The sequence below is a fragment of the Oryx dammah genome, unplaced genomic scaffold (genome assembly GCF_014754425.2).
Source record: "Oryx dammah isolate SB20612 unplaced genomic scaffold, SCBI_Odam_1.1 HiC_scaffold_21, whole genome shotgun sequence".
Classification (NCBI taxonomy): domain Eukaryota; kingdom Metazoa; phylum Chordata; class Mammalia; order Artiodactyla; family Bovidae; genus Oryx; species Oryx dammah.
The window spans coordinates 8,717,965-8,854,862 of record NW_024070205.1 but is presented as its reverse complement, the minus strand read 5'-3'; the positions used below and the strand labels follow the sequence as shown (position 1 = coordinate 8,854,862).

Here is a 136,898-nt window from a genome sequence, read left to right as displayed (position 1 = left end):
CCATCCAGCCATCTCATCCTCTCTCGTCCCCTTCTTCTCCAGTCCCTAATCCCTCCCAGCATCAGAGCCTTTTACAATGAGTCAACTCTTCGCATGAGGTGGCCAAAGTATTGGAGTTTCAGCTTTAGCATCATTCCTTCCAAAGAACACCCAGGACTGGTCTCCTTTAGAATGGACTGGTTGGATCTCCTTGCAGTCCAAGGGACTCTCAAGAGTCTTCTCCAACACCACAGTTCAAAAGCATCAATTCTTCGGTGCTCAGCCTTCTTCACAGTCCAACTCTCACATCCATACATGACCACAGGAAAAACCATAGCCTTGACTAGACGGACCTTAGTCAGCAAAGTCATGTCTCTGCTTTTGAATATACTATCTAGGTTGGTCATAACTTTTCTTCCAAGGAGTAAGCATGTTTTAATTTCATGGCTGCAGTCACCATCTGCAGTGATTTTGGAGCCCCCAAAAATAGAGTCTGACACTGTTTCTACTGTTTCCCCATCTATTTCCCATGAAGTGATGGGACCAGATGCCGTGATCTTCGTTTTCTGAATGTTGAGCTTTAAGCCAACTTTTTCACTCTCCACTTTCGCTTTCATCAAGAGACTTTTCAGTTCCTCTTCACTTTCTGCCATAAGGGTGGTGTCATCTGCATATCTGAAGTTATTGATATGTCTCCCGGCAATCTTGATTCCACCTTGTGCTTCTTCCAGCCCAGCGTTTCTCATGACGTACTCTGCATATAAGTTAAATAAGCAGGATGACAATATACAGCCTTGACATACTCCTTTTCCTATTTGGAACCAGTCTGTTGTTCCATGTCCAGTTCTAACTGCTGCTTCCTGACCTGCATACAGATTTCTCAAGAGGCAGGTCAGGTGGTCTGGTATTCCCGTCTCTTTCAGAATTTTCCACAGTTTATTGTGATCCACACAGGCAAAGGCTGCAAAATGAGAGCAACTGTATAATAGTTTGGATGTTCTTTGGCATTGCCCTTCTTTGGAATTGGAATGAAAACCGACCTTTTCCAGTATTGTGGCCACTGCTGACTATTCCAAATTGGCTGGCATAGTGAGTGCAGTATTTCAACATATTCATCTTTTAGGATTTTAAATAGCTCAGCTGGAATTCCATCACCTCCACTAGCTTTGTTTGTAATAATGCTTCCTAAGGCCCCTTGACTTCACACTTCAGGACATCTGGCTCTAAGTGAGTGATCACACCATTGTGGTTATCCTGGTCATTAAGACCTTTTTCTGTGTATTATTGCCACCTCTTCTTAATCTCTTCTGCTTATGTTAGGTTCTTATCATCTCTGTCCTTTATTGTGCCCATCCTTATATGAAATGTTCCCTTGATATCTCCAATTTTCTTGAAAACACCTCGAGTCTTTCCCATTCTATTGTTTTCCTCTATTTCTTTGTATTGTTCATTTGCGAAGGCTTTCTTGTCTCTTCTTCCTATTGTCTGGAACTCTGCATTCAGTTGGGTATATCTTTCCCTTTCTCCCTTGCTTTTTGCTTCCCTTTTTTTTCTCAGCTATTTGTAAAGCTTCCTCAGACAACCACTTTGCCTTCTTGCATTTCTTTTTCTTTGGGATGGTTTTGGGAACAGGTCTTTAGATAGTTAGATATTTTCAGGAACTAATTTCATAATCCCAAATCCTTGCCTCTCTTCATATCTAGAAAAGCACTAAATCCCTTCATGATGACAACTCCTTGTGACTAGCAGAAAGCCTCTTGTAAAGTAAACATTTGATTGCACTGAACTTCCCCTTCACCAAAATCTTATATATTGACCTTCCCCCACTACCTCTTTGCAGCAGTTTCTCAGAACTATCTGTGGTGCTGTCTCCCAGGCTGCAGTCCTCAATTTGCCCTGAATAAAAGGGAAGTCACAGCTCTCAGGTTGTGCGTCTTTTTTTTTTTAGTCGGCAAGGCCCTGCAGCTGTTCAACCCAGTGTAACCAGAGTTGATGTAACCCAGCAATATAGTCACAAGGTGGAAGAGATAGGGGCTATAGAAGTCACACTTGTTAGACAGATCCAGTGTCAGTGAACCACTGAACTCACATATATGGAATTTTTGTCGGCATCGAAGAAAGACTGAAAGAATGTACCATGTGCCCATCCGAAGCAAATACATAGCACTGGACATTTTGGAGGAAGGTCTGTGGGAATGCTATGGAGAGGTTGAAGCAAATCCCCAATTATTGGGTGTTTTTCTATAACAACTACCTCAATTTCAGTCCATTCTAGAATAATCTTTCCATCCATTAAGAACAACTATTCACCTGGCTCCCCAGGTGGCTTGGGGGTAAAGAATCTGCCTGCCAATGCAGCAGATGCAGGAAATGGAGACAAGGGTTTGATCCCTGGGTTGGGAAGATCCCCAGGAGGAGGAAATGGTAACTGACTCCCGTATTCTTGCCTGAGAAATCCCATGGAGAGAGGAGCCTGGAGGGCTACAGTCCATGGGGTCGCAAAGAGTCAGACCCACTGAGCACACACACATTCCTTCCTTCCCCCCGTCCTGCAGAAACGCACAGCCCAGTATTCCCCAGCCTTCTCCCAACTCTCCATCCTCCCATTCCTCAGGAGGGGCTTCCTGGAATGATCCCACGAGTTGCTTAGTCATTTGTTTTACTCTGCATCTACTTAGCTTTCAAGCCTTCACTTTTTTGCCTTTAACCCAGGGAAGCATGGGACGTTATCTTAGGTTGTATCAGGGATATCTGCCCAGTCTCTTCTTCAGAGTCCCCACATCCTGAAGGCAAAAGACAGACTTTCATGACTAGTTCAGCTTAACTCCATGCCCACCCCCACCTCCATCCTCCAGCATCAAGGGCTCCTGTAATGGAGGCTCAGGGCACAGACGGGGCTGTCCCGAGCCACCCCCTTAGGAAGGGAGCACAGAAAGGGGTCTGGCTGGCAGTTTGGCCCCAAGTCGACTCACTCCTCAATCTGCTCTGACCTCACAGTTGATTCCACTGAAGTGATGGCTCTGTTCCTGGTGACCAAGCCAGTGCCTGTATTTGGCTTCCCAAATCCATTTTATTTCTTCTGCTGGGTCCCTGTGCTGCCTCACTGCCCAGCACTATTATTCCTCCAAAGTTGCACTGCTCTGCCCACGAGTCTTTCTCAAGGACTGGAAATCTCCCTTTGACACTCACCCCTGGAGCTGGGCCTCCTTTTATCTGGGATTGTTAGCCCCCCTCTCTGCCCTCTGCTTGCTGTGGGCTCAGCACAACTTAGCCATACCATGCCCTGCCCCGTGCCAGTTCGCCTACTCTGGCCCTTGAGGTTGGCCTGGTCTAGAGACTGCAGAGTGGAAGCAGTAGGCTAGTTTAAATGATGGTCTACCCTGGTACGTGGCAGCTCTTGTGCTCTCTGTTTTTAATTTAAATTTGAATGCTTTCAGGCTAGACAAACATTTTCCACCCCCCCCAGAGACCCCACAAATCCCTATGCAGCCAAAAACATAAAAGAAGAAACCCAGTTTTGTTGAATACTTGCCAGACACTAGGCTCTGTGTATATAATTGGCTCACTTAATCCTTCCAGCAACCCCAAGTGGGTGACATTACTATCTCTGTTTACCCGTGGGAATACAGAAACTCATGGAAGTTGGGCAACTTGCCCCACCATACAACGACAACTGGCAAGTCATAAATAACAGATCTGAAGTCCACACTATTTCTACCACGCCATGAGTGGAAAGAGTAGGTCTTGATTAGACTCTGCAGTAAGGAGGCCCCACTGCAGCGGTGTGGAGAGAAGACAGACGAGCAGGGAAGTGAGTGAACGGACAGCTCAGGGATCACAGGAAGGAGGGGGCTCGACCGGGGAATTCAGGCAGCAGCCCCGGGGAAAGACAGCAGGTCAGGACCGGCTGGAGATTGGGACGAGATGATGAGGGCCCAGCAGGGATGTCTGTCAGGTCAGGGAGAATGCAGGGGAAGGGGGGCCTTGGGTGAGTGTCTAAGGAGCTCCTATGAAAGTGAAAGTCGCTCAGTCGTGTCCGACTCTTTGCAACCCCACGGACTACACAGTCTGTGGAATTCTCCAGGCCAGAATACTGGAGTGGGGAGCCTTTCCCTTCTCCCGGGGATCTTCCCAACCCAGGGATCGAACCCAGGTCTCCCACACTGTGGGCAGATTCTTTACCAGCTGAGCCACAAGGGAAGCCCAAGGGGCTCCTGAAACATCACAAATCGAACTGGCCAAGAAGTTGAGAGGCAGAGACTTGATCAGCCTTTCCCTAGGAGCGCTGGTTAACCTTGGCTGCACCGCAGGGCTCCAGGGGAGCCCGAGGACACAGCTGTGGCCCTGCTCAGGACGGGAAGAGGACAAAGAGCTCCAGGTCAAGGAAGGAAACATCCGTGGGGACGGTGCGGCCCCCTTCCAGGAGCTGAGCAGCAGCTGCAGAGCAGGCTGGCGACTGAGGATTAGCAGCCCTGGAAGCCTGCAAAGGGCAACACGGGCAGTGGGGCAGGTGCACGGAGCTGATGAGGAAGAGAGAGAACGCCAAGGGCAAGGGCGAGTGCCAGCTGCTGTTTCCAGAAGCTGGTCGATGAAAGGGCGAGGAAGCGTGGGGTCTTGTTTAACAGAGACGGAGTATGTGGCGGAGGGGAAGGAGTCAGTGGCCAGGAAATTATGAAGGGAGTGGGTCTGTCTCTGTCTCTGAGAGAGGCGAGGGCGGGATCGGGGGTGCAGATGGAGAAGGTGCCCTCCCGCTAGTCAAGAGAGCTCCTCTTCCTCGAGAGAGAAAAAAGCTGTAGAGGAAACCTCCGGGATGCTCTGGCTTGAGAAGAGAGGTGATGATGGTCAAGAAAAAGAAAGGCGTGAGGCTCTCCTGGAAGGAAGTGAGCTGGGTACTCCTTCAAGCAAACACGAACCTTGGGGCAGGGAGCTCCCCGGGCTCCCTCAGTCACCCCCAGGGCCACAGGACTTGCGCCAACACTTGGCTGCATGCTGCTCTCTCTACAGCCCCATCCCCACCTATATGTACCACTGCCTGCCTCCGGGTGCCAATGGGCAGAAAGGACTTATCACTGTCACCGCAAAGGGACTTTGAATTTTTCTATGAGAACCACTGAGTGTTTTCACTTTTATTTTCCCCCTGGCCCTCCAGCCCACTTCCTCACAAGACAGGGCCTGCTGGGGACCCAAGGGAAACGGCTGCTGTCTGGCCCTCCAAACGCAGTTTCACTCTGAGCAAAGCAGCAAACGCTGTAGCCTGGCTTTGGCCTCAGCAGCCCTGGGGGTGACTTCTGCCCTGCACCTTGTTCCCCAACACACACACACACACACCCCACCTACAACACTACTGGGGTGACAGCTCCTGCCCCAGAGGAACGTCAGGAAAAGTCACCATCTGAACAGGTATTGCTGTTCAGAGGAGGCCTCAGCTGCTGCCCTCCTCCCCCTGGTCTCCTGACTCTTATTAAAGAACCCGGATGGGTGACAAAGGTGTCAGGCAACCTTTGATGAACGCCCTTTGGGTCCCCCACCCTCCTGCCCAGAATCCTGGTTTCCTCTAGCCACAAAACTATCAGAGCTCATGAACTGGAGTCAGAAGACATGGGCTGGGGTCCTGGCCACTCCCCACGTGCTGTGAGATGTTTGAAGTCACGTCTGAGGCCCAGCTTGTAGTCCGGTAACATACAAGAACAGCAGCTGCCTCCCCCTGCTCTTGGGGAGGCGGTGAGAAGTTCAGCAGGTGAGACAGCTATTTGTCAACTGGACGGCGCTATGCTGACTTTGGGGTGCAGATGAGTCTGCTGGCAGCGCAGGGTCTCCAGAGCCCCACCTAGGATGCGTTTCCCAGCCATTGGGCCCCGGCAGCTCGAAGCCCAAGGGAGACACACTTCCACTGAATTCAATGCCAGCATCTGTTTAGTCCTCCTCCGTGCCAGACGCCAGGCTACAAACAAGACCAGATACCCTGAGTCTCACCCTGAGTTTGCTAGCGCAGGTGGAACTAACAAGAGGTAGTGTCTGTTCATGCCATGGGCAGAGTCTCCAGGAAAACTTGCTCTGTCTTACCGGAAACAGATCATCCAGGCATGATCAGAGTCTGAGTCCACTTGTTAGTTGCTCAGTCATGTCTGACTCCTTGCCTGCTAGGCTCCTCTGTCCCTGGGATTCTCCAGGCAAGAATACTGGAGTGGGTTGCCATTCCCTTCTCCAGAATATCTTCCAAAACCAGAGATTGAACACGGGCCTCCCACACTGCAGGCAGACTCTTTGCCATCTGAGCCAAAAGGGAGGCCCTGGTAGCCCAGCAGTAAAGAATCCGCCTACAATGGAGGCGACTTGGGTAGATGTGGGTTCAGTCCCTGGGTTGAGAAGATCCTCTGGAGGAGGAAATGGCAACCCACGCCAGTATTCTTGCCTGGAGAATCCCAGGGACAGAGGAGCCTGGTGGGCTACAGTCCTTAGGCTACAGTCACAAAGAGTCAGAGGCAACCAAGCGTGGCAGCATGCAGGCACTTCCCCTTGTTCAGCCCTCATTGAGCTGGAGGTGGGTGGATGTAGCTCTGAGAAACCAAGGTGAGGGGCCTGGGGCAGAGGAACCACAGTCCTTGGAGACCCAGGCCTCGCCCAGCAGTGGTGCCCAAAGGGTTATTTCACTCAGTGCTTCACCCTCCCCATCTGGGCCATGTGAACAATAATCCTGCTTTGGCCTGACTCTCAAGGGCATCGTGGAGGACAAAATGAGAACAAAATGTCCAGAGCAATGGGAAAAATGCTTTGAAAGGGGAAGGGCTTTATGAACAAGGCTTTCATATTTTCTTCTTCAGGGTCCTCTTCAATAAAGCTGAGATAATCACAGAAGGTCTATTTCTCAGGCTAGCCTGATGGGACCGACTCAGAGACATCCAGCCCCCTCTCTCTGCAATCATTCCAGTGGTGACAGCGAGTACTTCCAGCGAATGGGACCCCATCGCCTTTCCATAGTTTTTCCACTACTCTGCCACCCAGGCCGGGTGGATGATGCTCGCAGATCAATGGAAACCCTGCTTGTCCTCAGATCTCAGCCCAGAGGACCGGAGAAAGTCTCCCCCTCCACCACCATCCCCAGGGCTACCACAGTTTGGCTCAGACAGAAGGCTTTCTTTTCCTGGTGTCCAGAACCCAGGGAGAGAGAGATTCCAGCATCTGAGGGTCAGCCCATTTCATCGAGTCCAAAACAAGAACCAAAACAGCAACAACAACAACCTCGATAAATAAAGGTTGGACATTTTCTGCCTCCAGTGCACCTTCATCTCTTCTGTAGCAACGTCTGTCTCTCTTGTTCAAATTGAAGTTGGAGGTGGGAGTGTTCAGATGATAAGGTTTTCACCCAAACCATCAATCGCGCTAACAGCCCTGTCTGCAGCTGTCTGTGGGGAAGGCGGGGAAGGCAAGGCAGGCAGCTGCATGCTCCATTTGAGAGGTTCTAGCCCAGGCTTTCCCTGCCTAAAATTATCTCACCCCCCCTCCCCAGAACTGTTCTATACCGAGAAGCACTTCAACCAATTTCTTTTCATTTTATGTCTCCTTTTAAAATGCATTCTCTGAAAGAAGGAATGTATTCCACTGGCCCTTCTCCACTTCTCACCCAGCACTGGTGCCCAATAAATATTTACTGAATTCAGTTGGTTACTAGAGGCCTGTCCGGAAGGGACACGGGTCAGAGCCCGGCGCTGTGGAGGGTGGGGTTCGCAGGGGACAGTCCCGGCCGGGAGCCACGCCTCGTTTCACTAACCCCACCGCGAGCGCTTAGCAGCCCTGCCTGTCACTGCGAGGTAACTGACTTCTGATGAAAGTAAATCTGAAATAGCCAAATATGGAAACTCTGCAGGAGGGGGCAGAAACAGCCCAGAGAGTCAGAGGAGACACCCGGGGGTTAGTAGCAAGAGCAGTGGCCCCAGAATTCACTGAGAATTCTCAGAACTGCCAAAACCCTGCAGAGCAGTAACAAGGGTGAGGCCACCTGCTGTGGAGAACCCAGTTTCCACCAATTCTCTGGGTGTTCCCTGGGCAACTCGTTCCTACCTGAGTCTTGGTTTCCTGCAAGACCCCTTTGAGCTCTCCTTGGCTGGGGGTGAGGGTGGTTCTAAATGAGCACGCCCAATCGAATGGCTCCCCTGAGGTTCCATGCATGCCAGTATTTAAGCTTCATTCTAAAATATTCTGGCTGGAAAGTCCTGCAAAAGTGGAAAGAGGGGATGCCTCACGGCGCGATGGGGGAAGACAAGGGTTTGCAGGCGCGCGTGCCAGGCACGCCTCAAGTCCTTCCCCGGCCCGCGCACCCCGACCTGCCTCTGGTCAGCGGAGTGGACACCCTCGCCCTGGAGGCGCTCCCCAGCTCGGGATCCCCAGTCTCCATCCTCGGAATACCCCTTCTCTGCTCAGAAAACTCGCTCCGGGCCGCGGAACCCAACCGCCCCCCACCCAATACACACCGCACCCACTCTCCCGCATCAGGGGCCACCTGCCCCGCCGGCTTCTCCCGACCCGGGGTCCAGGCCCCTGGGCCTCTTCGCGTGCACCCCCCGCGGCCGTCGGGGACTCGCCGGGCGCTAGCTGGGGACGGGCGGCCGGGCCGGGCTGCGGGGAGGCAGCTGCCGGGCTCCTGCCGCCGACGTGTTTTCGGTTTCAAAGTCATCGCGACGCGCTGAGAAGCGGTGCTCGGTGTGCTCCCTCAGGCCCCACGCGGCGACCCACCGGGACTCACCTGGGCTCGGCGCGCGGGCGCTCGGAGGGCGCCTGGCTGCTCCAAGGCAGCGGCTGCGAAGCAGGGGCTCGGCTCTCAGCTGCGGGCCCCTCCCGCCGAGGAAGGGGGCGGGCCCGGGCCCCGGAGAGGCGGGGCCTGGGGGGCCGAGGAGCGAGCGCGGGCGGGGGGGCCGCGCCCCCAGGGAGGGCGGACACGCAGGCAGGTGCTGGGCGGGATACTGAGAGACTGGTAGAAAGCTGGCCAGTTGGAAACCTAGCCGACCCTCCCTCGAATCTTGAGTATCTGGAAGGAAGTCATCTCTGATTTCCCTGGCTGCATTTGAACTGTACCCGTCTTACCCTTCAATCAGGGACAACTAGGCTCAACCAGTCCTTTCATATTTTGACGCAATGGCAACCCACTCCAGTACTCTTGCCTGGAAAATTCCATGGACTGAGGAGCCCGGTAGGCTACAGCCCATGGGGTCGCAAAGAGTCGGACACGACTGAGTGACTTCTCTTTCCTTTCCTTTCTTTAAAGTGTATTAGTCGCTCAGACGTGTCCCATTCTTTGGGACCCCACAGACTGCCAGGCTCCTCTGTCCGTGGGATTTTCCAGGCAAGTATACTGGAGTGGGTTGCCATTCCCTTCTCCAAGGGAATCTTCCCAGCCTAGGGATCAAACCCAGGTCTCCTGCATTGCAGGCTGATTCTTTAACATCTCAGCCACCAGAGGTCTGGTTCAAATCAAGCCCTCCTGACCTTCCTTTACAGCAGGACCAATTTGCCAGTCCCCTCCTTGCTGGCCTAGCAATCCCTTAGAGTTGCAGGGCCTGCCATTGTACCTAGGACTCTCCAGACGTCTCCTGTGATCTTAGAAACATTGTGAAGTAGACCTGGGTATGCCTATGTTACACGTGAGCCATCTGATGCCAGAGAGGCGACACGAGGTGATGTGCCCAAGGTGTAACACCCAGCAAGGGTCGGAGCTTCCTCTTGAGTCCAGTCTCCCTACTCCCCAATGTCAGACTCTTTCTTACACCACTTCTCTCCTTGAGTATATGTTCTAACTGATATTTGTATTCCACATAAATCTCCTCTGGGAAGGTTGATGGAGCATGAAGATCATGGATTTTAGAATATAATGGGCCCAAATTCCAATTCTAGTTCCTTCACTTTCAGTTAGGCAACCTTGGGAAATTTACTCAACTGCCTGGGCTTCAATTACTCACCGAAGAGGGTTAATAATAACATGCACCATTCAGATATGCACAGGAGCCGGGCAGAAAACACACAGGAGAGAGGTGAAAGTTGTAGTCAGGGGGAAGGGGAGGGACACCGCTGCACTGAAGACCATGTGTGGAGTCCAGAGGAGCAGCCAGGCTCCCTGCCAGCCTGTCCTTGTCTGATTGCTTCTTTTTCAACAAGAGCCAGAAATCCAGATTCAGACCTTTTGGATGGCAAGTCAGATTAATGATTTAATGGAGAGAGAGGGCCTGCGGTCATCTTCACTTATGCTTGCCTTCACGCACCTCCTTTCTCATGGTCCACCCTTCACCCCCACACTCCCCAGGATGCTTACAAATCAATATGCTTTTGTAAGCTTATATCTCCTTTCACTGGCTAAAAACACAAAGTCTTGAATGCATATATGCAAGTATGCTCAGGGCCCTGGTACTGTTACTAAATATGATTTAATTGTCTCCCTTCATCCCTCTTGCCCATCAATGGAATAAAGCAGCCTATTTGTCTCAAGAATGATATCCAAGCTTTAAATATGATGAGATCAGACTCTGGGGTAGAAAGTGAATCTTTTAGTGGTAGGAAGGGGAGCCCACATAATTCCAGGGCTGGGAGTCTCAGTGAGAAGATAGAGGAATTTCAGATAGGTGGTAGTCAAAGCTCAAGGACATGTTCCCAGTTCCCCTTGTTGATCACATAGCCCTGGCCAAGGTGTCTGGGAGAAGAGAGAAAACCAAGCCTGGGACCTAGCTGATGAAGGAGACATTATCTCTCTCCTCATGGACCTTGAAGGTGGATGGGAAGAAGAGGACGTAAATACACATTAAATAGTAGAAACACACATTAAACTTTAGAAGATGATAGCTCATATTAAGTTTTATTATACACCAGGTACTGTGCTCAGTATTTTCTCTATATTTACCCATTTAATCACCAGCCCTATTTTACAGCTTGAAAAGCTTATCTCTTGAACACTTTGCCCCAAATTGTAAAATTCTTAGTTTTGGGGGAGGTGGGGTTTGAATATGGGGAGTCTGGTTCTTGTGGGCTTTTGACACAGATGGTAAAGAATCCGTCTGCAATGCAGGAGACCTGGGTTCAATCCCTGGGTTTGGAAGATCCCCTGGCAAAGAGAACAGCTACCCACTCCAGTATTCTGGCCTGGAGAATTCCATGGACAGAGAAGCCGGATAGGGTTGCAGTCGGACATGACTGAGTGACTTTCACTTCACTTCAGTCACTACACCACATTGCCCCTCAAAAAACTGGTTGATGTGACATCAGACAAAACAGCTGAGGAGATGAATTTTAGCGGGTTCAGTGTTCGCAAAATATTTGCAGTATTCTAAACAGAATTCAGTTTTCAAGCTAAATTCATCCACAAAAATAAGGGCAGGATTGGACTATACACTAAATTTTTGCACAGAAGGGATACACTTTTAGTCTGGGTAGGTTCTAAACACCTTAAGATTACTTCCCGACTTCAGACCTGGCCTTCAGCTGTTTAATTTGCCAGGTAAATTGGTAAGAATGGCAGCCTTGGCTGTCAGCGGAATGAGGATGGAGTGGAGAGGGCGCCACCTGCTGGAATGATGGATGGATGCATTATTTTCCTCGGGCTGCCCCTTTCTGCAGAGGGATCAATATTGTGGGTTAGTTAGAGCAGGGTAAAATGTCATATCTTCTATCATGGAGAGATCGGTAAGATAAGATAAGGAGGAAAAATCCTGTCCTTGGGCCATAGATTGCACATCTGACATCATTTGCAAGTTACAATGGAAAGTTCTTGCCCGCAACGGAACCACATGTGGAAAGCGAGATACAGCAGCAAAACACCTCCCGGGCAAAAAGCAAAACCGCAGGGTCCTAGGCACATAGAATGCTTCCCTGCTCTTGAAACAAGTCCTGCCTTGAGACAGACACTAAGTGAATGCATGCCTGTGGATTTTCTGTATTTAATTTCCTGATCCAGTGATATGTGGTCCCTTTGCTTTCATCAAATAGCCTTTACCCACTGACTCTGCTTGTCAGTGTGCTGACCACCACAGGGAGAGAGGCAGGGAGTGCTGGGGGCGGGGGCTTCAACCAGGACCAGCGTAATTGTTTTTAAAAACTCCTTTCCCAGATGTACGTCTGTTGTCTGGCTGTATCACAGTTTGTTTATTCATTCACTTACTGAAAGAACATCTTGGTTGCTCCCTGATAGCTCAGTTGGCAAAGAATCTGCCTGCAGTGCAGGAGACCCCAATTAACTTCCTGGGTCGGGAAGATCTGCTGGAGAAGATAGCAGAAGACAGGCTACCCACGCCAGTATTCTTGGGCTTTTCTTGTGGCTCAGCTGGTAAAGAATCCACCCACCATGCAGGAGACCTGAGTTTGATCCCTGGGTTGGGAAGATCCCCCCAGAAATGATTTGATTTCCCAGTCCTGATGGTTGCTCCCAGGTTTGGGCAATTATGAATAAAAGCTGCTATAAAAATTCACATGCAGGTTTTGGCACGAACACACATCTCCTAAATGCCTGCCTCCAGCAGCTGCTCTTCTGGCTTAGTAGCTCAAGAAAGGCCCGTACTTCTTTTGCTCTACTTGCTTCACTAGCTCTCTAGGTTCACCACCAACTTAAGGAAAACAGACTTAAACTGTACCTGTATGTTCTGTCTTTGTTCTGGGGGGTCTCCACTCAGACCACACACTGACCCACTCCCCTCTCTGTTCTGTAGGACAAATGAGATTTTTATTATTTTAAAATTAGGCCTGCGGTCTTCATCGTTGTTCTTGTTCGCTGGTTAGCTGCTCGGTCGTGTCTGACTCTTTGCAACGCCATGGACTGCAGCTCGCCAGGCTGTCCATGGGATTTCCCAGGCAAGAATACTGGAGTGGGTTGCCATTCCCTTCTCCAGTCTTCATTGTATGCTTGGCTAAATGTGGATTCTGTCCATTTGACAGTTTCTGTAATAAGATTCACACATACAAATTCCCATCAGCGCTTAGAAAGACATTTTAATGTATTAATTCTGCCTAATCCCTGTAAGATATTAAACTATAGGTTTTAAGGTTAATATTTAACACTTCGGAAGTATGAAGTAAGATCAGGGGTTTGACTGGCATGATTTGGTTTTGTTAGACTTTGTAATAAGTTAGTAACAAGGAAGATTTTTTAAAAAAATATTTCTTCTTTCTGAGAATTGTGGCTACTCTATGTGAAGAGATTTTAAACAACACTCATGTAAACCTTGTTGACCATATCCTCTGTTTTATAGAAAACAGGACAGAAGAATCAATAAGGAAAGGCAGAAGCTGAGGAGGGGGTTATCCTGGGAAAATCTGACAAAGCCACACTCAGTATTCTGTGACCTGCCCCCATGTCCTGAGAAATCCCATGTGATCTTCTGTGGGCCCGATGGGGCCTCTCACTGGGATCCCTGCACATACTTTTGTTTTGTACTTTTCTCATTTTTAAACAACTTTACTGTTATATTTTCAATACCATTCACCCAGTCAATGAATTTCATTAGATGTATAGTTATGCAATCTTAACCATCATGAAATTTTAGAACAAATCCATCACCCCTTGTATCCTCTTGGGGGGTCAGTCCCTGGACTAAGGCAAGAGCAATCTGCTTCCTGTTTCTATAGGTTTGTATTTTCCGGAAATTTTCTGCAAATAGATTGCACTTTGTGTCAACTGGCATAATATTTCTGAGGTTCATCCATTTTGTTGCATATATCAGTAGTGTTTTCATTTTAATTGCTGCATAGTATGCCATTGTAGAGATACACTACATTTTGTTTATCCGTTCATCAACTGATTGATATTTGGATTATTTTCAACTTTGTGCTATTATAAATAATGCTCCTATGAATAAAAGAAAAAAAAAAGAATGCCACTATGAATATTTGAATACTAGTTTTTGTGTGGACATAATTTTCTTTCTCTTTAGGTAGACCTAGGAATAAAATCGCTGGGTTGCATTGCACTTGTACATTTAATCTGTGGGAAATTGCCAAACAGCTTTGCAAAGTGGCTTATCACTGCAGCATATTGCATTTCTAGCAGCTATGTAGAGGGAGTTCCAGTTTCTCCACATCCGTGACGACAGTTGATATCGTCAGTCTTCTTGATGAGCCGTTCTTGTGGGTGTTCTATGTACCTCGTGGCTTTACTTTGCATTTCCCTTGTGACTAACGACATCTTTGCAGGTGTTCATTTACTATTTGCCTATCTTCTTTGGCAAATGTCTATTCAAATCTTCTGCCTCTTATTTTTTGTTCTCTTATTATTGACTTGTAAGAGTTATTATTGTCTAGTTCCGAGTTGATATGTATTCTAGGTACAAATCTTTTAAACTTTATATTTTGTAAGTATTTTCTCATGGTCAAACGACTTCCCTTTTTAATTTCTTAGTTGCATCCTTTGAAAAGATCTTTTAAAATCTTGAAGAATCCAGTTTGTCAGTTTTTTTTTCTATTATAGATCATGCTTTTGGTTACATATTTTCTCCTAAAAGTTTATAGTTTTAGGCTATACACTCTGGCATATAATCCATTTCAAGTTAATTTTTGTGCACAACTTTTTTTTTCTTTCCATATAGATATTCTACCCTTTCTGCCATTGAATTACCCTGGCACTTTCACTGAAAATCAACTGATCAAACATTTGTGAGTGATTTCTGGACTCTACTCTGTTCCATTGATCTATATTTCCATTGTTACATCAATTTCACATTGTCTTCGTTACTGCAACTTTGTAACAAGTATGGAAATCACTTAGGGTTAAGTCACTCCGTTTTTTTCTTTTTTCAAAAATTTTTTGGCCAGTCCAAGTTCCAGGTTGCCACTTCGTTTTGTAAATAAAGTTTTATTGACATATGGCAATACTCGTCCATTGTGCATTTTCTATGACTGTTTTTGAACTACATTGGTAAAGATGAATAGTTGCAACAAGGATAATGGAGACTGAAAAGCCTAAAATATTTACTGTCTGACCATTTAGAGAAAAAGTTTCCTGTCTCGTGGCTTAGCTCCTTGCATTACTATATAAATTTTGGAATTAGCTTATTAATTTGTACAAAACAAGTCTACTACAATTTTGATAGGGATTGGGTTGAAGATATGTCAATTTGAGAAGAATGGCCATCTTAACAATATTAAGTCTTCCAATTCATGAATATGGTATGTGGCTCCCCCTCCCATTTATTTAGATCCTCTCTGATTTGACTCAGGACTACTTAATGTACTTCAGTGAACAGGTTGTTCCAATTTGTGGTAAAATTTATTCTTAGATATTCTTTTTAATCAGTTCAGTTCAGTTGCTCAGTCGTGTCTGACTCTTTGTGACCCCATGGACTGCAGCATGCCAGGTCTCCGTTTTTAATACTATTGTAAATAAAATTGTTTTCTTAATTCTATTTTCATTCATTGCTAGTACATAAAAATATAACTGATTTTATATTAATCTTGTATCTTGTGACCTTCTTGAATTCATTATTCTTTAAGTGCTTTAGAGGTTTATTAGTATGTTATCTACATGTCGGAGAAGGCAATGGCACCTCACTCCAGTACTCTTGCCTGGGGAATCCCATGGACTGAGGAGCCTGGTAGGCTGCAGTCCATGGGGTCACAAAGAGTTGGACACGACTGAGCGACTTCACTTTCACTTTTCACTTTTCACTTTCATGCATTGGAGAAGGAAATAGCAACCCACTCCAGTGTTCTTGCCTGGAGAATCCCAAGGACGGCAGAGCCTGGTGGGCTGCCATCTCTGGGGTCGCAGAGTCGGACACGACTGAAGTGACTTAGCAGCAGCAGCAGCATCTACATGTCATCATGTCATCTACAAATAAAGACAATTTTTGTTCTGCCTTTCCAATCTGTAAGCCTTTATTTTTCTTGCCTTATTGAATTGGCTTGACAGTAAAATGTTTATTAGAAATGATGAGAGCAGTCATCCTTAGCGGATTCCAATCCTAGGGTAAAGCATTCAGTTAAGTGTGCTATTACTTACAGGCTTCTTGTGGATTTTTTTTTTTTTTTAATCAGGTTGAGAAGTTCTCTTGTATTTCTAGTTCTTTGGGAGTTTTTATCATGATTGGGTGTTGGATTTGTCAAATGTCTTTTCTGTGTCCATTGTTATGATCATTTGCCTTTTCCCTTTATTAATATAATGTATTACAATGATTCTCAACTGAGGGGTTTGCTCCCAGAGAGACATTTGGTAATGGCTGGAGACATTCTGGCAGCTTCCCAGGGGGTGCTGGTAGTAAAGAACCTGCCTGCCAGTGCTGGAGATGTAAGAGGCGTGGGTTCTATCTCTGGGTCGGGAAGACCCACTGGAGGAGGACATGGGAGCCCACTCCCGTATTCTTGCCTGGAGAATCCCATGGACAGAGGAGCCTGGCGGGCTACGGTCCACAGGGTCACACAGAGTCGGACACGACTGAAGCGACTGAGCAGGAGCATTGTGGCGTTTTCTGCCTTACCACAATTTTCTTCTTGATCTAATGCATTTTCTGTCTGAAGGACTTTTTATTTTGTTGATCTTTTCAAGAAGCAAGTACTGGTTTCAGGGATTTTTTTTCTATTATTTTCCTGGTATCTATTTCATTTAACTATGATTTTTATTTCCTCTTTTGTTATATATACTCTTTTCTTTCTAGCTTTAAAAGAAGAAACTGTAGTGATTGATTTTTTCTTCCTGTATAATATAAACATTTAAAGTTATCAACTTCCTTCTAGGCACAACTTTGGTGTAGCCAATGATTTTTATATAGTTTTTACTCACATTCAAGATATCTCCTAATTTCTCTTGTAACTTATTTTCTGACCCATAACTTATTTAAAAATGAGTTAATTTCCAAAGATTTAAGATTTTCCAATTTCTGTTGGTGATTCCCAGTTCCATTGTACCTAGAGAACATATTCTGGATCATTTGAACACTTTTTATTAAAACTTATTTATGGCACACAATATGGTCTGTTCTTGGAAACATTTCATGTGTACATGAACAGAATGTTTATTCTGCTGCTGCTGGGTGGAATATTCTATCAATTTCAATTTCGTAAAAGTGGTTGATAGTGTTGTTCAAATCATCTATATTCTTACTCATTTTTGGGTTTTCATGTTCAACCATCTCTTAAGAGATGGGTATTGAAATTACTGACTTTAATGGCAGATTTGCCTTTTTCTTCTTGCAGTTCTACCAGGGATCCTTCTGATGAATTGGCATCTTTATCATTACTCAGTGAACATCTCTATCTTTGACCATCTCTATCTTTGACAATGTTCTTTGCTTTGAAGTCTGACATTTAGTTACTCCAACTTTAATCATTAAGATGGTGTATCTTTGTCCACTGTATTAGTTTCTATTGCTGCATAGAAACAGTTTGTCTGGTAGCTCAGATGGTGAAGACTCTACCTGCAATTTGCGAGACCCAGGTTCGATCTCTGGGTTGGAAAGATCCCCTGGAGGACATGGCAACCCACTCCAGTATTCTTGCCTGGAGAATTCCATAGACAGAGGAGCCTGACAGGCTACAGGCCAGGGGATCGAGAAGAGGTGGACACAACTGAAGTGACTTAGCGTGTGCGCGCACGCACACACACACACACACACACACAGCTGCATAAAAAAATTACCTCCAAAGTTAGCAGCTCACAACACTTTACAGTGTTGTCACAGTTTCTGTTAAGAAATTTAGACACAGCTTAGCTCTCTGCTTCAAGGCCTCTCACAGACTGCAACCAAGGTGTTGGGTGAATTCTAGTCATCCCAAGGTCCAACTGGGGAAGGATCCACTTTTAAGCAGACATAATTGTTGGCAGGGTTCAGTTCCTGACAGATTGTTATTCTGAGTCTGTTTTGTGCCGTCTATCGGCACCAGGCTTGCTTCAGATCCTTGCCCCAAGGGCCTCTCCAACATGGAAGCTTGCTCCACTGAAGCATGCAGGCAGAGAAGTCTAACATAGAAGTCCCCATTTTTCAGCCTAACCGTCACTTTTGTTGTATTCTGTTGGTCAGAAGTTAAGTCACTAAGTCTGGCCCACATTAAGTCCAGCCCAGTCATAATGACATGAACACCAGGAAGCATGAATCCTTGGAGTCTGCTCTGTATATCTGCCTTGAATTTGAGGTATTTACAGATCCTTTTGGGAATGTCAGAGTTTTCCTGCTCTTTTGCCTTTGTGGAGTTGAGAGGTTCTTTTATTCTGTGAGATTTTGGCCTCCATCTGCTGCTGGCACCTTCTCTTGCTTCCTGGCACTGGTCATTTCACCAAAATTTAGGGAAGAAAATAACTAAACTGAGGCACAGAGAGGTGAAGTAACTTTCAGTGGAGTTGGAAAAAATGTCACCATGGTAGAGGGACAACTCTTTTTATATGTAAGTGACAAATCCCTCAACGATTCTGATTGTTTTCAAATTCTCTTTTGGAAAGGCACAGCATGTGAACTGAAACAGTCTTGAGAATAAAGGCCTTTTTAAGTCAAATTCTGCCAATTATGAAAACTGCTCTGGACAGTGATAGATACCTTGTATTGTGGTATTATTCAGGATTTTCTTAGTTACTGGTAGTTGTACCTTATCTGTTTAAGTAAGATTAAGTTATATAGACTTTAAACCTTCCTTAAAATGATTCAGAAAAAAAAAAAGACATTATATAAAGCATTCTGAAGATTACCCTTTATGCCATTCACAGTGTGAAGACCACTCCTAGGTATCTTCACGTTACTTTCCAACATCTTTTCCTGAGCCTGCTCATTCAAATTCCAGCTTTAGGATTGTAAAGTTCCGATCATCACTTAGCAAAGATCCATACCCTATCAATATCCTACTTTAAATCTGGCAACGACAATTTGCAAACATCTCAATCCAGCACTAATTTCTGGTCTTCATTGTTTCTCCCTTAAGTGTTCTGAAAACATCAGAAGGGAAGATAATGCCACATGGCCTTTTAGACACAGCCCCAGTGGCTCAGTGGTAAAGAGTCCACCTGCAATGCAATGCAGGAGGAGCCACAGGAGACATGGGTTTGACCCCTGGGTTGGGAAGATTCCCTGAAGGAGGGCACAGCAGCCCACTCCAGTATTCTTGCCTGGAGAATCCTATGGACAGAGGAGCCTGGGGGGCTACAATCCACCGGGTTGCTAAGAGTCAGACACGACTGAAGCGACTTAGCATGCATACATATAGAAGCACTCCTGTTAATGTTTACCCCCAAACCACAGTTACTAAAATTTATTGTTGCTGAACATCCCTTCACTAAGGCAGCTAATCAAGATTTAAGTTGGTAGGAGTTACATGGACCTACTTTTTCTCTGAGAGCAGAGATGTACTACCTTAAACATAAGAAAATGAGGCAGTTTCTTGTAGACATTATATAACGTAGCATGGTTTCACAAACCTTTCTTTCTGTATTCACTTACTCTGTAATCTTTGAATGATGTATCTATAATGAATGTCAAAGTTAAAAAATACACATTTTCTTCTGTTTCCTAGAATCAGAATGTATTTGTTTTTATTTTGGGAAAGCACAAAAGGAGAGAGAGATCCTCCTTTGAGTTCTAAGTCAGATTATTCTTTTTGAGGAGACGCTGCCACCCCAGTGTTAAAGTGATCAGCAGTTAGTAATATTCATGGATAACATTCTTTTCATAGGAGGAAGAAATATTAAAAGAATACAACGTGTTTAATAACTAAACCTGGTACTTTAACCAAAGTAATTGTGAGATTCTTAATACAGCTGAAGATCACTATTGTCGGGTTTTTTTTTTTTTGCTTGTTCTCTGTATCTATTCCTAAAAAGAATGCAGGCCTATATTAAGACAAAATTTGACATTCTTTCATTTTTATTTTACATTATATTTTACTCACTTTATTGTAAGATTATTCAGAAAACGTTTCGATAGTAACCTATCTTTACCTCCATCAATATTACACTGGAATTAACTCATATAGAAAAAATATTTTTTCATGAATATTAACAGATGTGTCAACAGCATGATTTATTTTTAGTAGGTAATGAAAAAAATACTTGGGCGTAGATTTTTTTAAACTGATAAAACTTGAAATTAATGAAATGGTCATTAAAAGATTTTTAGGTTTTGCTTTTTTTTTTTTTTTTTTTTATAAAAATCAGTATTTAGAATTTCACAGTGAAGAGGTCCTAAATTTCTCATACAACATGAAATTATATAAAAATAGAAGACATAGACATCTTTAACTCTTTAATCCTTTGATTAAGCAGCAAGCATATCACTCTTCCAGGCCAAACACTGCTTAAACAAAAAAGAAAAATAATGACGTGCAAAATATTTACAAAATATGCAAAGCACACAATAAAGACATCTCACTATATACAAGTCTCATATTACTAATGAAGCTAAGAATTTTCTACTGTGTGCTCTAGTGTACGGAAATAAAATCACAGCACACCCCTCAGATACAGCACCTTTGCTCATGGTTGGGATAGAACGGATTTTAAATGAACCACAATATACTCAACAGCTGGACAGATGCTGGTGCTGACCAACTTGACTCACATATCCCACACACCGTATACTGAAGGTCTACTGACAAGAGACAAGACAATAGAAGCTGTACAGTATGCACATATGCGAGACAATCTAAATACTTTTAAAAATGCTTTAGATATTTTAAGATATATAACTGTCCCCATGGCTATTAAAGTAAAAAATAAGTATTAATTCTTGAATATTAAGAATTTTAAATCAAGATGATCCAGTGAGAAAGAACACATCCTGAAAAAAGTTTTTAGGTTATGTTAGAACTTAAGGTCCTTATGGAAATAAATGGTCTGAACTTCAAAAGGAAAACCAATTAAGGGTTGTAAGTCAATAGCTCTTTAACGCTTTACAGCCAAAGGTAGGGACTATTTTTCTAATATCTGGAGAATATATAACATCTCAAAAATAAACTAGGGCCTCCGACATTGACCATTTTGTGAAATAGCTCTAAATGTGAGACTGTGAATGTGCAAACATTTATCTTTAGTTCCACTAGTATAGCAATCTAAGCAATCTGTCCCTTTGCACAGGCAGGTCATGATTCCAATATGAAATCATTGTATCAAAAATATTAGTAATACATTGTTGAAATACTATCACTTGTAAAATATTCTTTGTAGGTGCTTAATGATTTTGTGTTGAATTGAGAAGACCTGAAATTTTTGTTTCTTTATAAAAAGGGTCTCAGCACTTTAACAGCACAATTGTGACAATATACTGATGTATCTTTGGATAACACAGAACAAATCCTTAAATTTATTTTATGAAATAATAATGATTTAACCCTAAACCAAACCCATGAGTACAGGCTGGCTGCAAGGAATACACAAATGTATCCAAATAGTACAATAGAGATTGAGCAAGAAAACATCTTTTATATTAAATGCAGACCATACTAATAAGTATGAGGGCAATTTAAAGTTCAGAACATAAACACAAAAAGGGTATTGTAAATAAATGCTTCCAGAACCACTATTTCCACATAACTGACAAAATATAATTCTCTTCTAAAGTCCCCAAATGGAGGCAACTACTAGTTAAAAGCAGATAGCATTTAGAAACATTAAAAAAAAAAAAAAAAGCATTAACTCCATTTTTAAGGAACTTAAAGACACTGTACTTTAACAAATGAAGTCCTCATTGTATGTAAAATAATTATTCCCATCCCCTTACTACTGAAAGATGGCAAGTCAATGACCTTTTAAGCAAGGACTTTGCACTAGGACCCTAAACTGTATGTTAAAGGGTTAGTAGGTTCAGTACATTCTTTGTGGTTTCATATAATTGCTTTGCAATTGATAAAATTGCTTTCTTTTAAAGGAATATATTTAAATTCCTTTAGAAAAAAAAGCAAGTCTTTGAAAAAAGGGATATGCAGCTATAATTTCTTAAATATGCATTAAATGAACATACGTCAAAATCTGAAATGCAGGTTATCTATTCTTGCACTCCTAACATAGGAAAATGTTGTTAAAAATTAAATTAAAGAAAAAGAGAGAAATAGTTGAACATCCTTAACTTATGAAACTTAAGGAGTTTTCACAATTCCTAAGTCAATATTCCTGTACTAAGAGCCTTGACTATGAAGAGGCAGGAATATAAAGATTCTCAATAAAATAAATACAGTAAAAACAAAACAAAAAAACCTTGGTAAATAGAATACTTAATCTCTTTTCCTTTAACGAGATCATGTCGCTGAATGTATACTCTAGAAAGGAGGCTAACTGTAGGCCTTCTGTTGTGTTTAACATTTTAGTTGCGTGAACTAAAAAATTCCTTACACATCCACTTACGAGAGCCCACTGGCCACAGAATTAGTTTGCAGCCTCAGTATCTAGAAGGATTATTCTTCCCTCTTTTGCATCAACAGTCAGAGGAGCACTGGTGTGATGATGGGGTGAAAAGTTACTGCAGCTCTGTCCAATTTAACTTTAGTGCAGTGAGGACTGTGAATCTGTCTGAATTCCGATAAGTGATGGTGGCTGTTGGCCACCAACCGCGGACAACACTGGCCTTGGATTTAGACGGGGAGGCATGGAATTAGCGGGGCGAATGAGAGGTGGCGGAGGCTGATTTAAAGTTGGCCGGGGCTGGATGAACCGAGCCTGCTGCTGGAGTGGAGGAGGCTGCCGGTGAAGAGCCGGGGCAGCAGGCAGTGTTGGACGAAGAAGTGGTGGTGGCTGGTTCAGAGCGGCCATAGGGGCTGTTGGTGTTGGAGTGGATGACGGGGCAGGAGGTGATGGACCCAGAGTCCGAGGAGCCTGTGGGGTCTGTGCCTAGAGGTGAGGAAACAAAAATAAACGTATGAGATGACAGTTCCTAATGGACGTCAGTACAATATAGTTTGGGCTGTCACAGGAAAAACAAAACAAATCAAAACAAAACAAAAACATAACACCAGTGTTTTTTGGAAGCACAAGCTTCTTTTATTTTAAACAAAACAAACCAAAAAAAGCAACGAAGCTACCAAACAGGCATCTTTATTAGTAAACAGCTTAACACTGGAAATAAAAATAAATTTATGAAAGAACAATACACTCTCCATTCTTCTAGGATCAGAACTTGGCGTGTCATTATGACTCAAGAGTCACGAGAGAGGCACCACTGAGTAAGTGTATTGTCAACCTTTCATGCTCATTCAGCTAGTCCTCTGACAAATTAGCCTTACAGGACACCACACGAAATGGTGATTCCTCAGCTCATATTAGCTCAAATGCCATACACAAACACACCTCCTCTTCTTCGTCAGTGCTCTTCCCTGATGGCACATTAGAAGCACTTTTTGTCTCCTCCCCTAAAGCAGAAGCATCACCATTAGAAGCCTGGGTTCCTTGTTCTGCTTCCCACTCCTGCAATACCTCCTCTAAGTTAAACCGACGCCTGTAGTTTACAAAGAAGTTCTTCACTTGGCCAACAGTCTTGTTGCCAATTACATCTGCAATAGCTTGAAAATCTTTACCATATTTGCGGACACCTGGAAGGCAAAGTAAATAATACACCTGTGAAGGATCAGTAAGGAGAGCTGCGTGTACTATACATCACGCACACACACAACATACCAGCAATGAAAATCCTTTCTGATAAACTCTGCTCACGTCTCAATTCTGAGATAGAGACTAAGATATCAGGGTCACAGATGGAAACTATCAATTACGTCATTTCATCGAGCCAGCCACTTGCCTTCAACTGAACAATCAGAAACTTACCATTTTTTACATACTCAGTTATTTTCTCCAATCCTCTCTTGAACTCTCAAATACAGTCCATTTATTGTAAAGCATTGAATTCTTTGTTCCATCCTCAATTCCACATTCATTTATTTCCCTAGTAGCCAGTCACCTAAATTTGAGCAACATCGTTTGTAAACAAAACTGGATGGGAATGAGCCATCTCTTTTATCCCCTCAATGGACTGAGTGAGTAGTCTTAGGGTTCCCCCGTTAAGAAAAGCATTGTGATTTTGATCTTAACACCAACTTCTACATAGTTATTTGCCTATCCGTATCAGGTACCAACAAATAGAACCGAGATAAGAAATTAAACATAAAAAACAGAAGAATCATCACAATCTGATGGACAAAAAAAGGAAAGCTATTTTTCAGAGTTTGTTGGATTTTAACTCATCTAATAGTTCTAAGGACTGTATATATGACGGATTCCTAGCTATGCTCTGTAGCCTAAAGAATTATAGTGGTGACTACTTGTAGATACTGTGCTTATCACTGCTACCTTAAATTTAAGAAGGATTGTACATTCAGTTATATAAAAAGACCTAACATATAAAATTATGGAAGTTTCTTTAAATGTAGGATAATATTTGATTTATGAACTCGAGACAGTTAATTATGCTACAGAATTTAAAGTGACTTTACATAATCAGGTGGATAATAATTTGCTCTTAGGGAGTTCTAAAGGAAATCCATCCTATTCATTCTAGAAAGAGATACACCTAGCTTAAAATATAAAAGCTGTCAAAAATTTGATTTTACAATTTGATAACTGCTTTTTAAAATACCAGAAAACAGTAACTCATTAATTAGAGATGAGAAAGGAGAATAAAAATACTGACATCTATGATAATCTAAGCAGCCAGAAATAGAGGGATTTAGATAAACTTAACATGTATACAATCACACATAAGAGGGTAACATAAGGGCACATTAATACACCGGCAGAAATGTAAGACATATTCTTACTGATACCTATTTGGATGATATACCTATTATCTTAAAGAACCAGCATGAATACAATTCACGTTTTTAAATTCTGCACTTATTTTATATTGAAAACTTGGGAATAAGTATCTCTTGCTGCATTCAATTTGCTAGGCTTGACTCTACGGGGAGTTTCTTCCTCTTAGAACATTCTGGGTAGGAGGCCTGACATATTAAACTCTCATCCCATTGTTAATCCAGAGTTCGGGATTTGTAAACTATGCTCATTTGCTCCGTTCTCAAAGAGAAAGACACGTGCATGACAAGAGAGTGATAATGATACTTAAACTTTGTTTATAATATTTTGTTTTATATTCATTTAAAACATAAATGAATTTATATTCTCTTAAATCCATGAGCTGATTTCCAGTTAGAACTTCATAACCGAGCATAAATTCTAATGGTGACTAGGCTCCAGTGAGGGTTTATCTGACAATAAGAACCCAAGGTCATTTCATATTAAAAGTATACATATACAAAAGCTACATATTCAAGTACTTCTCTACTATTTGTACTTTAGAAAATAGCAACTCAACTTGAGACAGCTGCACTGAGAAGCAAATACTAACTGGAAATCACACACAGTGTTCTACCAGTGTACTAATTTTCATAACAGATTTAATTTACATTCTAGAAAAGACCAAAGCTACTAAACACATGAATTTAGAAATGAAAACTTATATAAATTTAGGATTAGATCTTCTATATTCTTAACAAGAAGTCACATTAAGAGTAACTCTGACTCTAAGTCTGCCAATATTACAACCCTCCAAACACTCATTTGTTCAGCAAAATATACTCCAAAATATACCACTTAGTTGCCCCCATGTCAAGCTCCATTATCTGTCCCTTCTTCTGACCCTATTTTTTTTTGGGGGGGGGTCTTCCACTTTATTTTCCCTTGCTCAATGGACTTCACCTTGTCACTAATATTGTTGCATTTCCAGAATTACATGTCCCAAACCAAAAACTACTTCCTATAGGAACTTTACTCAGACACTCTGGATTTTCCTCAACTCACCTAGGTTCTGAGTCACCTAGCTAACTTTATTATTAACTCGTGTATGCTTGTTCCATATCAACTACTTTGCGAACTCTTAAGGTTCAGACCATAGTGCAGACTTCTGCAGTCTGGCTAGGGATCATCAATCACATGCTGAGAATAAGTGGGCCTGGATATTAGTGCCCTTAATCTGCAGGATGCCTGGGCCATATGTGGAAGAGCTAGAGCTCCTTGGCAGACTCCTCTGGACAGACAGCAGCCTCATCTGTCTGTCTCAGTGTTGCATGAAAAATTTCATCATTTTCTCTGTATGCCATGATGTGAACAAGGTTGGAAAGTACTTTCCTATGGAATACAAATCACCACCAGCATTACTACAATGCTGAGTACAGAGGAAGTACTCAGGAAATATGACTGATTTTTTTTCTCCATGGAGCTTCACTCTATTATTCTTTCCCAAGCTACAAGAGTCACACCTAGCTGACTTCTTTATCATTTTTACATTCCCAGTGATGTCACCAACAGCATATTTTGGTGAGAAGGTGGAATTCTCACCTCTGTCTGTACTGTGGCTGATTAATGAGTCAAGCTCTAGTGAAAAACCAACTCAAGACTTAATGGACTGACTCCACCTTCAGATGAATCCCCAACTAGGCTTCCGGAAGTCAACCTAGAAAGGTAGCAGTGCTGAGCAACTACTTTAACAATCTATGATCTCAGCGCTGCTTTAGTTACAACTTGGACCTGGGAGGAGGGTGGTCCACTCTTTTTTAAGTTTATTAAAAACAAGGTCCCTCATATTTCTATCTATATATATATGAATTAGTGCTAAAACGACTTGGGAAGTTCTTACTACAAAACTTTAAATTTCTTCTTCATTTTCATCATTAAATACTACAGGTATGAGAATTCTGCTATGCTTTAAAAAATGTTCAACTTGATAGAAATTCTAGGCAAAAGAAACACACAAAATGTGAACGCTAATATTAATGACCTGAAAACCCTAATCTGTATGTTAACGATGAATCAACTTGTAGACTTCTTCAATAAACAGATTTTTATGATCTGAATTATATCCCACATCACAGGATGAATAAAGAAAGTAAAACTGTGAGACAATATGACAGTACATCTATTCCTAATTAGTAAGTCGATTTCCTTATGGGAAGTACTGTCTCTATCACTTTTAAGTGACAATTCACTAAAGGTATCAAAAAGTAAATAAGTCAATATCATCTAAGCACTCATTATGAATTAACAAGTAAATACAGAATACTTTTCAACTCTCTAAAAAGAAGGAAAAAGGGATTAAATTTCTCTCTCCTCCTTAAGATGTAAAAGGCTTAGGACTATCTGAACCATTTTTTAAAACTAAACTTGTGACCTTTGGGCTTCCCAGGTGGTTCAGCTAGTAAAGAATCCACCTGCAATGTGGGAGAAGTGGGTTTGATCCCTGGGTTGGGAAGATCCCCTGGAGAAGGAAACGGCTACCCACTCCAGTATTCTAGCCTGGAGAAAGGAATGTATAGTCCATGGGGTGGCAAAGACTCAGACGTGACTGAGGAACTTTCACTTTCACTTTTTAGGGCAAGAGGTCAGTTTTCAAAATTTAGTGGGGAAAAAACTTGAGAGAACCCTGGAAGAGGGAAATTAAGTATTTCCCAAGGAGAGGAGAAAATTGCTTTCAGTCACATTTCTGAAAGTTACAGGGAAGCAACACAGCTTCTGCACTGCCAGATGATACTGTATCATCTTTATAATACAAACTTCTAAAGTTTTGTTTGGGAATTACCATAAAAATATAACTCATTAGGATACTGTGTTATCACGACATTTCATTTTCCAACCAACGTTCTTCTATATTATCCAACCAAGAAAAAAAAAATGTATATATTTAGAGCTTTGACTAGCAAGACAGTAACTTTAGGAGCATTTGAAATATGCTGTTTCCCAAATCTGGACATGGTATTTAGACTTTTTTTCCTTAGATAGAAAGGATATCATAAATCTGCTTTCAGTGTGTTTAAAAAGTTATTTTTAAAATCTTTAGGACTACAAAAAAGAAAAAGCGCCAATATTACAGTGACAAGCTATTTTTAGGTCTAGGTAATGAAAATTTGGCGGATATTTTTCTCTGCTTCTTAAAGTGAGCATGTACTTAGTATAATTAGGAAATATTAATTTTTCAAAAATCTATTTTTTGAAATAACAGTTACATTTAGAAACTCCAGGGATGTGAGGTCTTTATCAGTAGGAGATTAATTTTAAACTCAAACCATTCAAGAACATGCATTTCTTTTCACCTGTAAATCTTGTCAAGAATTCCTATTAAAAAAGGTAAAAAACATATCAATAGCAGTGGGACAATGACTGGTGCGTCTGGGCAACAGCTACAAGTCAAAATCATACATTCTCTTTTGAATCTTCCCACCTTCCTTGCTACAAGTTTAATCTCCATCCCAAAATGCTGGGAATTGGGAATCATTAACTATCTGAAGCAAGTGCATATTCTGAGCCTCCATTGCTGTGATATCATCTATAACAGAAGAAACTCTAGTACAAACAGGTACCTTTTAGAGGAGAAACATGAATCTATTCCCACCTGCTGCTGATCATTCAAGTGCCAAGTTTAAGCATCATGTAAGGATCATTACAACCCTTATGTCTTAATCAAAGGCTGAATCTCCCCCACCCCCTTAGCACTTTAGGGACCATTCTAGCTTTTTTTTTTTTAAGTAGGAGATAAAATTAGAATGAAGACAATTTCTAAACTTGCAACATCATTTCTCCTAAAAAGGAATGAATATATAAACTACAGGGAGAGAAGGTAACATTTAACTGTAGGCATAACTCATTTGAACATAGTTCTGTCATTTCCTGTTTCATATGAGAAAGCAGGAAATACGAGGGAAAAAAACACTAAAAATTAAATTTGACTTCTTGATAAAATTAGAGAAAAAAAATGTTATGGTATTTATCCTAATATAGCACAATATTTTAGTTTGGGAGCATTTTTTTTAAACCACTAATGACTATGAAATGAATATATTTAGAGGAAAACTAAAATAAACATGTCAAATATTGTATACTATGCTTCTGCTCCTATATATTTTAAAGACTAGATGTTTTGGACCATCATTGCTATTTTTTGAAAACAGCTAATAAATGTTTTATTTTACATGAAAAAAATACAACCAGAATCAAATTCCTTTCTTAATTCTTGCTTAATAAGGAATGTTTATTATATAAATATCAAGATTCATCTTAGGATAATTTCTAAAAGCACCACAGATTAGGAAAAATATGGCACAAGCTACAAACAGGGATATTTCCCTATTAAAACAAATATGTGAAGACTGTAATTGGTCTTACTGTTAACTAATTTGTTATAATAGAAAATTTAGATACTCAAAACTGAAACAGATTACATAAATTGTAGAAATACCATTCTTGATAAGTATTTTAAGAGGATTAAATTAAAGCAGTATTTATAATATCCCATTTGGGGATTCCTGAAGAATGTTACTGAAGTCATAACATAGCTAGTACTAAAATTAACATAATAAAGTGACAGATTACACAAGTAAAGGCAGACATTCCTATTTGGTCTAAGCATGATTTTTCCCCTTCCAAATAAGGGAGAAAGAAGGGAAAACAGCTTATTTATTTAAATATTTACTGTTTAAAAAAACATTTATTTAAATACTTATTTACTATTTAAATGATTAGTACTTAGTTAACAACAACATGAGCAGATGGGAAGTAAAATGGGAAATATGTATTTAAGCTCTAGGAAATGAACTTAATACACTTCTTTGATTTTAAGAATTACAACACAAAGTTTATTTAATAGTGGAGCTCACTAGTGACAAAAGAGTCAACATTTCTTTCTCTAGGTCACTGTAATAGTCAAGTATGAGCGAGATAAAATAAAGCATTTAACAAATCAAAGTTAAATCAGAATCTTTATGTAAAATGTCTTAAATAAAAGTTCTATATAAATTAAAACATGTTAATATCAAATCACTGAAGTGGCCAAAGGAATAATATCATATAAAGGTTTATCATAAGTAAAGATTAAAAAGAAGAAAAAAAAACTAAAAACATTTGCCTGCTAAGACAAGTACTTCTGGATTACAGATGTTAAAATAAGAGCAGCAGTTATGTACTTTACCCACACCCAGCTCAGGTACAGGGGATATTACTATACAATTATAAGACACACTTTTGAGCATTATATAAATATATGGGCACATGAGGCAAAAATGGCACTTTTTAACTCTCCCTAAAGTAACTATGTCAGACACAAATACCTTTAAGTTGCTTTACTTTATATAACAAAAACAAGACCAAACAAAAAACACAAGACAAAACCAAAAAACCTAAACTCAAAGTAAAAATTTCACAGTTAAAATAAATAAAAAACAGACATAAACATACTGAGAGTGCTTTCAAAATCTTAAGAACATGAATCTTTCCATATAAATTGCTGCATTAATATAATTTATTCAAGGATTACTTTTTAAATGAACATAACAATAACACAATATCCTCAGGAGAGAGGATATGTTTGATTATTTCTAGAAACATGCCATTCTTTTAATATTTATAGGCTGAAATAATGTCTGCATATATAGCTCAACTCTCTAAGTAAATCTTGCTATTGTCTTTCTCTTGAATGCAGCTTTTCATAATATCCAGTATCCAACCCAGTCATAAGATTTGATGGATCCTACCACTTAAAGTAGTACTGTAGAACAGTATCAAATCTTTTCTCTGTATCTACAGAGAAAGATTAATCCAGACTTCCTAGGCAATTCTCTTCAGAGAATGCTTTCACTGTGATCATTTCTTATATGAGAGTATAGGATTAGTATACTAACCTTTAAGAAAATAAATACTGGAAAATGGGGTTAAATTCTATAGGCTACCACCATGAAGGGAAACAGGCTTTAACATAAATCAAAGGAATACCTACCCAAAAAACTATGTTAGAACTGTAAGTCATAATTCTAAATAAATATGAGACAGTTGTCAAAATAATCTTTAATAAACACTTTAAATTGTCCATTGCAAAGAGCTATTATTGAACATTGTAAACTAATTCAACTTTTGTTCTGACTCATTCAAAAACTTAGTTCTTCAATTACAGATGTGCTAAATGCATGTCCAGCTCTGCCTGCACAGGATCCTGCATTTCTATTCACAAAATGACTGTGCTGTTCTGCACAAGCCAGAGGGAAGGCCGACATTATCCTACTGGCAGCCTGCTGTACATTTTCAAGTCACACTGGGTGCAAATCCTTACTTTAATTCAAACTGCAAAGTCTTAATCAATCTTTAACTATATTATTCTCATATCCGAATGATACTTGCACATTTTTTGAGTTAAATATGTTCTCTATGTTTGAATACTCGGAACTGTTTTTAAAGATGTATGCTTCACTGGGGCCCTACTCTCTTCTAGTAGTTAACCTAGATTTATAAGCCATGGATATTCAACACAGAGGGCTCAGCCAAGAAGAAACAAATTGTAGACCAAACTTAAACCACACTATCAGTCCTATAGACAGTTCATCTTAAAAGGAAAACAAATCTACAATACTGAATTGCAACATACAATTTGCCCTTAAGTAATTCAAACACAAGAAAATCCAAGTTTATAGTGCTTCCAATTTGCCCGTGGGTATTCATAGTACAAAAAGTTTTCTGCCATACAATTCAACCAAGCATTCTTACAAATAATTGCATTTAAAACTGCACATGTATATATATCTATATATTAAGTCTCTCTTTTGTATAAATAGATATATTTAAAGTCAGGTTTTGTAGCATTCAGAGGCATATCTCTTACGTAAGTTATGGTACCCTGAAAGTTAAGCATATCATGAATATTTTCAGTACCTGACAGTTATCAACTACAGAGTAATCAGGGAAACCAGAAACACAGTAGTTTATGTTTGTGATAAAGGGTTATTGACTGATGCAGTAAGAATGAACCCAACTGCCGGAATACTGAAGCAGAGGCACCCAGAGACCATCTGACTTGTTCAAGCCTGTCATCACCATCATTCATTTAGTGCTGGGAAGGCATCACATGCGGACCCAAAATGCACACAGGCTCAGTATATCACATCCACAGGTACAAATCAGAGTTCATGATCACCAACACTGGACGGTAAACACAAGACCCCTTTCTTGATCGACTTCTAAAGGAAGGGGAGAACTATGGTAGTCACCTTTCATGACAAATTAAATAATTATTAACAACAATAACTGCTTATCTTTAATATACCTTGCACTGCTAGAAGCTGCTCCTCTGTGGTCCAACGGGCATTAATTTTCTGATTTGACTACAAAATTAAAGAGAAGTTTCCTAATGAGGATATGAAGACAGACATTTTTCCAAAGTGCTTATTTTTTAAAAACTTTTCACCAAATCATAGATAAGAGATTACTAAAACTCTGATTTATGAGGATTTCATTTTTATAAGACTTAAAAAGTATATTTTGAATTACCTTTTACCAACACAAAAAAATAATGAAAGGGAAATGTACCAATTTGCGAGAAAGAAAAACATTCGCACTTACACCCTAGTCAGAGATATCAAAACTGAGAAAATCTATTAATCACTCATTTTCCAACTACAATGTTCCTATCATACACTGCATATGTTAATTTTAGCCTAGTTTTAACATTTAAAGACTTTGTTTTCTTTATAGAAGGGTGACTCTCAAATTTCTTTTCTTCATATTTAGACTAAACCTATTCTTACTCCATCAAAAATAGTGTTGTATAAATTAATGTAAAACTGTAGATAAGGCTTATGCCCTAAATTAATATTTCTCTAAATTTCTAAAGCAGAGAGTGACCGAGTATAAGAACAGATTTTCCCCCAACACTTCCTACACTCATCCCAGTATTTTTGTTTAAAAAATTTCTGTTTAAGATTTTGACTATGGCAGTATTACAGTATTAAACATCTAACCAAATTTCACTAGTATACACCCACTTCTTAGTAATCAAGAACCTTTGGCAGTAGATGGACAGACAGAAATAAGCATTCCAGCCCACAGAGGTTTACAGTAGAAACTGCCCAGATAAAATGGCCAATGTAATACACACACTGGGCAAAATAGAAAGTAGGGTTTCCTCTAAGAAGGGGTGTTGAGGTCTTATCTCAGTTGTAGTCTTAGCAATAAGAATCTCCACAGTACACAGAGATTCTGGGTAATATCAACTTTCTCACCATGAGCGAAGACATATAAGCAAGCATTTGGAAGAAAGAATGAAACATAAATTCAAAAAAAGTTATGAAAGAAGAAGGAAAAAATTAAAAAAAAAAAAAGACCTTGAGTAAAGGAGGGAAAAATAAAATATACAAAGCACTGAGTTCCAAATGATAAGATTTTAAAAAGGACAGCAAGGCAGGCCAGGCAACGTGGACAGGCCTCCAGGTTAGGATACTTGTGAGGAGGCAAAGGAATAACAGGAAACAGGCAAAGAGAAAGAGGGGAAACAGGACACACAGGAGTCGTAAGGGTGAACCAAGGCTAAAAGAGTGCAAAGGAAAAGAGAGAAGACGGAAAACCAGCAATTGTCAACACCTGGTCTCCCAAGAGGAGCAGTAAGAATGGAGGAGGAGGCAATACCTGAGTTAACACCCAGGCAATGTGATGCTACCTTGGCCGTGAAAGGTAGAACCCAAGGATAACTGGTATTGGAATCTATTTAAAACAGGTCCAGATATTTTATGGTGAATGGTTAAAAAAATAAAAGGCTGAATGTAACTTAATCTGAAATATGAAAGTAAAACTTAGGAAAATTAGTTCATTAAAAGATAGTTACCGATTCCACTTACAAGCTTTAATTTTATTTCTTGGCATACCTTTTGTGATTATACAGTGGTATAACACTCTCTAGCTTTGAAATTTACAACATGAGCGCAGAATATAGGTCATTTTTGTTTTGAAGATGTCAATGATTTTCTCAAATTTCTCTTTATTGTTCCTCAAATTATTCTTCTTTTAAATGCCTGAGGCACTATCCTTTTTTTTCCATCATTAATTCTGTTACATACCCCTCTGTCAACAATTTTGCAAGTGACTAAAGCCATTCTGTACCTTCACAGACTTCATGAAGTTTCACATCTTTTGCAAGGCTTACAATTTCATTTTGTATTTGCACTGTATTAGCAAGAGAATAACAGAGGAAGATGTTGCTGTCATGGATGGGAAGGGTAACAGCTAGGGTTAATTAGAAGAGTTAGTGAGGAGAGCCTAACTTTATAAGTGCTGAATTCACTAGTGAATAGTTTATTGTTTGGCAACCTTTGCTTCTCCATCTATCCCTTAGGCTAATGAGCATTTGGATACTGAACATCTCTTGTGATACTACATTGCACATGGTTCTTAGGATTAAAGTTAGCATATATGTGGAATATATAGAAGGACATATGTAACCTGGTGGCTCTAGTAAAGAATCCACCCACCAATGCAGGAAATGCGGGTTCAATTCCTGGGTCAGCAAGATCCCCTGGAGAAGGAAATGGCAACCCGTCCTATATTCTTGCCTAGGAAATCCCATGGACAGAGGAGACTGGCAGGCTACAGTCTATGGGGTCGCAAAGACTTGGACATGACTTAAGTGACTAAACGACAACAACAAACAGTGACAAAAACATCCAGCATAGTGCCTGAGCGAACATAAATTAAAGCTGATCAATCAATGTTTGTTCAACTTGAAAGGCAGAAAATGGAGGAAAAGGTATCATTAATGAAAAGGGAACAAAAAGTAAAAAAGAAATAACATGCCCTATGAAGACTTATTTTTGGCTTTCAAGCAAATCGGGAGATGGGATAAACACAAGTAACTATTATTGAAAACAGTATACTGGGGATTCAAAGATGAGAGGGAAAAGTCAAAATGATTACAATGGGGAAAAATCAAAGTTGAAGGGACTGCAGTCAGAGATGGATTTAAGAACATAAGTTCCTAAAAGGTAAAAATGAGGAGAAGGCATACCATGTTCAGGAACAAGAGGATTTTTGTTAGGAAGCAGTGACAAATAAGCCTGGAAGGTTGGTGATACTTAACTAAACCAAAATATGGTGAGGTCCAGTTCTGCAAGAGCTGAGAACACCAGGGCTGATGAGTTCATACTAGATATAATGAGCAATCTGGGGAAAGCAGGGAGCAAAGAGAGAAGGGTAGGATTATGAGCAGAATAAGACTTTTAAGCCTAGAAAGCTGGGAGAAGGGTGATGCTTTTAAGGACTTAGGATTTGGGAGATGTGGGAAGGCAAGGCTAAGAGGAGGAATTTAACTTGGGATACACTGAAAATAAGGTATTAGGCAGGAGGCTAAAAGATTCATCTATTCAAATACTTTTTTTTAAAGTGTCTGGAAAATGCTTATGAGGAAAAACAATGCAATCAGCTTACTCAGATGAAAGGTTCTAAAATCAGACCTGAATTTAAAAAATTTTTTTTTCTTCCAAAATTACCCTTGAAATGTTCTTACAAAGGTAGCCATGGAGATAGGCAGTCTCGCAGAAAGTCCACGCTGGCAGTTATTTTTTCAGTACTGGAAAGGGCCACTAGTTTCTCAGTTATACCCCAGATGAAGCCTTTGGCTCAAATTTAGAACAGTAGTAAATGAAAAATATAAATACCTATGTAAATACTAGAACATCGTTCAGTTCGAGGAAATGCTCAGGAGGATGTGAAAGCTAAAACTGACTAAAGGAATGCTGGATTCACAGTTCCCAGCTTGTCACTATTCACTCTGGGTCATACACTCAATAAATGGAGTTCAGGCAGAATTGCCAGCACTGTTGCATTTGCTGTTACTAAACATACTCTCTCTTTTTTATTTGGTTGAGTTTATGTCATTTAAATGTATATATGATATGACTTTAATACAGCAAAGTGATAAGGTTGTATCAGATTTCCAAAACAGAAGAGAAATACATCCTGAGGATAAAAACTTGGACAATGTCTTTATTTACATAGAGTAAGAAAAATTATAGCTGAGAAGGGAAAATAATAGTTATAAAAGTTAAAGTAAGAAGGTGGTCATCATTATGTGAAAGGCTCAGAAATAGGCAAGGGAAATGAGTTAGAGGTGTGGAATTTGGTCATTAAGACCAATGTTAACGTTTAAGAAGACACTTCAGTGGAAAAATGCAGAGGATGACTTGAAACTGTATGGAATTAAACAGTCTATGTGCTACAAAATGGAAACAGTGGAAGAAAGGAAAGGCTGTAGGAATAAGAGGGTCAACATTTTAAAAACATATAGAATTCCTTAAGTTACTGATTTTTGTATTTTAGAGCTAAGAAAGTTTGGTAGAGATGTGTTTAACTTAAGGAAAGGACAACTAGACTATATCCAGGAATCTAAAATTCTGTGGTAGTTATGGCTAGCTATGAGGTACCACTGAACACATTCTTTTTCTTAAAAATAATAGAACAGCAATGTAAAACAACCCAGTATATAATAGCAGCAATAATGTAAAAGACCCCAAAGAGCCATCTAGAAGAATCTATGGCACCCTTAGCGAGTTCAGCATCTTTACTGCATCCTTCCCCTGGCTAAATTTCTTCACGTCTTTCCCATTTTTTGTCAGTAGTAGTTTCATACTATCTCTGACTTGGAAGAGTTAAAAAAGGTTACCAGGCTACCCAGTGTTGAAAAGTCAACCCAACACCCACAAAGAAAGGATGTCACACACCTATGCATGAAAATATCCAAAGATTTGGAAACTTTAGCTTCAAAAAGCACCCCTTTCTCAGATTCTTCCTTCTGGATTCACAGATCTCCTTGCCCCTTACCTAAACTCCACCCGAATCAAAGCATAATCAAACATACCACCACTCCTTGCAACACCCTCATATACTTTCAAGGAGATACATAAACGTCTACTTTGCAAATGTTCTCTAGGTTTATCACTCGCTCTTCATTCCTACAACTAATACCTGACACTACCCAATACCTCTTTACCACTTATTTTATCTCTCACATACCTGGTATTTCAGCAGCTCTAAAGTTTCTAATTTATCTTGTATAACATGGCCAGGATAACTTTCCTAAACACAAATTTCTCATTACATCATTCCTAAATTGAAAAAACTGTAGGATCTTTTCATTTGCCTTAACTTAAAAGGCAAAGTTCTCTTCTTAGCTTTCACAAAAGCTTTTCCTAGCTTTCACAGTGGTCTTGCCCACTGATTTATAGAACAAATAAGTCCCTGTTAAACTGAACCTTATTAATACCTCTCATATATCCTGTGTATTCATCCTCTGCAACCAAGTGTGCCTTCCCAAGTAGACAACATGCTTCCTCAGAAAACAGTTTTTGTACTTCCACTGAACTCTCAGCAGTGATCAGCACAATAATGAGCTCATAATACATGCTTAGGGAATATCCAGCGTTTTTGATTTTCCCCTCTGGATTTATATTTTGAATGCACTGTTCAACATCAAACCACTGTTCACATTCCTTCCATCTGCCCTTTTAGGATTATGCAAAAATCCTACTCACCCTTCAGCTGAAACTTTCCCCTCTAGGAAACTTCAGCTGAAACATCCCCCTTTAGGAAATGCTCTCTGATTATCCTACTTGAACAATAGCCACTTGTTTTATTAATATCCTTCACTTATAAATTTATAAATTTAATGTTTGTCTTCTAATATCTAGACTATAAATTCTTTTTTAAAAAGTAAATGCAAAAAATCTATCCTTCCTCTTTTTCAGGTGTCGCCTCTGCTCCCCCTCACACAGAGCCTAATGCAGGTGTCTTATAAAAAACAAATGATCAACAAATACTTAGGTAAGTGAATTAACTTTCTTCACCAATTTTTCCCTAAATGAAAATAACAAATACAACCAAATGAATAAGTAAAGCATCTTACTTACTTACTAAAAGTAACTGTTTAGTTCCAGCTGAGTTACATCATTTAGTAGCTTGTTGTTTAAAAGGTTAATAAAATTATTTTATTAGGTATTAGGGAGAACTTTTTTAGGTTGGGTATCAGCTAACCTAAAGGTAAGAGGACAAGATACATGATTTTTCAAGGTTTTTACTATAACTGTTAATCTAGTGTTTTGAAATAGATCTATTCAGGTTGTTCTCCCCTATAAAGCAATAGGAACAATATGATACCTACAAATATATCCAGGGCATTTTCTAGATGATAAAACATACATACATTTTTCAAGTGCATGTGAGTTCAAAATCAACCTCAATGTATATTATACAAACTTCAATGTATGGACCGCAGTGCATTAAGGTTTTGGCTGTTTCATTTTGATCATTATTTTTACAATAAACCAAGAGATGTAATAAATGGTAACTTGTAACCAATAACTACATTTATATGTGGGAATCTAACATACACTTTTACTATTATATAAAAACTTCCAAAGAGGCAGCATCACATCAATCTAGGACTCCAACTGGACTCCTAGAATCTAAATCACAGCCAGAGGATCACTATTTACTATGATGTGTGACCTTGATCAAGTCAGTTATTCTCTCTGAGGCCCAGCTCCCTCATGCAAAATAACAGTATTTACTTCATCTAATTCTTTGGACTTAAGTGAGCATAAAAAGAGGCAGCATACAGTAAAGTTATAAATGCTATTATACCTTCACATCTTACTTTATATAATGTTAATGAATGAGACTATCCTGCAATTTTCTGAAAAATTTGAGATTAGAATTTTATTTCCTTGAAAATTTGGTAGACTTTTTCTATAAAATTGTCTTGGCCTGCTGTTTTTCTATGAGAAAAATGTACACTGTTTCTTCAATTATTTAATGGTTATACATTATTCAGTTTTCGTCCTTTTTAAGATAATTTTGGTAAACCATATATTCCTAGGAATTTCTAAGTTTTGTGTAAATTTTCAAACTTATTGGCATAAAGTTCTTCAAGCTATTCCAATAAGGTTTTCAATATCTGCTATATTCTTTAATTTTTAAATTACAAACTCATAGTAATATACAAACATTTTAAGTGTTTTGCTTTTATGCATTTTGTAATGGTTGGATGCCATCACTGACTCAATGGCCATGAGTTTGAGCAAACTCAGGGAGATAGTGAAGGACAGGGAAGCCTGGCACGCTGCAGTTCATGGGGTCGAAGAGAGAACAACAACAATGTGTAATTAAATATTAAGTTAATTTCAATACAAAATTTTAAATGAATTTTTTTGATGTAATAATTTAACATAAAGCAGTTCTCTTTGTATTACACTGCTAAGTCACTTCAGTCGTGTCCAACTCTATGTGACTCCATAGACGGCAGCCCACTAGGCTCCTCTGTCTCTGGGATTCTCCAGGCAATAATACTGGAGTGGGTTGCCATTTCCTTCTCCAATGCATGAAAGTGAAAAGTGAAAGTAAAGTCGCCCAGTCATGCCCGACTCTTAGTGACCCCATGGACTGCAGCCCACCAGGCTCCTCCATCCATGGGATTTTCCAGGCAAGAGTACTGGAGTGGGGTGCCATTGCCTTCTCCGTGTATTACACTATCATTATTTAAATATCACTAGACTGTCAGTTTACCTCTGGGTTTGCAATGAGATATTATCTACATATATTTCATTCTTTTCCATTGCCTAACCTTCTTGAAAGAGACTATTCAAAACAAACAAAAACAACTTCCTTCATAATGATTCTTCCTTTCTAGAAGATTCTAGGGAGTAAGATGGCATATGAAGTACTACTTTTCTGCCTGCCACTCCCCCCCGCCCAAACATAATTCAATTGTAGATATTTCAGACAATCTGCTATCTGGAGGGAAAAAAATCCCATTAGGACCAAATAGGATTATTTGATTATTACATACATAGAAAAGTAAGGCCAGGATATGAAGCATAACATAGGAGTCTTAAAAAAAAGAGAAAGAGAAAAGATTTTATAATAGAAGCTTCTGTAAAAAGGTATGATTGGACAATAAGCATTTAAATACACCCTTAGACATCACCAATATAAAAAACATATTAAGTTTTAGGAGAAGTACAAGTAAGACTTGAGAAAATGGCCAATCTATATCTCGTATTTGGATTTCGTATTTTCCAGGATATAAATCCACACACTAAAATCCTAACTGGAAACCTGAGCCAATAAACAAATATCCAACACTAAAGTAAAATTTTGTTAAAACTGTTAAAATGAGCTCCTTGTGATCTTTTTCTTCCTGTTACCAATTTACACAGGTAGCAAACAGCTTTGAGCAAACATTGCTATTGACCCCAAAATGCACTTCTCCATCAACGACCTTCCAGTTTCACACGCACTGGGCCTACTATTATAGCTATTTTGTGTGCCTGATTTCACGTGCTAAAGACAGTAATGGAATGATTTAACTTAAATCATTAGCCAAGTCTCAAGAGACTACTTATTTAAATCACAAAATAGAGACATAATAAATTATCTATATAATGAAACCTTCAAAGCGCACATGTAACCAAAATATAGTAGTTGAACACTGAATAACTCAAAAAACAAGGTTGCACCATACTTAGTCACATATACTCTTCAATAACATACCTCAGGAGGCTTGAATTCTTCAATTCCACCTTCCATTTTCTGTTTAAGCGCACTGTTTACTTGCTTAGCATTCTGAACCTTCAAAAAACAGCCAAAAATATGAATCACATCATGTACTTAGGTGAATTTTTGAGTATTAACAAGTGAAAAGGATATATATTAAAAACCTGTTTCCCCAGGGGGATAGAACACTTATCGCACTTAGGGTGGAATACACCACTCATTCAAGTAGCATACACATCAACTATATACATACCTAACAGACTAATTGACACAGTTCATAAAAAATAATTTAATTCTCACAACTACTCTGTGAAGTAAGTATAATCAGTTCTGTTATAAGCTGACATATGCATTCTCAAAAGCCACAGTACTATGCAAACTGCACAGTAAAAACCACAGGGCTTATGGGGAAAAAGAGCTTGAGACACAACACTCAAAAACTTCATCAATTACACACAGCACAGTTCTAAACAGTAAGGAAATTCACCATTGATACAATAAAGATGATGCTTTACCTTAAAAGGTTGCTTACATAAGCGGCTGCCAAAACAACTACAACTTGTGAATTATTGGGAAGTGGTAGAAGAGTTATTTGAAATCAGATGAAAAGTTTTAACACCAGATGTGGGTGTGTATGGCAAATAACACAGTATATGCCCACACAGTTCAAATGGGAACTGTGTGGGCATACACTCAGCTAGGTGTAGTTCTTCACTAACAAAAATCGCATGTAAGCAAATGCAAAAGTCACATTATGTTCAAATTGTGCCCATGTATATCAATGATGTTGGAACAGATTCATGCTTTCAAAACAAGCACTAGAGCAAAACTGGACTTCGATTTAAACAGCAGAAATGAAGGAGTGGTGGTGGTACACAAGACGGGTCAAAGAAATAACTTGGAAACAGAATTAAGACATCTTTGTAAACAATTGATTGTGGAGAATTAGGGAGAAGGAGGAATCAAGGATAATAACTGTTTCGTCACTGGCTGGAGTAACTGAGTATACATGGTGCTATTCAACCAGACAGGGAGTGCAAAAAGGGGAACAGATTACTCGTGGACATGGAAGAAATCAGTCTGGACACTGCTTATGAGATGTTTGGGATCATAAATGGTAGAATTTGTAAATCTAAGAATGTAAATCTTCACTATGTTACACATCAAATGAATATCCAAGAAAGGAACTTAAAGCTTTAAAAAACTTCTTTCACAAGAATCAACAAAGGACTTTTCTGGTGATCCAGTGGCTAAGAATCCACAGAGGACACAGGTTCAATCCCTGGTCCAGGAAGATTCCATGTGCCATAGAGCAACTAAGCCTGTGAGCCACAACTACTGAAGCCTGTGCTTGGCAAGGAGAAAAACCACTACAATAAGAAGTCCGCGCGCCAGAACGAAGAGTAGCCCCTGCTCACAGCCACCAGAGAAAGCCCTCATGCAGCCCAGAGACTCAGCACAGCCGAAAATAAATAAACAAACAATTTTTAAAAAAATCAATAAAAGTAGCTTGTAAGTGAAGTAATAGTGGAGTAGTAGTACTGATGACTCAGTATGATTTACAGGTGGCTGAGAACATTTTATTCATTATTTAAAAAAATTCTGAGTACTTTAAAAATATCACAGGTAAAGTGTTTTAGAAATTCTCTAAAGAGAAGGGGTGCTGTGGGTTGGAAGATGAGAGTCTTCTACACACATTTATGGTTTGACTAAAGGAAAAGCATTCAATCAAATATATACTATATATACTTGAGAATCCAGCATCATAAGTCAAAAGAAAGGAATTCTAAGGAGGAGGAGGTGGCTTTCAAAAGAGATAAGAACCAAGAAGAGGGCACTCGACTGGGCAACTTGTTCATAAACAATCTTAAGACAGCTTATTCAGTGGCAGAAGTGGGATGGGATGTGGGACAGAAACTAGATTGGGAAGCCTCTGAAAATAAGTGGTAAGAAAGCAGAGGAAGCTAATGTGGTAGATTTTGTTATTTATTCTGGAACTTTGCTGGAGAAGAAAACAGAAATATAAAAGCAGTTTGGGTAAGTAACCAGGGTCAAGGGGTAGAGAAATCTGAATGTTTAGGATAGAGAAAAACCATCTTGGTCCCATACTACCCTGTTGCAAAGTTCATACATTATACGGAAGTGGTAACAATATTAACTCTAACGGTGCATACTGTGATATCTAAACAAGGATGACACTGTAAGCTAAGGATGCATGTTGTAATCCCTAAAGCAACTACAAAAAAAAAAAAAAAAAAAAACAAGAAGAGATATAGCTTAAAAATATAAATATGACCATGTTATACACCTCTTTTAAATTCTTCAGTAGCTTCCTCACTCATGATGAATTTTAAATTTAATATGCCCTTCCTATAAATTTCTGTCTAGCTCTTCAAATAACCTGCTAAAGGCAAGTAGGAATTAATGAAGCATTTTAAGATGAGTGATCTTGATTACACCAGTATTTTAAAAGAATAACATTGATGAAATGTGTAACAAGGGACTGAGAAGAGGTAGATAGCAAGGAGAATCAACATGATAGTTATACTCAGAAAAGAGGTGGTAAGGGCCATAACAAGGATAGGAGTGATGAGATTAAAAAGCTGGGGGTTGATTTAAAGGAAATTTCAGAGATAAAATAATCTACCACTTGAATTTGTGTGTGTTGAGAGAGTAATACAGGCAAGGGATGAGTAAAAGATAAATTCAGATGTTTCAACAAACAAGGAACAGAAAAAAAAATCTTTGGGGAGTTAGATGAGATGTCTAACAGGTAGTTGGAAATATAGCTATAGAGCTTAGGAGAAAAGCCACAACTTAGGAAGTAAACTCAGAAGTCACTGGCAAAGTTGGTTAATTTATACCAAGAAAGCCCAGTCTTAAAACAACAACAGAAATAAATAAATAAATAAATAAATAAAGGAAAAGCCAGAGAAAGACTGGAGACCTAATAACAACCAATAATCAGTACATATTATGTGCAAGGCACTGATGTTTTAAGCATTTACCCTATATTACCGTGTTTAATTCCTCCCAACCAAAATATCATTATCCTTATTTTAAGACAGAAAACTGAAGTTGAGAGAAGTTAAACAGCTCCCCTAGGGTTGTGCAGGAAGTAGACAGTGTAGCTAGGTTTAGAATTTAAGATCAAGGACTCTAAAACCTTATCCACTACCTGATTATGCTAAAGAAACTTTTAAATAATACTGCTGCTACTACTACTGGTGCTAATGATGACAATCCATAAGTGTTATCTCAAATAATTCTCAACAATCTGCAAGAGAAGAAAGATTATTATCTTCAATTTTATAAATAAAAAATGGAAGCTTAGATTCTATTATTTCCCAGCATCACAGAGCTAACAGTAGCAATGCTGGGATTCAAATCTAAAATACTCAGTGGCACCTTATAATTTGAAAGCAAGGTAAATAAGAAAGATAAAGCTTATGTAACTGAGTGGTTGAGAAAATCTGTAAAAAAAAAACTGAGTTTACAGGGATAAAGTAAGTAAGCAAAATGGACAGAATCATCAAAAATAATTTTTATAAAATACCTGACGTTTTAAAGAGATCAACTCCATGTCCAGTTGCCTCAGGATGGTGTTGGCTGCATTGGGGCTACAGGAAACAGCTACCACATCTTCTTGGGTTAAATACATGCCCTTAGGTGGACGGCACTTAGAACGCTGCGAATGATGGCGGTGTTGTAAACTCTGATATTCTCTCCTCCCAAGTCCAATCTTGCTAGTTTGGACAGGCTGGTCAGTATTACCCTGGAAGAAAAAATAATAACAGCTCATCTGGGTTTTTATACAGGTATAAGTTGAAAACAGTCTATTACTAACAGATTACTAATAGTAGTATCTGTTACATTAAGTGTACCTACTAAATACTTCTAACCAATTATATTACATATGAGTCCAAACACACACACACATAACAACTATCAATTAGGGGGAAATGAGCATTCAATTAGGGGGAAATGAGCATACAACATAACGTGTGTTTCATTAATCCACTCAATAAAATGTTAGGTTTCTATGCCCAGAAGACTATGAACAAATGAAAAAATAAGGTGGATTTTACATTATTTCAGTTTGCTTCATGATTTCAAGAGGGGATATATTTTCTCTCAGCAATAAGGGGGTGGTGCGTAAGCTACAACTTACTAAGTGCAAAGTTTTAAAGAAAGTAAAAAAAGGGGCAAATTAGGAATCATGACAACTGGTAGCTCAGACAACTGGTAAAAAAGAGATAACATTTTATTCTCACTTCAGAGTTGTTGAAAGAGAACTATGCCTCTAAAAATTAAAAAGAGCACAAGATTATTTTAATACTAACAACATTTCTAAACTCCAAGTCTATTTACCTGTGAATAAAGTAACACTGAAATTTTCACTTTGGAAGAGGTTTAAAAAGCTCTAATAATGATCACCATGAACTTTTAAGTAGGATTTCGTTCTTATATTTGCAATATTCTTAAAAACTGTGATGTAAAAATACAATGCTATTCTGTGCTTCTAAGATAGGAATCCATTAGAAACTGTGTCCCATTAGGCTGAAGACAATATACTGAATAGATTTAATAATTCATTAAAAAAGGAACTCTGTGTAAAAGTCATAATATAATTATATAGTACCCAGTACTGTAATTCACTCTGTTCCTTAAAACTCAATTCAAAGCAACACATGACAGATTTGATGTTCAGGGAAAATCCTCCCAGTGTAGCACTCCTAAAATTGCTAGATCAAGTATTTTAAAAAATCTTTTAAAATTCATTTCTGAGCTGGCAGAGAAGTGAAGAAATCCCTCAGAGACCAGAAATGATGAGAAAGCAAGAGATAAGCAGGGATGCAGGAGCTGACACTTGCCTAAAGAACAACGGACAACAGGTGAAGAGCACAAGAGTGAAAGCCAGAACTCTGGAAGGGGAGGGGGCTCCAACATCAGGCAAAGTCGGAAAAATGACCCTGCTCTGCAAAGGGAGGATGATTTAAAGAAAGTCAAGACCACTTCAACCTTGGCTCAAAGCAAAGCAAAGAAACCAAAAAGAGTCTTTCCTGAATCCCTAGCCACAGGCCTATATTCAGACAGGTTTGGAGACTAAATTTATATGAACTGTCTGGCCTGAAAAACCTCAAATCAAAAATTTACTTTAGAGTGTCTCAGGTTGGTAGGGCTTTCAGTTAGCAGAAGTAAATGCAAGCTGTCTTTAGAAGAATGCACTGTAAATGCAGGTCTTGAAAATTTTCAACAAACATGTTCCAAGGAAAATGAGCTCACAACTACAAACTGCCAAACAAGCCTCCTGAGTAAAACACTGCAGAAGGCAAACAACAGAATTACATCTACAGAGATCACAACTATTATAATTACTGGATAAAGAGAATACAATAAAGATGTTATACATGTACAAAGAAAGAAAGAATCGAAAATATGGAATATTCTTATAAGAAATGAGTCCATCAAAACTGACCAAGCAGACAGGCAAAAAAACCAAACAGAACATCTGGAAATAAAAAATATTATAAATCAGATTAGAAATTCAATGGATGGGTTACTCAGCAGACTGGACAGAGCTCAAAAGAAAATCAGTGACTCTGAAAGCACCTATGAGGAAAATGCCCAAAACACAGCATGGAAGTATGGGACGACATGGGATACCTGAGTGATCGAGACATGTGAAAAGTCCATTACCTTTCCAAAAGAATTCTCAAAAGAAAGCATAGAGAGGATGAAGGAGGCTTTAGATTCAAAGATTCAACAAATGAGAATTTTACAGAACTTAAGATAGGATTTAGAAAGTACAAAGGAATCCAAAGCAAGTTTCAAAAGAAAAAAAATCCACAGCCATATACTTCAAAATGAAACTACGGAACACTAAAGACAAAGAAGAGATCATAAAAGCAGACAAAGAAAAGTTAAATTACCTCCAAAGAAGGGTGTGGACAAGAGCACCCTCTTGCACTGTTGGTAGGAACGTAAACTGACATCACATTATGGAGATTCCTTAAAAAACCAGGAACAGAACTACCATATGACCCAACAATCCCACTAATCGGCATGTAACCTAAGAAAACCATAACTGAAAAGAGATGTTGCAGCACTATTGAAAATAGCTAGGAAGCAATCCAGATGTCCATCGACAGATGAATGGGTAAAGAAGCTGTGGTACATACCTACAATGGAATATTACTCAGCCATAAAAAAAAAAACAAAACACCATTTGAGTCAGCCCTAATGAGGCAAATGAACCTAAAGCCTGTTATAAGTCAGAAAAAGAAAAACAAATATTGTACATTAACATATATATATATATATATATATATATATATATGGAGAAGGCAATGGCACCCCGCTCCAGTACTCTTGCCTGGAAAATCCCATGGACAGAGGAGCCTGAAAGGCTGCAGTCCATGGGGTCGCTAAGAGCCGGACACGACTGGGCGACTTGACTTTCACTTTTCACTTTCATGCGTTGGAGAAGGCAATGGCAACCCACTCCAGTGTTCTTGCGTGGAGAATCCCAGGGACGGGGGAACCTGGTGGGCTGCCATCTACGGGGTTGCACAGAGTTGGACACGACTGAAGTGACTTAGCAGTAGCAGTTAGCGCACATATATATATATATACACACATATATATATAAAATCTAGAAAGATGGTACTGATGAGCCTATTTGCAGGGCAGCAGTGGAGATGCAGACAGAGAGAACAGACTTGTGGACACAGTGGGGGAAGGAGAGGGTGGGGCGAATTGAGAGAGCAGCATGGAAACATATAAATTACCATATGTAAAACAGCCAGCCAGAGGAAATTTGCTGTATGACGCAAGGAGCTCAAATCAGGTGCTCTGTGACAACCTAGAAGGGTGGGATGGGGTGGGAGGTGGGACGGAGGTCCAAGGGGGAGGAGACATATGTATACCTATGGCTGATTCATGTTGATGTATGGCAGAAACCAACACAATATTGTAAAGCAATCACAAATTTTTTTTAAATTACCTCCAAAAAAAAAAAATTTACCTCCAAAGCAATGATGGCAGACTGCCTGACAGCAGACTTCTCTAAAGCAATGACAGAAATCAGAAAGCAGCAGAATAATATCTTCAAATAGTATCAGTCAACCTAAGAGTCTAACCCCAGCAAAACTAAGGGTTTAAGAAATAGGCATTTTGGACATTCCAAAACTGACTGTGTGAATAATCAATAGACTCTCATTAAATTAATCTGTAAAAGATACACTTAGGAAAAAAGAGAAATTATTTTCAAAGAAAGGTCTAAGATTCAAGAATGAAAGGTAAGCAAAATTAAGTGTTTTAAGTATTAAAAATTGGGTAAATTTCTTGTTAGTTTAGTAAATCTAACACTGACTATATGTCTAATGTGATATATTAAAAAATAAGATGTAACTAAAACTGGAAAAAAATAGCATATAAAACAAGAAGGTAGTGGCTGAAGTCAAAGCATCTTAATGGACTTAAATTAACCAGAAACTCATTAAAAGCAACAAAATTAGACTTTTAAAGTTAAATATGCAAGATAAAACTTCCAGAGTATACAATAAGAACAGAAATATAGAAACATTCCAAACTAGTAGAGAATAAAATAAAAAAAATCAAACAAGAGACGAATTCTTGATCCAAAAAGAAAGTGAAATAGAAGATAAAAATAAGAAATAACAAAAATACAAATATTAATCATAACTGGTATAAAGGGGCTAAATTCTCTAGATAAAATAAAAAATACCACATATCTGTTCCTATAAGACATATACTTAAAATATTAAGACACAGAAATGTTGAAAGTAAGGAATAATGATATACCAGTCAAACACAACAAAAGAAAGATGACAAAGCTATCAGTTCAGTTCAGTCGCTCAGTCATGTCCAATTCTTTGCAACCCTATGGACTGCAACAGGCCAGGCCTCCCTGTCCATCACCAACTACTCCTGGAGCTTGCTCAAACTCATGCCCATTGAGTTGGTGATGTCATCCAACCATCTCATCCTCTGTCATCCCCTTCTCCTCCTGCCCCCGATCCCTCCCAGCATCAGAGTCTTTTCCAATGAGTCAACTCTTCGCATGAGGTGGCCAAAGTATTGGAGTTTCAGCTTCAGCATCATTCCCTCCAAAGAAATCCCAGGGTTGGTCTCCTTTAGAATGGACTGGTTGGATCTCCTTGCAGTCCAAGGGACTCTCAAGAGTCTTCTCCAACACCAGAGTTCAAAAGCATCAATTCTTTGGCGCTCAGCCTTCTTCACAGTCCAACTCTCACATCGATACATGACCCCTGGAAAAACCATAGCCTTGACTAGATGGACCTTTGCTGGCAAAGTAATGTCTCTGCTTTTAATATGTTGTCTAGGTTGGTCACAACTTGTGACTAAACCACCACCTAGGTTGGTCATAGCTTTTCTTCCAAGGAGCAAGTGTCTTTTAATTTCACAGCTGCAATCACTATCATCATCTGCAATGATTCTGGAACCCAAGAAAATAAAGTCTGTCACTGTTTCCATTGTTTTCTCATCTATTTGCCATTAAGTGATGGAACCAGATGCCAAGATCTTCATTTTTTGAATGCTGAGTTTTAAGCCAGCTTTACGCTCTCTTTTGCTTTCATCAAGAGGCTCTTTAGTTCTTTGTCACCTTCTGCCGTAAGGGTGGTGTCATCTGCATATCTGAGGTTATTGATATTTCTCCCAGCAATCTTGATTCCAGCTTGTGCTTCACCCAGCCCAGCATTTCACATGATGTACTCTGCATATAAGTTAAATAAGCAGGGTGACAATATACAGCCTAGACATACTCCTTTCCCAATTTGGAACCAGTCCATTGTTCCATGTCTGGTTCTAACTGTTGCTTCTTAACCTGCATACAGATTTCTCAGGAGGCAGATAGAGCTATACCAGACAAATAATCTTTAAAAGTAGAAGATAAAAGTTTCAAATTCAACAAAACAGTTACTACACATCTAATAAATAATAGCTTCAAAATACAGTTATTTTTCAATAATCCATCAGAAAAGCACATAAACACCTACAAAACCAATACTAGCAAGTAGGCAAGCAGTAACAGAATACTGATTTCAATCATATTAACTGACAAGCTTCAATTAAGACACATCAAAAAAACCCCTATAACCAATAATTAAAAGTATATATTACTCTCAAGCACACATGGAAAAACATTCATGAAAATTCAACATTCTAGATTTGGAGGTTTTAAAACATATCCTCAAATTCCTCAACATTCCAACCACTGGGAAGAGAGACTCTCTATCCTATCCTCTTTGATTCTGGACCAAGTTCAGTAGCTCACTTATAACCAACAGAATGTAAGACGTGTGACACTGAGTAACTTGCAAGGCTAGGCCAGAAATGGCTAGGTACCTTCTCTCTCTGCTTTGGGGATGATTACTTTGGAGGAAACCAGCCACGGTAAGAAGCCAGATTACTAGGGGACCACCAGGCTATAGAGGAATGCGTGGCTCAGAGGTTAAAGCATCTGCCCGCAATACGGTAGACCTGGGTTCTATCCCTGGGTCAGGAAGATCCCCTGGAGAAGGAAATGGCAACCCACTCCAGTATTCTTGCCTGGAGAATCCCATGGACAGAAGAGCCTGGTGGGTTATAGTCTACCAGGTTGCAAAGAGTCAGACACAACTGAGCGACTTCACTTTCACTTTAGCTGACAGTCACGTGAGCAAGTCCAAAACCTTCAATAACACCCTACTTGATGCTGAAACCTAAAATTATTCTCTCTAAAGTCAGGAATACGATAAAAATATTTGCTATTATAACTTCTCTTCAACATTATACTGGTGATTTTAACCAGTTCAGTAAGAGCAGAAATAAAAAGTATTACAAGGATTGAAAAGAAATAAAACTGCTATTATTTTCAGATAATATAAACCTCTATATAGGAAATGCAAACTAATCTACAAACAGGTAACAGATTTCATTTCTCTCCAGTTTATATATAGATTCAATGGAGTATCAAGTAGGGCTCTCCTACTTTGAAGTTTGAGATAAAGGTCCAAAAATAGCCAAGGAAGCCTTAAGAAGCACTACACCAAGTAAGAGGAGTTATCCCAGCAGCTATCAAGGTTTATTATAAAGTTATACTAGCTAAGACGCTGTGCGACACAGGAGAAGCAGACTGGAAAGCCAGTGAGAGTGCAAATGTTAACTTGAGTCTCTGCAGCCCCACAGACAGTAGCCTGCCAGGCTCCTCTGTCCATGGAATTCTCCAGGCAAGAATACTGGAGTGGGTTGTCATTCCCTTCTCCAAGTGATCTTCCCGACCCAGGGATTGAACTTGGGTCTCCTGCACTGCAGGTGGAATCTTTACCATCTGAGCCAGCAGGGAAGCCCCTAGAGAGCCATACTTATATAGAAACCTCATCCATGATACAGCTGATATGGCAGACCAGTTGAAAGAGATGAACTTATTTTCTATTAGAAAACAAAACAAAATGGGTCTTTATCTGACAATATAAACCAAACTTAATTACTGACAGATAAAGGACATAAGTGTAAAAAGCAAAATTTTTAAATTTACAGAAAAAAAATAGAGTATTGAAATTTGATTATTTACATACTTTTGATGAAATAGCTGTTCATCAAAGCATGTAAAGAGAGTAAAAAAAGATAAACCAAGAACTGCTAAAAGATCTCTGCAACACACTTAACGAAAAAATTAGTATCTAGAATATACAAGGAATTCCGTAAGAAAAAAATTCATACATTCTCTTTAAGAAAAAGACAAAACCAAACCAACAGATAAAACACAAATACGCACTTTAAAAAAGACATAATAATATATAATAAACAGATGGAAAAATAATCAGCCTCATTAGTAACCTGATGAATGAACTGAGAACACAATGAGATACCAATTCAGATTATCAGATTCCTAATATCTTGGAAGACTTATCATATAAAGTACTGGCAGTGAATGCTGCATGCTCAGTCGTGTCTGACTCTTTGCAACCCCATGGAGTGTAGCCCGCCAGGTTCCTTTGTCCTTGAAATTCTCCAGCCAAGAATACTGGAGTGGGTTGCCATTTCCTTCTCCAGGGAATCTTCTTGATTCAGGGACTGAACCTGTCTCCTGCATTGGCACACAGATTCTTCACCTCTGAGCCACCTGGGAAATCCTGAAGCACTGGCAAGGAAGTTGGGTAATGAGTACTCTCCTAGCCAACAGAAGTACATCAAATGTAGAAAATGATTTGCCATTATCTAGGAAAGTTAAACACAGTTATAGTCTAAAATAGAGTGATGCTAGTGATAAAGAACCCGCCTGCCGATGTAGGAGATGTAAGAGATGTGGGTTCGATCCCAGGGTCAGGAAGATCCCTTGGAGGAGGGGATGGAACCCCCTCCAGTATTCTTGCCTGCAGAATCCCATGACTAGTGGAGCCTAGTGGGCTACAGCTCACAGGGTCACAAGAGTCGGACACGACAGAAGCGGTTTAGCTCGCACACACCCAGGAAAAGTAAAACATGGCTACCGTCTAAATAGAGTAATGCCACTCCGAACAATTACAGGGTATTACTACTCACTAAGTCGTGGTTGGCATTTTGGTGGAATAATCTGCACTGTGCACTTCAGGAGACCTGGCATCCCTTTCCCACTATATGCTAAGAGTGTCCGTCAACCAGAAACACCTCCATAATTTTCACATGTCCCTTATGCAGGTAATACTAAATCTTGCTGAGAACTGCTATCGCACAGGAGCCGTTGTATATGCATGTATCCAGGATATGCTCTTATCAGTATTGTTCATAATAAGAAGCAGCTAGAAACAATGTCCATTAATTAGAGGAGGTAAGTGGTGGCACATGCATACAATGGATGCCTACGATTTCCATCCAGGTTCCCACTGGAAAGAAAGGAGTAGGGTGCAATAAAGAAAACAAAGGACTTCTGTTTCTTAAGCTCAGTGATGGACACACTGGTGTTTATTACTATTCTTCAAATTGTACAGTCTATGGTATGTATAGTTTCATAATTTTTAAAAGTTAAAAATAAAAACCTTTCCATATAACGCGTCATTAACTTGCAAAAGCAGCTCTGTGTTAAAGGCAATGTTATAGCATCATTGCCTGCCTGGTGCCCCTGTCATCCGGGAAAGAGCAGAGAACGGAATGAAACTGCTGACACACAGTGCCAGCCCTGGACCACAACCCTGCAGTATGTTTTTAACACTTTTTAAATTTTATTCCCCTCACTGTCTTTTGCTAATGGGATGAGATCATTGGCAAACAAAAGACCAAATGTATAAGTATCACCTCACATGGCTGGACAAAACAGTATTCTACATACACACATTTCCTAGGTAACTAAACCCAAATCTCTAATCTCTCATATTTGTACAGCAATTAAGAGTTTATAGTATATATTCTTATCTGTTAAAATAAATTTGAATGACTGCCTACTGTGTACCAGGCCCTGCAGTTGAGACTCATTTCTTGCTCCTTAAGAGCTTACCACTCAAGGATAGGCAGGCAGGTGAGGGGAGATTAGATGTACACAAGTACCACTCAGCTCAATGAGGACTGCAATGGATTTAAAGAAAAACAAGGAAGCAAGTCAACATAAGGCAAGTGGAGTTCATAGACAAGCTACATATTGCAGAGTTAAGAGGAATTTGCCAGGCCTATTTGAGAAAAAAGGGAAAAACGCCAGAAAAACAGACCAACAAAGAGCAAAAGCCAGGGCACTAAAACACTTACCTGAGCCTCTCTTAGCAATGTGAAATAACAGTGGGGGTGGAGAATGTCTAACTAGAAAGGTTGTGTTTTATCCTATGGACAAAGCCACGGAGGAACTGCAAACAGTAAATTTGGTTTTAAAAGGTTGTCTTGGCAACCGTGTAGAGAATGGTCTTGAAAGGTGTGGTGCAACATCTGGAGACAAGGTAAATTAAGATAAGATAGAAAATGTCAGTAATTCAGAGAAGAGATGGGAACCTAAAAATAAGGCAGTCACCTAGAAGACCAAAGAGAAAATAATAAAATTTACAGTTATTTGAGACAGAAAATTAGAAACAATAATCACACAATGAACAGAGTAATTGAGAAGGAGAAAAAGAAGTCACTAAAACCGAGACACAATGGTTAAAAGTAGCTTCCACGCCCGCTCAGCAGTAAAGAATCTGCTTGCCAATGCAAAAGACACAGGTTTGATCTCTGGGTCAAGATCATCCCCAGGAGAAGGAAACTTTCCAGTCTTCTGGCCTGGAGAATTCCATGGACAGAGGAGCCTGGCGGGCTACAGTCCTTGCGGTTGCAAAGAATTGGGCACAACTGAGCGACTAAATAACACTAGTTAAAAAGGTAGATGGGAATCAGAGAATGGTGTTATAAAAGTCAAAACCAGATTTTCAGAACAAGGGAGGGGTCAACAACTTGAAATAATACAGGAAGCACAAGGAGAATGCACTGAGTAACCAGTCGCTGGATGTGGCAGTTAGGAAGGAGGTCACTGCTGACCTGTCGGCAGTTTGAGAGAAGTAAAGGGGCAGCAAGCTGAATGAAGCAAACTCAAAGAGTGAAGTAATGCTAAGATAGATAGTGATGCTTGTAAATCAAAGACTGGAGCATACTTCTGGGCTGCAGTGAAAAGGCTGAAAGTATGGCAAAGAAACTGGTGGAAAAGGTCCTAAAGGCAATATGCAGGGACAGTAAGCATCAAACTAGCAATGAAATTATACAGAACAAGGGGAGGGACCTTTCTTACTGTCAAAGAGAGGCATGCAGCACAGACTGTTCATTCAGTAATTTCATATTACTGCATTTGTGACATTTGAAAAGTCTGATCCTATCAAGCACCAGCAAGGAAGTGGGAAATGAGTACTGTATAAAGTGCTGGGGAGGTGGGAACCAGATGTTCCAGGGTTACAGAAGCCCTGACTTCAAAGAGTTCACAGCTTAAAGGGGAAAAAACAGTAATTTTAATATAATGTCCTAAGTGTAAATATACTCAGATAAAAAGTGTAGTGTGGTAGCATAGAGGTTAGGGGAGCGGCTGGAATCTAAGGGCATTCCTGCTTGATATTTTCTTCTTGAAGTAGAAAGTGAAGTTATCTGCTGAGTTTTTCAGGGGAGAGGGGAGGTGGTAGGTGATGTGTAGAAAAGGATGACTGTTCATATACTTGCTTACACAATAAATCTTATTCAAGATTTATTATGTACTAGGTACTATAATAAATGCTTTTATATATATTACCTAGTTGATTGTCAGAACAAACCTATTATTTTAATTTTACCAATGGAAAAAACTGAAAATTACAGGTTAAAAATTGAGAGATGCTAAGGGTTACACTGAGATTGAAAACTATTTTTTGCAAGTACCAACAATGTACATGATTGTGTAATCTTCTCTTGTAACCCCAGACCAAGAATAGCAATTTATCCAGCATTGTGGGTTTATAGGGTTAGAGAAGGAATAGCAGGAGAGTGAGAGAAATGGGGAGTTACAGATACTAGGAAGAGAGCAACTTAAGGAAATGGCCATTTGGTCTAAGGTTCAGGGAGACAAGGAGGCTTGGGAAAAAGTGAAGGATTCAGGGAATCTGAGAACTTTAGCAGTAGTAAGAAAATCAGTAAAGTATCAAGCTGAGTAAAATTTTTCAAATTTCACTGACAAAAGATGACAAGTGCCAGAACGGGCCATGGCATTGAGTTCCTTAAGAGGAGGAATGTGAGTCATTCAATTGGATGAAGTCACATTTCTGTCTCCAATTTTCAATGTTATTTTCACAAGTTGCCTATACATCACAAACCTTTACCCACTGACATCTAGTCTATATATTTTTTACAATTATTTAATTCCTTGCCTTAATAAATGAGCATGTATATCAATTTAAAAATTTTCAAGATTTTAAGTCATCACCATTATCACTAAATTGAGGAGTATGACTGCATTTCTAGTTGGGAATTCTTCCATCTCTTCCTTTGAGGCAGCTTTCAATTTTCACTGCTGTTAGTATACCTGGTACTAATTTCTAATTTGTTATAAAATGGAATAAACTAAATGTTCTCCAAAAAAATATTCTACACTTAATATTGTCTCATCTAAGAGTGATTTTACTTCTTTTCTATGGATTAAAGAACAGGTGTTGTGGGTCGTTTCCTGGAGGCTCAGTGGTTAGGGTTCCCGGTTCTCACAGGCCAGGGAACTGAGATCCTACAAGTCATGTAGAGTGGCCAAAAAAATAAAAGAACAGGCATCATGGGAGGGCCTTTATACCTCTGAATGGATGAGATAATCCCCAAATTACTTAAACTACTGGCTAATTGGAAATCTTGATGTTTTTGCTTTTCCAAAAAACTTCAATTAACATTAAATTTACTACCTTCTAATCCATTATATAAAAATGCTTTTCTTAATATGAAGTACTGCTCATTTTTTTGGAGTGAATTTGTAGAACAGTTACAAGGACTCTAATGATCATCATTACCTCTTTCTTGGCTTCTTTTTTGGGATCATAATCACTATCGTTTCCATCCACTGGGTGTGTTTCTTCCACGTCATCATCACTGAAAAGAAACAAAGATTAATAAATTTAACTCACTTTTTATTCTATTCCAGTGTTCTTATCAAACTGCAATATACCTACCTAGTAATTTTACTAAATATTCCCCAGGAGTTATCCTTAGGAAGACAAGTTTTCATAATTTAGATTCCTCTAGTGTTTAGAAACATTTATCCTTTTAGGTATACAGAAACATTTAAGCAAACATTTCCAGCTAAAAAACAGAGACTTAATAGGAAAGATATTTAGAAAGAAATATCACTTGGGAGAAAGAACATATATAGTAATTTGATGTAATATTTATTATTTCGGTTCTCCAATTGGAGGATAAAGACAGACAAAAACCAGAAAGCAAAACGCTCTTTTATACGATCAGAAAGACACAGCTATAATAATGTGGACTTCAGTTATTCAGGTAACTGTGGAAAGACCATCTTCCAGAGAATATATTTCTTTTTTTTCCCCCTTACTTTTTCACTGCACAGCTTGGCATGTGGGATATTAGTTCCCCAACCATGGATCAAACCATGCTTCCTGCAGTGGAAGCACAGAGACTTAACCACTGGACCACCACGGAAGTCCCGAATATATTTTTTAATATAGTCTAAATATATGTACTGAATATATCAATACTAAAGGGAAGCATTTGTGATTAAATACAATTCAAATATAACTCAGTACAAAGGTTTGCTGACTATGATTAACAGTTAAAGAGTTGAAGAAAGTTCTTACAATGAAAATTTCTCATCACTCAGTTGTTCTTGTCAGAGCAGAAATAAGAATATAAGGGTAAGAAGCATTTACAATATGTTGTGATCACTGTTCTACCTTAGGAAATATGAGCAATACCTGTAACTATATAAAGGCATCCAACCTACCTGTCACCCTGATTATGTCTGTTGGCTAGTTTACGAGCCTGGCGATCCATTAAGCTTGTCCTAGATCGAGTTTTTTTCCAGGAATAGTAATATTTCACAAGGCTAGCAATTGTCTTATCTGGAAGCTTGAAAAAAAAAATCATGTTAATATCAGCAAGTTTTTTTCACAAACTCTGATTAACAGAATGAATAATATCTCTGGTATTATTCTTTGATACTTAGCAAACAAAAGCACAGACGAACAAAATTTTCCCAGGTACCTTTATGAATTATAGAGTTAAAAAGTGCAGCTACAGTCATAGAACTCCACCATACCTATGTCACTGATATTTGTAAATAAATATTTCTATTTATTCTGAGCAGAGAAAGGAGAGAAGGATGTCACAAACTAATATGATGTGAATGGCCCCAGAAGTCCACAGCAAAATGGAAATATTCCACATCTGTTTTCTTAGAGAGTTACTCTGCTCTTTCCACCCCCTCTGTAAACTGGATTTTTATAAACTGATTTATAATTCATATATCACAAAATTCACTAATTTAAAGTGTACAATTCAGAGGGTTTTAGCTTACCCACTAAGTTGTACAACTACCACTATTTAATTTCAGACATTTTTATAACCTCAAGAAGAAACCTTAAACTTGTTAACAGTCACTCCGTATTCTCCCTTTAACCCAGATCCTGACAACTACCAATCTACTTTCTGTCTCTACAGATTTGCCTATTTTGGATATTTCATGAAAGTGGAATCACACAATATGTGGCCTTTTATGTTTGGCTTCTGTTGCTTAGCATAATGTTTTAAAGAAAAGCGATTCAATATCATTTTGTTTTAAATCCAGGCTTTAAGATGATAAATAATGCAAACAGACTTGGATATTAAAAGGACTAATGATCATGCACTAGTTTGTCAAATACTGACAAGGACACACTGTTCCAATTAAAAATGTTGTTTTTGATTATGGAAGACACTTAGATATATTTGCAAACATTTCTAATTTCCAAAATTCAACTTAAAAGAGTTTAATGCAACTTCTCAGAGTTATACAATTTTGACTAGAAATACAAAAAATTTAAGAACTAGAAATAAAGATCAGTTTTTCTTTCAAAAAAAAAAAAAAGGAACAGCCCCCGAACAACGTTGAAATGATACAGAATTTCTAACTATCAACAGTTTTCATATCCCAAAGAATATAAATTTGAAAATAAAATCCTCATGTTAAAAATGAAACATTTAATAAAACTGAAATTATGATTTTTCCTGAAATTATAAACGTATTTAATAAGTCTATTAATCTTGGATCTTCCCAACCCAGGGATCGAACTCAAGTCTCCTGCACTGCAGGCAGACGCTTTAACCTCTGAGCTACCAGGGAAGCCCCCTTCACTTTCACTATCATAATCTTAACTTATTACAATGAAATGGAACATATGATCACGTATTAAGAGTAGTTGTAGAAAATAAGACTATATGCAAATCTATCTATTTCAAAATATTTTTAACAATTAGATTGGAAAACTTTTTTGTATTTAATAATTAGGAAGTGTTTAACAACAGAATTAGGTATCACTCAGGTATGAACCACAGTAAAAGCAAAATTACCATACCATTTGCTGAATCCTGTGAAAGCTCTTCCCATGAAAACTAAAGGCTTGTTCAAATAGGACTTTATCTTCCACTGTCCACTCATCCGGAAAGGGAGTGAAATTAGGGAGATCAGCAAGGGACTTCTCAATGTTATGTTTATGCCAGAACAACATGCCAAGTGCCTTTGAAGAGAAATCATTCCCCTTTGGTTTTAATGGACTCATGTTCCATCACACTTGAGAGAGTTAAACACAAATCAGGTTAAAGTCTTAAGCCTATGACTTCAACTGAAGATATTCAGTTTGGGGCTTTTAATCAGGGTGTCCAGGTAACAGAGCTCATTTCTTTCTTTCAAATCAGGGCCTCAGAATAGTAAATGTTCTTACATACCACATCTGCTGTAGAATCTAGGAAAAAGTGAGCTGAGGAGAGTGGCTATAATTACTAAAGCAGGTCTGTAGGCTCATATCAAGACTTTCACTCATATTTATTCATTTGTCAAGTGTAGGGAAAAATATGCTAAAAGGAAAAATAACCTGTAAGTCAATACTTGAATGAAACTATCAATTATAACACAAAACTAGAAGGGCTCAGACAAGAATCGGTAGAGAACTATTTATGTTTTAACCTGTTAGAAGTATCTGAGTACCTCAAAAGCAAATTTTAACACTATTTTACCACATGTATTTCTAAAGTTCTTTATTATTATAATGTACACAAAGAACTACTATAAGGCATATTAATAATTTCAATGACTTTATTACCAAATCATAGGAAAACCTGAAATGGATAATTTCTGACAATTCAACAACTTTTCCTTCTATTGTAAGAGGTACACCTTTATCTTTACTGTAAGGTACTGATACTTTGGCCACCTGATGCGAAGAGCTGACTCACTGGAAAAGACTCTGATGCTGGGAAAGAGTGAGGGCAGGAGAAGGGGAGGACAGAGGATGAGATGGTTGGATGGCATCACCGACTCAATGGACATGGCTTTGGGTGGACTCCGGGAGTTGGTGATGGACAGGGAGGCCTGACGTGCTGTGGTTCATGGGGTCACAGAGAGTCAGACACGACTGAGCGACTGAACTATCATTTAGGGGATAAAGGTTTATTTTTTAAGAGGAGAGATAGTAACTTTTTAAACAGCATTAATTTCTCACTTTGGTAATACTTTGGTACTCTGGTAGTACTCCTTGAAAACGAACATGAAAATGGACACATATACGGTCATATTTCAAAGAATTAACCTTATCAAATAGTAAAAAGAAAGTCAAGTCTTAAAAACAAAATACATAAGCAAAGTCTTCAAAACCCTCAGAAAACTTAACTATATTTAGATTAACATCTCAATCTCACCAAAATGATTTTCTATAATTGCACCATGTTGCTAACTATAAAATTAGCTAATATAATCCAGGTAACAGAAAGTTCACTTATTTTACTATTAATTCTGACAGAGGTTGATTTTATACTTACTTGAAATGAAATTTAAGAATGTCTATTTTACTTTCACTTTCCATGCTCTACATTCCCATTTTACTGGGGATAATGGACCATATGTCATATATGCATGTGTGCATGCTCAGTTGGTCAGTCCTGTTTGCGACGCCAAGGACTATAGCCTGTCAGGCTCCTCTGTCCATGGAGTTTTCCAGGCAAGAATACTGGAGTGGGTTGCCATTTCCTCCTCTAGGGGATTTTCCTGACCCAGGGATCAAACCTTTGTCTCTTGCACTGGCAGGTGGATTCTTTACCACTGCACCACCTGGGCAGTCCCATACCACATATATCTCCTCTTAAAGTTATCTATTTTTTTTAAAAGCCCTTTGTGAATTATTTCCTTCAAAATTTAAAAACCTTAAAATATTTAAGTAAAAAGTTTAGTTTCTAGGTCTTTTAGGTTAAAAAGTCAGAGAATTACTTCTACTTAAAAAAATCTTCTCTTTTGGTAAGTATTTGCGAGTAATCCTTAAGTCTTTCAGATCTTTAAGAACTCAAAAAAAAAAAAAACAACCCAGAGATACTGAGAGACAAATGTTCAAGCCCTTGAGATAAATAATGTTTATAAAAGCAAAATCTTTAATGATGAAAGGTCAGACTTTGCTACAACCTCCCAGGTAGCTCAAACAGTAAAGAAACTGCCCGCAATTCAGGAGATCTGTGATGGATCCCTGGGTTGGGAAGATCCCCTGGAGAAGGAAACAACAACCCACTCCTGGGTTGAATAGAATAGAATAGAATTGAATAGAATCCCACAGAGAAGCCAGATGGGCTACAGTCCATGCGGTCACAAAGAGTCGGACACAACTGAACAACTAACATTTTCACTTTCATAAAGTTAGTTGAACTTAAGCACTTTCTTAAGGCAGAAACTATCATGAGATGTTCTTTGGATTTGATAATCACTGAGGCAAACCTTAATATTAAAATGTTTCTCTACATACCTGTTCCACATTGTAGCCATGTTTCTCCTTTGCAATTGCAATATATTCATCCACTGTAATGAAACAGTGTTATATAATTAATTATTCTCATTTACTTCATCTGCCCAGGTTGACTTTGCTTTTTTAAACAAAGCAAAATTTAAAAACAATTATACTCTAGGGATAAAAAAAAGCCAAAGTCATTTTCCATAAAACATTATAAGAAAGACCTTCACTTCTACATACAGGATCAGAAGCTCACTTGGTTTAAAATTTTACTTAGTATGCCTTATCTCCATGACCATACAGCATATACTTATTAAATTCAATGACATGACTAATTATTTTTGTATTATAAAAAGACCAATCTGTGGTCAGCCAACAGAGCCTAATTATAGTGTAAAATATTAGGTAGCTTCTGTTGGAATATTTATTTAGCGAGACTTAGCTATTTAAGACCTCATCTCATGTTTAGAGTTTTCCCAAAGCTTTTACCTTCCCATATTTGATTACTGTATAAAGGATGGTTTATAGTTTTGCCAGTATAGTAACAATTTAAACATGCTTTAGGATGCCTAAAATTTTCTTCAGCTCCTCCTGCTAGCTATACAAAAGGTACCTATATATTCCATTTTCTTTCATCCTCAATTATTATAATCAAGCAAATAGTTGTTTAAGCACAGCTTCTATGAGGACATATATATACAGGCTATTTCAAGGCCTTATTGCTGAGAAATCTGTATTTCACATTTAGGACTCATTTTTATGCAAAGTCTTTCTTAATCCTGTACAATATAAATATATAAATTCTTTAAGCACATTTTTGAGAAGCAGTGGTTAAGAATTCTGATCCGAGAACAGCTAGTTCATCTACCAAGACTTCATTCCCAGCCCTGTCACTTGTTTTTGGACTTTAAGCAATTAACTTGACCTTTTTGTATCTTAGTTTCTTCACTATAAATAGTGATAAGAATAGTACTATTTTCAGTACTATTCCTCCTAGGATTAAATGAGCTAATATATGTTAAGTTCTTGAAGCAGCATCTGGCCCATTTTAAGTACTTTCTAAGAGTTTGCTGTTATTAATAGTACAGTACAGTTTAATATATAAATATGCTGTTATAACAATAATGCTGTTATATTAACAACTAATTTGTTATAGATGTTACTGTATCTCCCTAAGATTGCAAGCTTTGGAGAAAATCCAAACACTATTTTCTATTTAGAACTCATAGTATTTAAACATGACAGGTCTACATACATGCTAATTAACAAAAATGTCTTGTAGTCCTATATAAATGAAGGCTAAATAAAACCAATCAACCTGTGGTTCCCAACCTTGGCTATGCATTAGGATCAGAAGAGCTCTAAAATAGCAAGTCCTGGCTCCACCCCCTAAACTTTGATTTAATTAGTTTGAGGTAGAGGCCAGAGATCAATAGAAGTTTTTTTTAAAGTTCCCCTAAGCAAGTCCAAAGCACAGCCAAGGATGAAAACCACTGCCCTAGACGTTCACTGGGATATTCTAGGTAGACACACCACTGCCAGGACATGTTGGCTTTCTGAATCTTGTTTTCCACTTTGCTAAGAAATACATCATTATATAAAACAGCACTAAAAAGGCAAAAGCCAATGACACTGATGCTCAGTTTATGAATGAAAGCATCTGCCTATAAGGAAGACTAAACTGAAAAAGCCTGACAATCTCTTTCAGGTTCCTCAGTACACAAAATGTATGACTTTGTGTTTTCAGTTAAAAATACCTCAAGGGCATTAATTCCTAGATTACCAGCTAGACTTTTTGCTGGTATTCTGAAGCTTGTAAATAGGAAGAATTATTAGGTATGCAAAATAACACTCAGTTTTCAATTTTTAGTTCTCTTACTGCATTAACAAGTATGAAAGACATACTGTGCACATGATATATAGGACCTTGTTAACTTTCATGGGACTAAATAAACCAGCATGGGACATCTTTTGAGATCTGGTAAATATTTTAAAAAGACAAACTTATTTTACAGCTGCTAAAATAGCTGTTCAGTGGTTTTTGTTTTAATAAATCAAATGATAACTGAGTGGAGGGGTGGGGATCTTAGTTTTGTTACCTGCACGTTTCCTATATCTGATGTGCCGCAAAGGATCAGGTCCGCTACATCACACTGAAGTCTAAAGCCACACCATGATTCAAGAAGTGCATGGTCAATGATCCAGAAGGTCTCCGTCCAGAAATGGAGAGCACAAAGATGGCCTGATTGATGGCTGCTGAAGTCAGTTCTTTCCCCTTTCCTCTTTAAAATGGTAATGATAGTGGGCTCTTGGAAGTTTGAAGGCATTTCTTTACAGCTTCATGTACTGAGGAATAGCCTGTGCAGATGTCTACATTGTAACTCCCTCCCCTGCTTCAGGATTTAAGCAGCAATGCCATCAGATCCCAGGTTTTTTCAGTCTTCCTGGGCCTGACACAAATTGGAATGATCAACCCACTATCTTTCAAAAGGAAAAACATTCTAATATAGCAAGCTCCATCAAAAAAAAAACACAAAATAAAACAAAGGCAAACTATTTCTTATGAGATCTAAGAGATCCAAAAACAAACATAAGTTGGATTCTGAATTGGTTGATTGATTTCCTACTTACATAGACATCCAGTTTTAAAAAACTTACATTTGGCATCTGGGATACTGTGATATGGAGACCACACAAGCATTCCTCCATTGTCTTTATCTGTGTACTTTGTAGCACCTGAGGAAAAAATTATTTTGAATATGATGAACTTTATTCACATTCAAAATAAGTATAAGCAAAATAAGCTTTATTTCTATTTTAGTACAGTACCTGCAAAAGATGACAAAGAATAAAAACAGATTTATACTAAATATAGTAAATATATCATTTGTGGATATGAACAAAATTTCAGAAACACTGAAGCTTACCCTCTTTAAATTAAAAAAAGACTTTATTATAAAACACACTTTATATCCCTATTTCTCGACAGGTAATAAATTTGATTTAACCTTTTATATGTTACTTGTTGCTTAGTTGCACGTCATGTCCAACTCTTTCGTGACCCTATGGACTGTAGCCCACCAGGCTCCTCTGTCCATGGGATTCTCCAGGCAAGAGTATTGGAGTGGGTTGCCATTTCCTTCTCCAGGAGATCTTCCCGACCCAGGGATCGAATCCACATCTCCTACATTCGCAGGATTCGTTACCGCTGAGCCACCAGAGAAGCCTATGTTACTTAGGAAATTATTAAAAACTCCAGAGAAGCCCATATCTTACTTAGGAGTTATTAAAACCTCTTGACTGAAAGGCACATACCTCAGGTGATAATTGTTTTGCTCCATATCTAAATGGGCCGAGATCATTATAATTTTTAAACACCTGTATCTGCTTTTTATGGTTTTTATTTAATCTTATTCCCTTGCTAGGAGTCTGCCAGTTACTCCTTTTTAGAGTTAATTACTTCTTATATTTACAAACATTTGTACTCTGTGTAAGGGAAAAACAAAGTCAAAACATGTACAGTTGATAATGCTATTTCTTCTTAATGTAATCTGAGAGTCTACCTCTACCTAAACCAGAAGCATACTACTGCTGTTTATAATTTGTTATAAAGAGTCAGGAAAATCAAACACTATTGAAACTGCACATAAATTAAGAAGAGACAGAATGAATAAAAGGCCTAACACAGTTATCCCCGAGCCAAGTCCATGCCAGTAGGTTCTGTCTTTAAATTCTTGGTGGTCTTTTTCTGGCTTCTTCCTAACTCTTTGGTGCATTCAAGTTAATTAAAGAGTATGAGCTTGATAGCCGCCAGTAATTAATGACTAGAATTTCAAAATTACTCAAAGACATTAATAGAAATCTGAAGTTAAACTGTAATCATTTATGAAGTTATAAATAATAAATTCAGAATAAAAACCATTCATTTCCAAGGGTAAATGTAACTATTACTATATTCCCAACTAGAGACTTCATCTATCAAGCAATAATATCATTCAGTGGTTCCTTATTTAAGCTAAAAATTGTTATGTATGTTTACTATAAATTAGGGATGGAGAAAAAAGAAATGAGAGAATACTGTAAAAGTATTTAAAAAATCATAATTACAATATAAATATAAAAGAAAACCTATTGCATTTTGTCATAAGTATCTTTAATGAAAGGATGAAAACAGGAATTGAGAATTTAAGGAAATCAAGTTTAAAGGATATCTAAAATTTATATTCACTGAAAATAAATTTTAAGCTATCTTTTTAAAACTCCAATATTAAGATATATATTTAATTTTTAACCTCATAAAACAAAAACACAAAAGCAGAATAGTTAAACCACTCAGTAGAAATAGACAACTTATCTAAGTTGGTCAGAAGTCTTTATTTAATAAAACCTTATTGCTATCTCTGGGCCTCCCTGGTGGCTTAGTGGGTAAAGAATCTGCCTGCAATGCAGGAGACCTGGGTTTGATCCCTGGGTTGGGAAGATCCCCTGGAGAAGGGAGTAAAAACCTATTTCAGTATTCTTGCCTAGAGAATTCCATGGACAAAGGAGCCTGGCAGACTACAGTCCATGGGATCCCAAAGAGTTGGACACAACTGAGCAACTAACACTTACTGCTATTTCTAGAGAGTATCCTAAACTTCAATTCTTTAATATGGGACTGATTCTTTTTCACAATGGATTGTGACGCTAATTTAAATACCACTTAATAGAATATAGAATTTAACAAAGAAAGGTTTCCATTAAGTCTTGAGTCTAACCAGCATACATGCTTAATATTTAGACATATCTCCTTGCATCTGATTCTTGTATTACAAAAAGCTTGAATTAAAATATTCATTAAAAATATCTCTTCAACTGATATAAACTATTTTTCTACTCTTGTTCATGAAGAACGGTTAAGTTTCCTCATAAATTCTTATCACTATAATTAAGATCTAGATCCTCTGAAAGAAACTGGCATCCAACTGTGGGGACTAATAGCTCTTCTAATGTGGGTGTATGGTGTGTGCGTGTGTGTGTAACAATCACGTCTGGTGGCAGTGTGTGTGTGCGTGTGTGTGTGGCAATCGCATATGGTGGCAGAGAACGGTTACTTAGGCATTTCACAATGTTTTTGCCCTAGCTCTTGAACTGGATGCCACCATTTGCAATCACATATGTGTCCAAGTAGGAGCAAAAGATGACTGATGTCTATAGGAAACCAGAGATATTTTAGCACCATAGTTAACAGAGTAATCACTATAGAGCCAAACTCCAGGTGTGAATCTCAGCTCTGCCACTTCCTAGCTTTGACACCTTGAACAAATTTACTTAACTTTCTGTGACTCAGTTTAACCTATCTTTAAAAATAGGGATAATGAGAGCACCTTCTTCAGAGTAGTTAAAAAATGAAGTGAATTCATATGTGTAAAGGACTTGGCATATGGTAAGCACTACCTAAGACTTAGTGTCATTACTACTATATCCAACTGAAGATAGTTCTTTAAGTTCCATTCTTAGTCTACACTGGAAAGGCTTCTTATCAATCAAAAATATAAAAGAATAAAATCTCATGGGGCTCTAACTCAAACAGCTGATGACCTCTCTTACCAACCCTTTGAAAATGAGACTGAATAGCTAAAATGACTTATTTTGTTTTATTGACAAATCAGCCCGATTCCTCTCCTATAAAGAGTAACAGAAAGTAACTTGCATGATTAAAAACAATTTACCTCTCAGGATGACTTGCATTCAGTAAAGCTTTACCCTTTCATCATAAAAGTTGAAGTAAACCAAAATATTTAAAGGACATAAACCAAATGTTTATTTTGCTTTTATCTGTAAAAATGTTTATGATTATACCTCAAGGGCCAACAAAGGTCCATCTAGTCAAAGCTATGGTTTTTCCAGTAGTCATGGATGGATGTGAGAGTTGGATTATAAAGAAAGCTGAGTACAGAAGAATTGATGCTTTTCAACTGTGGTGTTGGGAGAAGACTCTTGAAAGTCCCTTGGACTGCAAGGAGATCCAACCAGTCCATCCTAAAGGAAATCAGTCCTGAATATGCATTGGAAAGACTGATACTGAAGCTGAAATTCCAATACTTTGGCCACCTGATGCGAATAACTGATGCTGGGAAAGACTGAAGGCAGGAGAAGGGAACGACAGAGGATGAGATGGTTGGATGGCATCACCGACTCTATGGACATGAGTCTGAGTAAGCTCCGGGAGTTGGTGATGGACAGGGAAGCCTGGAGTGCTGCAGTCCATGGGGTTGCCACAAATGAGTGACTGAATAACCAAAGAAGTTCAATCCTCCTGAAATCTTTCAGAGCCCCTTAACTACAGTTGGTAAAGTACATGTATGAGACCAATTTGGGGAAAACCAACAACAAAAAACATTTTGATTAGGATTTCTATACCAATAGCATGTTTCAAAGAAAGTACAAAAACATAAATCTATTTCTTTTCAGATTTCCTTTAACACAGTCAAACTAAGCATTTTGATAGAAACCATGAAATAAATATTCCATATAAAGAACTTAAATATGGAGATCAGTAAGATACTCCAAATTTTTTAAATTCTATTTATAAACTAGGCTCTGAACTATATATACTTAATTCATCGATTTCAAACTGAGGTAAACAACAACTTTCCAAGGGGTACACAATCAAGTTTTCTGAGAACCAATTTTCAGAACATCAACTTCCCTGTTTTCTTTTCCAAGACAATCTGCCTGAGAAGTCACCTGCAATCTAAGCTATACACTTAAGCTACTTCTGACCTTCTTCACAAATTTCCTTCCCTCACTCAAAAAAGGAAAAGAAAAACAGGCAGGACTCTCACACAACCCAAATCTTACAAGAGTACACTGCCTAAAATTTAAAAACCACTATGATGCCAAACAAATATCAGTAAAGCTCTCCTTTACTCAAGGTACCATGACTATTACAATCTTAATTATGCATTACTTGTAATTACTCCAGACAGAAGAATTAAACATTCAGAACCTCATGTTCACAAGAGTACATATTATGATAGTACAGAAACTAGACAGGTGATCAATAAAACACTTTTAAGAACAAAAATATTTTATAAAATTCTGTGAGGAACATGCATGGAAATTACAAAAGTTTATACATTTTATAAAACAGATACTACCACATTATCAAGTATTTACATTTAATTGGATGTTTAAAATAAGTTTATAACAACTCTATTTCACAGTGTTAACATTTTCAGTACACTGGAAATTATACCTTTCAACTAATAAACTCAATGACAAATAATAGATATCAACTTAAAAATATGTGAATCTGTTTTTCAAATTTCTTTTATGAGTAAGCAACAAAATATTTTGAAGCCCACTGCCTTATACACATTCAGTTCAGCTCAGTTGTATCCGACTCTTTGCAACCCCATGGACTGCAACACAGCAGGCTTACCTGTCCATCACCAAATCCCACTCAAGTTCATGTCCATCAAGTTGGTGATACACACTAATTTTTACTTAATCTTATCATATAATAAATATTATCTCCCTTTTACAAATAAGAAAGCTAAGGCCTGGACACATTCAGTTCATCCAAGGTCACAATGCCATAGTGGCTAAAAGGCATATGATAAGAGCTAAGACTCTTAATCACCACACATAACTGCTCCTCATGACGTAAGTGTAGTCAGAAGGCACTACAGAAAAGTTGGGCCGGCCTAGCAATGAACTAAAAGGAAAAGAGTCACAAAAAAGAGAGTCAAATATCTGCTTAGAAAATTTTTATAAAGGCAGTTAGCAATGGTCCATTAACTAACATAAACTGTTTCTAACCTAACAACATTAATTCCAATTTAAGTCTCAGTTCATTCATGTTTTCTAAAACACTCATTTTAGTAATTCTTTCTGTGTTTAATTTCTATCATCATCACTATCATCTCCTCCAGTAAAAATATCCTCCACAAAAAAAAAATCCTTTTAATTTTCCTATATTCTGATCATACTAATCTTGATACCGAAGAAATTTTTCTTCCAAATGACTTGGATGGCTATGGGTGAAAAATCATGAAGACAGACTGAGTGGTTTATAAGACTAAAGACAATAGTATGTAAAAGAGAAAAGGAGAGGAGCTGACCATTTCTCAACTTCTATCATCAATTAATAAACATCTTTTCTTTCTTCTTCTCTTCCAAAGAAATATGTTGAAGTTATGACCCAACGGTATTGAATTGATATGGAGTAAAAACTTCACACAATAGCACAACACTTAGAATAAGATAAAGCAGTGTACTATGTTGAACAGCACAGAGACTCAAAATTTCCTTGTAAAAAGTGTTTAATAATGACAGTCTATATTTACTTGACAAAATTTGCCTATAACTACAGAAAAGCCCATCTAAGCTTAGATAACTGGTTTTAGTTGTACCCTTGGGTTCAATATTCTGCAGATTATTGAGGAGAAAATGAATACAAGCATACCTCATTTTATTGTGCTCCACAGATATTGTGAATTTTTTTTTTTTTTAACAAATTGAAGGTTTACAGCAAGCATGTGTCAATCAAGTTTATCAGCACCATTTTCCAATAGGATTTGCTCATTTCTTATCTGTGTCACATTTTGGTAATTCTTACAATATTTCAAACTTTTTCATTATTATTATACTGTTATGATGATCCTGTGATCTTGGATGCTATTACTGCATAAAAAAACACTACAACTCCCTGGAAGCTCAGATGATGGCTAGCATACTTTAGCAATAAAGCATTTCTTAATTAAGGTATGTACATTGCATTTCTGGACCTAATGTCATTGTACGCGTCTATACTCACTGAGAAAACAAAAAATTCATGTAACTTGCTTTATTGTGACATCTGCTTTATTGCAGTAGTCTAGAATTAAACTCACAACTATCTCTGAGGCATGTCTATAGATGAATTTAAAGAATATGATATCTATCCTTATACTAATAAAAAGCATCAGTGATAGTCTGAGTAAACTCAATGAAAATATAACTTTAAAAATTGCAATATTTGTGATTTTTCCCTCAAATATTCCACTTAGGCAAAATATGCAAAAATATGATGATCAAGGAAATTGAGTAATACAAATAGTGGTCATGTGAAACCACATAAAAAGTACTCTGCACTTTAAATGAGCTATTTTTCTAACTTTAAAATTGGCTCTAGTATTCCTTTGCTTGAAATCTGTTCCCAAAATTGCTACAGGGATTAGGTCATGGCCTGCACACATCTGTTTCAGCATGAAGTCCAGCTCTTTAACACAAGACCCCTCATCAACTTGTGTCTATTTGTTGTTTATGAAATATAAACGTACCTAATGGGACAAAAAGCCATGTTTATTATGCTGCTGAGTTCTAACTGGGTAATAAGTTTATCAATTTCTAAAAAAGCGGTAAGTCAAGGAAGGCCCCAAATCAGAAAGATATAAAGATATGTAGAATCATTCCTCACGATTATGAGGAATGATAATTTAAGAATGATAATTTAACCTCCAAAGAGTACTGCCATTTGCCCACTCATATAACCTTAGCAAGAATTCTCTATTTTTATTTCCATTTTACAGCTAGGGAAACTGAGGCTTAGGGAGGGCCAGTGACTTGCTCAGAGCACAAAAAGAAGACCTGAGTGATTAATTCAGTCTTAAGCCAGAGTAAGCTTCCAAATGTCAAGCTAAAACCCGAGGCAGCAGTCATGTGGAAGTGCTATTCACCTACTAGCTACATAAATAAAGAAAATTTGTTTCACAACATTTAAAATTATTTGAAGCCCTCCAGCACACACACTGAGAGCTTCTGAATAAAATTTATGAAGAGTCATGTTATTCAGAAGGCAACTCTGACCTAGTAAGCACTCCTGTATCATTGTCTTTATCTACTGAAAAATAGCCTGCACTGACAATCCTATTTTAACCTCTTATTATTTTACCCTTTCCTTTAGAAGAGATGCCTAAACCCTAAACATCTTTAAACGGTTGGTAAATATCACTCTGCATCGCAGCAATGGGCAGAATAATGAAAATACCCACGGAAAAACTATAAGCAAAGAAACATGCTATCTTCCCTAAGAAAATACAAGCCCCATTAATATCTAATACAGAATTCAAGAGTTCGACACAGACACGACATTACTATAAGTGGGTAATGGGCAAGGAACTGACCAAGTGCAAGGGGTAGGGGGTGGGGGGAACAAAACCCTTCCAAGCCTGCCCAAAGCCTGAACTGAAGAGGGTCTGGGGTGGGGTGGGGAGGAGGAGACACGCTCCGCTCCGAGAGGCTCCAACAAGGGCGCCTCCATATGCGGAACTCTCGCCCAATCCCCGACCAGGCTGAGATCCCGTGACCGCCAGGGAGCCTGTTTGGAGAAAAGTAGACAGGGAGCCCGCAAGCCGGGCTGGCAGAGGACGCTGGAACCTGGCTGCTCGGGGAGAAAATGTCTCCTTGGCAGCTGCGGTCACTTGTCCTGTGGTCTCACTTCCCCGGGGCTGGCTCTGGAGCGAGGTGTGCCTCTGGCTTCTCCCCACCCTCTTCCCCCAATCCCTTTCGCTCCGCGGCTCCTACTCTGCAAAGCGGTCGCCACCAAAGCTACACCACCTAGCCAAAAAAGAAAGGGGGAAAAAAAAAAAAAAGAAAGCAAATCCCGTGTGCGCGCCCGCGGGTCAGGCAGGGCTCGCCCTCGGCTTCGGCCGGTGACAGCCGCCCGGGGATCGCCGCCAGGGCGGAGCGCGGCCCTGGGTTCCCGGGGGCTGGGTCGGGTGGCCACTGACATCTGCAGGGTTCTTCCACGCACAGCCCGCACACCCGCTCCTCCAGCTCTGGGGCCCGCAGCCGCTCCACCCCCGGCCTCCGACCCCCCGATTCCACCGAGGGCCGTCTCCCTCCGCTCACTCCGGGATCAAGGCGAGTGGAAAGGTGAATGCCACCAGCGGGCAAGTGGCCTCCAGGGGAACCATGTTAACCTTGCAAGGCACGCATCTCCCCACACGCCCTGTGTCACAGCCCTGCCAAGCGTGACATGACAGCCTCCCGCCAGAGATGCCTGCCCATCCCAGCCCCGCATCTCCTCCCAACCGCACACCCGGACCCCAACCCCACCCGTCCGCCCTCTACCCCTTTCCACCCTAAACCAGTCCCAGAAAAGGAGATGGGGGTGGGGGCGGGGGGAAGAAGATAGGATTTTGCTTAAGCAAACAGATTTACCTGGATCAAATTCGGGGATCCGAGCTTGATATTCAGCTCCGACTCTCATCCCAACATCTGCAAAGCAATGTCAAGAAGGGAAAAAAAAAGAAGAGAGAAAGACGGGGGGCGGGGGGGGGGGAAGGAAAGAAAAAAAAGAAAGGAAGAAATACTTAATAAAATATGAAAATTGCAGGAGGGGAGGAAAAGAAGCGGCGGGTGGATGGGAAGATATTAACTCCGGGCACTCCGGGAGATGGCAGCGGATGGGGGCGGGGAGCTGGAGGTGCGGTGGGGAGGCGGGGTGCGGGCGAGGGCGGAGGATTGGTGGAGGGCGAAGGGACGGGGGTCGTGGGGGTGCGGGGGGGGGTGCTGGTGCACTGCACCGGGAGTTCGAGGCTACCGCAGCGCCCGGGCTCCGAGGGGGAGGGCGGGCGGGAGCTCGGCGAGGGGAGGGGAGGGGGCTGGGGGAGGGGAGGAGAGAGGGACGGGGCGGGGGGGGGCAGGCGGGCCGGCTGGGAGGAGTTCGAGGCTACCACCGTGCTCGTCGTCGCTGCTGCAGCCGCTCTCGGGCTCCGAGAAGTGCAGCCCGCCGTTCGTGGACGACGCGCCGCCGCCGCCACCGCCGCCCGCCGGGCTCTTGGCGCTGCCGTTGGCCGATCGGTTCTTCCCCAGTAACTCGGGCCCTTTCTCCATCATGCCGGGCATGGTAGAAGAGGGGAGGGGGAAAGGTGAGGGGGGAAGAGGTAGGCGTTAGGGGGAAGGGGGAGATGGCTTCCGAGCGCGGGCGGGAGAGGAGAGGAGGAGGAGGAGGAGACGGCGGCGCCGGCGGAGGAGGAGGAGGAGGGTGTTAATATGGAGCCGCCATAACCGCCCCGGTCCGGCAGCAGCGCAGTCGCCTCACAACAACCCGCCCCGGCCCCGCCTCTCTCCCCTCCTCCTCCGCCCGCCGCCCCTCTCGTCCGCGCCGCGCTCTACGCCGCCGCCGGTATCACTCCGCCCCGCAGGGAGGTTCCGGCCGCCGGGCGGGGGAGGGCGGAGGGGGGGGTGCGCTGGAGAGGAGGGGGAGGGGCGGGGAAGCCCCGCTCGCCGACCGACCGGGCAACCCCAACCGAGCGCTAATAAAATCGCCGCAGAGGCGCGGCCGCCTGGCGGGCTTCCTTCCTAGGGGGCGCTGCGGAGCGCGGGCGGAGGCGTGCGCGCGAGGCCTCGGGACTCTTTTGCCCTCTCAGGGCGGAAGGAACGCGGTCTGCCTGCGGGAGGGTCGTCGCCTACCCGAGGCCCGTCGCCTACCCGAGGCCTCAGAGAGCGGCCCCCGCCCCTTTAATCTTTTCTGAGGGGGGCGCCGCGGGAGCGCGGCCCTTTTGAGATGCCGCGGAGGGTCGGCCGCCGGATTTCAGGGCTTCCCCGCCGGCGTCGAGGTGGGAAGCGCGCTTGCTCGCGGTGGAGTCGGGCGGAGGAGCCGGGGCGGCCTTGGGGATCCGAGGCCCGGGCGGCTGAAGGAGGGGGCCCGGTCCTAACCCTCTGGACGCGGTAGTTTGGTCTGCACCTCAGAACTGGGGCCTGATTTCCTGGAGAGGCTGAGGCTGCCGAGATGAGTTTCCAGTACCGAGCACTGCAGCTGTGTATCACCAAACAGTGTTTTGTTTTTAAAAACCTTTTTCTTCAGTCGGCCTTGTCTCACCTTTTCCTTTCTTTTGTTCGTTTTTTCTGTTTCATTACTTAGGGGAGTGGGCGTTGTCCGTGGTGAAATAAAAACTGGGGCGGGATCTTCGCCCAGTTGGCGCTTTCTCAGCGCGCTGACCTGTGGTCGAGGCCCGGAGCCGAGCTCTGGAGAGGGCGGAGGCCCCGAGCGGAGGTGAGCCCAGAGCTGCAGTCTAGCGGGGTTTCCAGCCTGGCAGGGCGATTTGCTCTGTAATGCTTTCCTGAATTGCGTTAGGTACGAGGAATAGGAACTGCATTTTTCGTTCGCCAGATTTGAGGACGTCTGCTGTGTGCCAGGCTGCCTGGCCTTGGGGGGCTACTTAAGATTTTCTTCATTTTAAAGAATTGGGGTTTTTTTTTTTGGCTCACCAGTAAATAGAAATGAGGATTTCTTGTGAACATTTAGTACGGAGATGTATGCAGATCGGTGTTTGGGGTCCACAGTAAGGTATTATGTCAAACACTTAAAATTGTCCTGGAAGATTTCTATTGTAGATCAATGCAGAATGGATCAAAACGGAAAGAAGCCTCTCTGGCCAGAAGAAGTCTTCATTGGAAGAAATAACATCCTTAAAGGAGGAACGTGTAAATCAGGAATTGAGCCAAGAAAAAGCCTGGGAGGTAAATATTTGTCAGGGTCCCCAGTCTAAAGGGGAAAGTCTCCTGAGCAGTTACAAAAACCTGTCTGGTTCTGGTAGTAGAGGTAGTTTCATCTTCCTTGTCAAAACCTGATATGATTCCATTAAAAATTTGAAGCTTACAACTAAACCTTTTATTCTGTTTCCTTTCTTAACAAACACAGTTGTAAATGTTATTTTAATTCCCATATAATTTTTTCTGCAGGGAGAGAACATTTTGGCCAAATGAAATGAATAGCCGTTCATTTCCCTTGACAGTTACATTTTTTCATTGTGAATTAGCATACTGGTATTTTGGTTTTCATACACAGGTTCTAATGATCATGGTTCAGCATGTCTGGTCCTGTAACACAAAGGCCAGACCCTAAACTGAGTGAATTCACAAAGATACATATCACTCTGAAGCTGCTTGGCCAGCCAGGTTTCTAACACCCCAGCATTCCAGTACCTTTCAGCCACTTTTCTTCAGAAAGGAGTTTCTGTCTGTAGATCAAGGGCTAAAATATTGTGAAGATTTGGGAACTTCTATAACTCACTTCTATTTATTAAAACCCTTAAAGTGGGAAGATTTCACGATTTCCTTGAGTGCAGCATGGAATACTGCATTTCTCTAGGGAGAAGAATGGGTGTTTGAGTATGGCATTTAAAAGAAGGAAAAACAAGTTTCTGTTGCCCCTGAAGAGAAGAGTTCTGAAGAATAATCATAGGCCTTAAAATGATATCCCAACAGTTAACAAAGACAGTATAGACAGAGAAAAGGCCTAAGAAAATTTGAGGAATGTCTATAAAAGGGGTTAGAGGCAGAAAAAAAGAATCTGGGCAAGGAAGAATTAAGCATTAAGAAGGGATCATAAACAGTGTTGAAGGATGCAGAGTCACAAGAGGGGTTTAAGAAAAGGCCTTTGGATTTGTTAACTAGAAGGCTATTGATTATTTTGTTTGACTGCTTTTTTTTACTATATTAAAATTTTTTAATATGTACATTATATTTTAACCTTGGAACAGACATTACATTTTCATAGTTAAAAATTCAAGATGTCAAAAGAGATATAATTCACTGTTGTACTGGCATCCCAGTGACTGTAAAAAAGCAAGGTAATATAAGGATTAGAAAGAAATACATAAACCTGTTGTTTGGAAAAAAGCACGATAGTCTATATAAAATTTTTAAACTTAGTATTAATGAATTTAGCAAGTTTATACAGTCAGTATATAAAGGTTAGTTTTATATACCACCACTAAACAATTAGGAAATTAAATTTTTTTATGTTTTACCATATATGAATGCACAAAAAATATTGAATAACTAGTATGTTAGTTTCCAGTGGCAGCTGTGACAAATTACCACAAGCATGGTAGCTTAAAATGCATTCATCCTCTCACAGTTCTAGAAACGAAAAGTCTGAAATTGAGGTGTCAGTAGGCTGAGCTCACTCAAGCGGCTTGAGGGGAGAATCTGTTTCTTGCCTTTTCCAGTTTCTGTTGTCTGCTGGCATTCTTAGGCTTGAAGCCACAGTCACTTCTAACCTCTGTGTCCATCTTCACGTTGCCTTCTCTGTGTGTCTAGAATTTTCCTCCTGTCTGTTATATAGGGGGCTTCCTAGGTGGTGCTAGTGGGAAAAAGCCCACCTGCAAGTGAGAAGACAAAAAGAGATGTGGGTTAGATCACTGGGTTGGGACAATCCCCTGGAGAAGGGAATGACAACCCACTTCAGTAATCTTACCTGGAGAATTCCATGGACAGAGAACCCTGGCGGGCTACAGTCTATAGGACCGCAAAGAGTCAGACATGACTGAAGTGATTTAGCATGCAGGCACGCTGTTATATAGAGACTGCTAGCATGTATGGCCCACCTGAATAATCCAGAATTATCTCCTTGTCTCAAGATCCTTAATCATATCTACAAAGATGCTTTTTCCAAATAAGCATCTTACAGTTTCCAAGGATTAGGCCCTAATGTCTTTGGGGCACCATCCAGCCCACTGCACCTAGGAATAAATTTTAATGAAAGAGATATAAGAAGTCTGTACTGAAAATTGTGCTGTTGATAGTAATTAGAGAAGACCCAAGTATTAGTAGCTTTACAGATACTGTCCTCATGGATCAGAAGATTTAATTTTGTAAAGGTGTCAGTTCTCCCCAAATGATCTATATAGATTTAGGCTAATCCCTACTAGAATCCAGCAGATGGTGTGTGTGAGTGAATTGACAAGCTGAGCCTTAAATGTATGTGGAAATTATAAAGATCAAAGACAGCCAAGACAATCTGGAACAAGAATGAAGTTGGGGGATTTATACTATCAGATATTAGAAAGTAGACCAATGGAACTGAATAGGATTCCCGAACAGATGATTATGTGAACATTTTAATTTTGCAAAGGTGATACTGTAGTGATGAGGAAAAAAAAAAAGGATGTTTGAATAAATGATGATGGGTCATTTGAATATACTTGATGCTTACTCAACTCTGAATATTCATTGGAAGGTCTGATGCTGAAGCTCCAATACTTTCGCCACCTGATGCAAAGAGCCAACTCATTGGAAAAGACCCCGATGCTGGGAAAGGTTGAGGGCAGGAGAAGGGGTAGCAAGACGAGATGGTTGGATGGCATCACCAACTCAGCGAACGTGGGTTTGAGCGAACTCTAGGAAAGGGTGAAGCACAGGAAACCCGGCGTGCTGCAGTCCATGGGGTTGGAGAGAGTCGGACACAACTTAGCAACTGAACAACAAAATAGCTTGTGGACCTAAATGTAAAAGATGATAGTGTTTCTAGAAAATACTTAAGAATATATATATAGCTGCCTTTACATGTTTGCTTTCCTAGGGCCCAGCAGTAAAGAATCCACCTGCAATGCGTAACACAGGAGACGTGGGTTCAATCCCTGGGTTGGGAAGATCCCCTGGAGAAGAAAATGGCAACCCACTCTAGTGTTCTTGGCTGGGAAATCCCATGGACAGAGGAGCCTGGCGGGCTACAGTATAGTTTGACCCAACTTAGCCAACTTAACAACATTCATGTTCAGCTTATTTCTCAAGAGTGCTTGAAAACTGTTTATCTCAAGAGATGGGGGTGTCAGACTCTGAGATGAAAGGGAGGCTTTATCTCTTGTGTGTTCTGTTCAAAATTGGACTCCTGCCATGTGTGTGTATTACTGTTTCAAGGAAAAAATGTTTAAAAAATCGCTTAATAGACAAAGCACAGGTAATTATAATTACAGAACAGTAATTTGAAGACAGTGTAATAAGGAAAATGAAGTAAAAGTTACAGCTGTTAGAAGATGGAGAACAGAATGGAAGAGGAAAGATGGAAAGGGGATAAGGGTGTTACCTTCATTGCATAAAAGGAAAAAAAATTAAGCAGGGTGGTAGTTGTGGGCTACATCTTGATTAACCAACTACGCTAGGCACACAGGAAGGATCTCCACAGGGATCCTGGTTTATTCATTTCCAGGCTCATGACTGTCTTTATGACAGCAATTTTGCTGAAGAGTTTATTGATTTGCTCTTTGGTTCTTTATTTTTTGGAAAAGGAAATGGCAACCCACCCCAGTATTCTTGCCTGGAAAATCCCATGGACAGAGGAGCCTGGCAGGCTATGGTCCATGGGGTCACAAACAGTCGGACATGACTGAGCAACTACACTTCACACTTCTTTATTTTTACTTTAGAGGTGCCTGTCTTGGAATAAATTTAACTCCAAGATAGAGTCAGGCAGCATAGCCAAAAGACTGCCCACCACTGTGCTACACAGTGTTGGGCTGAGTCTAGTGGGCATAGTCCAGTTACGTTTTGAACAGAAAAAAGGAGATGTGTGTGTTTGTTTTTTAGAGCCACTGATCATCCCCAAGTGAGAAGTTGCGGGGAAACCATATAATCTTAAGAGCTGACAGGAATTTTAGAGGTCTGGTAACCCACTTTTTCTTTACCCCCTGGAATGTTTACCACTTCTGATGTTTGTCTTACAGCCTCCATTTAAACAGGTACAGAGATTGGTAACTGCATCACAAAAGGGATCATTTCATTTTTTAAAGATGTCGGAGTCTTAGAAAATATCCTTTTTTTGTACCTAAAGTTCAACTACATGTAAGAGAAACCCCAAATAACAGTGTCTTAAACAAAATGAAAATTTATTTCTTCTCATGTAAAAATATCCAGAAGTAGAAAGTCCTGGGCTGAAGTGACAACTGCCATGAAGTTGTCAGGCTCCCAGGCTCCTTTCCTACAGCTTCTCTGTTCCTAGTTTGTCTCTTTTGCCCTTGTGATCCAGAGTAGCTGCTGGATGGCCAGTCATCAGGATGACACTCCTCACAGCAGGACAGGAAGAAAGGCAGAAGGGCATACTCCTCCTCTTAAAGGAGATTTTCTGAAAGTACCGCATACCACTTTTGTTGATTTATCAATAGTCAGAATTTAGTTGCATGGCCACTAACCTCAAGGAGGCTGAGGGCCATCAAAGTGCTCTGCTAAAAATCAGGGCTCTATAGATAAGGATGAAGGAAAAAATAAGTGTTGAAAGGGTAGCTAGCAATTTCTGTCACACAGGTCCTTTAAATATTTGAAAGACTCATGTCCTGCTTTGTCTTTTCTTTGAGGGTAAACATCATCATTCTGATACTGTTTTCAGATCCTTCACCTTTTCCGTTGTCCTGTTAACATGCTCTAGTCTGTACGTAGGACACCTGCGACACTGAGGGCTACTTGCTGCAAAGTCAATTGGAAATATTTGGACCCCTTTTCTTTACACCTTATGTTTACGAATCCATCCTAAAAGTAGCTTTCTTGGGAACATGATTACTAAATCTGGAATCAGCTGCATTCTCATGGCTTACATTTCTTATTTAGCCTGGTCTCTCCCTCATGTAGGTTTTTATTTTCCTTTTTTCCCCCTTTCCTCCCCACCCCCGCCATCAGTAAATGAATTTGATTCTATTGCCATTTAATTTCACCTGACTTAGTTTACCTGAACCTTTTGAGAGCTTTTTGAGTTCTCACTTTCTTACCTAACATATATGACTTGACTGTGGACATTTGTACCTTTGTTAAGTGGAATTTCTCTTTAAGAGCAGTAACAGTGTCTTAACTTATATTCTCAGCATTGGGTACAATACCTGTGCACAGTGCATGTTTGTTTAATGAATGAATTTTGTAGTTAGCTGTAACAAGCATTTTCTAGAAGAATATTTTAGTTCTGGAATTGTTTACGGAAGGAGACTATGAAATTTCCATGTCTTTAAAAATAGATTGTTATCTGTCTAGGAGAATTACATTTAAATGTGTATACAGTCTTTAAAAGTAGGTGATTTAAACAGTTTTGCCAAACGTCTAAATCATACAAACATTTTTTAATGATTTGTTTGGCTAAATTTAAATAAGAGGAAAATACTAGACAATTTAAAGTTTACATTTTAACTCTGTCCCCTGTAACTCAGAAAAGAATCTGCCTGCAGTGCAGGAGACCTGGGTTCTATCCCTGGGTCGGGAAGATCCCCTGGAGAAGGAAATAGCAACCCACTCCAGTATCCTTGCCTGGAAAATCCCATGGACAAGAGCCTGGTGGGCTATAGTCCAAGGAATCATGAAGATTAGGGCTGACTCATCGGCTGACACACTTCCCTGATACAGAGTATCCTTTACTAAGCCATTCACTTTCTCTTGGTTTCACACATTATAAAAGAGAATTCACAAATCAATTTTTCTTATTTAAAAAAGGTGTTTCAAAGACCACTCATTAAAATCAGTCTTTAGGGAACACTAGGATCCAAGTTGTGAGGTAATCTGTGGATCTGGGGGTAAGATTAGAAGTGTCAACCTCTGAAATGGATACAAACTAACACTAGACTGATTTGTGGAAATAATTTTAGAAAGTAACTTGAAAATGTTTCAGAAACATGCTGCTCATGAGATTAGGGGCTCCAAAAATAAATTTTTGGAGATTGGAGATAGTAATCTAAATATAATGTATAGAATAATCTGTAAACTTGGTATTTAGACATTGACAGAAACACAGTCATTGGCACATAGTAAATATTCAGATGTTAGTTATTATTAAATATAGAGAGTAGAAATAAAATCAAAGAGCTTCTGCAGAACTGACCAAGGAGATGGCAACTGGAATCTATACAATAGTCCCTTATTTGGATAGAAATACCCCCAGAAATAACAATAAAATGAAACAGGTTCCCCAAAGAATTTCAGTTTATTAGGATGTAAACCCGATTTCTAAAAGGTAGTTGTCAAAAAGTCTACCTTCTGTGTGCATGCTTTTTTCCCCCTATTGATACATCTTGATCTAACTCCATTACTTTCTGTTGTAGAGTAATTTGATTCTATTTAGTGTAGGCTGAATTTGTGGGGTTTGCAGTAGGTATGGGACTCTCCCCTCACTCCTTCGAAGTGAGTCCAGGGAGAAAGAAGAAGAAAGAAGGCAGATTGTCTTCCTTCACTATTAGGGTGATAACCTTCACTCTTTTGTTACTGTAGCTTCTATAACACTTGCTGGTTATAGCAGCTCCAAATGCTGGGAATGTTTCTGTTGGTTTTCAAGAGGCCTTTCTTCACCTCCTCTACTGTCCCTGACTGTGGGTGACTCACCCCATAGTTCTTACTCACGTAACCCTCATCTGGTAGGTAGCCACCTGAATGTGGAGTACTGGAAACATGTTAAGTATAAAATTTATAATAATGGGAGCTGAGGCAGTTATTAGAAATTATTCTCATTACTTCTGGGCCATGAATTGTGTTTTGAAACTAAAGTGTTCTAATTATAAAATATTTGAAGCCTTTGTGAAGCCTTTACCATTTTATAGATTGAGATGTAATGATAACGGGTAGGATAGGAAGGTAAGGTAAGGTGAAGTCGCTCAGTCGTGTCCGACTTTGGGACCCCGTCGACTGTAACCTACTAGGCATCTCCATCCATGGGATTCTACAGGCAAGAATACTGGAGTGGATTGCCATTTCCTTCTCCAGGGGATCTTCCTGACCCAGGGATCGAAACCAGGTCTCCCGCATTGGAGGCAGACGCTTGGATAGGAAGATACTCTAGGTTGAATTAAATTGTGAAGAAACAACTATCTTTGTTTCCAGTATTTAATTTTATATGTGATTTAAACTAAGAATACTGCAAAGAAATTGATTGTAAACAGAATGGATATATGCCAGTGTGAAAACCAGGGCTTCATAGTATTAATAAATGGTTCAGACAGTAAAGAATCTACCTGCAATACAGAAGACCTGGGTTGGATCCTTGGGTTGGGAAGATCCCCTGGGGAAGGGAATGGCAACCCACTCCAGTATCTTTGCCTGGAGAATTCCATTGACAAAGGAGCCTGGTGGGCTGCAGTCCATAGGGTCACAAAGAGACATAACTGAGCGAGTAACACACACATTGTATTGATTAGAACTTGAGAAAAGTTGCTCAAAAGAAAAAGCAACAGGAAACAGCCAATTTTATATTGAAACCTCAATATAAAATAAAGGCTTATTGCTATTAAGTCTCTGTCTCTCCCCACACCCACCACACAGACTTCATTTCTCTTCTCAGCTCTATTTTCTGTTTGCCTTCATTTTTTATTACTGCAAGCAGCCACTCCCAGACAGGAATTTCCTTTAAGTTCATTAAATAACAAGGAATACAAGAGAAACATGGTGCTTTTCTAGACCAGTGGCTTTCACAGCTTTTGTGACCCACTGCAATAAACATTATATTGTTAACCCAATAGAGACATAAATGTGTATCAGTCAGCTGTTTCTTTATAATAAAACAGCCAGAACATCTTCAGTTCAGTTCAGTCGCTCAGTTTTGCGACCCCATGAATCACAGCACTCCAGGCCTCCCTGTCCATCACCAACTCCTGGAGTTCACTCAGACTCACATCCATCAAGTCAGTGATGCCATCCAGCCATGTCATCCTCTGTCATCCCCTTCTCCTCCTGCCCCCAATCCCTCCCAGCATCAGTCTTTTCCAATGAGTCCACTCTTTGCATGAGAACATCTTAGGAACATATAAAGGCAAGCATTTCTCTCACTCGATTTTTGTGTGTTGGTTAGGGTCAGCTGATCTATGATGGACTCAGCAGGGTGTGATGGCTGCTCTTGGCAGGGCTTGCCCGTGGGTCTGTGAGTTGGTTGGTGGTTAGCTGTTACAGACTGATCCTGGCTGGGGGGATCTAGCTTGGGTGACTGTGCCCCATGTGTCTCTCCTAGTATTGATACTTGTGGACCTGCCTGAACATATTTTTCTTAGGAAAATGGCAGAGGTACAAAATAGTAAGCCCAGTTGCACAAAAATTCTTCAAACCTTTGGTCATGTCACATGTAACATTCCATTGGCTAGAGCAACTCAATGGCAAGTCCCAAGTCAAAAAAAAGTATACTCACAGAGATAAGGGGAATTAACAGTTTTGAATAGTTATCAGAAATATGCAAACATGCACATATGTATAATCTAGAAGAATAATGTAGATGAAGCTATTTGCATGATAGAAACACAGATTGGATGTGGACATGGGTAGGGGGAAAAGAAGAAGTTGAATAAACTGGGAGATTCAGTTCAGTTGCCCAGTCATGTCTGCAACCCCATGGACTGCAGCGCTCCAGGCTCCCCTGTCCATCACCAACTCCCGGAGCTTGCTCAAACTTTGTCTATCGAGTCATCCTCTTTTGCCCCCTTCTCCTGCCTTCACTCTTTCCCTGCATCAGGGTCTTTTCCAGTGAGTCAGTTATTCACATCAGGTGGCCAAAGTAAAACTTCAGCATCAGTCCTTCCAATGAATATTCAGGACTGATTTCCTTTAGGAAGTCTTGCAGTCCAAGGAACTCTCAAAAGTCTTTGATCTTGCAGTCCAAGGAACTCTTAAGAGTCTCCTTCAGCAACACAATTACAAAGCCTCAATTCTTCGGTGCTTAGCTTTCTTGATGGTTTTAACTCTGAACATCCATAAATGACTCCTGGAAAAACCAGAACTTTGACTAGGCAAACCTTTGTTGGCAAAGTAATGTCTCTGCTTTTTAATATGCTGTCTAGATGGGTCATAGCTTTTCTTCCAAGGAGCAAGCGTTTTTTGATTTCACGGCTACAGTCACCATCTGCAGTGATTTTGGAGCCCAAGAAAATAAAAGTCTCTCACTGTTTCCATTGTTTCCCCATCTATTTGGCATGAAGTGATGGGACCAGATGCCATGATCTTAGTTTTTTCTATGTTGAGTTTAAGCCAGATTTTTCACTCTCCTCTTTCACTTTCATCAAGAGGCTCTTTAGTTCCTCTTCACTTTCTGCCATAAGGGTGGTGTCATCTACATATCTGAAGTTATTGATATTTCTCCCGGCAATCTTGATTCCAGCTTGTGCTTCATCCAGCCCAGCATTTCACATGATGTACTCTGCATATAAGTTAAATAAGCAGGGTGACAATATACAGCCTTGACATACTCCTTTCCCAATTTGGAGCCAGTCTGTTGTTTCATGTCCAGTTCTAAATGTTGCTTCTTGACCTGCATACAGATATCTCAAGAGGCAGGTCAGGTGGTCTGGTATTTCCATCTCTGAGAATTTTCGACAGTTTATTGTGATCTATATAGTCGAAAGCTATAGTCAGTAAGCAGAAGTAGATGTTTTTCTGGAATTCTTTTGCTTTTTCAATGATCCAACGGATGTTGGCAATTTGATCTCTGGTTCCTTTGCCTTTTCTAAATCCAGCTTGAACATCTGGAAGTTCACAGTTCATGTACTGTTAAAGCCTCGCTTGAAGAGTTTTGAGCATTACTTTGCTACCATGTGAGATGAGTGCAGTAGTGTGGTAGTTTGAACATTCTTTGAGGCATTGCCCATCTTTGGGATTGGAATGAAAACTAACCTTTTCCAGTCCTGTGGCCACTGTGGAGTTTTCCAAATTTGCTGGCATACTGAATGCAGCACTTTAACAGCATCATCTTTTAGGATTTTAAATAGCTCAGCTGGAATTCCATCACCTCCACTAGCTTTGTAGTGATACTTCCTAAGGTTCAGTTGATTTCTCATTCCAGGATGTCTGGCTTTAGGTGAGTGATCATACCATCGTGGTTATCTGGGTCATGAAGATCTTTTTTATATAGTTCTTCTGTGTATTCTTGCCGCCTTTCTTAATATCTTCTGCTTCTGTTAGGTCTGTACCATTTCTGTCCTTTCTTGTGCCCATCTTTGCATGAAATGTTCCCTCTGTATCTCTGCTTTTCTTGAAGAGATATCTAGTCTTTCCCATTCTGTTGTTTTCTCTATTTCTTTGGATTGATCACTGAGGAAGGCTTTCTTATCTCTTCTTGCTGTTCTTTGGAACTCTGCATTCAAATGGGTATATCTTTCCTTTTCTACTTTGCCTTTAGCCTCTCTTCTCAGCTATTTGTAAGGCCTCCTTAGACAACTATTTTGCCTTTTTGCATTTCTTTTTCTTGGGGATGGGCTTGATCCCTGCCTCCTGTACAATTTTACAAACCTCCATCCCTAGTTCTTCAGGCACTCTATCAGTTCTAATACCTGGAATCTATTTCTCACTTCCACTGTATAATTATAAGGGATTTGATTTAGGTCATACCTGAATGGTCTATTGGTTTTCCCTACTTTCTTCAATTTAAGTCTGAATTTTGCAATGAGGAGTTTATGATATGAGCCACCGTCAGCTCCTGGTCTTGTTTTTGCTAACTGTAGAGAGCTTCTTCTTCAGAATATATTCAATCTGATTTCAGTATTGACCATCTGGTGATGTCCATGTGTAGAGTCTTCTCTTGTGTTGTTGGAAAAGGGTGTTTGCTATGACCAGTGCATTCTCTTGGCAAAACTCTGTTAGCCTTTGTCCTGCTTCATTTTGTACTCCAAGGCCAAATTTGCCTGTTACTCCATATATTTCTTGACCACCTACTTTTCGCTTCTTGGCCTTTTGGCTAAGATCAAGTGTACTGGGAGATTAGGTTTGACATATATATGCTACCATGTGTGAACCAGCTAGTGGGAAGCTATTGTATAGTGCAGAGAGCTGATCTCGGTGCTCTGTGATGACCCAGACAGGTGAGATGGGATGGGGCGGTGAGGGGATGTACATATCAAAGCTGATTCACTTCAGTGTACAGCAGAAACTAACACAACTTTGTAAGAAACTATGTCTCAGTTTTAAAAATTTAAAAATTTCCACGAAACAATTCTTACCAAGAAGTTTGGGTCAAGATCTGTAGTTTGATAATTATTGTTCTAGACCAGACCAAGGATCCTCAACCTCCAGGATCTAATGCCTGATGCTCTGAAGTGGAGCTGATTTAATAATAATAGAAGTATAGTGCACAATAAATGTAATGCAAATGAATCATTCCTAAACCATCCCTGCCTTTTCCCCACCAAGGTCTGTGGAAAAACTGTCTTCCACAAAATTGGTCACTGGTGCCAAAATTGGTCATTGGTGCAACCCAATAGTTGCTTTACACTATGATGAAAGTTCTTATCTCAATCTCTGATCAGTAACAAGCATTTCACAGACCAGCATTACCCAAGGAAGACCTAGAATCTTCTAAACAGAAGTGAAGTGAAAGTCACTCAATCCTGTCTGACTCTGTGACCCCATGGACTGTATAGTCCTTGGAATTCTCCAGGCCAGAATATTGGAGTGGGTAGCCTTTCCCTTCTCCAGAGGATCTTTGCAACCCAGGAATCGAACCCAGGTCTCCCACATTGCAGGCAGATTCTTTACCAGCTGACCCACAAGGGAAGCCCAATATTCTTCTAAATAGGAATCTCTGTAAAATATTAATAGTCATCTTATGTATCTGAGACAAAGGGGATGTTTTGGAGAAGTAGATTTCTTAAGCATTTCATACATATTGTGGAGGAAGGAACCATTAATGAGAAAGGCGCAGAAGAAACAAAAGCAGAGAGGGATTAACTGATGGAGCAAGACTTTGGAGATGGAGCAACAAGGACAAGATGGCTGGACTGGTCTTGACCAAGAGGTGGTACTCCTCATCCTCTGAGACTAAAGAAAGCTAAAACAGAGATACTTGTACAGCAAGTTTGCAGGAGTGGTGGTTGGACATTTGGGGTATTTCATAAAGGTATCATTCTTACCTGTGAAGTAAGGGTCAAGGTCATCTGCTGAGATGGCATCTTGTTACTGCTGTTTTGGAATTGGGGTATTTGAATTAAACTCAGTTTATTTAAAATCCTAGTAAGAATTTTGTTCTACTTTATTCTCTTTATAAACATTTTACTTTCCACAACCTATACATTTTAAATGATTTTCTTCAATGTTTTGTTATGAAAATTATTAAACATACAGAAAAGTGGAAATAATTTATACAAGGAGAATTTACCTACCTCTTGGATTCTACAATTTATTTTTATGTCATGTCAATTTCAGTTTGAGGCCAGCCTGGAAATGGTATAGTTATTATTTTAATTACTGAAGTTACTATTAATAAATACTCGTGAAGACTTAGGAAGAGAATCATTTCAAATTCAGCAGGTCAGGTATATATGTTCTTGGCTTCTGTTTTAATCAGGATTCTTCCAAGAAGAAACAGATGGATCAATCTATCTATCTAGGCTTCCCTGGTGGCTCAGTTGGTAACGAATCTGCCTGCAGTGCAGGATTCCACCTGCAATGCAGGAGACCCAGGTTTAAGCCCGGGTCAGGAAGATCCCCTGGAGAAGGAAATGGCAACCCACGCCAGTATTCTTTCCTGGGAAATACCATGGACAGAGGAGCCTAGTGCACTACAATCCATGGCATCACAAGAGTTGGACACAACTTAGTGACTGTCCCACCATCTATCTATCTGCATAGGCTCCTGTGATAATAGAAGCTGGAAAGTCCCAAGATCTGGAGGGTGAGTTGGCAAGCTGGAGACCCAGAAGGGTAAGTGGTCTAGTTCTAGTCCAAAGAGCCAATGATTCAGCTCAAGTCTGAAGGCAGGAAAAAGGCTAATGTCCCATTTCAAAGGCCATCAAGCAAAAGGAATTCTCTCACTTGGGAGAGGCTCAGTGCTTTTGTTGTATTCAGGTCTTCAGCAAGTTGGGTGAGACCCCCTCACATTAGGGAGAAGAGCCTACTCAGGCTAAGGATTTAAGTGTTACTCTCATCCAAAAACACCTTCACAGTAACACCCAAATAATGGTTGACCAAGTATCTGGATACCCTCTGGACCAGTCGACACATGAAAAATCATCACAGTCTCTCTATGCTGTGTATTCCTAAGAGAGCCATAATCAACCCAACCTACCTCTCAGGTTGCTCCTTTCCCACACTCGCTGAAGAAAAATCATTGTAGCACTCTCGTTTCTGGAAGATAATGGTGTATTTGCTTTGTAAGTTTTGCGAACCCACCACTGAATAGCCTTAGGAGTTTAACACCTCACTGTGAATAATACTATTTTAAACAAGAGTCTTATGTAATTGTATAATGTTTTTCTATATACACACATAAAACTATTCCTAATTCCTATGGAAGGGAATAAACTAAATATACATACAATTGTTTTAACCAGCCAAATGTTTAAGATTTGTAACTTTCTTATAAGTCAAAAGTTGTGTTTTAAGTTGTTAGGTTTTAAGTTGTTGGTTGTGTCTTAAGTTGTTAGGTTTTCAGACTAACTCAGTCTTCATATTTTTCTTCCTATTTATTAATAAAGCAGAAATGGCTTTCCTGGTTCTTAAATTTTTTTTCTACTTTTTCAGTTTCTTAGTTTGAACTAGCAAGTAAATCACAAAGTATGTTCAATAAATTTGGAGGTTTTAAAATGTATTCCATCATAATTCCACAAACATTTATGCATCATAATTTTGAAACACAAAGATGAATAATGCATAATCTATGGCCTTAAGAGGCTCATAATCTTGTAAGAGAAAGAGACTTAACCAAAAACATAATTCCGGAATGTCAGGGGTTAGAAGGTCTCTGTCTAGTCACACACCCCTTTGCCTCTCCATTGGAGAATTAGACACAAAAATCCATAACCAGTTGGACAAATTATAATGAATGGTGTAACCAGTAAGAAAAACCCCACAAAGGTGACACTCATCCTTGTGTATCTCTACCTGGGTCTGAGCCCAGTTCCAGATAATTATGCCACTGGGCAAACTACTACCCTAGTGATTAACTGGCACCATCCTCAGTATGACCCTCCACACCTCCTATAACAACCCTGTTTTTTTAAAGTCTTCTCATTTTCAACAAGAGCTATTTCAGATTTTCTCCATCATCTTCACTTCTCCAACTCCATTACTAGGCTCTTTTTATTCTTCATAGATGACCTTTCTCTTGACTTCAACCCCATCCTTAGCCACAAGCCATCAAACACACTGCCACCAGTTGTAACCCAAGCCTCCATCACCCGTTCTTTGGCAGAAGTCACTGTAGGGATTGTGGGGAAGATCCAGTCTCATACTTCCCCTAAGCTGCCCACTCAGTATCTCCTAGGCTCCCATCCTTTCCTCTGATCAGTTGTGTGTAACTGTTCTTTGCACTGCTGATCACTGGGAGAATATCCAGGACACTGTGTCCTTCAGAGAAGAGGGATTGAAGTAGACTACCACTTCAGTCTGCCCAAGATCACAGACTGAAGATATGTGAATCTCTTTACTGATGGGTTGAACTGATTTTAAAAGTGGAATTACAGCATTGGAGACTGAAAGCCGCTCAGTTGTATCCACCTCTTTGCGACTCCATGGACTATACAGTTAGTGGAATTCTCCAGGCTAGAATACTGGAGTGGGTTGCCATTTCCTTCTCCAGGGGATCTTCCCAACCCAGGGGTCAAACCCAGGTCTCCCACATTGCAGGCAGGTTCTTCTCCAGCTGAGCCACAAGACAACATTGGAGAGTAAAGACTAAACGCCCTGCACTGTATAAGCCTCTCCATGAATCCAAAGGAAAACTACTTGTAGCAAACACTGTTAGTATCCTGCCTCACAACCCCTTGGCTCTCCTCAGTGCAGCACAAATATGGTTTCCACACACTGAGAGTTTACTTCCAGCTCCATGTCTCTCTTCTTTGCCTGAAATCTCTCTTTGGCCCCACGGGAGCTTGTTCTGTTATAGGCAGGTGCAGCACACAAGTGTGGAGGGGGAGTTACCCGTGGTCACAGTCTTTAACCAGTTGTGGATAGAGTGGGTGAATTAATGCCCCAGGCTCCTCACCACCAGAGGGACAATATTTAGATGTGTTCCACATGGTTTCTCAGAGGATTCTCAGTGGGGTTGAACCCTCAGTGAGGCTATTAACAGGGGAACCCACTCATTACTAGCCTACTTGTTAATCCTGCTTGGTAAAGCACACTTCCTGACTTTTCTCCATCCCCTGTCTCACCTTTCACATTTCCTCATCTGTGCTTAGGGTCACCTCTGCACCCACATCCTCAGCTCATCGTGGCTCAGACAGTAAAGCGTCTGCTTACAGTGCGGGAGACCCAGGTTCAATCCCTGGGTCAGGAAGTTACCCTGGAGAAAATCCCATGGACGGAGGAGCCTGGTAGGCTACAGTCCATGGGGTCGCAAAGAGCTAGACACAACTAAGCAAATTCACTTCACTTCACTTTAGCCAATACTGTAACAGCAGCCTTGTGAGAGACCCTGAACCAGAGGACCCAGCTAACCCACTCTTTAATTCCTGACCCATGTGAACTATAAGATAATATATATTATATGAAATAATCTATTGCTGAAAAACATTAACTCTCTGGAACAGTAAATCTTAATGCCTTAAAGAAGAAGGGCATAATTTAGGATTTGAGGTAGGCTACCTAGGATTTGAAGTGGGCATTAAGCATATTGAAAAGCAGAGACATTACTTTGCCAACAAAGGTCCGTCTAGTCAAGGCTATGCTTTTTCCAGTGGTCATGTATGGATATGAGAGTTGGTCTGTGAAGAAAGCTGAGTGCCGAAGAATTGATGCTTTTGAACTGTGGTGTTGGAAAAGACTCTTGAGAGTCCCTTGGACTGCAAGGAGATCCAACTAGTCCATTCTGAAGGAGATCAGCCCTGGGATTTCTTTGGAGGGAATGATGCTAAAGCTGAAACACCAATACTTTGGCCACCTCATGCGAAAAGTTGACTCATTGGAAAAGACTCTGATGCTGGGAGGGATTGAGGGCAGGAGGAGAAGGGAACAACAGAGGATGAGATGGCTGGATGGCATCACTGACTCGATGGACGTGAGTCTGAGTGAACTCCAGGAGTTGGTGATGGACAGGGAGACCTGGCGTGCTGCAGTTCATGGGGTCGTAAAGAATCAGACATGACTGAGAGACTGAACTGAACTGAACTGAACTGAACTGAACCTTCCATAACCCACCCTTCTAGGAATCAGTCATTTTAAATTGTAGAATATTTAGTTCCCTTTATCCTTTCTGTTTGGGAGCATGCAGAGTTCCTATCTTAGCTAAACAGAGACCACGAAAATGATGGTTTTAAGTAGTTTCTTTCAAAGAAGACTTATCCTGTTTTTATGGTTGTGTGATCATCTCTTCCTCTCCTTAAAATATTCATTCATTTATTTAACAATTGTTATGAGAACCTGCTACTGTGTGCATTATATCCTCTGCCTGAGATTGAGGTTACAAGGATCAACTAGACCTGGTCTTTAGTGATAGTATCTGTGAGTGCCCGAGGCCATTATATACAGGCCACACTAGGATGTGTCTCAGTAGCTATGGAAACATGGAGGGGGATCCTGTAAGACTTTCTGTAGGACCTGATTTCTGAGTCCTGAAGAACAAGCAGCACACACCCAGATGGCATAAATAGGGAGTCCTGGGCAAGAGAGGAACAGCATGTGCCAAGGCCCAGGACCTCCATCTGTGGCTTATTCTAGTTCATCTTTTCTGTGTTTTTAATGTCTCTTTTTCCATTTGGCCCCTTCTATAAACACCTTAATGTTTCTTATATTCAAGAACAATGCAAAAAATAATCCCTCCCTCAGCATTGTGTCCTCAGGCTACTTCTCTATCTTCCTCCTTCTCAATGTAGTTTTGCCCCTTAAGAGAATATAGGACCTACATCAAGTCCTGAAATACCAGGCTAGATGAATCAAAAGCTGGAATCAAGATTTCCGGGAGAAATAAACAACCTCAGATATGCAAACACTCTAATATCAGAAAATGAAGAGGAACTAAAGAGGCTCTTGAGAGTAAAAAAGGAGAGTGAAAAAGCTGGCTTAAAACTCAACGTTCAAAACACCAAAACCATGCCATCCAGTCCTATCACCATGGCAAATAGAAGCAGTGACAGATTTTATTTTCTTGGGCTCTAAAACCACTGTGGATGGTGACCGGAGCCATGAAATTAAAAGCCACTTGCTCCTTGAAAGGAAAGCTATGATAAACTTAGCATATTAAAAAGCAGAGGCATCACTTTGCCAACAAAGATCTATGTAGTCAAAGCTATGATTTTTCCAGTAGTCATGTAAAGATGTGAGAGTTGGACCATAAAGAAGGCTGAGTGCCAAAGAATTGATGCTTTTGATTTGTGGTGCTGGAGAAGATGCTTGAGAGACGTTTGGACAGCAAGGAGATCAAACCAGTCAATCCTAAAGGAAATTGCCCCTGAATATTCATTGGAAGGACTGATGCTGAAGCTGAAGCTCTAATACTCTGGCCACCAGATGTGAAGACCTGGTTCACTGGAAAAGTCTCATGCTGGGAAAGATTGAAAGCAAAAAGAAGAGCGAGGCAGAGGATGAGATGGTTAGATAACATCACCAACTCAATAGACATGAATTTGAGCAAGCTCCGGGAGTTAGTGGAGGACTGAGGAGCTTGGTATGCTGCAGTCCATGGGGTCGCAAAGAGTTGGACTTGACTTAGCAACTGAACAACAAGTCCCTTGACCTCCCATTCCATCCTTAAGCTGAGGACCCAGGGGACCTTCATGGGAAAGGGGTTACAAGTGAAAAAATAACAAATGGTACTTCTGGAAGGTAAAGGATAATGGGAACACAGAAATTCACCCTATAATGGGTTCAAATGAAAGTTCTGAGAGCTTTGGTAATGAACAAAGAAGACTTTTGATGTGTTCCAGGCATTTGGGATAAAGAAAGTGGATTTTAATAAAGTTTTACATAAGTATTTCTCCTTGGGGATTTTCTTCAGAGAGTATAGTAAAGATCTGAATTTCTATTTGAACTACTTCAGGTTGCTAGATTTGTGATTCTTTTAATACCAGGACTGAACTGCATGTCTGCCTTGTATTCTGTGGATTACGTATCACTTGTAAGCTATGTAATAGCTTACAAGGAAATGCAATATCAGTTTCTTGTTTTTAAATTTTAGTGTTTCATATCAATGCAATATCAGTTTCTTTTTTTTTAATTTTAGTGTTTCATATACTACGATATTTTAAGGTACCAGAAGATCAGTATTTTCTGTTGGAATAAAACCATTATTCTAAAAATTTCTATGATTTGATTTATTTACATATTATATTGCATTACAGTTTCTAATCAAACTGTTTTACTTGCTTAGATGAACTTCTTCTCTGTCTCCATAATTCTTAAGAGGAAGAATTAATGAGAATTGAAAGGAGAAGCTTTTACTGGAAGACTTAATACTTGAGTTCCAGGCACTTCTGAACAAATAGAATATGAAAATGCCAGTGCTGAAACTAATGCAAGAAACTCTGTCTGGAAGCTCCCCATGAAACTAAAGAAGCCAAAAGAGACGTGTGATATCTCTTCTGAAAGAATTAGAACACAGCTTGATGTCAATAAAAAGATTGCAACCCATGGAGAAAATAGTTATTAAAAATATGTCCTCAAAGTCAGCAAGAGATAGCGAGACAGAGACAGAGATCGTTTGAAGATGGAGTAAAAAGGAAATGTTTGGAGTTAGCTAATAAAAATGATATTACCTTCCAACTAGTTTAGAATCAGAGCTTTTTCAGCAGCTGAAAAAATGTACACAAAAATAAGTTCACTATCTAATAAGGACCAATTGACACACTTAAAGAGACATCTTTCTTTTAAATTACATGTCATCTTCTTTTTATCATCATTAGTTACATGTTCTTTATTTCATATAGTGTTTATGTTAGTTTGTTTGTAACACCTTGTTTTACATGCCAGCAGCTGATATTAGTAATGATTTATATTTAAATTATTATAATTTTTCATTTTCCTTAATGTATGATTTTAAAATTTTAAATGCATCAAATACCTAGTCTAACATTTTAATTTTATGGATTAAAAAGTTTCAAAATAGAAAATACTAGTACTTTAGTTACTATTTGAATCAAATATTCCAATTCTGCTGTTATTCCTGTCCTCTGGTGTTGTGATGATTTTTTCTTTAAGATGCAGTTCTCTCAAGATCATCTCTGATTCCACCCCAGGGAAATTGAGTTTATTCCCTGGAGTAGATTGTGCAGACTTGGTGATAATAATCAGAACATTTTACTGTAATGATGTATTTGTCTGTCTCCTTTTATTGTGTCACAAAATCCTTGAATATTTATAAAACAGGAAGCAATTTTATTAATTATAATGGAGGAATATTCCTTTCAGGCTTGCCGAGGGGTTTGTTTAGTGTGGGGAAGAACTTTAAAGCTGCATCAACTCTGGATATTACAATGAAATTGAGTTGTGGACATTTTCAGGGACAGATTGTGCTTCCTGAAGGTACGGCCAGTCAGCGAGCTCTGTTGTATTTCCCCTTAACTGCAACCATGTCTAAAACTGAGGACCATCTGTGCTTTGTAATAAAAAGCTATAGTCTTTATGCCGTGATGATAATTTTGAAATTTAATATATCTGAAGTCTATACTTATAAAAATTATTTAAAATTATGTTTAAAACTCATTTAAAATGGAAAAACTCATTTTGATTATTTTCTTATCTAACTTGTTAAGCAGCTTAGTCACAAACAAGATGATGTATGTGAAAACAAAATGTAAATTGTAGGATGCTGCACAAAATAATCTTAAGAGCTACAGTTAAAGACAAGAAATGTCCTCTTCTCTTCCCCCGAGGGGATCATCCTGAATCTGTGAACCTTTCTTGATAGGTTTTCGTTTCCAACCACATAAATTCTTGATACTGTTTTTTGAAACCCCATTAAACTGCAGGCAGAAATATAGCCCTACACTGACCCTTTAGATCACACTTGTCCTCATACCAGACAGGACACACTGCCGAGGCCTGCTTCAGGCTGCCCTGTGCCTGACTAGTCTTTAGAAGGATGGAGCATTCTTTTGCTCATTTGCATTTTCCTCATTGTAGCATTAGGCTCAAGCTTGCAACTTTCTCTGTAACTTTTCTCTGAAACCACCAAAAAAGTTAGCTTCAAAATTGTTTAAATAATAGTGGCTTAACTAGCCCTTTCCTCTCACCACCAAAAGAAACTTGGAAAGTTTTGAAGTTGGGAAAAGCTATATTTCCTTCATGTGAATGATTGCCTTACTACTCAGCAGGAATAATTAGTTCTCCAAGAAGTCCACTATCTAGAGACTTGTAAGTATTTGTATTAGGATCTTAAAGAGGTTGTGATACTTAGTTACTTCAAACTTCCTTCCTGTAGCAGGTGCTACTAAATCGGCACCATTATTGCATCCGATCTTGGAGCATCCCACTTAATAGTGCTGTACTGTTTTCTTGTTCCACTCACTCCCACTACACCATCTTGGAGAGTAATAACGTTTATCTGAATAATGAACAGTTGAGGGGAGTAGCATTTGTGTGAATAATAACTGAATAAAGAACAACTGAAGGAGAGTTTTTATTTTTGCATCATGCTAAATATTGGGGAGGGAGTTTACGCTGATCACTTGAGCTCTATATAAATGAATAATTCAAATTCATGTTGATGAAATCCCTTGCTTAAAGTTTTTCCATGATAAATTTGGATTGTATTGTAGGTATTCATTTAATAGCAAATATGTATTGAATGCTTACTATGTGCAAGATACTGTTCTTAGCATATATCCCTATCCCTGTTCTAGTGGAGCTTACATTTTAGAAAGGAGATACAATAAACAAATGAATAAATATGTGCAAAATACTACATATAGTATTGTGCTTCTTCCAGCCCAGCGTTACTCAGGATGTACTCTGCATGTAAGTTAAATAAGCAGGGTGACAATATACAGCCTTGATGATGTACTCCTTGTCCTATTTGTATGTATATGTATACACATTATAGTGTATTATATTACAAAACATAGTTTTGTTTTATATTGCATTAGAAGGTGATAAGGGCTGTAGAAGAAAATTTTAAAGTATGGCCATGATAAGGGGCGTTGAGAGTTCTAGAAGTGAGTAGTTTGCAATTTTAAGTAGGATATTCACAGTGGCTCTAGAGAATTCATTGAATTTTAGAAAATCTAAAGGAGTGAGCCAAGAAAGAACATTTCTAGCAGAGGAAACAGCCTTTACTACCACTACTACTACTAAGTTGCTTCAGTCGTGTCCGACTCTGTGCAACCCCATAGACGGCAGCCCACCAGGCTCCCCCATCCCTGGGATTCTCCAGGCAAGAACACTGGAGTGGGTTGCCATTTCCTTCTCCAATGCAGGAAAGTGAAAAGTGAAAGTGAAGTTGCTCAGTCGTGTCCAACTGTTAGCGACCCCATGGACTGCAGCCTACCAGGCTCCTCCATCCATGGGATTTTCCAGGCAAGAGTACTGGAGTGGGGTGCCATTGCCTTCTCTGGAAACAGCCTTTAGAAAAAATAAACTATGGAAAATTCTGAAAGAGATGGGAATACCAGACCACCTGACTTGCTTCTTGAGAAACCTATATGCAGGTCAGGAAGCAACAGTCAGAACTGGACATGGAACAACAGATTGGCTCCAAATAGGACAAGGAGTACATCAAGGCTGTATATTGTCACCCTGCTTATTTAACTTACATGCAGAGTACATCCTGAGAAACGCTGGGCTGGAAGAAGCACAAGCTGGAATCAAGATTGCCGGGAGAAAAGTCAATAACCTCAGATATGCAGATGACACCACCCTTATGGCAGAAAGTGAAGAGGAGCTAAAAAGCCTCTTGATGGAAGTGAAAGAGGAGAGTGAAAAAGTTGACTTAAAGCTCAACATTCAAAAAATGAAGATCATGGCATCTGGTCCCATCACTTCATGGGAAATAGATGGAGAAACAGTGGAAACAGTGTCAGACTTTATTTTGGGGGGCTCCAAAATCACTGCAGATGGTGACTGCAGCCATGAAATTAAAAGACGCTTACTCCTTGGAAGGAAAGTTATGACCAACCTAGACAGCATATTGAAAAGCAGAGACATTACTTTGCCAACAAAGGTCTGTCTAGTCAAGGCTGTGGTTTTTCCAGTGGTCATGTATGGATGTGAGAGTTGGACTGTGAAGAAAGCTGAGCGCCGAAGAATTGATGCTTTTGAACTGTGGTGTTGGAGACGACTCTTGAGAGTCCCTTGGACTGCAAGGAGATCCAACCAGTCCATCCTAAGGGCGATCAGTCCTGGGTGTTCACTGAAAGGACAGATGCTGAAGCTGAAACTCCAGTACTTTGGCCACCTCATGGGAAGAGTTGACTCATTGGAAAAGACCCTGATGCTGGGAAGGATTGGGGGCAGGAGAAAGGGACAGCAGAGGATGAGATGGCTGGATGGCATCACTGAGTTGATGGACATGAGTTTGAGTGAACTCCGGGAGTTGGTGATGGACAGGGAAGCCTGGCGTGCTTTGATTCATGGGGTCGCAAAGAGTTGGACACGACTGAATGACTGAACTGAACTGAAGATGATGGCATTTTCAAGGGAAAGCAAGAGATCCAGAATGGCCTGAGTGGAGATTGAGAAGCAGATAATAGGAGAGGAGGTCAAAGAATAGGGTAAGGAGTAGTGCTGGCAGTGGAACAAGATCCTGGAGAAATGTGTGTATGTGGGGTGGGGCGGGGGAGGTGGTTTGATAAAGACTTTGTCCTTTTTACTATGATTGAAATAGGGGAGCACTGGAGGATTTTGATTGAAGGAGTGATGTGAGCAGGCCTCTGTTTAAAAAGGTCATAGTGGTTTCTGTGCTGAGCATAGACCATAGGCCTGTAGGAAGCTCCTGCAGTGATCCAAGGAAAGGCTGGTGGTGGCTCAGATCGGGATGGCAGCAGTGGAGGTGGTGAACAACAGTTAGATGCTGAAAATGTCTTGAAGACGGAGACAACATGATTGGCTGATGGAACATGAGATGGTTGGTCGTGGAACATGACAGAGGCAGCAGAATCAAAAATAATTCCAAACTGTTCATCTGAGCAAATGAAAACATGAAGATGTTACTAACTGAGTCTGGAGAGGCTAGAGGTGATGCAGGTTTGGGGAAGAAAATTCAAGTGTTCAGTTTTGTTCTTACTAAGTGTGACTATCTATTAGATACTCAGGTTGAGATGTTAGGTGTACAAGTCTAGAGAGATGGCTAGTCTGGATATATAAATTTGAGAGGAGGACATACATTTAATTTACAGGGTTCAAGGCAAAATGAAAGGGAAATGCTTTTGTTAATTACTAAGAATTTTCAAAATTGTGACAACAGAGCATTAGCCAAGTGTGGGGTCCTCCTGAGGGGGGTACAGGCTGCAAGTCCATAGAACTGGCCTTGTTTGGGCATCATGGGCATATATACATGATAATTAAAGCCATGAGGTTAGATGAGATCATCAAAGGAAAGAACATGATGGAGAAGAGGACCAGACACTGACTCCTGGGGCATCCTGGAATGAAGAGATTCGAGAGATGAGGAGGAGCCAGCCAAGGAAACTGAGAGGTAGGAGGAAAGCCTGGATGTGTCCTGTCCTAGAAGACAAGAGAGCAGATGAGGAGGGGGTGACCAGCTGCATTAAATGCTGCCAGACAGTTGAATGACATGAGGACAGGGAACTGATCACTGGATTTAGCAACTTAAAAACTTTCAGCAACAATACATATTAATTTTTTTTTTTTTAAATAAGAAGCTAGGCTTCTCAGGTGGCTCAGTGGTAAAGAATCCGCCTGCCAAAGCAGGAGACTCAGGAGATATGGGTTCAGTCTAGAAGGTCCTCTGGAGGAGGAAATGGCAACCCCCTTCAGTATTCTTTCCTGGAAACTTCCATGGACAGAGGAGCCTGGTAGGCTGCAGTTCATGGGGTTGCTAACAGTCGGAAATGACTGAGCGACTTCACTTTCACTTTTTACTTTCCTGCATTGGAGAAGGAAATGGCAACCCACTCCAGTGTTCTTGCCTGGAGAATCCCAGGGATGGGGGAGCCTAGTGGGCTGCCGTCTATGGGGTCACGCAGAGTCAGACATGACTGAAGCGACTTAGCAGCAGCAGCAGCCTTCTCAGGTGGCCCCGTGGTAAAAAATCCGCTTGCCAAAGCAGGAGACTCAGGAGATGTGGGTTCAATCTGGAAGATCCTCTGGAGGAGGAAATGGCAACCCACTCCAGTATTCTTGCCTGAAAACGTCCATGGACAGAGAAACCTGGTGGGCTACAGTCCATAGCCTCACAAAGAGTTGGACATGACTGAGTGACTGAGCCCACACACAGGCAAAACCATTGAGGCAGCATTACGAATCACAAAATTGTGATTATTGAAAACAATTTCTTTATGTTACATGGCAACAGACATTGGGCATATTCCACATTTGTAAAAACTCCTCCAAAGTAGAGCACATTCCTATACTCACTGTCGTATAAGCAAATTCATTTGGTAGGTTTGGGGCATATAAAATAATAATACATTTTAAATGAGGTCAGGAAAGGATTTTCTGAAGTTTTCCCAGCTTGGTGTTAGGGGAGGGGGCAAATAACTATTTTGAACAAGAATCAAGTGCTTATAAGACCCCGATAATTTGTCTTAAAATAATTTTATTAAAAATGTTAGATTCCTTAAAAAGAATAATTGCTTTTGAAATAGTGATTACACCCCGTTTCTTAGTTTCTGTTGCACATGTCATAGTATTAATTGTCTCAAGAACTGTTGGTAAAAGGCTAATATGGAAGAGCTTTGAAACAAGAAGAAAATTCTTCCCAGACTTGAACTCAATATAATTTTAAGTATTAGATCTGCAGGCATACAGGGGGTTGTTCAAGAACTAAGCTTCACCTGTCGCCTGTTCTTACGCATTTTAATGTACTGTGTGCTAAGACTAAGGAGAAAAAGATTTACTTTGATTGCAACTGTTTTGCAGAGTTTTTCATGAAAACAATTTATAACCCAGGGAGTTAAGTAAGGTTTTTGTTTTATTTTGTTTTAAATAATGACCCAGTCTTTGAAAAAGTACTCTTCCAGAAATTGTAAGCTTTTCTGACTTCTTTCAGGTTTTGATATATTTCTGTGGTTAACAGGAAACCACGGTAGGGGGCATCAGAGAGAGAAGTTTACACATAGAAAGTAATTCTATTTTTGCATTGAGAATAGAATTTGCCTTTATAGATAGAATAAATTTACACTTCAAAAAGCAAGGGAAATTCTGCAAAGGACCTCTACAACATCCAGACTCAAGTTATCTCCAGTCTGTCACCCACAGTGACTTCTTTGCTAATTATCATGAATCTGTAGAGAAATTCTTCTATATGGATGTTTTAAGCACCATGAGGAATGCATGATTAATTTTTAGAGATAATGTCTAGAATATAAGAACCGTAAGCTATACATCCAGTTGTCTTTTTCTGAAGGGCTGAGACTGATCATCGATGAAAAATCTGAGTAAACAGATATGAGAACTGCTGCTGGGAGTGATAGGAGCTCCAGCTGCATAAAGCCACCCTCTAGCCAAGTAAACCAGCTGCCTGTCATCCTAAAAGAAACTGTCAGAATTAAATTCACCTTGCCGCTCATCCCTGTTCTCATTAATCAGTGCCTAACTTGTCCTTGACACAGTCATAAACATTACTTCCTTCTTCTCCCCAAATCATTTTACTGGATCTTTAGGAACTCCTAGGCAGTCCATGGGGTCGCTAAGAGTCGACTGGACTGAGCGACTTTACTTTCACTTTTCACTTTCATGCATTGGAGAAGGAAATGGCAACCCACTCCAGTGTTCTTGCCTGGAGAATCCCAGGGATGGGGGAGCCTGGTGGGCTGCCGTCTATGGGGTCGCACAAAGTCAGACATGACAAGCAACTTAGCAGCAGCAGCAGTCCACCAATTAAACAAGCCACCATTACCTAACACTACGACTGGGATCTTATCTCTAAGTCTTGCCTTAACTAAAACCTGGCTGTCCCCCAGAGATATATATTCTCCTCTCTCTATACAGTGGACATTTCCAGTAGCGGCTCTTCTTACACCCAGCTATGGAGGAAAACATTTTATCAGCCCACATATGATACCTCCACCTTTTCGTAGGTGCTTGCATGTCTCCTCCTCCTGTTCTGCTTCTCTTAGCGCGCATAACCTGACCCTGCTCAGCACCATCTTTGAGGCTCTGCCAGTCCACCAGAGGGCATGTTCTCTTCTTTTCCTCTTCACTACCAGGATCACAGAGAAAGCAAGGGAATTTCAGAAAAACATCTTCATTGACCACGCTAAAGCCTTTGGCTGTGTGGATCACAACAAACTGGAAAAATTCTTAAAAGAGATGGGAATACCAGACCACCTTACCTGTCTCTCAAAAACTCTGTTCGGCAAGTCAAGAAGCAACAGTTAGAACCTTACATGGAACGACTGGTTCAAAATTGGGGAAAGTGTATGACAAGGTTGTATATTGTCACTTTGTTTGTTTAACTTATATGCAGAGTACATCATGTGAAATGCCAGGCTGCATGAATCACAAGGTGGAATCAAGATTGCTGGGAGAAATATCAACAACCTCAGATAAGCAGATGATACCAATCTAATGGCAGAAAGTGAAGAGGAACTAAAGAGCCTCTTGACGAAGGTAAAAGAGGAGAGTAGAAAAGCTGGCTTAAAACTCAACATTCAAAAAACTTAGATCATGGCATCTGATCCCATCACCTCACGGCAAATGGGTGGGGAAAAGGTGGAAACAGTGGAGGATTTTATTTTCCTAGGTTCCAAAATCACTGGGGATGGTGACTGCAGCCATGAAATTAAAAGATGCTTGCTCCTTGGAAGGAAAGCTATGACAAACCTAGACAGAGTTCAGTTCAGTTCAGTCTCTCAGTCGTGTCCAACTCTTTGTGACCCCATGAATCATAGCATGCCAGGCTTCCCTGTCCATCACCAACTCCCAGAGCTCACTCAAACTAATGTCCATCAACTCAGTGATGATATCCAGCGATCTCATCCTCTGTCGTCCCCTTCTCCTCCTGCCCCCAATCCCTCCTAGCATCAGGGTCTTTTCCAGTGAGTCAACTCTTCACATCAGGTGGCCAAAGTACTGGAGTTTCAGCTTCAGCATCAGTCCTTCCAATGAACACCCAGGACTGATCGCCCTTAGGATGGACTGGTTGGATCTCCTTGCAGTCCAAGGGACTCTCAAGAGGCTTCTCCAACACTACAGTTCAAAAGCATCAATTCTTCAGTGCTCAGCTTTCTTCACAGTCCAACTCTCACATCCATACATGACCACTGGAAAAACCATAGCCTTGACTAGACGGACTTTTGTTGGCAAAGTAATGTCTCTGCTTTTCAATATGCTGTCTAGGTTGGTCATAACTTTCCTTCCAAGGAGTAAGCGTCTTTTAATTTCATGGCTGCAGTCACCATCTGCAGTGATTTTGAAGCCCCCCAAAATAAAGTCTGACACTGTTTCCACTGTTTCCCCATCTATTTCCCATGAAGTGATGGGACCAGATGCCATGATCTTCGTTTTCTGAATGTTGAACTTTTTCACTCTCCTCTTGCACTTTCATCAAGAGATTTTTTAGTTCCTCTTCACTTTCTGCCATAAGGGTGGTGTCATCTGCATATCTGAGGTTATTGATATTTCTCCCGGCAATCTTGATTCCACCTTGTGTTTCTTCCAGTCTAGCGTTTCTCATGATGTACTCTGCATACAAGTTAAATAAGCAGAGTGACAATATACAGCCTTGACATACTCCTTTTCCTATTTGGAACCAGTCTGTTGTTCCATGTCCAGTTCTAACTGTTGCTTCCTGACCTGCATATAGGTTTCTCAAGAGGCAGGTCAGATGGTCTGGTATTCCCATCTCTTTCAGAATTTTCCACAGTTTATTGTGATCCACACAGTCAAAGGCTTTGGCATAGTCAATAAAGCAGAAATAGATGTTTTTCTGGAATTCTCTTGCTTTTTCCATGATCCAGCGGATGTTGGCAATTTGATCTCTGGTTCCTCTGCCTTTTCTAAAACCAGCTTGAACATCAGGAAGTTCACAGTTCAGGTATTGCTGAAGCCTGGCTTGGAGAATTTTGAGCATTACTTTACTAGCATGTGAGATGAGTGCAATTGTGTGGTAGTTTGAGCATTCTTTGGCATTGCCTTTCTTTGGGATTGGAATGAAAACTGACCTTTTCCAGTCCTGTGGCCACCGCTGAGTTGTCCAAATTTGCTGGCATATTGAGTGCAGCACTTTCACAGCATCATCTTTCAGGATTTGAAAGAGCTCAACTGGAATTCCATCACCTCCACTAACTTTGTTTGTAGTGATGTTTTCTAAGGCCCGCTTGACTTCACATTCCAGGATGTCTGGCTCTAGATGAGTGATCACACCATTGTGATTATCTTGGTCATGAAGATCTTTTTTGTACAGTTCTTCTGTGTATTCTTGCCACCTCTTCTTAATATCTTCTGCTTCTGTTAGGTCCATACCATTTCTGTCCTTTATCGAGCCCATCTTTGCATGAAATTTTCCCTTGGTATCTCTAATTTTCTTGAAGAGATCTCTAGTCTTTCCCATTCTGTTCTTTGATTTCTTTCCTCTCCTCTTTTAGGAGAAGGCAATGGGCAACCCACTCCAGTACTCTTGCCTGGAAAATCCCATGGATGGAGGAGCCTGGTAGGCTGCAGTCCATGAGGTTGCTAAGAGTTGGACATGACTGAGTGACTTCACTTTCACTTTTCACTTTCCTGCATTGGAGAAGGAAATGGCAACCCACTCCAGTGTTCTTGCCTGGTGAATCCCAGGGATGGGGGAGCCTGGTGGGCTGCCGTCTATGGGGTCACACAGAGTTGGACACGACTGAAGTGACTTAGCAACAGCAGCAGCTCCTCTTTCAATGAAAACTTTGACTTCTGCCTCATAGCCTTTTCACTCCAAATTCTGCCAACATCCCAGGTACTCGATCCAACATCAAAGCCTAAAGTTCTTTAGCCCCATTAACCCACCCCTACATTTTATTTTTGCAAATTCCTTGCCACTTGAAATGGTCCACATTAATCACAGTTCTAGGGGAGAAGGAAAGTTAGTAGACTGGAACTTTGGTAGGCCTCTGTGAACTGTGCTGGTGTTCACACCCTTGTTCATCCTTGCCTCAAATCTGAACTAACCAGGTGACCTGCGTGGAACAGATGCTCTCAGTTCCAGTCCTGAAGCTTACGATGTACTGAAAGATTCTACTTTTTGCACTCCTGGAGTAGTTCATATGCCATCCTGTAAGTAGCCCAAGCTGCCCTCTTGGACCGGCCATATGGAGCAGAATCAAGGCCCTGGGAAAGAGCCCCAGCTGAGCTAACAGGCAGTACCAACTTGTCAGTCATGTGACCTATTTGGACCTTTCAGCACCCAGCACTACAGGAGACTCAAATTAAGTGAAATAACCATCTAGTCAACCCATAGATTGTGAGAAATAATAATTTGTTCCTGTTTTAAGTCTCCAGTTTGGAGAAGTATCTTGTTATGTAGCACAAGGTAATGAAAACATGAAGCATCTTCTCTCCCCACATTCTCATTTTGGGTCAGAGAGGACAAACATATATCACCTTTCTACTACTCCGTTAGGGGAAACTCCCTCAGAGTAGCTCATATAATTGAGAAGAATTTTATTACAGTGGGTTGATTAGTAGCCCTCCCCTAGATTTGTGTCCACCTGTAACCTCAGAATGTGACTTTGTTTGAACGCTGGGTTATTAGTTAGAGATCTTGAAATGAAATCTTCCTGAATATAGAGTGGATTCTAAATCCAATGACTAGTGTTTTTATAAAAGAGAGGGAAGGGAGATTTGGACACACAGAGACACAGTAGAGAAGTTAATGTAAAAATGGAAACAGATGAGAATGATGGGTCTACAGCCAATGACTGCTAGGAGCTGCCAGAAGCTGGAAGCTGTGAAGAATTGTCCTCTAGAGATCTTGGGGCATTGACTTCAGATTTCTGGCCTCCAGGTCTGTGAGAGAATAGATTTATGTTATTGCTGTTTGTTCTAATTTTAAAAGGGATTTTTTTTCCCAGTTTTTTTTTTTAAGATATAATTGATATGCAGTGTTGTAAGTTTGAAGTGAAAGTAGTGAAAGTGTTAGTCACTCAGTCATGTCTGACTCTTTGCAGGCCCATGGACTGTAGCCTGCCAGACATCTCTGTCCATGAGATTCTCCAGGCAAGAGTACTGGAGTGGGTGGCCGTTCTCTTCTCCAGGGTATCTTCCCAACTCAGGGATCAAACCCAGGTCTCCTGTATTGCAGGCAAATTCTTTACCATCTGAACCACCAGGAAAGTAACTCCAGATCTAATCTCTTTTCCTGTGAGTCTGACTTTTCTCTCTCTCTTTTTTTTTTTCCCGATTCCATATACAAGTGATATATAGTATTTGTCTTTGTCTGACTTACTTCTCTTACCATATTGCCTTCTGGGTTCATCCATGTTGTCAAAAATAGCAGGGTTTCATCCTTTTTTTGGCTGAATAATAGATATCTGTTGTTAAAGCCACCAAGTTTGTGATAGCTTATTTTTGGCAACTCTAGGAAGCAGCACCCAGAGAAGACAATGGCAACCCACTGCAGTCCTCTTGCCTGGAAAATCCCACGGACGGAGGAGCCTGGTAGGCTGCAGTCCATGGGGTCGTTAAGAGTTGAACACAGCTGAGTGACTTCCCTTTCACTTTTCACTTTCATGCATTGGAGAAGGAAATGGCAACCCATTCCAGTGTTCTTGCCTGGAGAATCCCAGGGACAGGGGAGCCTGATGGGCTGCCATCTATGGGACTGCACAGAGTCGGACACGACTGAAGACAGCAGCAGCAGCAGCAGGGAGCAGCACACTGACATTTACTTTTGGATGAAGTTATTGCCTTGAAAGACAATGGGTGCCCACAATTCTTGGATCCATCTGTACCTGGATGGGTCGGGTAGGACTGAAGTCCTAATCCATGGGGCTGATTAGAAAAGTAGATTTAGAGTCTACTCTGCAAACCTTGTCATCTTATGACTCTTTGGAACTTCCTCCATAGGCTGACTCCCACTTCAGGTGGTAAAGTGTATCTACCTGGCCTCTCTCAATCCAGGATCCTCCTATCTTTCCATGTATAGGGTAGTTCAGTCCAACTGTAGTGTCTCCAATTAGCATCACAAACTTAACAAAAACATGCTTTTAAGAAATGTTTATGCTGCTCTTATCAATGATGTCAAGGAACATAATTTAGGAGTCTGGAGAGCACACTGAGCAGGATAAATCCAACATAATATTTGTATTCGCCTCCATAGCAAACGACTTGCTTTGCCAATGTGCTATGAGGTGAAGTAACCCGTGCCCCTCAGCCGGAATTTTGAGAGCTGCATGTGATGCACCACAATACCTTCTCCTCACTTCACCTTTCGTGGAATCGTGTATAAAGATCACCTGCATCAGTCTGAGTCCTTGAGGGTCTACAATGAGAAAGTTGTCCTTGGTGATCTATAGTGGATGTGTATTGTGAACACAAAGTAAACAATCAAGATTGTCAGTTGTTTTGTTCCCACAGCATAAACCAGCCTACCTATTTAAAAAAAATTTATTTTATTCAAGTATAGTTGACTTACAATATTGTGTTAATTTCTACTGTATGGCAAAGCGATTAGGTATGCATATGTATACATTCTTTTTTATATTCTTTTCCATTATGGTGTATCACAGGATATTGACTATAGTTTCCTGTACTATACAGTAGGACCTTGTTGTTTATCCTATATATATATAATAGTTTGCGTCTGCTAACGCAAAATTCCCAATCCATCCTTCCCTTACTCCCTTACCCCTTGGCAACCACAAGTTCTATTCTCTATGTTTTGTAGATAAGTTGGAAGAGTTCCCTTTTCTCCACAGCCACTCCAGCATGTATTTGTATCCTGTGTATTTGCTATCAATATCAACTTATGCAAGAATATCAATCTAAAAATGGAACCAGTGGATATAAAATGCAAAGTCTCATTCATGTGCCCTCAGAAAAACAAAACTTAAGGAATGAAAAACTGATTTCCTAATTTATAGAAAACTGATTTATATTGGAATTTTCTTAAATGATAGGGAGTTAAACAGGGTTTGCCTCATATCAACTTTGGAAAGTTTTTGCTTATGATTTCCAGAGGCATGAATGGGAAATGACTCAGGTTGAGTTGGTCTTGCCAAGTGAGCTGAATTGAGCTTTGTTTGTATGACTGAACTGGTTTTGTCTGCTCGAGGAATTTGCAAAGCTGGTCTCTGTCTGTTTTCATTTTAACAAACTCCAACAGAACTCTCCCCTCTTTACATTCCCTTCCCATAAATGCAGCCTATCCCAAGCCCTCAGCAGACTCATCATCTGTAGCTTGCTACAGTTTCTGTGTCCTGAATTGCAACTCCTCTGCTATTCCCAAATAGACTCATTTCTTTGAAATTATCTTAGTTTACTTCTTTATTTAGGTTGACTAGTAAATTTGTTGAGCGTCTAAGATTATACCCTTCCTGTCTTGTTCTAATATCTTCAGAATTCATTCTCACATTTACTCTCCAGCTTTTTGCTTGCATAAATTAGCAAAATACTGAAAATACTGAAGAATAGTTATCCTTCTCTTCTTGTTTTAAATTTGTGATTATCAAACAAGTTCCAAACGTATAGCATAAAGAACTATATTCAATATCCTGAGATAAACCATAATGAAAAGAATATTTTTAAAATGTGTATATATATATATATATATATGTATGTATGACTGAATCACTGCTGTATCATGGTAATTAATGCAACATGGTAAATTAAGTATATTTCAATTAAAAAATTGTAATTATCTCTTGGGATTTCTGGCATTGCCAGATATTGTCTGATGCTAACTCAGCATCATCCCTGTCCTTCTAAGAGCTCCCTTACATTATAGTGGCCAGAATCTGGAAACTGTATTACCCAGAATCTCTTACCAGCAGGGTTGTGGTTTTGATTCTTCCAATAAGAGTTATTCATGTTAGCTTTTGTAAGGTGGAAGACAACAGAAATCATTATTGTTCAACCTCAGCAAGCAGGCATGTGGTCTTCAATAGACAGCAGATGTGAGATTTTGCAGTGACTTCTAGGCTTGCTGCTGAGCACCATCTGCTTTGGTGCAGTAGGCTATTGAAATCATTAGCAGCTGTTTCCTGTGATTCCTGCAATTTTCTGATTTCTGAAGATAACTGATGACTTTCACTGTCTGTTGCCCTCCTTGGTACTTTCAAAAGTTTTGTAAACACCTAATTCCTTTTACTAAATGCTTTCCTACCTGAAATGCCTAGAGAGGTTTCTTTTTCCTGACTATAGGCTGATAGATAGACTATGGTCTAACTCCATAGTTATTGACAACTATTTGGGTATGGTCACCATTGAATCAGAAGAAATGCTAAGCTAATCAAAATCGATTCCAGTGTGAGCAACCAGTATAACTTCTCTGAAGGTATTAGCTGAGGATCAGCTCTGGTTATGAAACTGAAGCATTGATATATATATATATATATATATATGAAAGGCATGAAGGACATTGTTTTTCCTTTGGGCAAGGTCTAATAATAGCCTCATCTGATAAATAAGAGGTAGCTTATACTAGAGTGGTATAAGAAATATATGTGGTTTTTGTCCCTAGCAAAAACATTTGGAATTTCATGACCAATAATAGTGTCTTTTGTCATTTATTAACTATCTCTTTTGAGTGTGCCTGAGTTTATGCTAATGAGATGACTTAGCGTGGAGTCCCTAGAGAAGTTTGAGATAGGACTGGTCACCAGAAAGACAAATGATTAGATGGCTGAAATTTTTAGAGCCACCTGTTAACCTCTGGGAAGAGGAAGAGAAGGGCAGCTCTAGATTAGGCTCTATCAAAACTCTTCCACAAAAAGAGTTGAGGTTTTGGGCTGGTAAACACTTGGCAATGGGAGCAGAGTGGTATGTTGAGAGAGCACAGAAGCTCTGTTCCCCTTTCCACATACCTTGCCTTATGTATCTCTTTCATCTGGCTGTTACTGAATTATGTCCTTTTATAATAAACTGATAATCTAGTAAGAGAAATGCTGGGCTTCCCAGGTGGCTCAGTGGTAAAGAATCCACCTGCCAAGCAGGAGATGTGGGTTCGATCCCTGGGTCAGGAAGATCCCCTGGAGAAGGAAATGGCAACCCATTCCAGTATTCTTGCCTGGGAAATCCCATGGACAGAGGAGCCTGGTGGGCTACATACAGTCCATAAGGTCACAAAGAGTCAGACACAACTTAGCAACTAAATAGCAGCAACAAAATTATGTTTCTCTCTCTTCCTGTGCTGCTTCTATGACTTCTTTCCTTTTTTATTCGACTTTTAACAGTTTTACTCTGATATGTCTGGTTATAGTTTTCTTTGTAGTTGGTTTGCCTGAAGTTTTTAGAGCTCTTCAAATCTGTGACTTACTTTCACCAATTTTGGAAAATTCTCAGACAGCATCTCCTCAAACTGAATTTTTGCTCATTCTCTTTCTCCTCTCCCTTTGGGACTACATATGTTGATATTTTTATGATGTTTTACAAGTCATATAATTTTTTATTTTGTTTTCCAATCTTTTTATCTCTGTTATAATCTGTGTAATTTCTTATGTCATATTATCCAGCACACTAATCGTCTCTACTATTTTTTTTAATTTGTTGTTAATCTTATACACTGAGTATTTATTTCTGAATTTTATTCTTAATTTCTAAGATTGCTATTTGATTTACTTTTATATATCTCAGATCTTGAATAAAATTCTCCATATTTCCATCTATTTTCTGTATTACTCCCTTTATATTATTGAGCATATTAATCAAGTTATTTTAAATTATATTTCTAATAACTGTGAAATTTGGGTGTTCTGAGTATCTGGTTCTACTGTCTGTTTTTGTTTTGTTTTTCAGTCATTTAGCCCACTACATTTTTGGTTGAATGCAGGACATTGTGTATGAAATTATTTAGAGACACTGGATGATGTTATCTTCCTCCAAAGAAGACTAGATACAGTTTATGTTAATTCCCATTAGGCTTTGAGATGATTGGAGACTCTGTTTAAAACTTTGTGTGGGATTACATATTACTGTTATAGCCTTTAACCTAGGGAATAGTTATTCAAAGGTCTTGGTTTGAAAACTGGCATATTGTCTAGGATTCCTAATCCACTTCAGGCTCTGAACTCCTGCTTTCGTATGTTGAGCTCCAAGAGACTGCCCAAACCTCTACTGATCTTTTAAACATCTTAATAACTGTGAGGTTGTTTTTTTTTTTTTTTAACTTTTTACTTTGTATTGGGGTATAACCGATTACCAATGTTGTGATAGTTTCAGATGAACAGCAAAGGGACTCAGCCATACATATACATATACCCATTCTTCTGTAAACTCCCCTCCCATCCAGGCTACCACATAACACTGAGCAGAGTTCCACATGTTAGTTTTTGTTTTTACTGCAACTATTCCTCTTTCTTCTCTCATTCTCAGAGACTTAGGATTCAGAACATTCTTGAGGTAAAATCCTTGCAGAATGTCATACCCATTTCTCAATGATTATCTTCTCTCTGGGATCCTGGCTGTTCAAGTCTTGGCGTCTCTACTTGTCCAAATTCCAACTTTGGTCTTTCCATCCCCATGAGGTTGCTAAAAGCTCTTGGCCACGGCCATTTGCTGTACTTCCATCTCATAGCTATAAAATGGAAAGTGCCCTCAGAGGAGAAATTGGTGGAGAACATCTTATTTATTCCATTTTGTTTCCCTTTCCTCATATTTCATCATATTATATATCTATGTTTTCTATTGCATCTGTCCCAGTAGAAGAGTCTTTGAATAGCAATAAAGTGAAAGCTACCAAATTAGTAGAGAGAGAAATACAGTGCTTTAAGTAAATTATGCTGAATCAAAGTCTTGCTTTTTCCCATTTAGAATCAGGGCAGTGGCCTACAGTAGTGCATTTTCATTCTTGAAATAAGTAACTTTTTCTGGTCCTACTTTCTATAGCCCTCAGATAGTGGCTTACCATAATAGTGACTTTTCAAAAATGCAACTGATACATCTTTTCATTTGCCACTGGAATATATTCACCATAATTTTAAAATCTTTTTGTGATTTGGCATCCATATGGTTATCGATGATTCCTTGATTGAGTACCTATCTTGTTTCAGGGATTGGGCATACAATGGTAAACAGACACACGGCCGTTCTAGTTTGTGATAAAAATGACATGCCTCATGGGGATGTAGAACCGAACCATTCTTTTCCCTGAATACTAGCAGACTGCTGTGCTGTCTTGAGTTATAGTTGGCCTGTCTTCTCTCTCACTGTTGTTTTTGAAATCGTGTGGTTTGTAGGGTTTTTTCCACATTGCATGCTGTTATTCTCTTTTTGTTGGTGATAATGTTTTTTTCCTTTCTTATTGCGTCTGTCTTCTCCATGGTAACTTCTCGAAGTTGCCAGAACAATGTAACTTTTTTTTACTTCTTTTTTTGTTCAGCCACTTCTTCACAGTTGCTAATGGAAACCAGATAAGTAAGTATTAAGTGTAATATTAATTTAAATGTCTGGCTAGAGAGAAAGTATATGGGTGCATGACTTTTATGACATCTATTTCAAACTAGCTTCAGGCACTTTCTGCATTTACTTTAAGCCTTTTATCAGGCTCACAGGTGTTCCAGAGTGGGGGTTCCTAGTAGTCTAAGTACTGGATAAACAGGGTGATATCTATGTAAAGAAAGTCCAGACAATGTTGTTGTGGAAACTAGGGGGAGGATAAGCACTTTGGTATATTTTAGATGGCCTTAGCTAAAAAAAAATACTGTAATACGAATGAATAAGGACAAACCTAAGAGTATTTTTCAACTCATTCTTGGCAGTTTCTGCTTTTAGTTCCCAAATAATAAAGAACAAGTGGGAAAGGAATACCAATCACTGGATAAAGTCAGCAGACTTCATGCTGTTCAACTTTTCAATGAGCTGGTCAGTCCACCTTCAGCTTCCTAAACTCCCACCAACCTGGGTTCTGTAGTTTTGATTGGCTCTCTCACCTTGTGACAGTTATTAATTAGTTGATTCTCCAGACCCACCATTCTATTCTCTGCTTTGTTTTCCTGCAGTTTTTCCAGCTGACTCAGTCCACCCTAGGCTTTGATAATAGAGGATGCTAGAGGGACACTAGACGTCTGGAGGAAAAAGAAACTTGTCCCTTCCTATTAACTATCATTGTCTCCAAGCAGTGATTCTTCACCTTAAAAGTGATAGTTGATTTGCTGTAGTGCTATTTGGTTTCCATTTGCAGTTTTTCTGTAATACCAGTACCAGCCTTATCGCAAACTCAGAGATACTAATCAGCTGACAGTGTCCTTCCTCAAAGGACTAAGTCCCAGCTCTGTGGGGTTCTTCATCTAAACCTCTGTATTCCAGTGTCTTCTTTTTGTTTCCTCATCCCCAAGAGTAGTACTTGCTTCCCTTAACTATTATCTTTGTAAAACCCTAGCTTCCATATTTGCCTTTTCAGTTTCCTACAAATGACTAACAACTATTTAAGTTAACTTCTCTCCATTGAATAGTTTGTATAGTTTCTCTCTTTTGAATTGGACCCTCACTGATGCATTGTGTGCCATCTTATTTCTTCCATAAGCAGTACCATAGGTTTACCTCACACTAAAAGTATACAGAGGATGGCTGCTAGTGATATCAATGGGGCTTCAAACCTCCTGGATCCCAGGTGAGTAGCATGAGCTGCAATATAAGGCTTCCCTGTTCAAACAGGAACAAGGTAGTATATAATCACTGATTTCTTTTTTTTTAAAGTTATTTCTTATTTATTTATGTATTTGGCTCTGCTGGATCTTTGTCACTGTTCGTGGGCTTTCTCTAGTTGCAGAGAGCTGGGCTACTAGCTCTAGTTGCGGTTGCGTGGGTTTCTCATTGTGGTGGCATCTCTTGTTGCAGAGCACAGGCTCTGGGGGGTACAAGCTTCAGCAGTTTTGATGCATAGGCTAAGCTGCCCCACAGCATGAGGGATCTTCTTGGACCAGAGGTCTGTCCTCCCTGAACTCTAAAGGATGGAAATTTCTCGTAATAAATTCAGCCCAATGCCCAAAACTGATGCTAGCATGGGGAATGAGGTTTGTTACAACTCCTTGAGCTTTCATTTTTGGTACTTGAAGATAAGGGAACACTCTAAATGGATGAAGCTTGGGAACTCAGCTGAAGTCCCCTGCAGCTCTGGCTTTCACGGTAACTCATGCTTAGCGCTTGTCATAATGTGTTATTACATAATTATCTGAGAAATTTTAAAATGTTTATTTATCCCACTGGACTGCTTCTTAAGGGCAAGAACTACGAATGTTTTGTTCCTTTTCATATTTCAAATTCATTTCCTTTGAAGTGCTCTGCGTCTGGAAATTCTTTTCCAACCCACCATCAACTGCCTCAACACTGGTTATATGTATTACATCTATATACATTACAGTCCCCCCAAAGATAATGCTATAGTTTTTGCTTTAAACAATCATATTCAATAAAAATAGGGAAAATAGTCATATAAATTTATCAGGTATTTACCATTCCTGCTGGTGCAAATTCATTCCTGAAGATCTAAGCTTTACTTTGGTGTCATTTCTGTTTAATCTGATGATCTCTCTTTAGCATTTCTTCTAGCATACCTCCAGTGGTAGTGAACTATCTTAGTTTTTTTTATCTGAATTTTTTTGTTTTTGTTTTTAGTTTTCTTTAATTCTCATATGGGCTTCCCTGGTGGCTCAGATGGTAAAGAATCCACCTGCAATGCAGGAGACCTTTGCAGGTTCAATCCCTGGGTTGGGAAGATCCCCTGGAGGATGGCATGGCAACCCACTCCAGTATTCTTGCCTGGAGAATCTCCACGGACAAAAGAGCTGGCGGGCTACAGTCCACGGGGTCACAAAGAGTCGGACATGACTGAGTGACTAAGCATGGCACAATTCTCATATGAGATTTTTGCTAGATGCAGAGTGATAAATTGATAATTTCATTCTTTAACTACTTGAAAAATACTGCTTACTGTTTTCTGATCCCATATTTTCTAAGAAAGTCCAGAGTTATTGAATACTTTTCTTCCTGTGTATGTTGTATTTGTTTTTTTTTTGTTTGTTTGTTTTCTGGTTGCTTCTACAATTTCCTCTCTATCTTTGATTTCAGCAGCATATTGGTTATCTATGATTTGCCCTGCAGCAAATCATTTCAAAACTTACCAGTTAAAATGATATAGATCTATTATCACATAGTTTCTATGGATCAGGAACCCAGAATTTGGGCACAGCTTTCTAAGTCTCTCAGTCTTAGAAGACACACTTCAGTCTTCTCAGGTTTGACTGTGAGGACCCTGAACATACTTCACTCATGTGATAGTTGCCACCATTCTGTTCCCTACGAGCTGTTAGCCAGATGTCTTGGTTTCTCGTAAACTATCGACCACAGGCTTCCCTCAGTTCTTTGTCACATGATCCTCTCACATGTCACATGATCCTCTCATAGAGCATCTCACAACATGGCATTTTGTCTCATGAAAGCAAACAAGCGGTTGGTGGGAGACAGAGAGAGTACTGCCAAGGGCCCCAGTTTTTGTTACCTAATTACAGAAGTGACATCGCATAGCTTTTTTGTTTTCTGTCCACCAAAAGCAAGTCCTAAGATTCAGCTAATATTCAAGGGGAGGGATTACACAGAAGAATAAATACTAGGAGGTTTTGGTCATTGGGCACCCTGACGGAAACTGTGTATCATTATCCTGACTGGGTTTGCCAGCTTCTAGAATCTGTAAAGGTATGTTTTCACCAAATTTGGAAAGTTTGTTGTCATTATTTCTTCACATATTTTTCCTACCCAAGTCTATCTCTCTTTTTGAAATTCCAGTTGCCTATGTGTTAGATCTTTTGGTTTTGTCCCTCAGGTTCCTAAGGCTCTGCTAATTTTTTTTTTTTTGATAATTTTTCCTTCCATTTTCAGATTGGATATTTGCTATTGACCTAACTTGAAATTAACCAACTCTTTCTATTCTCATGTTTGTTCTGCTATTAAGCTCACCCAGTGAATTTTTAAATTTCAGATATTATATTTTTCAGTTCTAAAATTCCCCCCAAAATGTGCAACAGTGCTGCAACCCTTATTAGGCATTCCTTCATTTAATAATAGCCTCAAAAGATGGAAGTTGTCAGACCTTCCACAACCTCCAGAAAGATTGCCATTTAGAAGATACTCAACAAATGTTTGCTGATTTGAATTTAATTATAACAAACCAAGTGAAAGCAACATCAAGCCATAGAAAGTCCAGGAAGAAAGCAAGAAACACAAGATAACATTATTGACTTCTTTTGGTAAGTCAGGTACACTGATAAGTTTTATTTGTGGAGTATGAAAAAAGAGTGTACATCTTAACTCATAGACAAAGAAGGTTTTAAATCTGTGTGGCAGACAGACTGTAAGGTCACTCCGTGACTTCTGTCTCCATTTACACCTTTGTGTAATCCCTTCCCCTTGAGTGTAGACAGTACTTATGACTTGCTTCTAACAAATAAAATATGACAGTGGTCATGAGATGCTACACCTGTGACTACTCCTATAACAATGCTAGCAGGCTCTTTTTGCTGGCTTGATAAAGTAAATGGCAGTGTTGGGGAAACCTACTTGGCAAGAAACTACAGGTAGCCTCCAGCTAGTAAGAATCTGGGCTTTTAGTCTTACAGCCACAACACACTGCATTCTTTTTTTTAATGTTTACTTTTATTTATTTGGCTGCACTGGATCTTAGTTGCAGCATGTGGGATCTTAGTTCCCAGACCAGGGATTGAACCCACCTGCTTTGCATTGGGAGTGAGAAGTCTTAGCCACTGGACACCAGGAAAGTCCTCACAATACCCTGAATTCTGCCAGCAGTTCCAATGACCTTTAAAGCAGATTTTCCCTGAATTGAGCTTCCAATGAGCACACAGCCTAGCTAACACCTTGGTTGCTGCCTTGCAGAGGACCCAGCTAAGCCATTTATAAACTCCAATAAGCCACTCAGTTTGTGGTAATCTATTAGGTAGCAATAGAAAATGAACACTGCATTGTTACAGAATTTTGCTACTTTTTATTTTGTTGATGTTGAGTTTCCTAAGGGATTTTCATACTTAATATGCTGCTTGAGTCTTCAAAAATGAAATATTTTGGAAGCAGAAATTTTATAATGTAATTGCAGCAATGATAGAACTCTGGGGTAACCCACAAGAAAAGCATTTTTTTTTTTAATGATCTGGTGCCAGAAATTCCACTCTTGAGAATTTGTCCATAGAAACAAATGTTTAATAGCTATTGGTAAGTTACTATCCAAAAAGACTACTATATTTCACATTTCCACACCAATGTGTAAGTATTTTTTTCCTATGTCCCTGTAATGAATTATGCCTATAAATCTCTTTTAGTTTGCTAGGGCTGTCATAACAAAGTACCAGAGACTGGAGGGCTTAACAGCTGATGTTTATTTTCTTACATTTCTGGAGATTAGAAGTCTGAGATCAAGTTCTTAAGGATTGCCCTCTTCTGAGGCCTCTCTCCTTGGTGGGTGGAGGACTGTCTTTCTCCTGTGTCTTCACATGGTCTTTACTCTGTGTGTTTATATCCAAGTTTCCCCTTCGTGTAAGGATACCAGTTACACTGGATTAGGGCCATTCCAGTGTCCTCATTTTAACTAAATTATCCCTTTAATAAAGACCCTATCTCCAAATGCAGGCACATTCTGAGATACTGAAGGTTGGGACTTCCACACATGAATTTTGGGGAGGAGACACAGTTTAGTCCACTTAGCTTAAATAGCACTTCTTCAGGGAAGCATTTCCTGATTCTGAGAGAGGTTTGCATCTGTGGTGTTGGAGAGGACTCTTGAGAGTCCCTTGGACTGAAAGGAGATCCAACCAGTCCATTTGAAAGGAGATCAGTCCTGGGATTTCTTTGGAAGGACTGGAGCTAAAGCTGAAACTCCAATACTTTGGCCACCTCATGGGAAGAGTTGACTCATTGGAAAAGACTTTGATGCTGGGAGGGATTAGGGGCAGGAGGAGAAGGGGACGACAGAGAATGAGATGGCTAGATGGTATCACCGACTCTATGGACATGAGTTTGGGTGAACTCTGGGAGTCGGTGATGGACAGGGAGGCCTGGCGTGCTGCAGTTCATGGGGTCGCAGAGTCGGACACGACTGAGAGACTGAACTGAACTGAACTGACTGATCTAGCTATCTACGTGGCTTCCTAGATGGCGCTAGTGGTCAAGAACCTGCTTGCCAATGCTGGCGACATAAGAAATGTGGTTTTGATCCTGGGTTGGGAAGATCCCCTGGAGAAGGGCATGGCAACCCACTCCAGTATTCTTGCCTGGAGATTCCCATGGACAGAGGAGCCTGGCGGGCTACAGTCCATGAGGTCACAAAGAGTGGGACGTGACAGAAGCGACTGAGCTTGCATATATGTGTGTGTATGTATATATATTCCTATACTTCCTCATTCTTCCCAGGGTCGGGAAGATCTCCTGGAGTAGGAAATGGCAACCCACTCCAGTATTCTTGCCTGGAAAATTCCATGGATGGAGGAGCCTGGTAGGCCACAGTCCATGGGGTCACAAAGAGCTGGACACGACTGAGCCACTTCACTTCATTTCACTTCATACTTCCTCATGACCTATCACACTTGTAATATTATCCTATTTTTGTAAAACAAACCATTATATCCTCCCTTATATAAATGTCTATTATTTGTGTGTAACAGTATGAAAATGGAGAAAGGTATAGAAAGATACAATTTAGACTGGTAACATTGGTTACCTGGGGACTGGAAGGGATGATCCAGTAAGAAGAGTGGGAGAGATATAGTAAGCAAGCAAGCAAACAAACAAAACCCCAAATCAACAACAAGAACCTGAAAAAATATGATGTCCCTGTACGCATGGATATTATACAATTTAGTATTAAAATTGTTTTCATTGCCTACCTCCTGTTGTATGGACAAAGAATTGCAAACTCTTATTGATACTGTGCGATAGGCATTCATTTACCTTTCTTATCTGTGGCTTGACTGGGCTGGCAGGAAAGGCATTACTCAGTGTGGCTCTCTCTGAGTTAATCATTCTGATCTAATCTACAAATGTAAATATACACTTAGAGTTACACATTTTTATCTGTACATAAAGAGTTTTATGAAAGGATAGACCCCAAATTGATAGGATTTTTGTGAACAGGGTAGATTTTGAAATTGTTTTTACTTTTTGTCCTTTTTACTTATGTATTGTTTAAATTTTTGCCCTGTGTACCGTTGCTTTGTATAACCTTAAAATAACAATAAGATTATTGAGAGTGTAGCATTGAAACATATACATTACCATATGTAAAATTAGACAGTGGAAATTTGCTATATGACGCAGAGAGCCAAAATCAGGTGCTCTGTGACAACCAAGGTGGGTGGGATGGGTTGGGAGGTGGGAGGGAGGCTCAGGAGGGAGGAGACATGCCTGTACCTATGGCTGATGCATGTTGATATATGGCAGAAACCAATACAATATTGTAAAGCAATTATCCTCCAATTGAAAATAAACTCTAAAAAGAAGATATTTTATTGAGGAGTAAAACTAATTTTTTTTCAGTTGAGGGGCTGGTGAGGAAATGGAAGAACAGTGTAAGCAGAGAAGGCCCTCCGAAGTCAGGACAGCTTGACACACAGTCTTGAATTATAAATAACTTAAGCAAAATAGTTTCTGTCATCTTGCAAAACCACTGAGTTGAGTCATGTAGATACTGAGCTATAACTTGATATATTATCATTCTAACTTAATTTAATGATTATTTTATTCCCTTATAGCTCAGTCGGTAAAGAATCTGCCTACAATGCAGGAGACCCAGGTTCGTTTCTGGGAGGGAAAGATGCGCTGGAGAAGGAAATGGCGACTCACTCCAGTATTTTTGCCTGGAGAATCCCATGGACAGAGGAGCCTGGCAGACTACAGTCCATGAGCTCGCAAAAGTTGAACTTACTGAGTGGTTTAGTTTAGTGGCTAAACCACCACCACCATAAGAAAATACACTCAAGCAGTCGATCCCCAGACTCTAACAGATCTCTAATCCCTCAGAAGGCTTTTCAAATTATATAAATTTCAAAGCCTTGTTGCTAACTCAAGTTCGTGACATGGAGCTTAGAAATCAGCATTTTCACCAAACTCCCAACTAATTCTAATGGTTACCACATTTGGAAACCCTTGGATAAAGCTAGTTTTATAGCAGTTTTCTTGCATTCCCTCTTTCACACAGATGAAAAAAAAACAAGGAAGAAACTAATGTCCAGAATTTGGGGGGATAGGGAAGACAGAAAAGGTTGAGAATGCTTGGATACGCAAGAAGGGAACTCCATGAGAGAGAAGAGTAGAGGAAAACCGAGGAAGACACAGCCCCTCTAACAAGATTGTCAAATCTGTCTCAATGTGGGGGAGCAAAACCAAACTGATAGATATTTAACAATCTGGACCAGTTTTCAAAATTTCTCTGTATTACAGCCAAAGGAACTTGAAATTTACAACCATAAAGTAATTTCCTTCTCGTATTTCACGTGGGTAAAATGTGCTGAGAAAAGTAAACTTAAAGTACCAAAATATGTATCTCTTGTCCTCTTGCACTTCTTAAGGGCTGGAAAATTCCATTTCTACCCATTTCATCTTAAACATCTCACATGCTCAATTTTGGATGGAGTCTTAAACTCCAGGCTATAAAAGAGAAACACGAAGTCCTGGCAGGTACAAGGCATCCCAATTTTTAGCCACAAATTTGACCAATTTGTCCCTAGTGCCAATAATTGAGTGCCAAGAAGAAAGTGCAGAGCCAATAAAAAATGTGATTAGAATTACAACTGAAAACACAAGTTACCAAACTCAGCCTAGAGTCTGGTTCTATTGCAGTGTGCTGACTCTGGTCTGGGGGGATGCCACTGAGCTGCAGCTAGGTCCAGGGAGTTCCAGCGCTGCCCGTCTCCCCATCAACTTTCCATCCGTTATTCTTCCCTAACAGCGTGACGTTCAGCACTCTGGTAAAGACGGTAATGTCTTTAAAGCAAAACAAAAGCGAAACAAAACTTCCAGTTCTGCTGGAGACACTCGGTAAAATACTCGAGGTAGAAGTGCTACCTTCCCTTATCAAGGGGCAGAAACGTAACCACATGAATGTCACTTCTCTTTAGGTTGTACCGGGGCTTCCCTTGTGGCTCAGCTGGTAAAGAATCCGCCTGCAATGCGGGAGACCTGGGTTTGATCCCTGGGTCAGGAAGATCCTGTGGAGAAAGGAAAGGCTACCCACTCCAGTGTTCTGGCCTAGAGAATTCCATGGACTGTAGAGTCAGACATGACTGAGTGACTTTCACTTAGATTGTACTGAGAGTGTTTTTGTAGACCAAATTGACTCAGTTTTATAAAAATAGCTACAGACTTCCAATTTGAACTAGTGAAGTACTTTTAAAATCCTTTAAATTTATTTGAAGTGAAATTAAACACAATACTCAAATTCAGTAAATATGTGCAATTTGTTTTCAGATTTCAATTGTTTGGGTTTTGTTCCAGTGTCAGGCCAGGCTGCCACAATTAAAACAGCCTTAGAAATAAAAGGATGAGTCCAGCTAAATAAATATTTTTGTGTTGTATTTGGTCTCACTGAGAGAAGAATTTTTTCCTTCTGATAAAGTAAGAGCAGATTGGAAAGTACCATATCGATGATGCTTAAAAAGATGTTACTTATGAACATGCTTGAAAAGATGTTACCACAGTCTATGATCTGAGGCTTTGAAATGAGGGTGGGAAAAGGAAGCAGAATGCTTTAGGTGATTATCTTAACAATATGTTAAACCATATTCTTATTCCTATTTCCAAGATAGTGACCCAGAAAGAGAAAAGAAGGAAAGGAAAGATTCAGCCAAATAACTATTTGGGAATGTTTGACAACTGAGTTAGATGACAACGTCCCTCCTATTGCTCTTCCTAAATTCAAGTCCTCAAATGCATCTTGTTTCTCAAAAAAAACCCCACAAAGTTTATTTTGCCGTAAGGGAATTCCAAGTTTATTTTTTAAACATTGAGAACTTAACCAAAACTCTGACCAAAGTAGCAGAACAATTCAGATAGTTTTCATTGTTTTAAGGAGACCAGTGAGAGTATTAGGACGTGAATGCCTGTCCCTCCAAAATACCTAATGTGATGGTATTTGGAGGTGGGTCTTTGAGAGGTAATTGGTTTTAGATGGTGTGTGTTTAGTCACTTTGGTCGTGTCCAACTCTTTGCCATGCTATGGACTATAGCCCTCCAAGCTCCTTTGTCCATGGGATTCTCCAGGCAAGAATACTAGAGTGGGTTGCTATGCCCTCCTCCAGGGGATCTTCCCGCCACAGGGATGAAACCTGCATCTCCTGTCTCCTGCATTGGCAGGTGGGTCCTCTACCACTAGAGCCACGTGGTTTTAGATTAGATCATGCAAAATCTAGTGTGGTGGGATTAGTGGCTTTATAAGAAGAGGGAGAGACACTAGAGTTCTTTTTCCCTCCACCATCAGAGCAAGAAGATAGCCAGCTACAAGCAGGAAGAGGGTCCTCACCAGTAACTGAATCTTCCAGCACCTTGATCTTGGACTTCCCAGCCTCTGGAACTCTGATTTTAAAAAATGTCTGTTGTTTAAGCCACCAAGTAAGTCCATGATATTTGGTTATAACAGCCTGAGCTGATTAATACAGATAGGTTCAAGAGAGTAGTAGTCATGGGATATACAAGACAATCTTAAAAGTATGTGATGGGACAGGTAGCCAGAGCATAAGAGAAATAAAGGTAGAAATGGTACAAGTTGATCAGCTGGTCTTGTGAAAACCAGACTTAAAAGGAATGTATAAAACTTTTACTTCCAATCATCACTGCAATAATTGTTCTTGAATTTCCACCTACAATAAGAAAATCAGACAAAACATACGTTTTAAAGATACTTCTTTATTTTTGGTTTTCAGTAGTTTGACCCTGATATTCTAACTAGCTGTGGTTTTCACTGTATTTATCCTGATGAGGTTTGCTGGAGGAGGGCATAGCAACCCACTCTAGTATTCTTGCCTGGAGAATCCCATGGACAAAGGAGCTTGGAGGGCTATAGTCCATAGCATTGCAAAGAGTTGGACACGACTAAAGTGACTAAACACACACCATCTAAAACCAATTACCTCTCAAAGACCCACCTCCAAATACCAATACTGGATCTGCAAGTTAATATTTTCCACCAAATTTGGGAATTTTTCAGCTATTATTCATCAAATATTTTTCTTATCCCATCCTCTCTCTTCTCTTATTTTGGGATGCCGAGTACATTGTCCCATAGGTTTTTGAAATGGTTCAATCTTTCTTACTATTTGTTTTTCATATTGGATAATTTCTTTTAATCTTTTTAGAGTTTACTGATTCTTCTGCCATCTCAGATGTGATGTCAAATCCATCTAGTAAACTTTCCATTTCTATCACTCTACTCTTTATTTGTTCTTTAAAAAAAATAATTCCACATGTCTGTTGAGGTTCTCTATCTGTTCACACATCAAGACCACATTTTCCTTTAATTATTTGAACACATATTATTTTAATTCTTTATAGTATTTGCTTTGGTATCTTTGATTTTTATATATAACATTCAGGCCCACTTGGGATCATTGTCTAAATGACTTCTCCTGAGTGGGTCCTCCTTTCCTGTTTCTTTGTACAGCTAGTAATTTTTGGTTGAAAACTGAATATTATAGATAATACATTGTAGCAACACTACTATTTTTGTTTATTTTAGTTTTTGTTTTGTTTTTAAAACTGGGTACTCTTATAGTTTTCTAAGGATTGGTGGGGTTTTGTTTTAATAGGCAGTTAACTTGACTGGGCCAAAACAGTTATCATCCTGTTGGCAGATTTACATTCCTATTTTGACACTTTTGCACTTCTAGGATTGTGTTCCTAAACTTCTAGCTGTTCTTTCATCCTTGAACTCTATCCTCTGTCACACTGAATGAGTAATGCTTCAGTTTTCTGCTTCTGGAACTATAGAGTTTAGGGGAATATTTTAAGGCAAAAACACCAGGAACTTGTTTTCTTACTCATTTCACTTGTGGATTTTCAAGTATAAATTCTCATCTGGTTTCTTTTGAATGTCTTTAAATAATGGCTTTTAAAAAACATTTCATCCAGACTTCATAATTATTATATGTGGAAGAATTTGCTTGAACACATCATCCCATAAATATGGGAAACCAGAGTTTCATTCTTATTTTTTAAAAGTGTTCTTGCTCCACTTAGAATTCTTTACTAACAGATTTTCTTGTTTCTTTTCAACACTTTAAGATGTGTTAACTGTCTTCTGGCCTTCATTGTTTCTAATAAGAATTTAGGTGATTTGATGGTTCTTGTTATTGTTCCCCTTTATGTAATGTATCTCTTTTTCTCCAACTAGATGCGTGTGTGTGTGTGTGTGTGTGTGTGTATGTTGAATTTGTCTCTGTTAACTAAGCTTCTTAGGTAAATATGTGTCTCAAAACATGTTTTTTTCACAGAATTTGTGGACTTTGTAGCCATTATTTCTTCAAATGTGTTCTTTGCCCCATTCATGGTCTTCTGCTGCTGCTAAGTCACTTCAGTCGTGTCCAACTCTGTGCAACCCCATAGACGGCAGCCCACCAGGCTCCCCAGTCCCTGGGATTCTCCAGGCAAGAACACTGGAGTGGGCTGCCATTTCCTTCTCCAATGCATGAAAGTGAAAAGTGAAAGTGAAGTCGCTCAGTCGTGTCCGACTCTTAGTGACCCCATGGACTGCAGCCCACCAGGCTCCTCCATCCATAGGATTTTCCAGGCAAGAGTACTGGAGTGAGTTGCCATTGCCTTCTCCAATTGTCTTCTTCTGGGGTTCCAATTACACACATTAGGCTGCTTACTTTATTTTAAAAAGCATATTATTTAAAGCAAAAATAGTAACATTGCATACTGGAATTTATAACATATAGCAATAAAATATATCACAAAATGGCACAAAATATGGAGAGATAAGAAAGAAATCATACTGTATACTCTTCTTATATTGTATAATGTTAATCTTAATGAGGCTGTAGTAAGTTAAAGTTATACAGTGTAATTCCTAGAATCATGACTGAAAATAACTCAAAGATATGTACCTAAAATCAAAGAAACAAAAAAAGGAAGAATTGAAATATAATATTAAAAACACTTAATATAATAATTAAAAGTAATTAATATTTTAATATAATATTAAAAATATCCATTCACTCAGTCATGTCTGACTATTTGCAACCCCATGGACTGCAGTATGCCAGGCTTCCTCGTCCTTCACCATCTCCTGGCGTTTGCTCAAACCCATGTCCATTAAGTCAGTGAAACCATCTAACAATCTCATCCTCTGTCATCCCCTTCACCTCCTGCCCTCAATCTTTCCCAGCATCAGGGTCTTTTCCAATGAGTTGGCCTTTTGCATCAAGTGACTGGGGTAAGACAAAAAAAAAAGGATGGAGATATGAAATAATAGATGGGCCATATAGAAAACTAAAAGTAAAATGTTTAACTCAATCCCAACTGTCATATCAATAATTATATTCATTATAAGTGGATGAAGCACTTCAATTAAAAGGAAAAGATTGTCACAATGGATTAAAAAAAGACCCATCTGTCTACAAGCGAATTTACTGTAAATATAAACACACCCAACTCTCTGCAACTCCATGGACTGTAGCTTGCCAGGATCCCCTGTCCATGGGATTCTCCAGGCAAGAATACTGGAATGGGTTGCCATTTCCTTCTTCAGAGGACCTTCCTGACCAGGGATCAAACTCACGTCTCCTGCAAGTCTCCTACTTTGCAGGAAGATTCTTTACCACTGTGCCACCAGAGAAGCCCAAATACAAACATACAGATAAGTTCAAAGTAAAAGAATGAGAAAAGTTACACCATGCAAATAATAAGTATAATAAAACAGTGGTGTTTAGACTGATATCAAAGTAGACATAAAGATAAGGAATATCACCGTAGATAGAAGAAATATTCTTTTAATTGTAGTTGATTTCCAATGTTGTATTAGTTTCTGATTCACAACAAAGCGATTCAGTTTTATATACATATATATAAAACTTTTTCAGATTCTTTTCTGTTATAGGTTATTATAAGATATTGAATATATAATATTCCCTGTGCTATAATATAAACCCTTGTCATTTATCTATTTTTATATATCGGAGAAGGCAATGGCACCCCACTCCAGTACTTATAGACGTGTATTAACCCCAAGCTCCTAATTTGTCTCCCCTCCTCTTAACCATAAGTTTGTTTTCTATGTCTGTGAGTATGTTTCTGTTTTATAAGCATAAATTTCATTTGTATCATTTTTTAGCTCCCATATATAAGTGATATCATATGATATTTATTTTCCTTTGACTCACTTCATTTATATGATATGCTCTAAGTCTATCCATGTTGCTACAAATGGCATTATTTTATTTTTTAATGGCTGAATAATCCTCCATTACATTATCCATATCTGTTGATGGGCACATAGGTTTTGTCTATGTCTTGGCTATTGTAAACAGTGCTGCTGTGAACATTGGAGTACATGTATCTTTTCAAATTAGAGTTTTCTTCTTTTCTGGATATATGCCCAGGAGTGGGATTTCTGGGTCATATGGTAAAGAAGAAACATTTTAGAATGATAAAGGGATCAGTTCATTAGTAAGTATCTATCAACCTAATAAAAGAACTTCCAAATATGAGAAGCAAGATTGGCAGAAGAAAAGGGAGAAATATGTGAATCCACAATTTTTAACACCCCTCTCTCATAAGTAAGTGGGTAAAGCAAGAAGACAAAAGTCTATAAGGACATAGAAGACAAGTGAATCAACTTGATTGAAATTTTTTATAGATCATTTCACTCAGTGACTGCAGAATATGAATTTCTTCTAAGTGAATATGGTTGCTATGTTGAACTATATGTTGGATCATAAAAGAATTCTCAGCATATTCAAAAGGTTGAAATATTACAGAGTATATTCTCAGAACATGATGGAATTAAATTAAAAATTAATTACAAATAAAATATCTAAAGAAACTCCAGATATTTAGAAATTAGCACACTTTTCTCTAACCCTTGTTTCAAAGAAAACAATCAAGAGGGAACTAGAAAACACTTCAAACTGAACAATTTGAATCGTGTCTGACTCTTTGTAACCCTATGGACTGTAGCCTGCCAGGGCAATCGATCCTCTGTCCGTGGGATTCTCCTGGGAAGAATACTAGAGTGGGCTGCATGCCCTCCTCCAGGGGATCTTCCTGACATAGGGTTCAAACCGGTGTCTCTTATGTTTCCTGCATTGGCAGACAGATTCTTCACCACTGGTGCTGTCTGGGAGGATCACAAGTGGCTTCATTGTTAATTAACTGATTCATGCTGGCACTGCCGTTTACTAGCTGTAAGCCCTCAATGAGTCATTTACTTTCTCTGCACCTCAGTGTCCTCCTATGTAAAATAAGGATAATAACAGTGCTTACCTTATAGGTACTCACAGAATGAACCTTATATGAGTTAGTGTGTGTTTAATGCTTAGAACAGTGCCTGGTACAAAACAAGTGTGACATTCAAGTATTAACTGTTGTTGTTATTGTTATTAACTCATTCATCAAGAGTACAATGTGCATCCTTCCATATTAATAACAATGACTCCATGGTGCATCTCACTCCCAGGAGCTGAGACACACTTTCCCTACCCTGGAAATTGCTTATCCCATCCCTTAGCCTGTGTCCACTCCAGTATTCTGGCCTGGAGAAGTCCAGGGACTGTGTAGTCCATGGGGTTGCAAAGAATCAGACAGGACTGAGCGACTTTCACTTTCACTTTAGCCTGTGTCCCTCGGGTCCCTCCTTAATGGCAGAGCGCCCGTACCCAACATGGCCTGACCCCAGCTTTTAGTTCTAGTCCTAGACTCCACTGGCTGAGCTGGGAGCCCTTGGCCAGCATAGCGAGGATGTCTCTGATACTTTCTGGCAAATGGCTCGTTGTGTTTTCTTCATTTGACTCTGCCTTTAGGATGTTGGCCTCTTCTTTACCTCTTTTTATTTTTTAAAAAGTTAAATTTTTTTGGACATTTATTGATTTATTTGATTGCACCAGGTCTTAGCTATGGCGCTTGGGCCCTCTGATCTTCACTGTGGCGTGTGGGGTCTTGAGTTGCAGCAAGGGAACTTTTAGCTGCATCATATGGGATCTAATTTCCTGACCAGGGATCAAACCTGGGTCTCCTGCATTAGGAGTGCAGTCTTCGTCACTGGACCACCAAGGAAGTCCCTTTACCTCCTTTTAGAGCTAATCAAGCTGTTTGGGACTACTGCCCAAACTCCACCTCCTGTGTCCCAGAAAACTTGTTAGCTTCAGTTCAGTTCAGTTCAGTCACTCAGTCGTGTCCGACTGTTTGCAACCCCATGAATTGCAGCACGCCAGGCCTCCCTGTCCATCACCAACTCCTGGAGTTCACCCAGACTCATTTGCATCAAGTCGGTGATGCCATCGAGCCATCTCATCCTCTGTCGTCCCCTTCTCCTCCTGCCCCTAATCCCTCCCAGCATTAGGGTCTTTTCCAATGAGTTAACTCTTGGCATGAGGTGGCCAAAGTACTGGAGTTTCAGCTTCAGCATCAGCTTACCCTACTCCATTTTGTCTTCAATACATTTGAAACTTAAATTTGTTGTTGTTTGGTGGCTAAGTGGTATCTGATTTTTTTTTTTTTTTTTTTTTGCGACCCTATGGACTGTAACCCACCAAGTTCCTTTGTCCATGGAATTTTTTCAGGCAAGAATACTGGAGTGGTTTGCCATTTCCTTCTCCAGGGGATCCTCCCAACTCAGGGATAGAACCCATGTCTCCTGCATTGGCAGGTGGATTCTTTACCACTGAGCTACCTGGGAAGCCTGAAACTTAAATGCTTTCACATTTTTCTTTTGACGTTTTATATTTTCCAATACCCATTCAAAGACTTATGCCTCAAAAGCCTAGGGTTATAAGCACAAGGAACACTGACAGAGGAGGCCTTATGTGATTTTCTTGGGATCCTATGCAAAATTCTGAGCTTTAATTACTGTTATCAATCAGTAGCTAGATTTCAGTTCTTATTTGTTTGCATCTGTTTAATGGGACTTGTTTAGGCAATTCTTTTATGGTCTGTAAGTCACTTATTTATTCATTTAATGCTGTGTCACTGTGAAGAGCAGATGGCAGAAAATACATTTTGACTTGATTTAAGGACTTGAATTTCCCTTGCATTTATGGATTGCCATTTTTAATGCTGCCTTCTCTTTGAAAGTTGCTTGCTTATAAACATCTGAGACTATACAGTAAAAATCTGTGTCCTTTATCTCATCTAAGCACTTATGCCTAAACATATGCACACGTGGATAGAATATGAACTTCAGTGACAGTCACAGCTGTGTTTACCACCTGGCTCTTGGAGAGAGTTCATAATAGCTGCTCGAGTTTGAGCAAATCTCTTCATCAAAGAACAGTGATATTGACTGTTGACTCTCCAGAAGTCCACCAGGAAAAACAAACAACTATGGATCAGAACAAATCTATGCATATTGGATTTACTGTGGTGAGGGTGAACATCACCTTGACAGAGACTTAGGAATATCTCAGAGGGGAGAAGTCCAGGAAGGATATTTAAAGGATCTAGAGTTAGGCTGGATGATTTTTAAGGTGGAGAATTGGTCGAGGATGGGCAGAAATTATGACATAATAGCTTTGAATTGTGGCCCCAGTGTGGCAGGCGTTTTTCATCTTGGAATTAACCTATTTTAGTTAGTTCATAGTCTTATTTTCCTGAAGCAAGTGGTTAGGTTGCTTTTGCCTCTTTTCTGTATTGGCTATCATGGGGACTGGACGACGTCTAGTTTCAGGGCTGTTTAATATGGGTTTAGGAAGTGTTCTCAGTGATCAAATTATGTCAGTGATTGTTGTATTAAATAGAATACTGTATATAAGTGAAGCTGGCACTAAGTGCTCATTAAAATGCTAGTTTCTCTCTCTCTAACCCCAGCTGCTCCTCTCTGCTTACATGAGGGTCTCATCTTCATATTAATAACATCTAAATCAGTGGTATCCCAAGTATTGATACTCATAAAGTATGTTGAATGAGTAAATGAAGATCAAAAGATAAAATTAAGAAAATCAAATGCAAAGTACTTTGTAGCACTTTAATACTAATTTAAGCCCATGAGACTTGGTTTTTCCAAACATAGTTAATTTATTGTCTTACCAAATGTAATTTTCTCATTAATGTACCAAAGTTCTGAAAACTTGAAAACCTAAGGGAAAGAGCTTAAAATTTGATCCCAAATATTTAGGTAAATTATTTCAACTTTGTTAACTCTTCTGGGGAAAAAAATTATCCAAATTAGTTGAGTCATTATTTCCCTGGTGGCTCAGTCAGTAAAGAGTCTGCCTGCAATGCAAGAGACCTGTGTTGGGTCTCTGGGTTGGGAAGATCCTCTGGAGAAGGAAATGGCAACCCACTCCAGCATTCTTGCCTGAGAAATCCCATGGACCGAGGAGCCTGGAAGGCTAAAGTCCAAAGGGTCGCAAAGAGGTGAACATGACTTAGTGACTAAACTAAACTGAAATCAGATGCTACAGCAGGAGAGTAAAGTGGGAGTTCTGACTATCAGGTTGTTTCTTAGGCAGTTTCTTCTCTCTTTGAATGTGGTCTTTGTTTTTGATCCCTCTCATTAGAAAACCATTTCGGTAACTGCTCAGTCACTTTACATCTACTTTCATTGATCAAGTCTCTCATATCCCAACATGTTCTACTTTCCTACAGCACTCACCTGCTTTCTCCTCCACCCCACCCCCACACAAAAGGAGGATCCAACCATTAGATGGAAACGACATTAGATCGGCAGTTCCCTGATCATTAGAGCCTCTCAGAACTTTAAAAGTACACATGTCAGAGTCCCATTCTCTCCTCACCAACCCCTAGATTCTGATTCAGTTAAGTCTAAACCAAGCTTTTAGGAATCTGTTCTTTTAAGAAGCTCCTCAGAAAATACTGAGGCTATCAACCAGGTTTGAGAATCACCCTCTGAATATAAAGGTCTTAAGTGCATATACAACCCAGGACTCCTACGATTTCAGAAGAGCCAGATGTCCTCTGAGAATCATTCCCACACATCAGGTGCATTTGCTCGGATGTTTTTCTTTCTACCAACATCCCAGTTTCAGTGGAGGCAAGCAGGGCACATCTGGTTACAGGCATGCTTTGTTAGCTACGAGGATAATACAACTGCGGCTTTTTCTTTTTTCAGGGACAGCAGGAGGGTGAGATGAACAGGAAAAGGAAATTGAATACAGTACAATGCTGTTCTTTTAAGAATGGTAACCACCTTTATTCATTCACAGGCACTAGATATGAGTGGAGGTGTCAGCTGACAACAGATTATGAAAACCTCACCAAGAAATGTCTGGGTTTCTGTAGGATTTAAAGCCCCAGACTGATCTATTTTAGTTTCAAGGCAGGTGTTAATTTTTGTGGCTACTGCAGGCCTCTTTCACGCTCTCCTGTGACATTGGACTAATAATAGTTACCATTTACTGGCAGCTGCTATGTTCTGACAACAAGTTAAGCACTTTCTCTACTTTGTGTCTCATCCTCATGAAAACAACGAGACTTGTTATTCTTATATTACATAAGAAGAAACTGAGGCTTGGAGAGATTAAACAACATCCCAGGTTAGACAACATGTAAACTGCATAACCAGCACTGAGACCCAGGTTGTCTTTTTTTTTTTTTTCAACCTCTATGACCTGAATCCTGAAGGATTCACAGATTAGAGGTTAGGACTATGGGCTTTGAGTCCACCTGCCTGGTTCAGCCCAGACTGTGTTGTTGTTTAGTTGCTAAGTCTTGTCCGACTCTGCAAACTCATGGACTGTAACATATCAGGCTCCTCTGTCCTCCACTATCTCCTGGAGTTTGCTCAAATTCATGTCCATTGAATTAGTGATGCCATCCAACCTTCTCATCCTCTGCCACCCTCTTCTCCTTTTGCCTTCAATCTTTTCCAGCATCACGGTCTTTTCCAATGAGGCAACTCTTGATATTTTGTGACTAAAGTATTAGAGCTTCTGCTTCAGCAACAGTCCTCCAATTAATATTAGGGATTGATTTCCTTTAAGATTGACTGGTTTGATCTCCTTGTTGTCCAAGGGACTCTCAAGAGTCTTCTCCAGCATCACAACTTGAAAGCATCAATTCTTCAGCGCTTAGTTTTTTTTTATGGTCCAACCGTCACTTCTGTACATGACTACCAGAAAAACTATGTGCATTGCTTAGTCGCTTAGTTGTGTTCAACTCTTTGCGACCCCCAGTCATGGACTGTAGCCCACCAGGCTTCTCTGTCTATGGGGATTCTCCAGGCAAGAATACTGGAGTGGGTTGCCATGCCCTCCTCCAGGGGATCTTCCTGACCCAGAAACTGAACTGGAGACACCTGTGTTGCTGGCAGATTCTTTACCAGTTGAACTAGCAGGGAAGCCCATAGCTTTGACTATATAGATCTTTGTTGGCAAAGTGATGTCTCTACTGTTTAATACGCTATCTAGTTTTGTCATAGCTTTCCTTCCAAGGAGCAAGTGTCTTCTAATTTCATGGCTGCAGTGACTGTCTGCAGTGATTTTGAAGCCCAAGAAAATAAAATCTGTCACTGCTTCTAATTTTTCCCCTTCTATTTGCTGCAAAGTATGGGACTGGATACCATGATCTTAGTTTTTTGAATGTTGAGTTTTAAGCCAACTTTTTCACTATTCTCTTTCACTCTCATCAAGAAGCTCTTTACTTCTTTACTTTCTGCCACTAGAGTGGTATCATCTGCATATCTGAGGTTGTTGATATTTCTTTCTCTCAGTAATCTTGATTCTACCAGCCTGGCATTTAACATGATGTACTCTGCAAAGAAGTTAAATAAGCAGGGTGACAATATACAGCTGTGTCATGCTCCTTTCCCAATTTTGAACCAGTCAGTTGTTCCATGTCCGGTTCTAACTGTTGCTTCTTGACCTACATGCCTACAGCTTTCTCAGGCAACAGGTAAGGTGGTCTGGTACTCCCATCTCTTTAAGAATTTTCCACAGTTTGATGTGATTCTCACAGTGAAAGGCTTTAGCATAGTCAATGAAGCAGAAGTAGATGTTTTTCTGGAACTCCCTTGCTTTTTCCATGATCCAATGAATGTTGGCAATTTGATCTCTTATTCCTCTGCCTCTTCAAAACCCAGCTTGTACATCTGAAAATTCTTGGTTAAGGTACTGCTGAAGCCTAGCTTGGAGGATTTTGAGCATAACCTTGCTAGCATGTGAAATGAGTGCAATTGTACAGTAGTTTGAACATTCTCTGGCATTATCCTTCTTTGAGACTGGAAAGAAAACTGACCTTTTCCAGTCCTGTAGCCACTGCCAAGTTCTCCAAATTTGCTGGCATATTGAGTGCAGCACTTTTACAGCATTATCTTTTAGGACTTGAAATAGCTCAGCTGGAGTTCTGTCATCTCCAGTAGCTTTGTTTGTAGTAATGCTTCCTAAGGCCCACTTGACTTCACACTCCAGGATGTCTAGCTCTAGGTGAGTGACCACACTATCATGGTTGTTTGGGTCATTATATAGTTCTGTGCATTCTTGCCACCTCTTCTCAGTCTCTTTTGCTTCTATTAGGTCCTTATCATTTTTGTCCTTTGTTGTACCCATCCCTGCATGGCATGTTCCCTTGATACCACCAGTTTTCTTGAAGAGAGCTCTAGTCTTTCCCATTCTATTGTTTTCCTCTATTTTTTTGCATTGTTCATTTCAGGATTTCTTATCTCTCCTTGCTGTTCTCTGAAACTCTGCATTCAGTTGGGTATATTTTTCCCTTTCCTGGCTGTGTAACCTTGGGCAATTTGTTGAACTCCTCTGTGCCTCAACTTCCTATCTGAAAATGAGATTCTTAACCCAGCTAGTACATGGGCAAAATATCTGGGAAAATGGCAAGTAAGTATAGAAAAAGATGCTCAAAATCAAATGTTATTAGGGAATTTCAAATAAAAACAACAATGAGCTATACCACCAAACACCTATTAGAATGGCCAAAATCTAGAACACTCACCACACCAAATGCTGGGGAGGGTGTGGAACAACAGGAGCTCGCATTATTGCTGGGGATATGCAAACTGATACAGCCACTTTGGAAGACAGTTCAAAGCTACTCTTACATTCTGATCTAACAATCATCCTTTTTTGACATTTACTCAAAGGAGTTGAAAACTTGTACCTATACAGGAACGTGCACAGGAATGTTTATAGCAGCTTTATTCATAATGTAAAAAACCTGGAAGAGAACGAGATGCCCTTCAATGGGTAGATGGACAGACAAATTGGGACATCCATATGATGGAATATTATTCAGCATCAAGCTGAAAAGGTTACACATTATAGGATTTTGACCATATGATATTTCTGAAAAAGGCAAACTATGAAGAAAGTGGCAATGGTGGTGACTCCAAGGGGGTCAGAGTCAGGAAGAGAGGGAAGAATAAGGGGAGCACGGGAATTTTAGGGCAGTGAACGTCTTCTGTATGATGCTGAAATGATGGATACATGTCATTACACATTTGTTAAAACCCACAGAGTGTACAACAGAAAGAATCAACCCTAAGGTAAACTAGCGACTATAGCTAATAATAATATATCAATATTATCTCATCAATTGTAATAAAAGTACTATGCTAATGCAAAATATTAATAATAAACAAAACTGTGTGCATGGTGGGGTGAATGCGGAAGAGAGAAAGGACATATGAGGGGATGCTGCACTTTTCACACCATTTCCTGTGAACCTCAAACTGCTCTAAAAAAGAAAATCTACTTGTTAAAAAGGAAAGTCAACATAAAAAAAAAATGAGAGCAAGTTGTTGGGAGGATGTGATAAGTTATTATAAATAAAACAGAACAAATGCCTACCACATTGTGAGTACTGCATAAATGTTTATTGTTATTATCATTATAATCATTATCTGTATTGCTTTCTTGGAAGTGATCCAAACATTTTTCTGGAAGCAGCCTGAACTTTTGGCAGGAAATTGAGTGTGACCTTGGGCAGGTCACGTAAATTCTGTGAAATTATGCTTCCTCCCCTATAAAATGGGGATGATAATTGTACCTGCTTCTTAGGCTGTGGTGAAGATATCATGAACTGATGCACATAAAAGCTTTAGGACAGGGCCTGGCATATAAATGTAAACGCATCTACTTTTACTGCTCTTTCTGTACTGTTTTCCAACCCTGAGTACTCTACGAAATTTTGCCCAAGCATACTCCCTGTTTCTTTTTCCTTGGCTTGCTCCCATTTTAGCCCAAGACCCCTTAAGCAGCTTTTAACTCATTATCTCTGGCCTTAGTACAGAGACTAGAACACTAAGATGCTCAGTATCTGCTGAAAAAACAAATGGACAGAGCTACAGAACTGAAACCTAGACAGCTCAATTGCAAGGAGCCATTTAACATTCAGTGGTGTGAGAGCATTTCAATTATAGGTCTTATTTGGTGTGATAGGGAAATAGTACATTTGCTCTTCTAGAGGTCCCCCTCCTTTACTATCCACTGTGTTTTGGGCTCCTCTTGGCTGATTCTAACATTTGGGCACTTTTCCTATAATACCTACCTCCTACCCCTCTATAGTTAGGTTTGCTACTTGGACTATACTGCAATGAATTTCAGCTGTTTGATCATCACAGTGATCATAAGTTAACGAGCCTAGGGTTGACACTGAATCTCAAAGCCATCCCTTCTGGTATGTTAACTCCCTTTCACATCAGAGAGTTTATCAATAGCTTAACTGCACAATCTGATACAGATTCTAGATTTCAAATAACCTTTTAATGTTTTAAGGGCTGAATCACAAATATTCCACCAAAGTTAATTTCTTTTCCTAGAATAGTGTTTGCATATAATATACTTGTGCATATGAAAGAGTTAGGGGCTTTCCTGCTGGCTCAGATGGTAAAGGATCTGCCTGCAATGCAGGAGACCTGGGTTCGATTCCTGGGTCGGGAAGATCCCCTGAAGAAGGGAATGGCAATCCACTCCAGTGTTCTTGCCTGGACAGAGGAGCCTGGTGGACTATAGTCCATGAGGTCGGACATGACTGAATGACTAACACTTTCACTTTTTACCTTGAAAAAGCTGTATTGTTTTCTGTTTCCTTAGGAATTCTGTAGATATTTAATTAAAATATATGGACACTATATATTCTCAAAACAGAACCACTTTTTAATGAGTGCATAAAAGATTCAAGAGTCTAGGTATAGCTCTTCTAGGAAAAGGTAGAACTAACAAAGACATAGTTTTAACAACAAACCAATCTATTTCCTTGTAATTTTAGATGTGATAATTATGATTCATTCAGTTCAGTCGCTCAGTCATGTCCAACTCTTTGAGACCCCATGGACTGCAGCACACCAGGCTTTCCTGTCCATCACCAACTCCCAGAGCTTGCTCACACTCATGTGCATGGAGTTGGTGATGCCATCCAACCATCTCATCCTCTGTTGTCCCCTTCTTGTCCTGCCTTCAATCTTTCCCAGCACCAGGGTCTTTTCTAATGAGTCAGTTCTTTGTACCAGGTGGCCAAAGTATTGGAGCTTTAGTGTCAGTCCTTGCAATGAATATTCAGGATTGATTTCCTTTAGAATTGACTGGTTGGATTTCCTTGCAGTTCAAGGGACTTTCAAGCATCTTCTCCAACACCACAGTTAAAAAGCAGCAATTCTTCAGTGCTCAGCTTTCTTTACGGTCATCTGCATATCTGAGGTTATTGATATTTCTCCTGGCAATCTTGATTCCAGCTTGTGCTTCATCCAGCCTGGCATTTCACATGATGTACTCTGCATATAAGTTAAATAAGCAGGGTGACAATATACAGCCCCTTGATGTGCTCCTTTCCCAATTTGGAACCAGTCTGTTGTTCCATGTCCAGTTCTAAATGTTGCTTCTTGACCTGCATACAGATTTCTCAGGAGGCAAATAAGATGATCTGGTATTCCCATCTCTTTAAGAAATTTTCCACAGTTTGTTGTGGTCCACACAGTCAAAGGCTTTGGCATAGTCGATAAAGCAGAAGTAGATATTTTTCTGGAACTCTCTTGCTTTTTCGATAATCCAGCGGATATTGGCAATTTGATCTGTGGTTCCTCTGCCTTTTCTAAATCCAGCTTGAACATCTGGAAGTTTTAGGTTCATGTACGGTCAAAGCCTGGCTTGGAGAATTTTGAGCATTACTTTGCTAGCGTGTGATGAGATGAGTGCAGTTGTGAGATGAGCGCAGTAGTGAGATGAGCACAATGAGTGAGTGCATTGCCTGTCTTTGGGACTAGAATGAAAACTGACCTTTTCCACTCCTGTGGCTACTGGTCAGTTTTTCTTTCCCAATTATGATTAAACTATGCTTAAAAATTGGCATCAAGTTATTCTCAACTAAAAACATTTAGGGAATGTATTTATGACATGATACCAATGTTGATTATTCTAATAATAAGCTGAAAAACATATATACTTTTTATAAATAAAATCTAAATCATAGTTATTCACTATCCTTTTGATTTACAAATCCTTGGAGCTCCCAAACATGTATCCTAATCTTTTGAGGTGGCGTGGAGAGTGCATTTGGTTTATCAGTGTTGATGGTGTAGAAAATCCTCAAAGGAGAGAACCACCTCCCCCTCTGAAAAGTTTCCCAATAAATCAGAGAATGCTCAACCCTGTTATTGAGCCAGTTGACTGTGCTTATTGATTATTCCAGCTTCATAGGGAATTTTAGGCTTAGAAGACAATGTTAATAAAGTGTGTTTGGTTCCTTAGAAAAGAGGCATTTCACAAAAATGAAAGGAGTATATCTTTAACAATTTAAATTTTGGAGGGACTATTAAAAGTCTACTCTACCCTGAGTGCCTTTCACATAATAAGCTTGGTATCATTATGATAAGAGAGGGGGACTCTGCAGGGCCAGATATGATGCCATTTTCTAAGATGAGAAAATTAAGCTCGCAGGTAGTCAACTGACTTTTCAATGCCTACATGAAATTTGCCTCTGCCTGATTCAGCTGCTGTCACGCCCCTTCCTGCAAAGTGGTAAACTTCCCGTAACTTCCTTAACTTTTCATTGTTGCCAAATTACTGCCAACTAGTGTCACTGTCTCCAGGCTTAGCCCGTGTTGGGAATGTATTTTCTACATTGAAGCTGAAACGATCTTTCGAAAATGCAGATCGAATCCTGTGACTCTTCTCTTTAAAATCCTTCACTGGCTTTCTGTTGTTCTTTGAGAGAGTAAATCTTTAACAGGG

General features: G+C 39.8%; 2 protein-coding genes and 1 long non-coding RNA gene across 12 annotated transcripts in view; 1 reads left to right on the top strand and 2 right to left on the bottom strand.

Moving 5' to 3' along the window:
- TRAF5 (TNF receptor associated factor 5) overlaps positions 1 to 8,777 on the bottom strand; it is a 45,234-nt gene extending 36,457 nt beyond the window's left edge. The window contains exon 1 of the mRNA XM_040263107.1: positions 8,720 to 8,777. The gene's annotated coding sequence lies outside the window, so the exon portion shown is untranslated. The remainder of the gene's footprint in view (positions 1 to 8,719) is intronic.
- An 11,368-nt stretch (positions 8,778 to 20,145) lies between these two features.
- Positions 20,146 to 72,814, bottom strand: RCOR3 (REST corepressor 3). 3 transcript variants are annotated; one of them, XM_040263103.1, is made up of 12 exons: positions 72,399 to 72,766; positions 71,881 to 71,937; positions 63,349 to 63,426; positions 60,706 to 60,758; positions 58,279 to 58,440; positions 56,670 to 56,794; positions 55,717 to 55,795; positions 43,800 to 44,018; positions 40,241 to 40,318; positions 31,974 to 32,031; positions 23,195 to 23,436; positions 20,148 to 22,738 (listed from the first exon to the last, which is right to left on the bottom strand). In XM_040263103.1, the coding sequence occupies exons 1-12, from the start codon at positions 72,565 to 72,567 to the stop codon at positions 22,394 to 22,396; spliced, it is 1,665 nt and encodes a 554-aa protein (XP_040119037.1). In that variant the 5' UTR covers positions 72,568 to 72,766; the 3' UTR covers positions 20,148 to 22,393. The 3 variants fall into 3 exon arrangements, with proteins under 3 accessions (XP_040119038.1, XP_040119037.1, XP_040119036.1); XM_040263102.1 differs by having other exon boundaries at positions 72,396 to 72,597; XM_040263104.1 differs by lacking the exon at positions 23,195 to 23,436 and having other exon boundaries at positions 20,146 to 22,738; positions 72,399 to 72,814.
- On the top strand, positions 71,479 to 95,215 carry LOC120880034. Of its 8 annotated transcripts, XR_005724948.1 has the most exons (5): positions 72,380 to 72,590; positions 73,586 to 73,717; positions 74,046 to 74,184; positions 87,010 to 87,081; positions 92,684 to 95,215. It is a non-coding gene; the product is annotated as an uncharacterized LOC120880034 (long non-coding RNA). The 8 variants fall into 8 exon arrangements; XR_005724947.1 differs by lacking the exons at positions 72,380 to 72,590; positions 87,010 to 87,081; positions 92,684 to 95,215 and adding exons at positions 71,479 to 71,592; positions 77,030 to 77,390; XR_005724944.1 differs by lacking the exons at positions 87,010 to 87,081; positions 92,684 to 95,215 and adding an exon at positions 77,030 to 77,390 and having other exon boundaries at positions 72,366 to 72,590.
- The last annotated feature ends 41,683 nt before the right edge of the window (positions 95,216 to 136,898 follow it).

What these genes read in the sequence shown, in the direction of transcription:
- RCOR3 (XM_040263102.1), bottom strand. Translation starts at nt 72,567, where the DNA reads ATGCCCGGCATGATGGAGAAAGGGCCCGAGTTACTGGGGAAGAACCGA. An exon ending in CAGCGACGACGAGCACGGTG is followed by an intron (nt 71,938 to 72,395) that starts GTAGCCTCGAAC and finishes ATTGCTTTGCAG; the next exon opens with ATGTTGGGATGAGAGTCGGA. An exon ending in GCAGCTTCTAGCAGTGCAAG is followed by an intron (nt 23,437 to 31,973) that starts GTATATTAAAGA and finishes TTTGCCTTCCAG; the next exon opens with GTGTCCGCAAATATGGTAAA.